Below are 144179 nucleotides of genomic sequence, written 5' to 3'. Positions count from 1 at the left end.
GTACAAGATGACGGACTCTTCTTTCTGACTTTGTTTGAACCATTCCTGTGACACCGCTTATAGATTCGATGCTTCAGCTCAGGTTTACTGTATCCCTCTGACCTTCTTATTGACGATGAAACAAAGAAATTGCATCGGAATTAAATAGAAAAGGCACAATGCCGACTTAAGTACAAGAAGACTGACACCTCTTACTGTCTATGTTTTGAACCATTCCTGTGACACTAGTTATAGATTCCGATGCTTCACTTCAGGTGTACTGCATCCCTTGGACCTTCTTATTGGCGATGGAACACAGAAATTGCATCGGAATTAAATAGAAAAGGCACAATGCCGACGTAAGTACAAGAAGACTGACTCTTCTTACTGACTATGTTCTGAACCATTCCTGTGACACTAGTTATAGATTCCGATGCCTCACTTCAGGTTTACTGTACCCCTTGGACCTCCTTATAGACGATGAAACACAGAAATTGCATCTGAATTAAATAGAAAAGGCACAATGCCGACTTAAGTCCAAGAAGACTGACTCTTCTTACTGACTATGTTGTGAACCATTCCTGTGACACTAGTTGTAGATTCCGATGGTTCACTTCAGGTTTACTGTATCCCTCTGACCTTCTTATAGACGATGAAACTCAGAAATTGCATCGGAATTAGATACAAAAAGCACAATGCCGACTTAAGTACAAGAGATCTGACTCTTCTTACTGTCTATGTTTTGAAACATTCCTGTGACACTGGTTATAGATTCCGATGCTTCACTTCAGGTTTACTGTATCCCTTGGATCTTCTTATTGACTACGAAACACAGAAATTGCATCGGAATTAAATAGAAAACGCACAAAGAGGACTTAAGTACAAGAAAACTGACTCTTCTTACTGACTATGTTTTGTATTATTCCTGTGACACTAGCTATAGATTCCGATGCTTCACTTCAGGTTTACTGTATCCCTTGGACCATTCTATTGACGATGAAACACCGAAATTGCATCGGAATTAAGTAGGAAAGGCACAATGCCGACATAAGTACAAGAAGACTGACTCTTCTTACTGACTTCGTTTGAACCATTCCTGTAACACCGCTTATAGATTCGATGCTTCAGCTCAGGTTTACTGTATCCCTCTGACTTTCTTATGGACAATGAAACACAGAAATTGCATCGGAATTAAATAGAAAAGGCACAATGCCGACTTAAGTACAAGAAGACTGACTCTTCTTACTGACTATGTTTTGAACCATTCCTGTGACACTAGTTGTAGAATCCGATGCTTCACTTCAGGTGTACTGCATCCCTTGGACCTTCTTATTGACGATGAAACACACAAATTGCATCGGAATTAAATAGAAAAGGCACAATGCCGACTTAAGTCCAAGAAGACTGACTCTTCTTACTGACTATGTTTTGAACCATTCCTGTGACACTAGTTATAGATTCCGATGCCTCACTTCAGGTTTAATGTATCCCTTGGACCTTCTTATTGACGATGAAACACAGAAATTGCATCGGAACTAAATACAAAAGGCACAATGCCGTCTTAAGTATAAGAAGAATGACTCTTCCTGCTGTCTATGTTTTGAACCATTCCTGTGACACTAGTTATAGATTCCGATACTTCACTTCAGGTTTAATGTATCCCTCTGACCTTCTTATTGATGATGAAACACAGAAATTGCATCGGAAATAAATACAAAAAGCACAATGCCGACTTAAGTACAAGAAGACTGACTCATCCTACTGTCTATGTTTTGAGCAATTCCTGTGACACTAGTTATACATAACGATGCTTCACTTCAGGTTTACTGTATTCCTCTGACCTTATGATTGACGATGAAACACAGAAATTGCACCGGAATTAAATACAAAAGGCACAATGCCGACTTAAGTACTAGAAGACTGACTCTTCTTACTGACTATGTTCTGAACCATTTCTGTGACACTAGTTATAGATTCCGATGCTTCACTTCAGGTTTACTGTATCCCTTGGACCTTCTTATTGACGATGAAACACAGAAATTGCATCGGAACTAAATACAAAAGGCACAATGCCGTCTTAAGTACAAGAAGAATGACTCTTCCTGCTGTCTATGTTTTGGACCATTCCTGTGACGCTACTTATAGGTTCCGATACTTCACTTCAGGTTTAATGTATCCCTCTGACCTTCTTATTGATCATGAAACACAGAAATTGCATCGGAAATAAATACAAAAAGCACAATGCCGACTTAAGTAGAAGAAGACTGACTCTTCCTACTGTTTATGTTTTGAGCAATTCTTGTGACACTAGTTATACATAACGATGCTTCACTTCAGGTTTACTGTATCCCTCTGACCTTATGATTGATGATGAAACACAGAAATTGCATCGGAATTAAATACAAACGGCACAATGCCGACTTAAGTACTAGAAGACTGACTCTTCTTACTGACTATGTTCTGAACCATTTCTGTGACACTAGTTATAGATTCCGATGCTTCACATCAGGTCTACTGTATCCCTTGGACCTTCTTATTGACGATGAAACACAGAAATTGCATCGTAATTAAATAAAAAGGCACAATGCCGAATTAAGTGCAAGAAGACTGACTCTTCTTACTGACTATGTTTTGAACCATTCCTGTGACACTAGTTATAGATTCCGATGCTTCACTTCAGGTTTACTGAATCCCTCTGATCTTCTTATAGACGATGAAACACAGAAATTGCATCGGAATTAAATACAAAAGGCACAATGACGACTTAAGTACAAGTAGACTGACTCTTCCTACTCTCTATGTTTTGAACCATTCCTGTGACACTAGTTATAGATTCCGATGCTCCACTTCAGGTTTACTGTATCCCTTGGACCTTCTTATTGACGACAAAACACAGAAATTGCATCGGAGTTAAATAGAAAATGCACAATGCCGACTTAAGTACAAGAAGACTGACTCTTCTTACTTCCTATGTTATGTACCATTCCTGTGACACTAGATATAGATTCCGATGCTTCACTTCAGGTTTACTGTATCCCTTGGACCTTTCTATTGACGATGAAACACCGAAATTGCATCGGAATTAAATAGGAAAGGCACAATGCCGACATAAGTACAAGATGACGGACTCTTCTTTCTGACTTCGTTTGAACCATTCCTGTGACACCGCTTATAGATTCGATGCTTCAGCTCAGGTTTACTGTATCCCTCTGACCTTCTTATTGACGATGAAACACAGAAATTGCATCGGAATTAAATAGAAAAGGCACAATGCCGACTTAAGTACAAGAAGACTGACACCTCTTACTGTCTATGTTTTAAACCATTCCTGTGACACTAGTTATAGATTCCGATGCTTCACTTCAGGTGTACTGCATCCCTTGGACCTTCTTATTGACGATGGAACACAGAAATTGCATCGGAATTAAATAGAAAAGGCACAATGCCGACGTAAGTACAAGAAGACTGACTCTTCTTACTGACTATGTTCTGAACCATTCCTGTGACACTAGTTATAGATTCCGATGCCTCACTTCAGGTTTACTGTACCCCTTGGACCTCCTTATTGACGATGAAACACAGATATTGCTTCGAAATGAAATACAAAAGGCACAATGCCGACTTAAGTACAAGAAGAATTACTCTTCCTGCTGTCTATGTTTTGAACCATTCCTGTGACACTAGTTATAGATTCCGATGCTTCACTTCAGGTTTACTGTATCCCTCTGACCTTCTTATTGATCATGAAACACAGAAATTGCATCGGAAATATATACAAAAGGCACAATGCAGACTTAAGAACAAGAAGACTGACTCTTCCTACTGTCTATGATTGAACCATTCCTGTGACACTAGTTATAGATTCCGATGCTTCACTTCAGGTTTACTGTATCCATCTGACGGTCTTATTGACGATGAAACACAGAAATTGCATCGGAATTAAATAGAAAAGCCACAATGCCGACTTAAGTGCAAGAAGACTGACTCTTCTTACTGACTATGTTTTGAACCATTCCTGTGACACTAGTTATAGATTCCGATGCTTCACTTCAGGTTTACTGTATGCCTCTGACCATCTTATTGACGATGAAACTCAGAAATTGAATCGGAATTACATACAAAAAGCACAATGGCGACTTAAGTACAAGAGGACTGACTCTTCTAAGTGTGTATGTTTTGAACCATTCCTGTGACACTAGTTATTGATTCCGATGCTTCACTTCAGGTTTACTGTATCCCTTGGACCTTCTTATTGACGATGAAACACAGAAATTGCATCGGAATTAAATACAAAAGGCACAATGCCGACTTAAGTACTACAAGACTGACTCTTCTTAGTGACTATGTTCTGAACCATTTCTGTGACACTAGTTATAGATTCCGATGCTTCACTTCAGGTTTACTGAATCCCTTGGACCTTCTTATTGACGATGAAACACAGAAATTGCATCGTAATTAAATAAAAAGTCACATTGCCGAATTAAGTGCAAGAAGACTGACTCTTCTTACTGACTATGTTTTGAACTAATCCTGTGACACTAGTTATAGATTCCGATGCTTCACTTCAGGTTTACGGAATCCCTCTGACCTTCTTATAGACGATGAAACACAGAAATTGCATCGGAATTAAATAAAAAAGGCACAATGCCGACTTAAGTACAAGAAGACTGATTCTTCCTCCTCTCTATGTTTTGAACCATTCCTGTGACACTAGTTATAGATACCGATGCTTCACTTCAGGTTTACTGTATCGCTCTGACCTTCTTATTGACGGTGAAACACAGAAATTGCATCGGTATTAAATATAAAAGGCACAATGCCGACTTAAGTACTAGAGGACTGACTCTTATTACTGTCTATGTTTTGAACCATTCCTGTGACACTAGTTATAGATTCCGACGCTTCACTTCAGGTTTACTGTATCCCTTGGACCATCTTATTGACGATGAATCTCAATAATTGCATCGGGATTAGATACAAAAAGCACAATGCCGACTTAAGTACAAGAAGACTGACTCTGCTTACTGACTATGTTTTGAACCATTCCTGTTACACTAGATATAGATTCCGATGCTTCACTTCAGATTTACTGTATTCCTTGGACCTTTCTATTGACGATGAAACATCCAAATTGCATCGGAATTAATTAGGAAAGGCACAATGACGACTTAAGTACAAGAAGACTGACTCTTCTTACTGACTTTGTTTGAACCATTCCTGTGACACCACTTATAGATTCCGATGCTTCACTTCATGTTTACTGTATCCCTCTGACCTTCTAATTGACGATGAAGCATAGAAATTGCATCGGAATTAAATAGAAAAGGCACAATGCAGACTTAAGTACAAGAAGACTGACTCTTCTTACTGTCTATGTTTTGAACCATTCCTGTGACAGTAGTTATAGATTCCGATGCTTAGCTTGAGGTGTACTGCATCCCTTGGACATTCTTATTGACGATGAAACACAGAAATTGCATCGGAATTAAATACAAAAGGCACAATGCCGACTTAAGACCAAGAAGACTGACTCTTCCTACTGTCTATGATTGAACCATTCCTGTGACACTAGTTATAGATTCCGATGCTTCACTTCAGGTTTACGGAATCCCTCTGACCTTCTTATAGACGATGAAACACAGAATTTGCATCGTAATTAAATACAAAAGGCACAATGCCGACTTAAGTACAAGAAGACTGACTCTTCCTACTCTCTATTTTTTGAGCCATTCCTGTGACACTAGTTATAGATTCCGATGCTTCACTTCAGGTTTACTGTATCCCTCTGACCTTCTTATTGACGGTGAAAAACAGAAATTCATCGGGATTAAATACAAAAGGCACAATGCCGACTTATGTACTAGAAGGCTGACTCTTATTACTGTCTATGTTTTGAACCATTCCTGTGACACTAGTTATAGATTCCGACGCTTCACTTCAGGTTTACTGTATCCCTTGGACCTTCTTATTGACTATGAAACACAGAAATTGCATCGGAATTAAATACAAAAGGCACAATCCCGAATTATGTACAAGAAGACTGACTCATCTTACTGTCTATGTTTGAACCATTCCTGTGACACTAGTTATTGATTCCGATGCTTCACTTGAGGTTTACTGTATCTCTTGGACCTTCTTATTGACGACGAAACACAGAAATTGCATCGGAATTAAATAGAAAAGGCACAATGCCGACTTAAGTACAAGAAGACTGACTCTTCCTACTGTCTATGTTTTGAACCATTCCTGTGACACTAGTTACAGATTCCGATGCTTCACATCAGGTTTACTGTATCCCTTGGACCTTCTTATTGCCGATGAAACACAGAAATTGCTTCGTAAATTAATAAAAAGGCACAATGACTATTAAGTGCAAGAAGACTGACTATTCTTACTGACTATGTTTTGAACCATTCCTGTGCCACTAGTTATATATTCCGATGCTTCACTTCAGGTTTACTGAATCCCTCTGACCTTCTTATTGACGATGAAGCACAGAAATTGCAACGGAATTAAATACAAAAGGCACAATGGCGACTTAAGAACAAGAAGACTGACTCTTCCTACTCTCTATGTTTTGAACCAATCCTGTGACAATAGTTATGGATTCCGATGCTTCACTTCAGGTTTACTGTATCCCTCTGACCTTCTTGTTGACGATGAAACACAGAAATTGCATCGGAATTAAATACAAAAGGCACAATGCCGACTTAAGTACAAGAAGACCGACTCTTATTACTGTCTATGTTTTGAACCATTCCTGTGACACTAGTTATAGGTTCCGACGCTTCACTTCAGGTTTACTGTATCCCTTGGACCATCTTATTGACGATGAAACTCAGAAATTGCATCGGGATTAGATACAAAAAGCACAATGCCGACTTAAGTGCCAGAGGAACGACTCTTCTTACTGTCTACGTTTTGAAACATTCCTGTGACACTAGTTATAGATTCCGACTCTTCACTTCAGGTTTACTGTATCACTTGGACCTTCTTATTGACGACGAAACACAGACATTGCAACGGAATTAAATTGAAAAGGCACAATGCCGACTTAAGTACAAGAAGACTGACTCCTCTTACTGACTATGTTTTGAACCATTCCTGTGACACTAGATATAGATTCCGATGCTTCACTTCAGGTTTACTGTATCCCTTGGACCTTTCTATTGACGATGAAACACCCAAATTGCATCGGAATTAATTAGGAAAGGCACAATGACGACTTAAGTACAAGAAGACTGACTATTCTTACTGACTTTGTTTGAACCATTTCTGTGACACCACTTATAGATTCCGAAGCTTCACTTCAGGTTTACTGTATCCCTCTGACCTTCTAATTGACGATGAAACACAGAGATTGCATCGGAATTAAATAGAAAAGGCACAATGCCGACTTAAGTACAAGAAGACTGACTCTTCTTACTGTCTATGTTTTGAACTATTCCTGTGACACTAGTTATAGATTCCGATGCTTCACTTCAGGTGTACTGCATCCCTTGGACATTCTTATTGACGATGAAACACAGAAATTGCATCGGAATTAAATACAAAAGGCACAAAGCCGACTTAAGTCCAAGAAGACTGACTCTTCCTACTGTCTATGATTGAACCATTCCTATGACAATAGTTATAGATTCCGATGCTTCACTTCAGGTTTACTGTATCCATCTGACGATCTTATTGACGATGAAACACAGAAATTGCATCGGAATTAAATAGAAAAGCCACAATGCCGACTTAAGTACAAGAAGACTGACTCTTCCTACTGTCTACGTTTTGAACCATTCCTGTGGCACCACTTATAGATTCCGATGCTTCACTTCATGTTTACTGTATCCCTCTGACCTACTAATTGACGATGAAGCATAGAAATTGCATCGGAATTGAATAGAAAAGGCACAATGCAGACTTAAGTACAAGAAGACTGACTCTTCTTACTGTCTATGTTTTGAACCATTCCTGTGACAGTAGTTATAGATTCCGATGCTTAGCTTGAGGTGTACTGCATCCCTTGGACATTCTTATTGACGATGAAACACAGAAATTGCATCGGAATTAAATACAAAAGGCACAATGCCGACTTAAGTCCAAGAAGACTGACTCTTCCTACTGTCTATGATTGAACCATTCCTGTGACACTAGTTATAGATTCCGATGCTTCACTTCAGGTTTACGGAATCCCTCTGACCTTCTTATAGACGATGAAACACAGAAATTGCATCGTAATTAAATACAAAAGGCACAATGCCGACTTAAGTACAAGAAGACTGACTCTTCCTACTCTCTATTTTTTGAGCCATTCCTGTGACACTAGTTATAGATTCCGATGCTTCACTTCAGGTTTACTGTATCCCTCTGACCTTCTTATTGACGGTGAAAAACAGAAATTGCATCGGGATGAAATACAAAAGGCACAATGCCGACTTATGTACTAGAAGGCTGACTCTTATTACTGTCTATGTTTTGAACCATTCCTGTGACACTAGTTATAGATTCCGACGCTTCACTTCAGGTTTACTGTATCCCTTGGACCTTCTTATTGACGATGAAACACAGAAATTGCATCGGAATTAAATACAAAAGGCACAATCCCGAATCATGTACAAGAAGACTGACTCATCTTACTGTCTATGTTTGAACCATTCCTGTGACACTAGTTATTGATTCCGATGCTTCACTTGAGGTTTACTGTATCTCTTGGACCTTCTTATTGACGACGAAACACAGAAATTGCATCGGAATGAAATAGAAAAGGCACAATGCCGACTTAAGTACAAGAAGACTGACTCTTCCTACTGTCTATGTTTTGAACCATTCCTGTGACACTAGTTATAGATTCCGATGCTTCACTTCAGGTTTACTGTATCCCTTGGACCTTCTTATTGACGATGAAACACAGAAATTGCTTCGTAAATTAATAAAAAGGCACAATGACTATTAAGTGCAAGAAGACTGACTATTCTTACTGACTATGTTTTGAACCATTCCTGTGCCACTAGTTATATATTCCGATGCTTCACTTCAGGTTTACTGAATCCCTCTGACCTTCTTATTGACGATGAAGCACAGAAATTGCAACGGAATTAAATACAAAAGGCACAATGGCGACTTAAGAACAAGAAGACTGACTCTTCCTACTCTCTATGTTTTGAACCAATCCTGTGACTATAGTTATAGATTCCGATGCTTCACTTCAGGTTTACTGTATCTTTCTGACCTTCTTATTGACGATGAAACACAGAAATTGCATCGGAATTAAATACAAAAGGCACAATGCCGACTTAAGTACAAGAAGACCGACTCTTATTACTGTCTATGTTTTGAACCATTCCTGTGACACTAGTTATAGGTTCCGACGCTTCACTTCAGGTTTACTGTATCCCTTGGACCATCTTATTGACAATGAAACTCAGAAATTGCATCGGGATTAGATACAAAAAGCACAATGCCGACTTAAGTGCCAGAGGAACGACTCTTCTTACTGTCTACGTTTTGAAACATTCCTGTGACACTAGTTATAGATTCCGATTCTTCACTTCAGGTTTACTGTATCACTTGGACCTTCTTATTGACGACGAAACACAGACATTGCCACGGAATTAAATTGAAAAGGCACAATGCCGACTTAAGTACAAGAAGACTGACTCTTCTTACTGACTATGTTTTGAACCATTCCTGAGACACTAGATATAGATTCCGATGCTTCACTTCAGGTTTACTGTTTCCCTTGGACCTTTCTATTGACGATGAAACACCCAAATTGCATCGGAATTAATTAGGAAAGGCACAATGACGACTTAAGTACAAGAAGACCGACTATTCTTACTGACTTTGTTTGAACCATTCCTGTGACACCACTTATAGATTCCGAAGCTTCACTTCAGGTTTACTGTATCCCACTGACCTTCTAATTGACGATGAAACACAGAGATTGCATCGGAATTAAATAGAAAAGGCACAATGCCGACATAAGTACAAGAAGACTGACTCTTCTTACTGTCTATGTTTTGAACTATTCCTGTGACACTAGTTATAGATTCCGATGCTTCACTTCAGGTGTACTGCATCCCTTGGACATTCTTATTGACGATGAAACACAGAAATTGCATCTGAATTAAATACAAAGGGCACAAAGCCGACTTAAGTCCAAGAAGACTGACTCTTCCTACTGTCTATGATTGAACCATTCCTATGACAATAGTTATAGATTCCGATGCTTCACTTCAGGTTTACTGTATCCATCTGACGATCTTATTGACGATGAAACACAGAAATTGCATCGGAATTAAATAGAAAAGTCACAATGCCGACTTAAGTACAAGAAGACTGACTCTTCCTACTGTCTACGTTTTGAACCATTCCTGTGACACCACTTATAGATTCCGATGCTTCACTTCATGTTTACTGTATCCCTCTGACCTACTAATTGACGATGAAGCATAGAAATTGCATCGGAATTAAATAGAAAAGGCACAATGCAGACTTAAGTACAAGAAGACTGACTCTTCTTACTGTCTATGTTTTGAACCATTCCTGTGACAGTAGTTATAGATTCCGATGCTTAGCTTGAGGTGTACTGCATCCCTTGGACATTCTTATTGACGATGAAACACAGAAATTGCATCGGAATTAAATACAAAAGGCACAATGCCGACTTAAGTCCAAGAAGACTGACTCTTCCTACTGTCTATGATTGAACCATTCCTGTGACACTAGTTATAGATTCCGATGCTTCACTTCAGGTTTACGGAATCCCTCTGACCTTCTTATAGACGATGAAACACAGAAATTGCATCGTAATTAAATACAAAAGGCACAATGCCGACTTAAGTACAAGAAGACTGATTCTTCCTACTCTCTATTTTTTGAGCCATTCCTGTGACACTAGTTATAGATTCCGATGCTTCACTTCAGGTTTACTGTATCCCTCTGACCTTCTTATTGACGGTGAAAAACAGAAATTGCATCGGGATTAAATACAAAAGGCACAATGCCGACTTATGTACTAGAAGGCTGACTCTTATTACTGTCTATGTTTTGAACCATTCCTGTGACACTAGTTATAGATTCCGACGCTTCACTTCAGGTTTACTGTATCCCTTGGACCTTCTTATTGACGATGAAACACAGAAATTGCATCGGAATTAAATACAAAAGGCACAATCCCGAATCATGTACAAGAAGACTGACTCATCTTACTGTCTATGGTTGAACCATTCCTGTGACACTAGTTATTGATTCCGATGCTTCACTTGAGGTTTACTGTATCTCTTGGACCTTCTTATTGACGACGAAACACAGAAATTGCATCGGAATTAAATAGAAAAGGCACAATGCCGACTTAAGTACAAGAAGACTGACTCTTCCTACTGTCTATGATTTGAACCATTCCTGTGACACTAGTTATAGATTCCGATGCTTCACTTCAGGTTTACTGTATCCCTTGGACCTTCTTATTGACGATGAAACACAGAAATTGCTTCGTAAATTAATAAAAAGGCACAATGACTATTAAGTGCAAGAAGACTGACTATTCTTACTGACTATGTTTTGAACCATTCCTGTGCCACTAGTTATATATTCCGATGCTTCACTTCAGGTTTACTGAATCCCTCTGACCTTCTTATTGACGATAAAGCACAGAAATTGCAACGGAATTAAATACAAAAGGCACAATGGCGACTTAAGAACAAGAAGACTGACTCTTCCTACTCTCTATGTTTTGAACCAATCCTGTGACAATAGTTATAGATTCCGATGCTTCACTTCAGGTTTACTGTATCCCTCTGACCTTCTTATTGACGATGAAACACAGAAATTGCATCGGAATTAAATACAAAAGGCACAATGCCGACTTAAGTACAAGAAGACCGACTCTTATTACTGTCTATGTTTTGAACCATTCCTGTGACACTAGTTATAGGTTCCGACGCTTCACTTCAGGTTTACTGTATCCCTTGGACCATCTTATTGACGATGAAACTCAGAAATTGCATCGGGATTAGATACAAAAAGCACAATGCCGACTTAAGTGCCAGAGGAACGACTCTTCTTACTGTCTACGTTTTGAAACATTCCTGTGACACTAGTTATAGATTCCGATTCTTCACTTCAGGTTTACTGTATCACTTGGACCTTCTTATTGACGACGAAACACAGACATTGCAACGGAATTAAATTGAAAAGGCACAATGCCGACTTAAGTACAAGAAGACTGACTCTTCTTACTGACTATGTTTTGAACCATTCCTGTGACACTAGATATAGATTCCGATGCTTCACTTCAGGTTTACTGTTTCGCTTGGACCTTTCTATTGACGATGAAACACCCAAATTGCATCGGAATTAATTAGGAAAGGCACAATGACGACTTAAGTACAAGAAGACTGACTATTCTTACTGACTTTGTTTGAACCATTCCTGTGACACCACTTATAGATTCCGAAGCTTCACTTCAGGTTTACTGTATCCCTCTGACCTTCTAATTGACGATGAAACACAGAGATTGCATCGGAATTAAATAGAAAAGGCACAATGCCGACTTAAGTACAAGAAGACTGACTCTTCTTACTGTCTATGTTTTGAACTATTCCTGTGACACTAGTTATAGATTCCGATGCTTCACTTCAGGTGTACTGCATCCCTTCGACATTCTTATTGACGATGAAACACAGAAATTGCATCGGAATTAAATACAAAAGGCACAAAGCCGACTTAAGTCCAAGAAGACTGACTCTTCCTACTGTCTATGATTGAACCATTCCTATGACAATAGTTATAGATTCCGATGCTTCACTTCAGGTTTACTGTATCCATCTGACGATCTTATTGACGATGAAACACAGAAATTGCATCGGAATTAAATAGAAAAGCCACAATGCCGACTTAAGTCCAAGAAGACTGACTCCTCCTACTGTCTATGTTTGAATCATTCCTGTGACACAAGTTATAGTTCCCAATGCTTCACTTCAGGTTTACTGTATCCATCTGACTTTCTTATTGACGATGAAACACAGAAATGGCATCGGAATTAAATAGAAAAGCCACAATGCCGACTTAAGTCCAAGAAGACTGACTCCTCCTACTGTCTATGTTTGAATCATTCCTGTGACACAAGTTATACATTCCGATGCTTCACTTCAGGTTTAGTGTATCCCTCTGACCTTCGTATTGACGATGAAACACCGAAATTGCATCGGAGTTAAATAGAAAAGGCACAATGCCGACTTAAGTACAAGAAGACTCACTCATCTTACCGTCTCTGTTTTGAACCATTCCTGTGACACTAGTTATAGATTCCGATGCTTCACTTTAGGTGTACTGCATCCCTTGGACCTTCTTATTGACGATGAAATACAGAAATTGCATCGGAATTAAGTACAAAAGGCACAATGCCTACTTAAGTCCAAGAAGACTGACTCTTCCTACTGTCTATGATTGAACCATTCCTGTGACACTAGTTATAGATTCCGATGCTTCACTTCTGGTTTACTGTGTCCCTCTGACCTTCTTATTGACGATGAAACACTGAAATTGCATCGGAATTAAATACAAAAGGCACAATGCAGACTTAAGTACAAGAAGACTGACTCTTCTTACTGTCTATGATTTGAACCATTCCTGTGACACTAGTTATAGACTCCGATGCTTCACTTCAGGGGTACTGTATCCCTTGGACCTTCTTACTGACGATGAAACACCGAAATAGCATCGGAATTAAATACTAAAGGCACAATGCCGACTTAAGTCCAAGAAGACTGACTCTTCCTACTGTCTATGATTGAACCATTCCTGTGACACTAGTTATAGATTCCGATGCTTCACTTCAGGTTTACTGTATCCATCTGACGATCTTATTGACGATGAAACACGGAAATTGCATCGGAATTAAATAGAAAAGCCACAATGCCGACTTAAGTACAAGAGGACTGACTCCTCCTACTGTCTATGTTTGAATCATTCCTGTGATACAAGTTATACATTCCAATGCTTCACTTCTGGGTTGCTGTGTCCCTCTGACCTTCTTATTGACGATGAAACACAGAAATTGCATCGGAATTAAATACAAAAGGCACAATGCAGACTTAAGTAAAAGAAGACTGACAATTCTTACTGCCTATGATTTGAACCATTCCTGTGACACTAGTTATAGACTCCGATGCTTCACTTCAGGGGTACTGTATCCCTTGGACCTTCTTACTGACGATGATACACCGAAATTGCATCGGAATTAAATACGAAAGGCACAATGGCGACTTAAGTACCAGAAGACTGGCTCTTCTTACTGACTTTGTTTGAACCATTCCTGTGACACTAGTTATAGATTCCGATGCCTCACTTCAAGTTTACTGTATCCTTTGGACCTTCTTATTGACGATGAAACACAGAAATTGTATCGGAATTAAATACATAGGCACAATGCCGACTTAAGTCCAAGAAGACTGACTCTTCCTACTGTCTATGATTGAACCATCCCGGTGACACTAGTTATAGATTTCGATGCTTCACTTCAGGTTTACTGTATCCATCTGACCTTCTTATTGACGATCAAACACATCTTTGCATAGGAATTAAATAGCAAAGCCACAATGCCGACTTAAGTACAAGAGGACTGACTCTTCCTACTGTCTATGTTTGAATCATTCCTGTGACACTAGTTATACATTCCGATGCTTCACTTCAGGTTTACAGTGTCCCTCTTTCCTTCATATTGACGATGAAACACAAAAATTGGATCGGAAATAAATACAAAAGGCACAATGCCAACTTAAGTACAAGAAGACTGACTCTTCCTACAGTCTACGTTTTGAACCATTCCTGTGACACTAGTTATAGTTCCCAATGCTTCACTTCAGGTTTACTGTATCCATCTGACTTTCTTATTGACGATGAAACACAGAAATTGCATCGGAATTAAATAGAAAAGCAACAATGCCGACTTAAGCCCAAGAAGACTGACTCCTCCTACTGTCTATGTTTGAATCATTCCTGTGACACAAGTTATACATTCCGATGCTTCACTTCAGGTTTAGTGTATCCCTCTGACCTTCGTATTGACGATGAAACACCGAAATTGCATCGGAGTTAAATAGAAAAGGCACAATGCCGACTTAAGTACAAGAAGCCTGACTCCTCTTACTGTCTTTGTTTTGAACCATTCCTGTGACACTAGTTATAGATTCCGATGCTTCACTTCAGGTGTACTGCATCCCTTGGACCTTCTTATTGACGATGAAATACAGAAATTGCATCGGAATTAAATACAAAAGGCACAATGCCGACTTAAGTCCAAGAAGGCTGACTCTTCCTACTGTCTATGATTGAACCATTCCTGTGACACTAGTTATAGATTCCGATGCTTCACTTCAGGTTTACTGTATCAATCTGATGATCTAATTGACGATGAAACACAGAAATTGCATCGGAATTAGATAGAAAAGCCACAATGCCGACTTAAGCACAAGAGGACTGACTCCTCCTACTGTCTATGTTTGAACCATTCCTGTGACACTAGTAATTGATTCCGATGCCTCACTTCAAGTTTACTGTATCCTTTGGACCTTCTTATTGACGACGAAACACAGAAATTGCATCGGAATTAAATACATAGGCACAATGCCGACTTAAGTCCAAGAAGACTGACTCTTCCTACTATCTATGATTGAAAAATCCCGGTGACACTAGTTATAGATTTCGATGCTTCACTTCAGGTTTACTGTATCCATCTGACCTTCTTATTGACGATCAAACACAGACATTGCATAGGAATTAAATAGCAAAGCCACAATGCCGACTTAAGTACAAGAGGACTGACTGTTCCTACTGTCTATGTTTGAATCATTCCTGTGACACTAGTTATACATTCCGATGCTTCACTTCAGGTTTACTGTGTCCCTCTTTCCTTCATATTGACGATGAAACACAGAAATTGCATCGGAAATAAATACAAAAGGCACAATGCCAACTTAAGTACAAGAAGACTGACTCTTCTTACTGTCAATGATTTGAACCATTCCTGTGACACTAGTTATAGACTCCGATGCTTCACTTCAGGGGTACTGTATCCCTTGGACCTTCTTACTGACGATGAAACACCGAAATTGCATCGGAATTAAATACGAAAGGCACAATGGCGACTTAAGTACAAGAAGACTGGCTCTTCTTACTGACTTTGTTTGAACCATTCCTGTGACACTAGTAATAGATTCCGATGCCTCACTTCAAGTTTACTGTATCCTTTGGACCTTCTTATTGACGATGAAACACAGAAATTGCATCGGAATTAAATACATAGGCACAATGCCGACTTAAGTCCAAGAAGACTGACTCTTCCTACTGTCTATGATTGAACCATCCCGGTGACACTAGTTATAGATTCCGATGCTTCACTTCAGGTTTACTGTATCCATCTGACCTTCTTATTGATGAGGAAACACAGAAATTGCATAGGAATTAAATAGAAAAGCCACAATGCCAACTTAAGTACAAGAGGACTGACTCTTCCTACTGTCTATGTTTGAATCATTCCTGTGACACTAGTTATAAATTCCGATGCTTCACTTCAGGTTTACTGTGTCCCTCTTTCCTTCATATTGACGATGAAACACAGAAATTGCATCGGAAATAAATACAAAAGGCACAATGCCAACTTAAGTACAAGAAGACTGACTCTTCTTACTGACTATGATTTGAACCATTCCTGTGACACTAGTTATAGACTCCGATGCTTCACTTCAGGGGTACTGTATCCCTTGGACCTTCTTACTGACGATGAAACACCCAAATTGCATCGGAATTAAATACGAAAGGCACAATGGCGACTTAAGTACAAGAAGACTGGCTCTTCTTACTGACTTTGTTTGAACCATTCCTGTGACACTAGTAATAGATTCCGATGCCTCACTTCAAGGTTACTGTATCCTTTGGACCTTCTTATTGACGATGAAACACAGAAACTGCATCGGAATTAAATAGAAAAGGCTCAATGCCGACTTAAGTACTAGAAGACTGACTCTTCCTACTGACTATGTTTGAACCATTCCTGTGACACTAGTTATGGATTCCGATGCTTCACTTCAGGTTTACTGAATCCCTCTGACCTTCTTATTGACGATAAAACACAGAAATTGCATCGGAATTAAATACAAAAGGCACATGGTCGACTTAAGTACAAGAAGACTGACTCTTCCTACTGACTATGTTTGAACCATTCCTGTGACACTAGTTATAGATTCCGATGCTTCACTTCAGGTTTACTGTGTCCCTCTTTCCTTCATATTGACGATGAAACACAGAAATTGCATCGGAAATAAATACAAAAGGCACAATGCCAACTTAAGTACAAGAAGACTGACTATTCCTACTGTCTACGTTTTGAACCATCCCGGTGACACTAGTTATAGATTCCGATGCTTCACTTCATGTTTACTGTATCCATCTGACCTTCTTATTGACGATGAAACACAGAAATTGCATAGGAATTAAATAGAAAAGCCACAATGCCGACTTAAGTACAACAGGACTGACTCTTCCTATGGTCTATGTTTGAATCATTCCTGTGACACTAGTTATACATTCCGATGCTTCACTTCTGGTTTACTGTGTCCCTCTTTCCTTCATATTGACGATGAAACACAGAAATTGCATCGGAAATAAATACAAAAGGCACAATGCCAACTTAAGTACAAGAAGACTGACTCTTCCTACTGTCTACGTTTTGAACCATTCCTGTGACACTAGTTATAGATTCCAATGCTTCATTTCAGGTTTACTGTATCCCTATGACCTTCGTATTGACAATGAATCACAGAAATTGCATCGGAAATTAATACAAAATGCACAATGCCGACTCAAGTAGAAGAAGACTGACTCCTCCTACTGTCTATGTTTTGAACGATTCCTGTGACACTAGTTATACATTCCGATGCTTCACTTCAGGTTTACCGTACCCCTCTGACCTTCTTATTGACGATGAAACACAGAAATTGCATCGGAACTAAATGGAAAAGGCTCAATGCCGACTTAAGTACTAGAAGACTGACTCTTCCTACTGACTATGTTTGAACCATTCCTGTGACACTAGTTATGGATTCCGATGCTTCACTTCAGGTTTACTGAATCCCTCTGACCTTCTTATTGACGATAAAACACAGAAATTGCATCGGAATTAAATACAAAAGGCACATGGTTGACTTAAGTACAAGAAGACTGACTCTTCCTACTCACTATGTTTTGAACCATTCCTGTGACACTAGTTATAGATTCCGATGGTTCACTTCAGGTTTACTGTATCCCTCTGACCTTCTTATTGACAATGAAACACAGAAATTGCATCGGAATTAAATACAAAAGGCACTATGCCGTCTTAAGTACAAGAAGAATGAATCTTCCTGCTGTCTATGTTTTGAACCATTCCTGTGACACTAGTTATAGATTCCCATACTTCACTTCAGGTTTACTGTATCCCTCTGACCTTCTTATTGATGATGAAACACAGAAATTGCATCGGAAATATATACAAAAAGCACAATGCCGACTTAGGTACAAGAAGACTGACTCTTCCTACTGTCTATGTTTTGAGCATTTCCTGTGACACTAGTTATACATTCCGATGCATCACTTCAGGTTTACTGTATCCCTCTGACCTTCATGTTGACGATGAAACACAGAAATTGCATCGGAATTAAATACAAAAGGCACAATGCCGACTTAAGTACTAGAAGACTGACTCTTCTTACTGACTATGTTCTGAACCATTTCTGTGACACTAGTTATAGATTCCGATGCTTCACTTCAGGTTTACTGTATCCCTTGGACCTTCTTATTGACGATGAAACACAGAAATTGCATCGTAATTAAATAAAAAGGCACAATGCCGAATTAAGTGCAAGAAGACAGACTCTTCTTACTGACTATGTTTTGAACCATTCCTGTGACACTAGTTCTAGTTTCCGATGCTTCACTTCAGGTTTACTGAATCCCTCTGACCTTCTTATGGACGATGAAACACAGAAAATGCATCGGAATTAAATACAAAAGGCACAATGCCGACTTAAGTACAAGAAGACTGACTCTTCCTACTCTCTATATTTTGAACCATTCCTGTGATACTAGTTATAGATTCCGATGCTTCACTTCAGGTTTACTGTATCCCTTGGACCTTCATGTTGACGACGTAACACAGAAATTGCATCGGAATTAAATAGAAAAGGCACAATGCGGACTTCAGTACAAGATGACTGACTCTTCTTACTGACTATGCTTTGAACCATTCCTGTGACACTAGATATAGATTCCGATGCTTCACTTCAGCTTTACTGTATCCCTTGGACCTTTCTATTGTCGATGAAACACCGAAATTGCATCGGAATTAAATAGGATAGGCACAATGAAGACTTAAGTACAGGAAGACTGACTCTTCTTACTGACTTTGTTTGAACCATTCCTGTGACACCACTTATAGCCTCCGATGCTCCACTTCAGGATTACTGTATCCCTCTGACCTTCTTATTGACGATGAAACACAGAAATTGCATCGCAATTAAATACAAAAGTGACAATGCCGACTTAAGTCCAAGAAGACTGACTCTTCCTACTGTCTATGATTGAACCATTCCTGTGACACTAGTTACAGATTCCGATGCTTCACTTCAGGTTTACTGTATCCATCTGACGGTCTTATTGACGATGAAACACAGACATTGCATCGGAATTAAATAGAAAAGCCACAATGCCGTCTTAAGTGCAAGAAGACTGACTCCTCTTACTGACTATGTTTTGAACCATTCCTGTGACACTAGTTATAGATTCCGATGCTTCACTTCAGGTTTACTGTATCCCTCTGACCATCTTATTGACGATGAAACTCAGAAATTGCATCGGAATTAAATACAAAAGGCACAATGCCGACTTAAGTACTAGAAGACTGACTCTTCTTACTGACTATGTTCTGAACCATTTCTGTGTCACTAGTTATAGATTCCGATGCTTCACTTCAGGTTTACTGTATCCCTTGGACCTTCTTATTGACGATGAAACACAGAAATTGCATCGTAATTAAATAAAAAGGCACATTGCCGAATTAAGTGCAAGAAGACTGACTCTTCTTACTGACTATGTTTTTAACCATTCCTGTGACACTAGTTATCGATTCCGACGCTTCACTTCAGGTTTACTGTATCCCTTGGACCATCTTATTGACGATGAAACTCAGAAATTGCATCGGGATTAGATACGAAAAGCATAATGCCGACTTAAGTGCAAGAGGACTGACTCTTCTTACTGTCTATGTTTTGAAACATTCCTGTGACACTAGTTATAGATTCCGATGCTTCACTTCAGGTTTACTGTATCACTTGGACCTTCTTATTGACGACGAAACACAGAAATTGCATCGGAATTAAATTGAAAAGGCACAATGCCGACTTAAGTACAAGAAGACTGACTCTTCTTACTGACTATGTTTTGAACCATTCCTGTGACACTAGATATAGATTCCGATGCTTCACTTCAGGTTTACTGTATCCCTCGGACCTTTCTATTGACGATGAAACACCGAAATTGCATCGGAATTAATTAGGAAAGGCACAATGACGACTTAAGCACAAGAAGACTGACTCTTCTTACTGACTTTGTATGAACCATTCCTGTGACACCACTTATAGATTCCGATGCTTCACTTCCAGTTTACTGTATCCCTCTGACCTTCTAATTGACGATGAAACACAGAAATTGCATCGGAATTAAATAGAAAAGGCACAATGCCGACTTAAGTACAAGAAGACTGACTCTTCTTACTCTCTATGTTTTGAACCATTCCTGTGACACTAGTTATAGATTCCGATGCTTCACTTCAGGTGTACTGCATCCCTTGGACATTCTTATTGACGATGAAGCACAGAAATTGCATCGGAATTAAATACAAAAGGCACAATGCAGACTTAAGTCCAAGAGGACTGACTCTTCCTACTGTCTATGATTGAACCATTCCTGTGACAATAGTTATAGATTCCGATGCTTCACATCAGGTTTACTGTATCCATCTGACGATCTTATAGACGATGAAACACAGAAATTGCATCGGAATTAAATAGAGAAGCCACAATGCCGACTTAAGTACAAGAGGACTGACTCCTCCTACTCTCTATGTTTGAATCATTCCTGTGACACAAGTTATACATTCCGATGCTTCACTTCAGGTTTACTGTGTACCTCTGACCTTCATATTGACGATGAAACACAGAAAATGCATCGGAATTAATTACAAAAGGCACAATGCAGACTTAAGTACAAGAAGACTGACTCTTCTTACTGTCTATGATTTGAACCATTCCTGTGACACTAGTTATAGACTCCGATGCTTCACTTCAGGGGTACAGTATCCCTTGGACCTTCTTACTGACGATGAAACACCAAAATTGCATCGGAATTAAATACGAAAGGCACAATGGCGACTTAAGTACAAGAAGACTGGCTCTTCTTACTGACTTTGTTTGAACCATTCCTGTGACACTAGTTATAGATTCCGATGCCTCACTTCAAGTTTACTGTGTCCTTTGGACCTTCTTATTGACGATGAAACACAGAAATTGCAAAGGAATTATATACATAGGCACAATGCCGACTTAAGTCCAAGAAGACTGACTCTTCCTACTGTCTATGATTGAACCATCCCGGTGACACTAGTTATAGATTCCTATGCTTCACTTCAGGTTTACTGTATACATCTGACCTTCTTATTGACGATGAAACACAGAAATTGCATAGGAATTAAATAGAAAAGCCACAATGCCGACTTAAGTACAAGAGGACTGACTCTTCCAACTGTCTATGTTTGTATCATTCCTGTGACACTAGTTATACATTCCGATGCTTCACATCAGGTTTACTGTATCCCTCTGACCTTCATGTTGACGATGAAACACAGAAATTGCATCGGAATTAAATACAAAAGGCACAATGCCGACTTAAGTACTAGAAGACTGACTCTTCTTACTGACTATGTTCTGAACCATTTCTGTGACACTAGTTATAGATTCCGATGCTTCACTTTAGGTTTACTGTATCCCTTGGACCTTCTTATTGACGATGAAACACAGAAATTGCATCGTAATTTAATAAAAAGGCACAATGCCGAATTAAGTGCAAGAAGACTGACTCTTCTTACTGACTATGTTTTGAACCATTCCTGTGACACTAGTTATGGATTCCGATGCTTCACTTCAGGTTTACTGAATCCCTCTGACCTTCTTATAGACGATGAAACACAGAAAATGCATCGGAATTAAATACAAAAGGCACAATGCCGACTTAAGTACAAGAACACTGACTCTTCCTACTCTCTATGTTTTGAACCATTCCTGTGATACTAGTTATAGATTCCGATGCTTCACTTCAGGTTTACTGTATCCCTTGGACCTTTCTATTGACGATGAAACACCGAAATTGCATCGGAATTAAATAGGAAAGGCACAATGACGACTTAAGTACAGGAAGACTGACTCTTCTTACTGACTTTGTTTGAACCATTCCTGTGACACTAGTTATAGATTCCGACGCTTCACTTCAGGTTTACTGTATCCCTTGGACCATCTTATTGACGATGAAACTCAGAAATTGCATCAGGATTAGATACAAAAAGCATAATGCCGACTTAAGTGCAAGAGGACTGACTCTTCTTACTGACTACGTTTTGAAACATTCCTGTGACACTAGTTATAGATTCCGATGCTTCACTTCAGGTTTACTGTATCACTTGGACCTTCTTATTGACGACGAAACACAGAAATTGCATCGGAATTAAATTGAAAAGGCACAATGCCGACTTAAGTACAAGAAGACTAACTCTTCTTACTGACTATGTTTTGAACCATTCCTGTGACACTAGATATAGATTCCGATGCTTCACTTCAGGTTTACTGTATCCCTTGGACTTTTCTATTGACGATGAAACACCCAAATTGTATCGGAATTAATTAGGAAAGGCACAATGACGACTTAAGTACAAGAAGACTGACTCTTCTTACTGACTTTGTATGAACCATTCCTGTGACACCACTTATAGATTCCGATGCTTCACTTCAAGTTTACTGTATCCCTCTGACCTTCTAATTGACGATGAAACACAGAAATTGCATCGGAATTAAATAGAAAAGGCACAATGCCGACTTAAGTACAAGAAGACTGACTCTTCTTACTGTCTATGTTTTGAACCATTCCTGTGACACTAGTTATAGATTCCGATGCTCCACTTCAGGTGTACTGCATCCCTTGGACATTCTTATTGACGATGAAACACAGAAATTGCATCGGAATTAAATACAAAAGGCCCAATGCCGACTTAAGTCAAGAAGACTGACTCTTCCTACTGTCTATGATTGAACCATTCCTGTGACAATAGTTATAGATTCCGATGCTTCACTTCAGGTTTACTGTATCCATCTGACGATCTTATTGACGATGAAACACAGAAATTGCATCGGAATTAAATAGAAAAGCCACAATGCCGACCTAAGTACAAGAGGACTGACTCCTCCAACTCTCTATGTTTGAATCATTCCTGTGACACAAGTTATACATTCCGATGCTTCACTTCTGGTTTACTGTGTCCCTCTGACCTTCTTATTGACGATGAAACACAGAAAATGCATCGGAATTAAATACAAAAGGCACAATGCAGACTTAAGTACAAGTAGACTGACTCTTCTTACTGTCTATGATTTGAACCATTCCTGTGACACTAGTTATAGACTCCGATGCTTCACTTCAGGGGGACAGTATCCCTTGGACCTTCTTACTGACGATGAAACACCAAAATTGCATCGGAATTAAATACGAAAGGCACAATGGCGACTTAAGTACAAGAAGACTGGCTCTTCTTACTGACTTTGTTTGAACCATTCCTGTGACACTAGTTATAGATTCCGATGCCTCACTTCAAGTTTACTGTATCCTTTGGACCTTCTTATTGACGATGAAACACAGAAATTGCATCGGAATTAAATACATAGGCACAATGCCGACTTAAGTCCAAGAAGACTGACTTTTCCTACTGTCTATGATTGAACCATCCCAGTGACACTAGTTATAGATTCCTATGCTTCACTTCAGGTTTACTGTATCCATCTGACCTTCTTATTGACGATGAAACACAGAAATTGCATAGGAATTAAATAGAAAAGCCACAATGCCGACTTAAGTACAAGAGGACTGACGCTTCCTACTGTCTATGTTTGTATCATTCCTGTGACACTAGTTATACATTCCGATGCTTCACTTCTGGTTTACTGTGTCCCTCTTTCCTTCATATTGACGATGAAACACAGAAATTGCATCGGAAATAAATACAAAAGGCACAATGCCAACTTAAGTGCAAGAAGACTGACTCTTCCCACTGTCTACGTTTTGAACTATTCCTGTGACACTAGTTATAGTTCCCAATGCTTCACTTCAGGTTTACTGTATCCATCTGACCTTCTTATTGACGATGAAACACAGAATTTGCATCGGAATTAAATAGAAAAGCCACAATGCCGACTTAAGTGCAAGAAGACTGACTCTTCTTACTGACTATGTTTTGAACCATTCCTGTGACACTAGTTATAGATTCCGATGCTTCACTTCAGGTTTACTGTATCCCTCTGACCATGTTATTGACGATGAAACTCAGAAATTGCATCGGAATTAAATACAAAAGGCACAATGCCGACATTAGTACTAGAAGCCTGACTCTTCTTACTGACTATGTTCTGAACCATTTCTGTGTCACTAGTTATAGATTCCGATGCTTCACTTCAGGTTTACTGTATCCCTTGGACCTTCTTATTGACGATGAAACACAGAAATGGCATCGTAATTAAATGAAAAGGCACATTGCCGAATTAAGTGCAAGAAGACTGACTCTTCTTACTGACTATGTTTTGAACCATTCCTGTGACACTAGTTATAGATTCCGATGCTTCACTTCAAGTTTACTGTATCGCTCTGACCTTCTAATTGACGATGAAACACAGAAATTGCATCGGAATTAAATAGAAAAGGCACAATGCCGACTTAAGTACAAGAAGACTGACTCTTCTTACTGTCCATGTTTTGAACCATTCCTGTGACACTAGTTATAGATTCCGATGCTCCACTTCAGGTGTACTGCATCCCTTGGACATTCTTATTGACGATGAAACACAGAAATTGCATCGGAATTAAATACAAAAGGCACAATGCCGACTTAAGTCCAAGAAGACTGACTCTTCCTACTGTCTATGATTGAACCATTCCTGTGACAATAGTTATAGATTCCGATGCTTCACTTCAGGTTTACTGTATCCATCTGACGATCTTATTGACAATGAAACACAGAAATTGCATCGGAATTAAATAGAAAAGCCACAATGCCGACTTAAGTACAAGAGGACTGACTCCTCCTACTCTCTATGTTTGAATCATTCCTGTGACATAAGTTATACATTCCGATGCTTCACTTCTGGTTTACTGTGTCCCTCTGACCTTCTTATTGACGATGAAACACAGAAAATGCATCGGAATTAAATACAAAAGGCACAATGCAGACTTAAGTACAAGTAGACTGACTCTTCTTACCGTCTATGATTTGAACCATTCCTGTGACACTAGTTATAGACTCCGATGCTTCGCTTCAGGGGTACAGTATCCCTTGGACCTTCTTACTGACGATGAAACACCAAAATTGCATCGGAATTAAATACGAAAGGCACAATGGCGACTTAAGTACAAGAAGACTGGCTCTTCTTACTGACTTTGTTTGAACCATTCCTGTGACACTAGTTATAGATTCCGATGCCTCACTTCAAGTTTACTGTATCCTTTGGACCTTCTTATTGACGATGAAACACAGAAATTGCATCGGAATTAAATACATAGGCACAATGCCGACTTAAGTCCAAGAAGACTGACTCTTCCTATTGTCTATGATTGAACCATCCCGGTGACACTAGTTATAGATTCCTATTCTTCACTTCAGGTTTACTGTATCCATCTGACCTTCTTATTGACGATGAAACACAGAAATTGCATAGGAATTAAATAGAAAAGCCACAATGCCGACTTAAGTACAAGAGGACTGACGCTTCCTACTGTCTATGTTTGTATCATTCCTGTGACACTAGTTATACATTCCGATGCTTCACTTCAGGTTTACTGTGTCCCTCTTTCCTTCATATTGACGATGAAACACAGAAATTGCATCGGAAATAAATACAAAAGGCACAATGCCAACTTAAGTGCAAGAAGACTGACTCTTCCCACTGTCTACGTTTTGAACCATTCCTGTGACACTAGTTATAGTTCCCAATGCTTCACTTCAGGTTTACTGTATCCATCCGACCTTCTTATTGACGATGAAACACAGAAATTGCATCGGAATTAAATAGAAAAGCCACAATGCCGACTTAAGTACAAGAAGACTGACTCCTCCTACTGTCTATGTTTGAATCATTCCTGTGACACAAGTTATACATTCCGATGCTTCACTTCAGGTTTACTGTATCCCTCTGACCTTCGTATTGTCGATGAAACACCGAAATTGCATCGGAGTTAAATAGAAAATGCACAATGCCGACTTAAGTACAAGAAGACTGACTCATCTTACTGTCTATGTTTTGAACCATTCCTGTGACACTAGTTATAGATTCCGATGCTTCAATTCAGGTGTACTGCATCCCTTGGACCTTCTTATTGACGCTGAAATACAGAAATTGCATCGGAATTAAATACAAAAGGCACAATGCCGACTTAAGTCCAAGAAGACTGACTCTTCCTACTGTCTATGATTGAACCATTCCTGTGACACTAGTTATAGATTCCGATGCTTCACTTCAGGTTTACTGTATCCATCTGACGATCTTATTGACGATGAAACACAGAAATTGCATCGGAATTAAATAGAAAAGCCACAATGCCGACTTAATTCCAAGAAGACTGACTCCTCCTACTGTCTATGTTTGAATCATTCCTGTGACACAAGTTATACATTCCGATGCTTCACTTCAGGTTTACTGTATCCCTTGGACCATCTTATTGACGATGAAACTCAGAAATTGCATCAGGATTAGATACAAAAAGCATAATGCCGACTTAAGTGCAAGAGGACTGACTCTTCTTACTGACTACGTTTTGAAACATTCCTGTGACACTAGTTATAGATTCCGATGCTTCACTTTAGGTTTACTGTATCCCTCTGACCTTCGTATTGACGATGAAACACCGAAATTGCATCGGAGTTAAATAGAAAATGCACAATGCCGAATTAAGTGCAAGAAGACTGACTCTTCTTACTGACTATGATTTGAACCATTCCTGTGACACTAGTTATGGATTCCGATGCTTCACTTCAGGTTTACTGAATCCCTCTGACCTTCTTATAGACGATGAAACACAGAAAATGCATCGGAATTAAATACAAAAGGCACAATGCCGACTTAAGTACAAGAACACTGACTCTTCCTACTCTCTATGTTTTGAACCATTCCTGTGATACTAGTTATAGATTCCGATGCTTCACTTCAGGTTTACTGTATCCCTTGGACCTTTCTATTGACGATGAAACACCGAAATTGCATCGGAATTAAATAGGAAAGGCACAATGACGACTTAAGTACAGGAAGACTGACTCTTCTTACTGACTTTGTTTGAACCATTCCTGTGACACTAGTTATAGATTCCGACGCTTCACTTCAGGTTTACTGTATCCCTTGGACCATCTTATTGACGATGAAACTCAGAAATTGCATCAGGATTAGATACAAAAAGCATAATGCCGACTTAAGTGCAAGAGGACTGACTCTTCTTACTGACTACGATTTGAAACATTCCTGTGACACTAGTTATAGATTCCGATGCTTCACTTCAGGTTTACTGTATCACTTGGACCTTCTTATTGACGACGAAACACAGAAATTGCATCGGAATTAAATTGAAAAGGCACAATGCCGACTTAAGTACAAGAAGACTGACTCTTCTTACTGACTATGTTTTGAACCATTCCTGTGACACTAGATATAGATTCCGATGCTTCACTTCAGGTTTACTGTATCCCTTGGACCTTTCTATTGACGATGAAACACCCAAATTGTATCGGAATTAATTAGGAAAGGCACAATGACGACTTAAGTACAAGAAGACTGACTCTTCTTACTGACTTTGTATGAACCATTCCTGTGACACCACTTATAGATTCCGATGCTTCACTTCAAGTTTACTGTATCCCTCTGACCTTCTAATTGACGATGAAACACAGAAATTGCATCGGAATTAAATAGAAAAGGCACAATGCCGACTTAAGTACAAGAAGACTGACTCTTCTTACTGTCTATGTTTTGAACCATTCCTGTGACACTAGTTATAGATTCCGATGCTCCACTTCAGGTGTACTGCATCCCTTGGACATTCTTATTGACGATGAAACACAGAAATTGCATCGGAATTAAATACAAAAGGCACAATGCCGACTTAAGTCAAGAAGACTGACTCTTCCTACTGTCTATGATTGAACCATTCCTGTGACAATAGTTATAGATTCCGATGCTTCACTTCAGGTTTACTGTATCCATCTGACGATCTTATTGACGATGAAACACAGAAATTGCATCGGAATTAAATAGAAAAGCCACAATGCCGACCTAAGTACAAGAGGACTGACTCCTCCAACTCTCTATGTTTGAATCATTCCTGTGACACAAGTTATACATTCCGATGCTTCACTTCTGGTTTACTGTGTCCCTCTGACCTTCTTATTGACGATGAAACACAGAAAATGCATCGGAATTAAATACAAAAGGCACAATGCAGACTTAAGTACAAGTAGACTGACTCTTCTTACTGTCTATGATTTGAACCATTCCTGTGACACTAGTTATAGACTCCGATGCTTCACTTCAGGGGGACAGTATCCCTTGGACCTTCTTACTGACGATGAAACACCAAAATTGCATCGGAATTAAATACGAAAGGCACAATGGCGACTTAAGTACAAGAAGACTGGCTCTTCTTACTGACTTTGTTTGAACCATTCCTGTGACACTAGTTATAGATTCCGATGCCTCACTTCAAGTTTACTGTATCCTTTGGACCTTCTTATTGACGATGAAACACAGAAATTGCATCGGAATTAAATACATAGGCACAATGCCGACTTAAGTCCAAGAAGACTGACTCTTCCTACTGTCTATGATTGAACCATCCCGGTGACACTAGTTATAGATTCCTATGCTTCACTTCAGGTTTACTGTATCCATCTGACCTTCTTATTGACGATGAAACACAGAAATTGCATAGGAATTAAATAGAAAAGCCACAATGCCGACTTAAGTACAAGAGGACTGACGCTTCCTACTGTCTATGTTTGTATCATTCCTGTGACACTAGTTATACATTCCGATGCTTCACTTCTGGTTTACTGTGTCCCTCTTTCCTTCATATTGACGATGAAACACAGAAATTGCATCGGAAATAAATACAAAAGGCACAATGCCAACTTAAGTGCAAGAAGACTGACTCTTCCCACTGTCTACGTTTTGAACTATTCCTGTGACACTAGTTATAGTTCCCAATGCTTCACTTCAGGTTTACTGTATCCATCTGACCTTCTTATTGACGATGAAACACAGAATTTGCATCGGAATTAAATAGAAAAGCCACAATGCCGACTTAAGTGCAAGAAGACTGACTCTTCTTACTGACTATGTTTTGAACCATTCCTGTGACACTAGTTATAGATTCCGATGCTTCACTTCAGGTTTACTGTATCCCTCTGACCATGTTATTGACGATGAAACTCAGAAATTGCATCGGAATTAAATACAAAAGGCACAATGCCGACATTAGTACTAGAAGCCTGACTCTTCTTACTGACTATGTTCTGAACCATTTCTGTGTCACTAGTTATAGATTCCGATGCTTCACTTCAGGTTTACTGTATCCCTTGGACCTTCTTATTGACGATGAAACACAGAAATGGCATCGTAATTAAATGAAAAGGCACATTGCCGAATTAAGTGCAAGAAGACTGACTCTTCTTACTGACTATGTTTTGAACCATTCCTGTGACACTAGTTATAGATTCCGATGCTTCACTTCAAGTTTACTGTATCGCTCTGACCTTCTAATTGACGATGAAACACAGAAATTGCATCGGAATTACATAGAAAAGGCACAATGCCGACTTAAGTACAAGAAGACTGACTCTTCTTACTGTCCATGTTTTGAACCATTCCTGTGACACTAGTTATAGATTCCGATGCTCCACTTCAGGTGTACTGCATCCCTTGGACATTCTTATTGACGATGAAACACAGAAATTGCATCGGAATTAAATACAAAAGGCACAATGCCGACTTAAGTCCAAGAAGACTGACTCTTCCTACTGTCTATGATTGAACCATTCCTGTGACAATAGTTATAGATTCCGATGCTTCACTTCAGGTTTACTGTATCCATCTGACGATCTTATTGACAATGAAACACAGAAATTGCATCGGAATTAAATAGAAAAGCCACAATGCCGACTTAAGTACAAGAGGACTGACTCCTCCTACTCTCTATGTTTGAATCATTCCTGTGACACAAGTTATACATTCCGATGCTTCACTTCTGGTTTACTGTGTCCCTCTGACCTTCTTATTGACGATGAAACACAGAAAATGCATCGGAATTAAATACAAAAGGCACAATGCAGACTTAAGTACAAGTAGACTGACTCTTCTTACCGTCTATGATTTGAACCATTCCTGTGACACTAGTTATAGACTCCGATGCTTCACTTCAGGGGTACAGTATCCCTTGGACCTTCTTACTGACGATGAAACACCAAAATTGCATCGGAATTAAATACGAAAGACACAATGGCGACTTAAGTACAAGAAGACTGGCTCTTCTTACTGACTTTGTTTGAACCATTCCTGTGACACTAGTTATAGATTCCGATGCCTCACTTCAAGTTTACTGTATCCTTTGGACCTTCTTATTGACGATGAAACACAGAAATTGCATCGGAATTAAATACATAGGCACAATGCCGACTTAAGTCCAAGAAGACTGACTCTTCCTATTGTCTATGATTGAACCATCCCGGTGACACTAGTTATAGATTCCTATTCTTCACTTCAGGTTTACTGTATCCATCTGACCTTCTTATTGACGATGAAACACAGAAATTGCATAGGAATTAAATAGAAAAGCCACAATGCCGACTTAAGTACAAGAGGACTGACGCTTCCTACTGTCTATGTTTGTATCATTCCTGTGACACTAGTTATACATTCCGATGCTTCACTTCAGGTTTACTGTGTCCCTCTTTCCTTCATATTGACGATGAAACACAGAAATTGCATCGGAAATAAATACAAAAGGCACAATGCCAACTTAAGTGCAAGAAGACTGACTCTTCCCACTGTCTACGTTTTGAACCATTCCTGTGACACTAGTTATAGTTCCCAATGCTTCACTTCAGGTTTACTGTATCCATCTGACCTTCTTATTGACGATGAAACACAGAAATTGCATCGGAATTAAATAGAAAAGCCACAATGCCGACTTAAGTACAAGAAGACTGACTCCTCCTACTGTCTATGTTTGAATCATTCCTGTGACACAAGTTATACATTCCGATGCTTCACTTCAGGTTTACTGTATCCCTCTGACCTTCGTATTGACGATGAAACACAGAAATTGCATCGGAGTTAAATAGAAAATGCACAATGCCGACTTAAGTACAAGAAGACTGACTCATCTTACTGTCTATGTTTTGAAACATTCCTGTGACACTAGTTATAGATTCCGATGCTTCAATTCAGGTGTACTGCATCCCTTGGACCTTCTTATTGACGCTGAAATACAGACATTGCATCGGAATTAAATACAAAAGGCACAATGCCGACTTAAATCCAAGAAGACTGACTCTTCCTACTGTCTATGATTGAACCATTCCTGTGACACTAGTTATAGATTCCGATGCTTCACTTCAGGTTTACTGTATCCATCTGACGATCTTATTGACGATGAAACACAGAAATTGCATCGGAATTAAATAGAAAAGCCACAATGCCGACTTAATTCCAAGAAGACTGACTCCTCCTACTGTCTATGTTTGAATCATTCCTGTGACACAAGTTATACATTCCGATGCTTCACTTCAGGTTTACTGTATCCCTCTGACCTTCGTATTGACGATGAAACACCGAAATTGCATCGGAGTTAAATAGAAAAGCACAATGCCGACTTAAGTACAAGAAGACAGACTCATCTTACTGTCTATGTTTTGAACCATTCCTGTGACACTAGTTATAGATTCCGATGCTTCACTTTAGGTGTACTGCATCCCTTGGACCTTCTTATTGACGCTGAAATACAGAAATTGCATCGGAATTAAATACGAAAGGCACAATGGCGACTTAAGTACAAGAAGACTGACTCTTCTTACTGACTTTGTTTGAACCATTCCTGTGACACTAGTAATAGATTCCGATGCCTCACTTCACGTTTACTGTATCCTTTGGACCTTCTTATTGACGATGAAACACAGAAATTGCATCGGAATTAAATACATAGGCACAATGCCGACTTAAGTCCAAGAAGACTGACTCTTCCTACTGTCTATGATTGAACCATCCCGGTGACACTAGTTATAGATTCCGATGCTTCACTTCAGGTTTACTGTATCCATCTGACCTTCTTGTTGACGAGGAAACACAGTAATTGCATAGGAATTAAATAGAAAAGCCACAATGCCGACTTAAGAACAAGAGGACTGACTCTTCCTACTGTCTATGTTTGAATCATTCCTGTGACACTAGTTATACATTCCGATGCTTCACTTCAGGTTTACTGTGTCCCTCTTTCCTTCATATTGACGATGAAACACAGAAATTGCATCGGAAATAAATACAAAAGGCACAATGCCAACTTAAGTACAAGAAGACTGACTCTTCCTACTGTCTACGTTTTGAACCATCCCGGTGACACTAGTTATAGATTCCGATGCTTCACTTCAGGTTTACTGTATCATCTGACCTTCTTATTGACGATGAAATACAGAAATTGCATCGGAATTAAATAGAAAAGCCACAATGCCGACTTAAGTCCAAGAAGACTGACTCCTCCTACTGTCTATGTTTGAATCATTCCTGTGACACAAGTTATACATTCCGATGCTTCACTTCAGGTTTACTGTATCCCTCTGACCTTCGTATTGACGATGAAACACCGAAATTGCATCGGAGTTAAATAGAAAAGCACAATGCCGACTTAAGTACAAGAAGACTGACTCTTCCTACTGACTATGTTTTGAACCATTCCTGTGACACTAGTTATAGATTCCGATGCCTCACTTCAAGTTTACTGTATCCTTCGCCCTTCTTATTGACGATGAAACACAGAAATTGCATCGGAATTAAATACATAGGCACAATGCCGACTTAAGTCCTAGAAGACTGACTCTTCCTACTGTCTATGATTGAACCATCCCGGTGACACTAGTTATAGATTCCGATGCTTCACTTCAGGTTTACTGTGTCCCTCTTTCCTTCATATTGACGATGAAACACAGAAATTGCATCGGAAATAAATACAAAAGGCACAATGCTAACTTAAGTACAAGAAGACTGACTCTTCCTACTGTCTACGTTTTGAACCATCCCGGTGACACTAGTTATAGATTCCGATGCTTCACTTCAGGGTTACTGTATCCATCTGACCTTCTTATTGACGATGAAACACAGAAATTGCATAGGAATTAAATAGAAAAGCCACAATGCCGACTTAAGTACAAGAGGACTGACTCTTCCTACGGTCTATGTTTGAATCATTCCTGTGACACTAGTTATACATTCCGATGCTTCACTTCAGGTTTACTGTGTCCCTCTTTCCTTCATATTGACGATGAAACACAGAAATTGAAGCGGAAATAAATACAAAAGGCACAATGCCAACTTAAGTACAAGAAGACTGACTCTTCCTACTGTCTACGTTTTGAACCATTCTTGTGACACTAGTTATAGTTTCCAATGCTTCACTTCAGGTTTACTGTATCCCTCTGACCTTCGTATTGACAATGAAACACAGAAATTACATCGGAAATTAATACAAAATGCACAATGCGGACTCAAGTAGAAGAAGACTGACTCTTCCTACTGTCTATGTTTTGAACGATTCCTGTGACACTAGTTATACATTCCGATGCTTCACTTAAGGTTTACCGTACCCCTCTGACCTTCTTATTGACGATGAAACACAGAAATTGCATCGGAACTAAATAGAAAAGGCACAATGCCGACTTAAGTACTAGAAGACTGACTCTTCTTACTGACTATGTTTTGAACCATTCCTGTGACACTAGTTATGGATTCCGATGCTTCACTTCAGGTTTACTGAATCCCTCTGACCTTCTTATTGACGATGAAACACAGAAATTGCATCGGAATTAAATACAAATGGCACATGGTTGACTTAAGTACAAGAAGACTGACTCTTCCTACTCTCTAAGTTTTGAACCATTCCTGTGACACTAGTTATAGATTCCGATGGTTCACTTCAGGTTTACTGTATCCCTCTGACCTTCTTATTGACGATGAAACACAGAAATTGCATCGGAATTAAATACAAAAGGCACAATGCCGACTTAAGTACAAGAAGACTGACTCTTATTACTGTCTATGTTTTGAACCATGCCTGTGACACTAGTTATACATTCCGACGCTTCACTTCAGGTTTACTGTATCCCTTGGACGTTCTTATTGACGATGAAACACAGAAATTGCATCGGAATTAAATACAAAAGGCACAATGCCGAATTATGTACAAGAAGACTGACTCTTCCTACTGTCTATGTTTTGAACCATTCCTGTGACACTAGTTATAGATTCCGATGCTTCACTTCAGGTTTACTGTATCCCTCTGACCATCGTATTGACGATGAAACTCAGAAATTGTATCGGAATTAGATACAAAATGCACAATGGCGACTAAGGTACAAGAGGACTGACTCTTCTTACAGACTATGTATGTACCATTCCTGTGACACTAGATATAGATTCCGATTCTTCACTTCAGGTTTACTGTATCCCTTGGACCTTTCTATTGACGATGAAACACCGAAATTGCATCGGAATTAAATAGGAAAGGCACAATGACGACTTAAGTACAAGAAGACTGACTCTTCTTACTGACTTTGTTTGAACCATTCCTGTGACACCACTTATTGATTCCGATGCTTCACTTCAGGTTTACTGTATCCCTCTGACCTTCTAATTGACGATGAAACACATAAATTGCATCGGAATTAAATAGAAAAGGCACAATGCCGACTTAAGTACAAGAAGACTGACTCCTCTTACTGTCTATGTTTTGAACCATTCCTGTGACACTAGTTATAGATTCCGATGCTTCACTTCAGGTGTACTGCATCCCTTGGACATTCTTATTGACGATGAAATACAGAAATTGCATCGGAATTAAATAGTAAAGGCACAATGCCGACTTAAGTGCAAGAAGACTGACTCTTCTTACTGACTATGTTTTGAACCATTCCTGTGACACTAGTTATTGATTCCGATGCTTCACTTCATGTTTACTGTATCACTTGGACCTTCTTATTGACGACGAAACACAGAAATTGCATCGGAATTAAATAGAAAAGGCACAATGGCGACTTAAGTACAAGAAGACTGACCCTTCTTACTGACTATGTTTTGAACCATTCCTGTGACACTAGATATAGATTCCGATGCTTCACTTCAGGTTTACTGTATCACTTGGACCTTTCTATTGACCATGAAACACCGAAATTGCATCGGAATTAATTAGGAAAGGCACAATGACGATATAAGTACAAGAAGACTGACTCTTCTTACTGACTTTGTTTGAACCATTCCTGTGACACCACTTATAGATTCCGATGCTTCACTTCAGGTTTACTGTATCCGTCTGACATTCTTATTGACGATGAAACACAGAAATTGCATCGGAATTAAATAGAAAAGGCACATTGCCGACTTAAGTACAAGAAGACTGACTCTTCTTACTGTCTATGTTTTGAACCATTCCTGTGACACTAGTTATAGGTTCCGATGCTCCACTTCAGGTGTACTGCATCCCTTGGACATTCTTATTGACGATGAAACACAGAAATTGCATCGGAATAAAATACAAAAGGCACAATGCCGACTTAAGTCCAAGAAGACTGACTCTTCCTACTGTCTATGATTGAACCATTCCTGTGACACTAGTTATTGACTCCGATGCTTCACTTCAGGTTTACTGTATCTCTTGGACCTTCTTATTAACGACGAAACACAGAAATTGCATCGGAATTAAATAGAAAAGCCACAATGCCGACTTAAGTACAAGAGGACTGATTTCTCCTACTGTCTATGTTTGAATCATTCCTGTGACACTAGTTATACATTCCGATGCTTCACTTCGGTTTACTGTGTCCCTCTGACCTTCTTATTGACGATGAAACACAGAAATTGCATCGGAATTAAATACAAGAGGTACAATGCAGACTTAAGTACAAGAAGACTGACTCTTCTTACTGTCTATGATTTGAACCATTCCTGTGACACTAGTTATAGACTCCGATGCTTCACGTCAGGGGTACTGTATCCCTTGGAACTTCTTACTGACGATGAAACACCGAAATTGCATCGTAATTCAATACGAAAGGCACAATGGCGACTTTAGTACAAGAAGACTGACTCTTCTTACTGACTTTGTTTGAACCATTCCTGTGACACCACTTATAGATTCCAATGCTTCACTTCAGGTTTACTGTATCCCTCTGACCTTCGTATTGACGATGAAACACCGAAATTGCATCGGAGTTAAATAGAAAAGGCACAATGCCCACTTAAGTACAAGAAGACTGACTCATCTTACTGTCTATGTTTTGAACCATTTCTGTGACACTAGTCATAGATTCCGATGCTTCACTTCAGGTGTACTGCATCCCTTGGACCTTCTTATTGACGATGAAATACAGAAATTGCAACGGAATTAAATAGTAAAGGCACAAAGACGACTTAAGTGCAAGAAGGCTGACTCTTCTTAATGACTATGATTTGAACCATTCCTGTGACACTAGTTATAGTTTCCAATGCTTCACTTCAGGTTTACTGTATCCCTCTGACCTTCGTATTGACGATGAAACACAGAAATTGCTCGGAAATTAATACAAAATGCACAATGCCGACTCAAGTAGAAGAAGACTGACTCCTCCTACTGTCTATGTTTTGAACGATTCCTGTGACACTAGTTATACATTCCGATGCTTCACTTCAGGTTTACCGTATCCCTCTGACCTTCTTATTAACGATGAAACACAGACATTGCATCGGAACTAAATAGAAAAGGCACAATGCCGACTTAAGTACAAGAAGACTGACTCTTCTTACTGACTATGTTTTGAACCATTCCTGTGACACTAGTTATGGATTCCGATGCTTCACATCAGGTTTACTGAATCCCTCTGACCTTCTTATTGACGATGAAACACAGAAATTGCATCGGAATTAAATACAAAAGGCACATGGCCGACTTAAGTACAAGAAGATTGACTCTTCCTACTCTCTATGTTTTGAACCATTCCTGTGACACTAGTTATAGATTCCGATGGTTCACTTCAGGTTTACTGTATCCCTCTGATCTTCTTATTGACGATGAAACACATAATTTGCATCGGAATTAAATACAAAAGGCACAATGCCGACATAAGTACAAGAAGACTGACTCATCTTACTGTCTATGTTTGAACCATTCCTGTGACACTAGTTATTGATTCCGATGCTTCACTTCAGGTTTACTGTATCTCTTGGACCTTCTTATTGACGACGAAACACAGAAGTTGCATCGGAATTAAATAGAAAAGGCACAATGCCGACTTAAGTACAAGAAGACTGACTCTTCTTACTGACTATGTTTTGTACAATTCCTGTGACACTAGATATAGATTCTGATGCTTCACTTCAGGTTTACTGTATCCCTTGGACCTTTCTATTGACGATGAAACACCGAAATTGAATCGGAATTAAATAGGAAAGGCACAATGACGACTTAAGTACAAGAAGACTGACTCTTCTTACTGACTTTGTTTGAACGATTCCTGTGACACCACTTATAGATTCCGATGCTTCACTTCCGGTTTACTGTATCCCTCTGACCTTCTAATTGACGATGAAACACAGAAATTGCATCGGAATTAAATAGAAAAGGCACAATGCCGACTTAAGTACAAGAAGACTGACTCTTCTTACTGTCTATGTTTTGAACCATTCCTGTGACACTAGTTATAGATTCCGATGCTTCACTTCAGGTGTACTGTATCCCATGGACATTCTTATTGACGATGAAATACAGAAATTGCATCGGAATTAAATAGTAAAGGCACAATGCCGACTTAAGTGCAAGAAGACTGACTCTTCTTACTGACTATGTTTTGAACCATTCCTGTGACACTAGTTATAGATTCCGATGCCTCACTTCAGGATTACTGTATCCCTTGGACCTTCTTATTGACGATGAAACACAGAAATTGCATCGGAATTAAATACAAAAGGCACAATGCCGACTTAAGACCAAGAAGACTGACTCTTCCTACTGTCTATGATTGAACCATTCCAGTGACACTAGTTATAATTTCCAATGCTTCACTTCAGGTTTACTGTATCCCTCTGACCTTCGTGTTGACGATGAAACACAGAAATTGCATCGGAAATTAATACAAAATGCACAATGCCGACTCAAGTAGAAGAAGACTACCTCCTCCTACTGTCTATGTTTTGAACGATTCCTGTGACGCTAGTTATACATTCCGATGCTTCACTTCAGGTTTACCGTATCCCTCTGATCTTCTTATTGACGATGAAACACAGAAATTGCATCGGAACTAAATAGAAAAGTCACAATGCCGACTTAAGTACAAGAAGACTGACTCTTCTTACTGACTATGTTTTGAACCACTCCTGTGACACTAGTTATGGATTCCGATGCTTCACATCCGGTTTACTGAATCCCTCTGACCTTCTTATTGACGATGAAACACAGAAATTGCATCGGAATTAAATACAAAAGGCACAATGCCGACTTAAGTACAAGAAGACTGACTCTTCCTACTGTCTATGTTTTGAACCATTCCTGTGACACTAGTTATAGATTCCGATGCTTCACTTCAGGTTTACTGTATCCCTCTGACCATCTTATTGACGATGAAACACAGAAATTGCATCGGAATTAAATACAAAAAGCACAATGCCGACTTAAGTACAAGAAGACTGACTCTTATTATGGTCTATGCTTTGAACCATTCCTGTGACACTAGTTATAGATTCCGACGCTTCACTTGAGGTTTACTGTATCCCTTGGACCTTCTTATTGACGATGAAACACAGAAATTGCATCGGAATTAAATACAAAAGCCACATTGCCGAATTATGTACAAGAAGACTGACTCATCTTACTGTCTAATTTTGAACCATTCCTGTGACACTAGTTATTGATTCCGATGCTTCACTTCAGGTTTACTGTATCTCTTGGACCTTCTTATTGACGACGAAACACAGAAATTGCATCGGAATTAAATCGAAAAGGCACAATGCCGATTTAACTATAAGAAGACTGACTCTTCCTACTGTCTATGTTTTGAACTATTCCTGTGACACTAGTTATAGATTCCGACACTTCACTTCAGGTTTACTGTATGCCTTGGACCTACTTATTGACGATGAAACACAGAAATTGCATCGTAATTAAATAAAAAGGCACAATGCCGAATTAAATACAAGAAGACTGACTCTCCTTACTGTCTATTTTTTATCCATTCCTGTGACACTAGTTATAGATTCCGATGCTTCTCTTCAGGTTTACTGTATCCCTCTGACCTTCTTATTGACGATGAAACACAGAAATTGAATCGGAATTAAATATAAAAGGCACAATGCCGACTTAAGTACAAAACGAATGACTCTTCCTACTGTCTATGATTTGAACCATTCCTGTGACACTAGTTATAGATTCCGATGCTTCACCTTAGGTTTACTGTATCCCTCTGACCTTCTTATTGACGTAGAAACAAAGAAATTGCATCGGAAATAAATACAAAAGGCCCAATGCTGACTCAAATACAAGAAGACTGACTCTTCCTACTGTCTATGTTGTGAACCATTCCTGTGACACTAGTTTTACATTCCGATGCTTCACTTCAGGTTTACCGTATCCCTCTGACCTTCTTATTGACGATGAAACACAGAAATTAGTCGGATTTAAATAGAAAAGGCACAATGCCGACTTAGGTACAAGAAGACTGACTCTCCTTACTGACTATGTTTTGAACCATTCCTGTGACACTAGTTATAGATTCCGATGCTTCACTTCAGGTTTACTGTATCCCTTGGACCTTTCTATTGACGATGAAACACCGCAATTGCATCGGAATTAAATAGAAAAGGCACAATGCCGACTTAAGTACAAGAAGACTGACTCTTCCTACTGTCTATGTTTTGAACCATTCCTGTGACACTAGTTATGGATTCCGATGCTTCACTTCAGGTTTACTGTATCCCTCTGACCATCTTATTGACGATGAAACTCAGAAATTGCATTGGAATCAGATACAAAAAGCACAATGCCGACTTAAGTACAAGAGGACTTACTCTTCTTACTGTCAATGTTATGGAACATTCCTGTGACAATTTTTATAGATTCCGATGCTTCACTTCAGGTTTACTGTATCCCTTGGACCTTCTTATTGACGACGAAACACAGAAATTGCATCGGAATTAAATAGAAAAGGCACAATGCCGACTTAAGTACAAGAAGACTGACTCTTCTTACTGACTATGCTTTGTACCATTCCTGTGACACTAGATATAGATTCCGATGCTTCACTTCAGGTTTACTGTATCCCTTGGACCTTTCTATTGACGATGAAACACCGAAATTGCATCGGAATTAAATACGAAAGGCACAATGCCGACTTAAGTACAAGAAGACTGACTCTTCTTACTGACTTTGTTGGAACCATTCCTGTGACACCACTTATAGATTCCGATGCTTCACTTCAGGTTTACTGTATCCCTCTGACCTTCTTATTGACGATGAAACACAGAAATTGCATCTTAGTTAAATAGAAAAGGCACAATGCCGACTTAAGTACAAGAAGACTGACTCATCTTACTGTCTATGTTTTGAACCATTTCTGTGACTCTAGTTATAGATTCCGATGCTTCACTTCAGGTGTATTGCATCCCTTGGACCTTCTTATTGACGATGAAATACAGAAATTGCATCGGAATTAAATAGTAAAGGCACAATGCCGACTTAAGTGCAAGAAGACTGACTCTTCTTACTGACTATGTTTTGAACCATTTCTGTGACACTAGTTATAGATTCCGATGCCTCACTTCAGGTTTACTGTATCCCTTGGACCTTCTCATAGACGATGAAACACAGAAATTGCATCGGAATTAAATACAAAAGGCACAATGCCGACTTAAGTCCAAGAAGACAGACTCTTCCTACTCTCTATGATTGAACCATTCCTGTGACACTAGTTATATATTCCGATTCTTCACTTCAGGTTTACTGTATCCATCTGACCTTCTTATTGACGATGAAACACAGAAATTGCATCGGAATTAATTAGAAAAGCCACAATGCCGACTTAAGTACAAGAAGACTGACTCTTCCTACTGTCTATGTTTGAATCATTCCTGTGACACTAGTTATACATTCCGATGCTTCAATTCAGGTTTACTGTGTCCCTCTGACCTTCTTATTGACGATGAAACACAGAAATTGCATCGGAAATAAATACAAAAAGCACAATGCCAACTTAAGTACAAGAAGACAGACTCTTCCTACTGTCTACGTTTCGAACCATTCCTGTGACACTAGTTATTGTTTCCAATGTTCACTTCAGGGTTACTATATCCCTCTGACCTTCGTATTGACGATGAAACACAGAAATTGCATCGGAAATTAACACAAAATGCACAATGCCGACTCAAGTAGAAGAAGACTGACTCCTACTACTGTCTATGTTTTGAACGATTCCTGTGACACTAGTTATACATTCCGAAGCTTCACTTCAGGTTTACCGTATCCCTCTGACCTCCTTATTGACGATGAAACACAGAAATTGCATCGGAACTAAATAGAATAGGCACAATGCCGACTGAAGTACAAGAAGACTGACTCTTCTTACTGACTATGTCTTGAACCATTACTGTGACACTAGTTATGGATTCCGATGTTTCACTTCAGGTTTACTGTATCCCTTGGACCTTCTTATTGACGATGAAATACAGAAATTGCATCGGAATTAAATGCAATACGCACAATGCCGACTTATGTACAAGAAGACTGACTCATCTTACTGTCCATGTTCTGAACGATTCCTCTGACACTAGTTATTGATTCCGATTCTTCACTTCAGGTCTGTTGTATCCCTTGGACCTTCGTATTGACGACGAAACACACAAAATTGCATCGGAACTAAATAGCGAAGGCACAATGCCGACTTAAGTACAAGAAGACCGACTCTTCTTACTGTCTATGATTTGAAACATTCCTGTGGCACTAGTTATAGATTCCGATGCTTCACTTCAGGTTTACTGTATCCCTTGGACCTTCTTATTGACGACGAAATACAGATATTGCATCGGAATTAAATAGAAAAGGCACAATGCCGACTTAAGTACAAGAAGACAGACCCTTCCTATTGTCTATGTTTCGAACCATTCCTGTGACACTAGTTATAGATTCCGATGCTTCACTTCAGGTTTACTGTACCCCTTTGACCTTCTTATTGACGATGAAACACAGAAATTGAATCGGAATTGAAGAGAAAAGGCACAATGCCGACTTAAGTACAAGAGGACTCACTATAATTACTGTCTATGTTTCGAACCATTCCTGTGTCAATAGATATAGATTCCGATGCTTCACGTCAGGTTTACTGTATCCCTTGGACCTTCTTATTGACGATGAAACACAAAAATTGCATCGGAATTAAATACAAAAGGCACAATGCCGACTTATGTACAAGAAGACTGACTCATCTTACTCTCTATATTTTAAACCATTCCTCTGACACTAGTTATAGATTCCGATGCTTCACTTCAGGTTTACTGTATCCCTTGGACCTTCTTATTGACGACGAAACACAGGAATTGCAACGGAATTAAATACAAAAGGCACAATGCCGACTTAAATACAAGAAGAATGACTCTTCTTACTGTCTATTTTATAACCATTCCTGTGACACTAGTTATAGATTCCGATGCTTCACTTCAGGTTTACTGTATCCCTCTGACCTTCTTATTGACGATGAAACACAGAAATTGTATCGGAATTAAATATAAAAGGCACAATGCCGACTTAAGTACAAAACGAATGACTCTTCCTACTGTCTATGATTTGAACCATTCCTGTGAAACTAGTTATAAATTCCGATGCTTCACTTCAGGTTTACCGTATCCCTCTGACCTTCTTATTGACGATGAAACACAGAAATTGCATCGGAATTAAATAGAAAAGGCCCAATGCCGACTTAGGTACAAGAAGACTGACTCTTCTTACTGACTATGTTTTGAACCATTCCTGTGACACTAGTTATAGATTCCTAAGCTTCACTTCAGGTTTACTGTATCCCTCTGACCTTCTTATTGACGATGAAACACAGAAATTGCATCGGAATTAAATACAAAAGGCTCATTGCCGACTTAAGTACAAGAAGACTGACTCTTATTACTGTCTATGTTTTGAACCATTCCTGTGACACTAGTTATGGATTCCGATGCTTCACTGCAGGTTTACTGTATCCCTTGACCTTCGTATTGACGATGAAACACTGATATTGCATCGGAATTAAATACAAAACGCACAATGCCGACTTATGTACAAGAAGACTGACTCATCTTACTGTCTATGTTCTGAACCATTCCTCTGACACTAGGTATAGATTCCGATGCTTCAGTTCAAGTTTACTGTATCCCTTGGACCTTCCTATTGACGACGAAACACAGAAATTGCATCGGAAGTAAATAGAAATGGCACAATGCCGACTTAAGTACAAGAGGACTGACTCTTCTTACTGTCTATGATTTGAAACATTCCTGTGGCACTAGTTATAGATTCCGATGCTTCACATCAGGTTTACTGTATCCCTTGGACCTTCTTATTGACGACGAAATACAGATATTGCATCGGAATTAAATAGAAAAGGCACAATGCCGACTTAAGTACAAGAAGACAGACCCTTCCTATTGTCTATGTTTTAAACCATTCCTGTGACACTAGTTATAGATTCCGATGCTTCACTTCAGGTTTACTGTATCCCTTGGACCTTCTTATTGACGATGAATCACAGAAATTGCATCGGAATTAAATAGAAAAGGCCCAATGCAGACTTACGTTCAAGAAGACTGACTCATCTTACTGTCTATGTTTTGAACCATTCCCCTGGCACTAGTTATACATTCCGAAGCTTCACTGGAGGTTTACTGTATCACTCTGACCTTCTTATTGTCGATGAAATACAGAAATTGCATCGGAATTAAATATAAAAGGCACAATGCCGACTTAAGTACAAGACGAATGACTCTTCCTACTGTCTATGATTTTAACCATTCCTGTGACACTAGTTACAGATTCCGATGCTTCACCTTAGGTTTACAGTATCCCTCTGACCTTCTTATTGACGATGAAACACAGAAATTGCATCGGAATTAAATAGAAAACGCACAATGCATACTCAAGTACAAGAAGACAGACTCTTCCTACTGACGATGTTTTGAACCATTCCTGTGACACTAGTAATACATTCCGATCCATCACTTGAGGTTTACTGTATCCCTCTGACCTTCTTATTGACGATGAGACAGAGAAATTGCATCGGAATTAAATAAAAAAGGCACAATGCCGACTTAAGTACAAGAAGACTGACTCTTCTTACTGACAATGCTTTGAACCATTTCTGTGACACTAGTTATTGATTCCGATGCTTCACTTCAGGTTTACTGTATCCCTTGGACCTTCTTATTGACGATGAAAACTGAAATTGCATCGGAATTAAATAAAAAGGCACAATGCCGAATTAAGTACAAGAAGACTGACTCTTCTTACTGACTATGTTTTGAACCATTCCTGTGACAGTAGTTTTAGATTCCGATGCTTCACGTCCGGTTTACTGTATCCCTCTAACCTTCTTATTGCCGATGAAACACAGAAATTGCGTCGGAATTTAATACAAAAGGCGCAATGCCGACTCAAGTAGAAGAAGACTGACTCTTCCTACTGTCTATGTTGTGAACCATTTCTGTGACACTAGTTATAGATTCCGATTCTTCACTTCAGGTTTATTGTATCCCTTGGACCTTCTTATTGACGACGAAACAAAGAAATTGCATCGGAATTAAATACAAAAGGCTCAATGCCGACTTAAGTACAAGAAGACTGACTTTTCTTACTGTCCATTTTTTAACCATTCCTGTGACACTAGTTATAGATTCCGATGCTTCACTTTAGGTTTGCTGTATCCCTCTGACCTTCTTATTGACGATAAAACACAGAAATTGCATCGGAATTAAATAGAAAAGGCACAATGCTGACTTAAGTACAAGAAGACTGACTGTTCTTACTCTCTATGTTTTGAACCATTCCTCTGACACTAGTTATTCATTCCGATGCTTCACTTCAGGTGTACTGTATCCCTTGGACCTTTTTATTGACGATGAAACACAGAAATTGTATCGGAATTAAATACAAAAGGCACAATGCCGACTTAACTACAAGTACACTGACTCTTCTTACTGTCATTGTTTTGAACCATTCCTGTTACACTAGTTATAGATTCTGATGCTTCACTTCAGGTTTACTGTGTCCCTCTGACCTTCCTAATGACGATGAAATACAGCAATTGCATCGGAATTAAACACAAAAGGCACAATGCCGACTTAAGTACATGTAGATTGACTCTTCCAACTGTCTTTGTTTTGAACCTTTCCTGTGACACTAGTTATAGATTCCGATGATTCACTTCAGGTTTAATGTATCAATCTGACCTTCTTATTGACGATGAAAAACAGATATTGCATCGGAATTAAATAGAAAAGGCACAATGCCGACTTAAGTACAAGAAGAATGACTCCTCCTAATGTCTATGTTTTAACAATTCCTGTGACACTAGTTATAGATTCCGATGATTCACTTCAGGTTTAATGTATCAATCTGACCTTCTTATTGACGATGAAACACAGAAATTGCATCGGAATTAAATACAAAAGGCACAATGCAGACTTAAGTGCAAGAAGACTGACTCTTCGTACTCTCTATACTTTGAACCATTCCTGTGACACTAGTTATAGATTCCGATGCTTCACTTCAGGTTTACTGTATCCCTGTAACCTTCTTATTGACGATGAAACACAGAAATTGCATCGGAATTAAATACAAAAGGCACAATGCCGACTTAAGTACAAGAAGACTGACTCTTATTACTGTCTATGTTTTGAACCATTCCTGTGACACTAGTTTTAGATTCCGATGCTTCACTTCAGGTTTAATTTATCCCTTGGACTTTCTTATTGACGACGAAACACAGAAATTGCATAGGAATTAAATAGAAAAGGCACAATGCCGACTTAAGTACAAGAAGACTGACTCTTCCTACTGTATATGCTTTGAACCATACCTGTGACACTAGTTATAGATTCCGCTGCTTCACTTCAGGTGTACTGTATTCATCTGACCTTCGTATTGACGATGAAACACAGATATTGGATCGGAATTAGATGCAAAAAGCACATTGCCGACTTAAGTACAAGAGGACTGACTCATCTTGCTGTCTATGTTTTGAAACATTCCTGTGACACTAGTTATAGATTCCGATGCTTCACTTCAGGTTTACTGTATCCCTTGGACCTTCTTATTGACGACGAAACACAGAAATTGCATCGTAATTAAATAGAAAAGGCACAATGCCGACTTAAGTTCAAGAAGACTGATCTTACTATTGTCAATGTTTTGAACCATTTCTGTGACACTAGTTATAAATTCCGATGCTTCACTTCAGGTTTACTGTATCCCTCTGACTTTCTTATTGACGATGAAACACAGAAATTGCATTGGAATTAAATAGGAAAGGCACAATGCCGACTTAAGTACAAGAAGACTGACCCTTCTTACGGTCTAAGTTTTGAACCATTCCTGTGACACTAGTTATAGATTCCGATGCTTCACTTCAGGTTTACTGTATCCCTCTGACCTTCTTATTGACAATGAAACACAGAAATTGCATCGGAATTAAACACAAAAGGCACAATGCCGACTTAAGTACAAGAAGACTTACTCTTCTTACAGTCTATGCTTTGAACCATTCCTGTGACACTAGTTATAGATTCCGATGCTTCACTTCCGATTTACTGTATCCCTTGGACCTTCTTATTGACGATGAAACAGACAAATTTCATCGGAATTAAATTCAAAAGGCACAATGCCGACTTAACTACATGTAGACTGACTCTTCTTACTGTCTATGTTTGAACTATTCCTGTGACACTAGTTATGGATTCCGGTGCTTCACTTCAGGTTTACTGTATCCCTTGGACCTTCTTATCGACGATGAAACAAAGAAATTGCATCGGAATTAAATACAAAAGGCACAACGCCGACTTAAGTACAAGAAGACTGACTGTTCTTACTGTCTATGTTTTGAACCATTTCTCTGACACTAGTTATTCATTCCGATGCTTCACTTCAGATGTACTGTATCCCTTGGACCTTTTTATTGACGATGAAACACAGAAATTGTATCGGAATTAAATACAAAAGGCACAATGCCGACTTAAGTACAAGTAGACTGACTCTTCCTACTGTCTATGTTTTGAACCATTCCTGTTACACTAGTTATAGATACTGATGCTTCACTTCAGGTTCACTGTATCCCTCTGACCTTCCTAAGGACGATGAAATACAGCAATTGCATCGGAATTAACCACAAAAGGCACAATGCCGACTTAAGTACATGTAGATTGACTCTTCCAACTGCCTTTGTTTTGAACCATTCCTGTGACACTAGTTATAGATTTTGATGCTTCACTTCAGGTTTACTGTATCCCTATGACCTTCTCATTGACGACGAAACACAGAAATTGCATCGGAATTAAATAGAAAAGGCACAATGCCGACTTAAGTTCAAGAGGACTGACCCTTCCTATTGTCTATGTTTTGAACCATTTCTGTGACACTACTTATAGATTCCGATGCTTTACTTCAGGTTTACTGTATCCCTTGGTCCTTCATATAGACGATGAAACACAGAAATTGCATCGGAATTAAATACAAAAGGCACAATGCAGACTTAAGTCCAAGAAGACTGACTCTTCCTACTCTCTATGATTTGAATCATTCCTGTGGCACTAGTTATAGATTCCGATGCTTCACTTGAGGTTTTCTGTATCCCTGTAACCTTCTTATTGACGATGAAACTCAGAAATTGCATCGGAATAAAATACAAAAGGCACAATGCCGACTTAAGTACAAGAAGACTGACTCTTATTACTGTCTATGTTTTGAACCATTCCCGTGACACTAGTTATAGATTCCGATGCTTCACTTCAGCTTTACTGAATCCCTTGGACCTTCTTATTGACGATTAAACACAGAAATTGCATCGAAATTAAATACAAAAGGCACAATGCCGACTTATGTACAAGAAGACTGACTCATCTTACTGTCTATGTTTTGAACCATTCCTGTGACACTAGTTTTAGATTCCGATGCTTCACTTCAGGTTTACTGTATCCCTTGGACTTTCTTATTGACGACGAAACACAGAAATTGCATCGGAATTAAATAGAAAAGACACAATGCAGACTCAAGTACAAGAAGACTGACTCTTCCTACTGTCTATGTTTTGAACCATTCCTGTGACACTAGTTATACATTCCGTTGCTTCACTTCAGGTTTACTGTATCCCTTGGACCTTCTTATTGACGATGAAACACAGATATTGCATCGGAATTAAATAGAAAAGGCAGAATGCCGACTTACGTACAAAAAGACTGACTCTTCTTACTGACTATGTTTTGAACCATTTCTGTGACACTAGATATAGATTCCGATGCGTCACTTCAGGTTTACTGTATCCCTTGGACCGTCTTATGGACGATGAAACACAGAAATTGCATCGGAATTAAATAAAAAGGCACAGTTCCGAATTAAGTACAAGAAGACTGACTCTTCCAAGTCTCTATGATTTGAACCATTCCTGTGACACTAGTTATAGATTCCGATTCTTCACTTCAGGTTTACTGTATCCCTCTAACCTTCTTATTGACGATGAAACACCGAAATTGCATCGGAATTAAATACAAAAGCACAATGCCGACTTAAGTACAAGAACACTGACGCTTATTACTGTCTATGTTTGAACCATTCCTGTGACACTAGTTATAGATTCCGATGCCTCACTTCAGCTTTACTGTATCTCTTGGACCTTCTTATTGACGATGAAACACAGAAATTGCATCGGAATTAAATACAAAAGGCACAATGCCGACTTATGTACATGAAGACTGACTCATCTTACTGTCTATGTTTTGAGCCATTCCTGTGACACTAGTTATAGATTCCGATGCTTCACTTCAGGTTTACTGTATCCCTTGGACCTTTTTATTGACGATGAAACACAGAAATTGCTTCGGAATTAAATACAAAAGGCACATTGCCGACTTAAGTACAAGTAGACTGACTCTTCTTACTGTCTATGTTTTGAACCATTCCTGTGACACTAGTTATAGATTCCGATGCTTCACTTCAGGTTTACTGTATCCCTTGGACCTTTTTATTGACGATGAAACACAGAAATTGCTTCGGAATTAAATACAAAAGGCACATTGCCGACTTAAGTACAAGAAGACTGACTCTTCTTACTGACTATGTTTTGAACCATTCCTGTGACACTAGTTATAGATTCCGATGCTTCACTTCAGGTTTACTGTATCCCACTGACCTTCTTATTGACGATGAAACACAGATATTGCATCGGAATTAAACACAAAAGGCACAATGCAGACTTAAGTACAAGAAGACAGACTCTTCCTACTCTCTATGATTTGAACTATTCCTGAGACACTAGTTATAGATTCCGATGCTTCACTTCAGGTTTACTGTATCCCTCTAACCTTCTTATTGACGATGAAACACTGAAATTGCATCGGAATTAAATACAAAAGGCACAATGCCGACTTAAGTACAAGAAGACTGACTCTTAGTACTGTCTATGTTTTGAACCATTCCTGTGACACTAGTTATAGATTCCTATGCTTCACTTTAGGTTTACTGTATCCCTCTGACCTTCTTATTGACGATGAATCACAGAAATTGCATCGGAATTAGATACAAAAAGCACAATGCCGACTTAAGTACAAGAGGACTGACTCTTCTTGCTGTCTATGTTTTGATACATTCCTGTGACACTTGTTATAGTTTCCGATGCTTCACTTCAGGTTTACTGTATCCCTTGGACCTTCTTATTGATGAGCAAACACAGAAATTGTATCGGAATTAAATAGAAAAGGCACAATGAAGACTTAAGTACATGAAGACTGACTCTTATTACTGTCTATGTTTTGAACCATTCCTGTGACACTAGTTATGGATTCCGATGCTTCACTTCAGGTTTACTGTATCCCTTGGACCTTCTTATTGTTGATGAAACACAGAAATTGCATCGGAATTAAATACAAAAGGCACAGTGCACACTTAAGTACAAGAAGACTGACTCTTCCTACTCTCTATGATTTGAACCATTCCTGTGACACTAGTTATAGATTCCGATGCATCACTTCAGGTTTACTGTATCCCTCTAACCTTCTTATTGACGATGAAACACCGAAATTGCATCGGAATTAAATACAAAAGGCACAATGCCGACTTAAGTACAAGAAGACTGACTCTTATTACTGTCTATGTTTTGAACCATTCCTGTGACACTAGTAATAGATTCCGATGCTTCACTTCAGCTTTACTGTATCCCTTGGACCTTCTTATTGATGATGAAACACAGAAATTGCATCGGAATTAAATACAAAAGGCACAATGCCGACTTATGTACAAGAATACTGACTCATCTTACTGTCTATGTTTTGAACCATTCCTGTGACACTAGTTATAGATTCCGATGCTTCACTTCAGGTTTACTGTATCCCTTGGACTTTCTTATTGACGACGAAACATAGAAATTGCATCGGAATTAAATAGAGAAGGCACAATGACGACTTAAGTACATGAAGACTGACTCTTCCTACTGTTTATGTTTTGAACCATTCCTGTGACACTAGTTATAGATTCCGCTGCTTCACTTCAGGTTTACTGTATCCCTCTGACCTTCTTATTGACATTGAAACACAGATATTGCATCGGAATTAGATACAAAAAGCACATTGCCGACTTAATTACAAGAGGACTGACTCTTCTTGCTGTCTATGTTTTGAAACATTCCTGTGACACTAGTTATAGATTCCGATGATTCACTTCAGGTTTACTGTATCCCTCTGACCTTCGTATTGATGATGAAACACAGAAATTGCATCGGAATTAAATAGAAAAGGCACAATGCCGACTTAAGTACAAGAAGAATGACTCTTCCTAATGTCTATGTTTTGAATTATTCCTGTGACACTAGTTATAGATTCCGATGCTTCACTTCAGGTTTACTGTATCCCTGTGACCTTCTTATTGACGATGAAACACAGAAATCGCATCGGAAATAAATACAAAAGGCACAATGCCGACTTAAGTACAAGAGGACTGACCCTTCGTATTGTCTATGCTTTGAAGCATTCCAGTGACACTAGTTATAGATTCCGATCCATCACTTCTGGTTTACTGTATCCGTCTGACCTTCTTATTGAGGATGATACACAGAAATTGCATCGGAATTAAATAGAAAAAGGCACAATGCCGACTTAAGTACAAGAAGACTGACTCTTGTTACAGACTATGTTGTGAACATTTCCTGTGAGACCAGTTTTAGATTCCGATGCTTCACTATATGTTACCTGTATCCCTTGGACCTCCTTATTGACGATTATAATGTGAACATTTCCTGTGAGACCAGTTTTAGATTCCGATGCTTCACTATATGTTACCTGTATCCCTTGGACCTCCTTCTTGACGATGTAACACAGAAATTGCATCGGAATTAAATTCAAAAGGCACAATGCCGACTTAAGTACAAAATGTCTGACTCTTCTTACTGTCTATGATTTGAACCATTCCTGTGACACTAGTTATTCATTCCGATGCTTTACTTCAGGTGTACTGTATCCCTTGGACCTTTTTATTGACGATGAAACACAGAAATTGCATCGGAATTAAATACAAAAGGCACAATGCCGACTTAAGTACAAGTAGACTGACTCTTCTTACTGTCTATGTTTTGAACCATTCCTGTGACACTAGTTATAGATTCTGATGCTTCACTTCAGGTGTACTGTATCCCTCTGACCTTCCTAAGGACGGTGAAATACGGCAATTGCATCTCAATTAAATACAAAAGGCACAATGCCGACTTAAGTACATGTAGTCTGACTTTTCCAACTGTCTATGTTTTGAACCATTCCTGTGACACTAGTTATAGATTCCGATGCTTCACTTCAGGTTTACTGTATCCCTCTGACCTTCTTATTGACGATAAAACACAGAAATTGCATCCGAATCAAATAGAAAAGGCAGAATGCCGACTTACATACAAAGGACTGACTCTTCTTACTGACTATGTTTTGAACCATTTCTGTGACACTAGATATAGATAACGATGCTTCACCTCAGGTTTACTGTATCCCTTGGACCTTCTTATTGACGATGAAACACAGAAATTGCATCGGAATTAAATACAAAAGGCACAATGCGGACTTAAGTACAAGAAGACTGACACTTCCTACTCTCTATGATTTGAACCATTCCTGTGACACTAGTTATAGATTCCGATGCTTCACTTCAGGTTTACTGTATCCCTCTGACCTTCTTATTGACGATAAAACACAGAAATTGCATCGGAATTAAATAGAAAAGGCACAATGCTGACTTAAGTACAAGAAGACTGACTCTTCTTACTGACTATGATTTGAACCATTCCTGTGACACTAGTTATTCATTCCGATGCTTCACTTCAGGTATACTGTATCCCTTGGACCTTTTTATTGACGATGAAACACAGAAATTGCATCGCAATTTAATACAAAAGGCACAATGCCGACATAAGTACAAGTATACTGACTTTTCTTACTGTCTATGTTTTGAACCATTCCTGTGACACTAGTTATAGATTCCGATGCTTCACTTCAGGTTCACTATATCCCTCTAACCTTCTTACTGACCATGAAACACAGAAATTGCATCGGAATTAAATAGAAAAGGCACAATGCCGACTTAAGTACAAGAAGACTGACTCTTCTTACTGACTATGTTTTGAACCATTCGTGTGACACTAGTTATAGATTCCGATGCTTCACTTCAGGTTTACTGTATCCCTTGGACTTTCTTGTTGACGATGAAACACAGAAATTGCATCGGAATTAAATAGAAATTGCACAATGCCGACTTAAGTACGAGAAGACTGACTCTTCTTACTGACTATGTTTTGAACCATTTCTGTGACACTAGATATAGATTCCGATGCGTCACTTCAGGTTTACTGTATCCCTTGGACCTTCTTATGGACGATGAAGCACAGAAATTGCATCGGAATTAAATAAAAAGGCACAATGCCGAATTAAGTACAAGAAGACTGACTCTTCTTACTGACTATGTTTTGAACCATTCCTGTGACACTAGTTATAGATTCCGATGCTTCACTTCAGGTTTACTGTATCCCACTGACCTTCTTATTGACGATGAAACACAGATATTGCATCGGAATTAAACACAAAAGGCACAATGCAGACTTAAGTACAAGAAGACAGACTCTTCCTACTCTCTATGATTTGAACTATTCCTGAGACACTAGTTATAGATTCCGATGCTTCACTTCAGGTTTACTGTATCCCTCTAACCTTCTTATTGACGATGAAACACTGAAATTGCATCGGAATTAAATACAAAAGGCACAATGCCGACTTAAGTACAAGAAGACTGACTCTTATTACTGTCTATGTTTTGAACCATTCCTGTGACACTAGTTATAGATTCCTATGCTTCACTTTAGGTTTACTGTATCCCTCTGACCTTCTTATTGACGATGAATACCACAGAAATTGCATCGGAATTAGATACAAAAAGCACAATGCCGACTTAAGTACAAGAGGACTGACTCTTCTTGCTGTCTATGTTTTGATACATTCCTGTGACACTTGTTATAGATTCCGATGCTTCACTTCAGGTTTACTGTATCCCACTGACCTTCTTATTGTTGATGAAACACAGAAATTGCATCGGAATTAAATACAAAAGGCACAGTGCATACTTAAGTACAAGAAGACTGACTCTTCCTACTCTCTATGATTTGAACCATTCCTGTGACACTAGTTATAGATTCCGATGCATCACTTCAGGTTTACTGTATCCCTCTAACCTTCTTATTGACGATGAAACACCGAAATTGCATCGGAATTAAATACAAAAGGCACAATGCCGACTTAAGTACAAGAAGACTGACTCTTATTACTGTCTATGTTTTGAACCATTCCTGTGACACTAGTAATAGATTCCGATGCTTCACTTCAGCTTTACTGTATCCCTTGGACCTTTTTATTGACGATGAAACACAGAAATTGCTTCGGAATTAAATACAAAAGGCACATTGCCGACTTAAGTACAAGAAGACTGACTCTTCTTACTGACTATGTTTTGAACCATTCCTGTGACACTAGTTATAGATTCCGATGCTTCACTTCAGGTTTACTGTATCCCACTGACCTTCTTATTGACGATGAAACACAGATATTGCATCGGAATTAAACACAAAAGGCACAATGCAGACTTAAGTACAAGAAGACAGACTCTTCCTACTCTCTATGATTTGAACTATTCCTGAGACACTAGTTATAGATTCCGATGCTTCACTTCAGGTTTACTGTATCCCTCTAACCTTCTTATTGACGATGAAACACTGAAATTGCATCGGAATTAAATACAAAAGGCACAATGCCGACTTAAGTACAAGAAGACTGACTCTTAGTACTGTCTATGTTTTGAACCATTCCTGTGACACTAGTTATAGATTCCTATGCTTCACTTTAGGTTTACTGTATCCCTCTGACCTTCTTATTGACGATGAATCACAGAAATTGCATCGGAATTAGATACAAAAAGCACAATGCCGACTTAAGTACAAGAGGACTGACTCTTCTTGCTGTCTATGTTTTGATACATTCCTGTGACACTTGTTATAGTTTCCGATGCTTCACTTCAGGTTTACTGTATCCCTTGGACCTTCTTATTGATGAGCAAACACAGAAATTGTATCGGAATTAAATAGAAAAGGCACAATGAAGACTTAAGTACATGAAGACTGACTCTTATTACTGTCTATGTTTTGAACCATTCCTGTGACACTAGTTATGGATTCCGATGCTTCACTTCAGGTTTACTGTATCCCTTGGACCTTCTTATTGTTGATGAAACACAGAAATTGCATCGGAATTAAATACAAAAGGCACAGTGCACACTTAAGTACAAGAAGACTGACTCTTCCTACTCTCTATGATTTGAACCATTCCTGTGACACTAGTTATAGATTCCGATGCATCACTTCAGGTTTACTGTATCCCTCTAACCTTCTTATTGACGATGAAACACCGAAATTGCATCGGAATTAAATACAAAAGGCACAATGCCGACTTAAGTACAAGAAGACTGACTCTTATTACTGTCTATGTTTTGAACCATTCCTGTGACACTAGTAATAGATTCCGATGCTTCACTTCAGCTTTACTGTATCCCTTGGACCTTCTTATTGATGATGAAACACAGAAATTGCATCGGAATTAAATACAAAAGGCACAATGCCGACTTATGTACAAGAATACTGACTCATCTTACTGTCTATGTTTTGAACCATTCCTGTGACACTAGTTATAGATTCCGATGCTTCACTTCAGGTTTACTGTATCCCTTGGACTTTCTTATTGACGACGAAACATAGAAATTGCATCGGAATTAAATAGAGAAGGCACAATGACGACTTAAGTACATGAAGACTGACTCTTCCTACTGTTTATGTTTTGAACCATTCCTGTGACACTAGTTATAGATTCCGCTGCTTCACTTCAGGTTTACTGTATCCCTCTGACCTTCTTATTGACATTGAAACACAGATATTGCATCGGAATTAGATACAAAAAGCACATTGCCGACTTAATTACAAGAGGACTGACTCTTCTTGCTGTCTATGTTTTGAAACATTCCTGTGACACTAGTTATAGATTCCGATGATTCACTTCAGGTTTACTGTATCCCTCTGACCTTCGTATTGATGATGAAACACAGAAATTGCATCGGAATTAAATAGAAAAGGCACAATGCCGACTTAAGTACAAGAAGAATGACTCTTCCTAATGTCTATGTTTTGAATTATTCCTGTGACACTAGTTATAGATTCCGATGCTTCACTTCAGGTTTACTGTATCCCTGTGACCTTCTTATTGTTGATGAAACACAGAAATTGCATCGGAATTAAATACAAAAGGCACAGTGCATACTTAAGTACAAGAAGACTGACTCTTCCTACTCTCTATGATTTGAACCATTCCTGTGACACTAGTTATAGATTCCGATGCATCACTTCAGGTTTACTGTATCCCTCTAACCTTCTTATTGACGATGAAACACCGAAATTGCATCGGAATTAAATACAAAAGGCACAATGCCGACTTAAGTACAAGAAGACTGACTCTTATTACTGTCTATGTTTTGAACCATTCGTGTGACACTAGTTATAGATTCCGATGCTTCACTTCAGGTTTACTGTATCCCTTGGACTTTCTTGTTGACGATGAAACACAGAAATTGCATCGGAATTAAATAGAAATTGCACAATGCCGACTTAAGTACGAGAAGACTGACTCTTCTTACTGACTATGTTTTGAACCATTTCTGTGACACTAGATATAGATTCCGATGCGTCACTTCAGGTTTACTGTATCCCTTGGACCTTCTTATGGACGATGAAGCACAGAAATTGCATCGGAATTAAATAAAAAGGCACAATGCCGAATTAAGTACAAGAAGACTGACTCTTCTTACTGACTATGTTTTGAACCATTCCTGTGACACTAGTTATAGATTCCGATGCTTCACTTCAGGTTTACTGTATCCCACTGACCTTCTTATTGACGATGAAACACAGATATTGCATCGGAATTAAACACAAAAGGCACAATGCAGACTTAAGTACAAGAAGACAGACTCTTCCTACTCTCTATGATTTGAACTATTCCTGAGACACTAGTTATAGATTCCGATGCTTCACTTCAGGTTTACTGTATCCCTCTAACCTTCTTATTGACGATGAAACACTGAAATTGCATCGGAATTAAATACAAAAGGCACAATGCCGACTTAAGTACAAGAAGACTGACTCTTATTACTGTCTATGTTTTGAACCATTCCTGTGACACTAGTTATAGATTCCTATGCTTCACTTTAGGTTTACTGTATCCCTCTGACCTTCTTATTGACGATGAATACCACAGAAATTGCATCGGAATTAGATACAAAAAGCACAATGCCGACTTAAGTACAAGAGGACTGACTCTTCTTGCTGTCTATGTTTTGATACATTCCTGTGACACTTGTTATAGATTCCGATGCTTCACTTCAGGTTTACTGTATCCCTTGGACCTTCTTATTGATGAGCAAACACAGAAATTGTATCGGAATTAAATAGAAAAGGCACAATGAAGACTTAAGTACATGAAGACTGACTCTTATTACTGTCTATGTTTTGAACCATTCCTGTGACACTAGTTATGGATTCCGATGCTTCACTTCAGGTTTACTGTATCCCTTGGACCTTCTTATTGTTGATGAAACACAGAAATTGCATCGGAATTAAATACAAAAGGCACAGTGCATACTTAAGTACAAGAAGACTGACTCTTCCTACTCTCTATGATTTGAACCATTCCTGTGACACTAGTTATAGATTCCGATGCATCACTTCAGGTTTACTGTATCCCTCTAACCTTCTTATTGACGATGAAACACCGAAATTGCATCGGAATTAAATACAAAAGGCACAATGCCGACTTAAGTACAAGAAGACTGACTCTTATTACTGTCTATGTTTTGAACCATTCCTGTGACACTAGTAATAGATTCCGATGCTTCACTTCAGCTTTACTGTATCCCTTGGACCTTCTTATTGATGATGAAACACAGAAATTGCATCGGAATTAAATACAAAAGGCACAATGCCGACTTATGTACAAGAATACTGACTCATCTTACTGTCTATGTTTTGAACCATTCCTGTGACACTAGTTATAGATTCCGATGCTTCACTTCAGGTTTACTGTATCCCTTGGACTTTCTTATTGACGACGAAACATAGAAATTGCATCGGAATTAAATAGAGAAGGCACAATGCCGACTTAAGTACATGAAGACTGACTCTTCCTACTGTCTATGTTTTGAACCATTCCTGTGACACTAGTTATAGATTCCGCTGCTTCACTTCAGGTTTACTGTATCCCTCTGACCTTCTTATTGACGATGAAACACAGATATTGCATCGGAATTAGATACAAAAAGCACATTGCCGAATTAATTACAAGAGGACTGACTCTTCTTGCTGTCTATGTTTTGAAACATTCCTGTGACACTAGTTATAGATTCCGATGATTCACTTCAGGTTTACTGTATCCCTCTGACCTTCGTATTGATGATGAAACACAGAAATTGCATCGGAATTAAATAGAAAAGGCACAATGCCGACTTAAGTACAAGAAGAATGACTCTTCCTAATGTCTATGTTTTGAATTATTCCTGTGACACTAGTTATAGATTCCGATGCTTCACTTCAGGTTTACTGTATCCCTGTGACCTTCTTATTGACGATGAAACACAGAAATCGCATCGGAAATAAATACAAAAGGCACAATGCCGACTTAAGCACAAGAGGACTGACCCTTCGTATTGTCTATGCTTTGAAGCATTCCAGTGACACTAGTTATAGATTCCGATCCATCACTTCTGGTTTACTGTATCCGTCTGACCTTCTTATTGAGGATGATACACAGAAATTGCATCGGAATTAAATAGAAAAAGGCACAATGCCGACTTAAGTACAAGAAGACTGACTCTTGTTACAGACTATGTTGTGAACATTTCCTGTGAGACCAGTTTTAGATTCCGATGCTTCACTATATGTTACCTGTATCCCTTGGACCTCCTTATTGACGATTATAATGTGAACATTTCCTGTGAGACCAGTTTTAGATTCCGATGCTTCACTATAAGTTACCTGTATCCCTTGGACCTCCTTCTTGACGATGTAACACAGAAATTGCATCGGAATTAAATTCAAAAGGCACAATGCCGACTTAAGTACAAAATGACTGACTCTTCTTACTGTCTATGATTTGAACCATTCCTGTGACACTAGTTATTCATTCCGATGCTTTCCTTCAGGTGTACTGTATCCCTTGGACCTTTTTATTGACGATGAAACACAGAAATTGCATCGGAATTAAATACAAAAGGCACAATGCCGACTTAAGTACAAGTAGACTGACTCTTCATACTGTCTATGTTTTGAACCATTCCTGTGACACTAGTTATAGATTCTGATGCTTCACTTCAGGTGTACTGTATCCCTCTGACCTTCCTAATGACGGTGAAATACGGCAATTGCATCTCAATTAAATACAAAAGGCACAATGCCGACTTAAGTACATGTAGTCTGACTTTTCCAACTGTCTATGTTTTGAACCATTCCTGTGACACTAGTTATAGATTCCGATGCTTCACTTCAGGTTTACTGTATCCCTCTGACCTTCTTATTGACGATAAAACACAGAAATTGCATCCGAATCAAATAGAAAAGGCAGAATGCCGACTTACATACAAAAGACTGACTCTTCTTACTGACTATGTTTTGAACCATTTCTGTGACACTAGATATAGATAACGATGCTTCACCTCAGGTTTACTGTATCCCTTGGACCTTCTTATTGACGATGAAACACAGAAATTGCATCGGAATTAAATACAAAAGGCACAATGCGGACTTAAGTACAAGAAGACTGACACTTCCTACTCTCTATGATTTGAACCATTCCTGTGACACTAGTTATAGATTCCGATGCTTCACTTCAGGTTTACTGTATCCCTCTGACCTTCTTATTGACGATAAAACACAGAAATTGCATCGGAATTAAATAGAAAAGGCACAATGCTGACTTAAGTACAAGAAGACTGACTCTTCTTACTGACTATGATTTGAACCATTCCTGTGACACTAGTTATTCATTCCGATGCTTCACTTCAGGTATACTGTATCCCTTGGACCTTTTTATTGACGATGAAACACAGAAATTGCATCGGAATTTAATACAAAAGGCACAATGCCGACATAAGTACAAGTATACTGACTTTTCTTACTGTCTATGTTTTTGAACCATTCCTGTGACACTAGTTATATATTCCGATGCTTCACTTCAGGTTCACTATATCCCTCTAACCTTCTTACTGACCATGAAACACAGAAATTGCATCGGAATTAAATAGAAAAGGCACAATGCCGACTTAAGTACAAGAAGACTGACTCTTATTACTTTCTATGTTTTGAACCATTCGTGTGACACTAGTTATAGATTCCGATGCTTCACTTCAGCTTTACTGTATCCCTTGGACCTTCTTATTGACGATGAAACACAGATATTGCATCGGAATTAAATAGAAAAGGCAGAATGCCGACTTACGTACAAAAAGACTGACTCTTCTTACTGACTATGTTTTGAACCATTTCTGTGACACTAGATATAGATAACGATGCTTCACTTCAGGTTTACTGTATCCCTTGGACCTTCTTATTGACGATGAAACACAGAAATTGCATCGGAATTAAATACAAAAGGCACAATGCGGACTTAAGTACAAGGAGACTGACTCTTCCTACTCACTATGATTTGAACCATTCCTGTGACACACGTTATAGATTCCGATGCTTCACTTGAGGTTTACTGTATCCCGCTAACCTTCTTATTGACGATGAAACACCGAAATTGCATCGGAATTAAATACAAAAGGCACAATGCCGACTTAAGTACAAGAAGACTGACTCTTATTACTGTCTATGATTTGAACCATTCCTGTGACACTAGTTATTCATTCCGATGCTTCACTTCAGGTATACTGTATCCCTTGGACCTTTTTATTGACGATGAAACACAGAAATTGCATCGCAATTTAATACAAAAGGCACAATGCCGACATAAGTACAAGTATACTGACTTTTCTTACTGTCTATGTTTTGAACCATTCCTGTGACACTAGTTATAGATTCCGATGCTTCACTTCAGGTTCACTATATCCCTCTAACCTTCTTACTGACCATGAAACACAGAAATTGCATCGGAATTAAATAGAAAAGGGACAATGCCGACTTAAGTACAAGAAGACTGACTCTTATTACTTTCTATGTTTTGAACCATTCGTGTGACACTAGTTATAGATTCCGATGCTTCACTTCAGGTTTACTGTATCCCTTGGACTTTCTTGTTGACGATGAAACACAGAAATTGCATCGGAATTAAATAGAAATTGCACAATGCCGACTTAAGTACGAGAAGACTGACTCTTCTTACTGACTATGTTTTGAACCATTTCTGTGACACTAGATATAGATTCCGATGCGTCACTTCAGGTTTACTGTATCCCTTGGACCTTCTTATGGACGATGAAGCACAGAAATTGCATCGGAATTAAATAAAAAGGCACAATGCCGAATTAAGTACAAGAAGACTGACTCTTCTTACTGACTATGTTTTGAACCATTCCTGTGACACTAGTTATAGATTCCGATGCTTCACTTCAGGTTTACTGTATCCCACTGACCTTCTTATTGACGATGAAACACAGATATTGCATCGGAATTAAACACAAAAGGCACAATGCAGACTTAAGTACAAGAAGACAGACTCTTCCTACTCTCTATGATTTGAACTATTCCTGAGACACTAGTTATAGATTCCGATGCTTCACTTCAGGTTTACTGTATCCCTCTAACCTTCTTATTGACGATGAAACACTGAAATTGCATCGGAATTAAATACAAAAGGCACAATGCCGACTTAAGTACAAGAAGACTGACTCTTATTACTGTCTATGTTTTGAACCATTCCTGTGACACTAGTTATAGATTCCTATGCTTCACTTTAGGTTTACTGTATCCCTCTGACCTTCTTATTGACGATGAATCACAGAAATTGCATCGGAATTAGATACAAAAAGCACAATGCCGACTTAAGTACAAGAGGACTGACTCTTCTTGCTGTCTATGTTTTGATACATTCCTGTGACACTTGTTATAGATTCCGATGCTTCACTTCAGGTTTACTGTATCCCTTGGACCTTCTTATTGATGAGCAAACACAGAAATTGTATCGGAATTAAATAGAAAAGGCACAATGAAGACTTAAGTACATGAAGACTGACTCTTATTACTGTCTATGTTTTGAACCATTCCTGTGACACTAGTTATGGATTCCGATGCTTCACTTCAGGTTTACTGTATCCCTTGGACCTTCTTATTGTTGATGAAACACAGAAATTGCATCGGAATTAAATACAAAAGGCACAGTGCATACTTAAGTACAAGAAGACTGACTCTTCCTACTCTCTATGATTTGAACCATTCCTGTGACACTAGTTATAGATTCCGATGCATCACTTCAGGTTTACTGTATCCCTCTAACCTTCTTATTGACGATGAAACACCGAAATTGCATCGGAATTAAATACAAAAGGCACAATGCCGACTTAAGTACAAGAAGACTGACTCTTATTACTGTCTATGTTTTGAACCATTCCTGTGACACTAGTAATAGATTCCGATGCTTCACTTCAGCTTTACTGTATCCCTTGGACCTTCTTATTGATGATGAAACACAGAAATTGCATCGGAATTAAATACAAAAGGCACAATGCCGACTTATGTACAAGAATACTGACTCATCTTACTGTCTATGTTTTGAACCATTCCTGTGACACTAGTTATAGATTCCGATGCTTCACTTCAGGTTTACTGTATCCCTTGGACTTTCTTATTGACGACGAAACATAGAAATTGCATCGGAATTAAATAGAGAAGGCACAATGCCGACTTAAGTACATGAAGACTGACTCTTCCTACTGTCTATGTTTTGAACCATTCCTGTGACACTAGTTATAGATTCCGCTGCTTCACTTCAGGTTTACTGTATCCCTCTGACCTTCTTATTGACGATGAAACACAGATATTGCATCGGAATTAGATACAAAAAGCACATTGCCGAATTAATTACAAGAGGACTGACTCTTCTTGCTGTCTATGTTTTGAAACATTCCTGTGACACTAGTTATAGATTCCGATGATTCACTTCAGGTTTACTGTATCCCTCTGACCTTCGTATTGATGATGAAACACCGAAATTGCATCGGAATTAAATAGAAAAGGCACAATGCCGACTTAAGTACAAGAAGAATGACTCTTCCTAATGTCTATGTTTTGAATTATTCCTGTGACACTAGTTATAGATTCCGATGCTTCACTTCAGGTTTACTGTATCCCTGTGACCTTCTTATTGACGATGAAACACAGAAATCGCATCGGAAATAAATACAAAAGGCACAATGCCGACTTAAGTACAAGAGGACTGACCCTTCGTATTGTCTATGCTTTGAAGCATTCCAGTGACACTAGTTATAGATTCCGATCCATCACTTCTGGTTTACTGTATCCGTCTGACCTTCTTATTGAGGATGATACACAGAAATTGCATCGGAATTAAATAGAAAAAGGCACAATGCCGACTTAAGTACAAGAAGACTGACTCTTGTTACAGACTATGTTGTGAACATTTCCTGTGAGACCAGTTTTAGATTCCGATGCTTCACTATATGTTACCTGTATCCCTTGGACCTCCTTATTGACGATTATAATGTGAACATTTCCTGTGAGACCAGTTTTAGATTCCGATGCTTCACTATAAGTTACCTGTATCCCTTGGACCTCCTTCTTGACGATGTAACACAGAAATTGCATCGGAATTAAATTCAAAAGGCACAATGCCGACTTAAGTACAAAATGACTGACTCTTCTTACTGTCTATGATTTGAACCATTCCTGTGACACTAGTTATTCATTCCGATGCTTTCCTTCAGGTGTACTGTATCCCTTGGACCTTTTTATTGACGATGAAACACAGAAATTGCATCGGAATTAAATACAAAAGGCACAATGCCGACTTAAGTACAAGTAGACTGACTCTTCTTACTGTCTATGTTTTGAACCATTCCTGTGACACTAGTTATAGATTCTGATGCTTCACTTCAGGTGTACTGTATCCCTCTGACCTTCCTAATGACGGTGAAATACGGCAATTGCATCTCAATTAAATACAAAAGGCACAATGCCGACTTAAGTACATGTAGTCTGACTTTTCCAACTGTCTATGTTTTGAACCATTCCTGTGACACTAGTTATAGATTCCGATGCTTCACTTCAGGTTTACTGTATCCCTCTGACCTTCTTATTGACGATAAAACACAGAAATTGCATCCGAATCAAATAGAAAAGGCAGAATGCCGACTTACATACAAAAGACTGACTCTTCTTACTGACTATGTTTTGAACCATTTCTGTGACACTAGATATAGATAACGATGCTTCACCTCAGGTTTACTGTATCCCTTGGACCTTCTTATTGACGATGAAACACAGAAATTGCATCGGAATTAAATACAAAAGGCACAATGCGGACTTAAGTACAAGAAGACTGACACTTCCTACTCTCTATGATTTGAACCATTCCTGTGACACTAGTTACAGATTCCGATGCTTCACTTCAGGTTTACTGTATCCCTCTGACCTTCTTATTGACGATAAAACACAGAAATTGCATCGGAATTAAATAGAAAAGGCACAATGCAGACTTAAGTAAAAGAAGACTGACTCTTCTTACTGACTATGATTTGAACCATTCCTGTGACACTAGTTATTCATTCCGATGCTTCACTTCAGGTATACTGTATCCCTTGGACCTTTTTATTGACGATGAAACACAGAAATTGCATCGGAATTTAATACAAAAGGCACAATGCCGACATAAGTACAAGTATACTGACTTTTCTTACTGTCTATGTTTTTGAACCATTCCTGTGACACTAGTTATATATTCCGATGCTTCACTTCAGGTTCACTATATCCCTCTAACCTTCTTACTGACCATGAAACACAGAAATTGCATCGGAATTAAATAGAAAAGGCACAATGCCGACTTAAGTACAAGAAGACTGACTCTTATTACTTTCTATGTTTTGAACCATTCGTGTGACACTAGTTATAGATTCCGATGCTTCACTTCAGCTTTACTGTATCCCTTGGACCTTCTTATTGACGATGAAACACAGATATTGCATCGGAATTAAATAGAAAAGGCAGAATGCCGACTTACGTACAAAAAGACTGACTCTTCTTACTGACTATGTTTTGAACCATTTCTGTGACACTAGATATAGATAACGATGCTTCACTTCAGGTTTACTGTATCCCTTGGACCTTCTTATTGACGATGAAACACAGAAATTGCATCGGAATTAAATACAAAAGGCACAATGCGGACTTAAGTACAAGAAGACTGACTCTTCCTACTCACTATGATTTGAACCATTCCTGTGACACACGTTATAGATTCCGATGCTTCACTTGAGGTTTACTGTATCCCTCTAACCATCTTAATGACGATGAAACACAGAAATTGCATCGGAATGAAATGGAAAAGGCACAATGCCGACTTAAGTACAAGAAGACTGACTCTTATAACTCTCTATGTTTTGAACCATTCCTGTGACACTAGTTATAGATTCCGATGCTTCACTTCATCTTTACTGTATCCCTTGGGCCTTCTTATTGACAATGAAACACAGAATTTGCATCGGAATTAAATACAAAAGGCACAATGCCGACTTATGTACAAGAAGACTGACTCATCTTGCTTTCTATGCTTTGAACCATTCCTGTGACACTAGTTATAGATTCCGATGCTTCACTTCAGGTTTACTGTATCCCTTGGACTTTCTTATTGACGATGAAACACAAAAATTGCATTGGAATTAAATAGAAAAGGCACAATGCCGACTTAAGTACAAGTAGACTGACACTTAATACTGTCTATGTTTTGAACCATTCCTGTGACACTAGTTATAGATTCCGATGCTTCTATTCAGGTTTACTGTATCCCTCTGACTTTCTTATTGACGATGAAACACAGATATTTCATCGGAATTAGATACAAAAAGCACAATGCCGACTTAAGTACAAGAGGACTGACTCTTCTTGCTGTCTATGTTTTGAAACATTCCTGTGACACTAGTTATAGATTCCGATGCTTCACTTCAGGTTTACTGTATCCCTTGGACCTTCTTATTGACGACGAAACACAGAAATTGCATCGGAATTAAATAGAAAAGGCACAGTGCCGACTTAACTTCAAGAAGACTGACCCTTCCTATTGTCTATGTTTTGACCCATTCCTGTCACACTAGTTATAGATACCGATGCTTCACTTCAGGTTTACTGTATCCCTCTGACTTTGTTATTGACGATGAAACACAGAAATTGCATCGGAATGAAATACAAAAGGCACAATGCCGACTTTAGTACAAGAAGAATGCCTCATCCTAATGTCTATGTTTTGAACTATTCCTGTGACACTAGTAATAGATTCCGATGCTTCACTTCAGGTTTTCTGTATCCCTCTGACCTTCTTATTGACGATGAAACACAGAAATTGAATCAGAAATAAATAGAAAAGGCACAATGCCGACTCAAGTACAAGGAGACTGACTCTTCCTACTCTCTATGATTTGAACCATTCCTGTGACACTAGTTTTACATTCCGATGCTTCACTTCAGGTTTATTGTATCCCTTGGACTTTCTTATTGACGATGAAACACAGAAATTGCATCGGAATTAAATAGAAAATGCACAATGACGACTTAAGTACGAGAAGACTGACTCTTCTTACTGACTATGTTTTGAACCATTCCTGTGGCACTAGTTATAGATTCCGATGCTTCACTTCAGGTTTACTGTATCCCTCTGACCTTCTTATTGACGATGAAACAGAGAAATTGCATCGGAATTAAACACAAAAGGCACATGCAGACTTAAGTACAAGAAGACAGACTCTTCCTAATCTCTATGATTTGAACCATTCCTGTGACACTAGTTATAGATTCCGATGCTTCACTTCAGGTTTACTGTATCCCTCTAACCTTCTTCTTGACGATGAAATTCAGAAATTGCATCGGAATTAAATACAAAAGGCACAATGCCGATGTAAGTACAAGACGAATGACTCTTCCTAATGTCTATGTTTTGAATTATTCCTGTGACACTAGTTATAGATTCCGATGCTTCACTTCAGGTTTACTGTATCCCTCTGACCTTCTAATTGACGATGAAACACAGAAATTGCATCGGAAATAAATACAAAAGGCACAATGCCTACTCAAGTACAAGAAGACTGATTCTTCCTACTGTCTATGTTTTGAACCATTCTTGTGACACTAGTTATACATTCCGATGCTTCACTTCAGGTTTACTGTATACCTTGGACATTCTTATTGACGATGAAACACAGATATTGCATCCGAATCAAATAGAAAAGGCAGAATGCCGACTTACGTACAAAAGACTGACTCTTCTTACTGACTATGTTTTGAACCATTTCTGTGAAACTAGATATAGATAACGATGCTTCACCTCAGGTTTACTGTATCCCTTGGACCTTCTTATTGACGATGATACACAGAAATTGCATCGGAATTAAATACAAAAGGCACAATGCGGACTTAAGTACAAGAAGACTGACACTTCCTACTCTCTATGATTTGAACCATTCCTGTGACTCTAGTTATAGATTCGGATGCTTCACTTCAGGTTTACTGTATCCCTCTGACCTTCTTATTGACGATAAAACACAGAAATTGCATCGGAATTAAATAGAAAAGGCACAATGCTGACTTAAGTACAAGAAGACTGACTCTTCTTACTGACTATGATTTGAACCATTCCTGTGACACTAGTTATTCATTCCGATGCTTCACTTCAGGTGTACTGTATCCCTTGGACCTTTTTATTGACGATGAAACACAGAAATTGCATCGGAACTAAATACAAAAAGCACAATATCGACTTAAGTACAAGTATACTGACTTTTCTTACTGTCTATGTTTTGAACCATTCCTGTGACACAAGTTATAGATTCCGATGCTACACTTCAGGTTCACTATATCCCTCTAACCTTCTTACTGACCATGAAACACAGAAATTGCATCGGAATTAAATAGAAAAGGCACAATGCCGACTGAAGTACAAGAAGACTGACTCTTATTACTTTCTATGTTTTGAACCATTCGTGTGACACTAGTTATAGATTCGGATGCTTCACTTCAGCTTTACTGTATCCCTTGGACCTTCTTATTGCCGATGAAACACAGAATTAGCATCGGAATTAAATACAAAGGGCACAATGCCGACTTATGTACAAGAAGACTGACTCTTCTTACTGTCTATGTTTTGAACCATTCCTGTGACACTAGTAATAGATTCCGATGCTTCACTTCAGCTTTACTGTATCCCTTGGACCTTCTTATTGATGATGAAACACAGAAATTGCATCGGAATTAAATACAAAAGGCACAATGCCGACTTATGTACAAGAATACTGACTCATCTTACTGTCTATGTTTTGAACCATTCCTGTGACACTAGTTATAGATTCCGATGCTTCACTTCAGGTTTACTGTATCCCTTGGACTTTCTTATTGACGACGAAACATAGAAATTGCATCGGAATTAAATAGAGAAGGCACAATGCCGACTTAAGTACATGAAGACTGACTCTTCCTACTGTCTATGTTTTGAACCATTCCTGTGACACTAGTTATAGATTCCGCTGCTTCACTTCAGGTTTACTGTATCCCTCTGACCTTCTTATTGACGATGAAACACAGATATTGCATCGGAATTAGATACAAAAAGCACATTGCCGACTTAATTACAAGAGGACTGACTCTTCTTGCTGTCTATGTTTTGAAACATTCCTGTGACACTAGTTATAGATTCCGATGATTCACTTCAGGTTTACTGTATCCCTCTGACCTTCGTATTGATGATGAAACACAGAAATTGCATCGGAATTAAATAGAAAAGGCACAATGCCGACTTAAGTACAAGAAGAAGGACTCTTCCTAATGTCTATGTTTTGAATTATTCCTGTGACACTAGTTATAGATTCCGATGCTTCACTTCAGGTTTACTGTATCCCTGTGACCTTCTTATTGACGATGAAACACAGAAATCGCATCGGAAATAAATACAATAGGCAAAATGCCGACTTAAGTACAAGAGGACTGACCCTTCGTATTGTCTATGCTTTGAAGCATTCCAGTGACACTAGTTATAGATTCCGATCCATCACTTCTGGTTTACTGTATCCGTCTGACCTTCTTATTGAGGATGATACACAGAAATTGCATCGGAATTAAATAGAAAAAGGCACAATGCCGACTTAAGTACAAGAAGACTGACTCTTGTTACAGACTATGTTGTGAACATTTCCTGTGAGACCAGTTTTAGATTCCGATGCTTCACTATATGTTACCTGTATCCCTTGGACCTCCTTATTGACGATTATAATGTGAACATTTCCTGTGAGACCAGTTTTAGATTCCGATGCTTCACTATAAGTTACCTGTATCCCTTGGACCTCCTTCTTGACGATGTAACACAGAAATTGCATCGGAATTAAATTCAAAAGGCACAATGCCGACTTAAGTACAAAATGACTGACTCTTCTTACTGTCTATGATTTGAACCATTCCTGTGACACTAGTTATTCATTCCGATGCTTTCCTTCAGGTGTACTGTATCCCTTGGACCTTTTTATTGACGATGAAACACAGAAATTGCATCGGAATTAAATACAAAAGGCACAATGCCGACTTAAGTACAAGTAGACTGACTCTTCTTACTGTCTATGTTTTGAACCATTCCTGTGACACTAGTTATAGATTCTGATGCTTCACTTCAGGTGTACTGTATCCCTCTGACCTTCCTAATGACGGTGAAATACGGCAATTGCATCTCAATTAAATACAAAAGGCACAATGCCGACTTAAGTACATGTAGACTGACTTTTCCTACTGTCTATGTTTTGAACCATTCCTGTGACACTAGTTATAGATTCCGATGCTTCACTTCAGGTTTACTGTATCCCTCTGACCTTCTTATTGACGATAAAACACAGAAATTGCATCCGAATCAAATAGAAAAGGCAGAATGCCGACTTACATACAAAAGACTGACTCTTCTTACTGACTATGTTTTGAACCATTTCTGTGACACTAGATATAGATAACGATGCTTCACCTCAGGTTTACTGTATCCCTTGGACCTTCTTATTGACGATGAAACACAGAAATTGCATCGGAATTAAATACAAAAGGCACAATGCGGACTTAAGTACAAGAAGACTGACACTTCCTACTCTCTATGATTTGAACCATTCCTGTGACACTAGTTATAGATTCCGATGCTTCACTTCAGGTTTACTGTATCCCTCTGACCTTCTTATTGACGATAAAACACAGAAATTGCATCGGAATTAAATAGAAAAGGCACAATGCTGACTTAAGTACAAGAAGACTGACTCTTCTTACTGACTATGATTTGAACCATTCCTGTGACACTAGTTATTCATTCCGATGCTTCACTTCAGGTATACTGTATCCCTTGGACCTTTTTATTGACGATGAAACACAGAAATTGCATCGGAATTTAATACAAAAGGCACAATGCCGACATAAGTACAAGTATACTGACTTTTCTTACTGTCTATGTTTTGAACCATTCCTGTGACACTAGTTATATATTCCGATGCTTCACTTCAGGTTCACTATATCCCTCTAACCTTCTTACTGACCATGAAACACAGAAATTGCATCGGAATTAAATAGAAAAGGCACAATGCCGACTTAAGTACAAGAAGACTGACTCTTATTACTTTCTATGTTTTGAACCATTCGTGTGACACTAGTTATAGATTCCGATGCTTCACTTCAGCTTTACTGTATCCCTTGGACCTTCTTATTGACGATGAAACACAGATATTGCATCGGAATTAAATAGAAAAGGCAGAATGCCGACTTACGTACAAAAAGACTGACTCTTCTTACTGACTATGTTTTGAACCATTTCTGTGACACTAGATATAGATAACGATGCTTCACTTCAGGTTTACTGTATCCCTTGGACCTTCTTATTGACGATGAAACACAGAAATTGCATCGGAATTAAATACAAAAGGCACAATGCGGACTTAAGTACAAGAAGACTGACTCTTCCTACTCACTATGATTTGAACCATTCCTGTGACACACGTTATAGATTCCGATGCTTCACTTGAGGTTTACTGTATCCCTCTAACCATCTTAATGACGATGAAACACAGAAATTGCATCGGAATGAAATGGAAAAGGCACAATGCCGACTTAAGTACAAGAAGACTGACTCTTATAACTCTCTATGTTTTGAACCATTCCTGTGACACTAGTTATAGATTCCGATGCTTCACTTCAGCATTACTGTATCCCTTGGGCCTTCTTATTGACAATAAAACACAGAATTTGCATCGGAATTAAATACAAAAGGCACAATGCCGACTTATGTACAAGAAGACTGACTCATCTTGCTTTCTATGCTTTGAACCATTCCTGTGACACTAGTTATAGATTCCGATGCTTCACTTCAGGTTTACTGTATCCCTTGGACTTTCTTATTGACGATGAAACACAAAAATTGCATTGGAATTAAATAGAAAAGGCACAATGCCGACTTAAGTACAAGTAGACTGACACTTAATACTGTCTATGTTTTGAACCATTCCTGTGACACTAGTTATAGATTCCGATGCTTCTATTCAGGTTTACTGTATCCCTCTGACCTTCTTATTGACGATGAAACACAGATATTTCATCGGAATTAGATACAAAAAGCACAATGCCGACTTAAGTACAAGAGGACTGACTCTTCTTGCTGTCTATGTTTTGAAACATTCCTGTGACACTAGTTATAGATTCCGATGCTTCACTTCAGGTTTACTGTATCCCTTGGACCTTCTTATTGACGACGAAACACAGAAATTGCATCGGAATTAAATAGAAAAGGCACAGTGCCGACTTAACTTCAAGAAGACTGACCCTTCCTATTGTCTATGTTTTGACCCATTCCTGTCACACTAGTTATAGATACCGATGCTTCACTTCAGGTTTACTGTATCCCTCTGACTTTGTTATTGACGATGAAACACAGAAATTGCATCGGAATGAAATACAAAAGGCACAATGCCGACTTTAGTACAAGAAGAATGCCTCATCCTAATGTCTATGTTTTGAACTATTCCTGTGACACTAGTAATAGATTCCGATGCTTCACTTCAGGTTTTCTGTATCCCTCTGACCTTCTTATTGACGATGAAACACAGAAATTGAATCAGAAATAAATAGAAAAGGCACAATGCCGACTCAAGTACAAGGAGACTGACTCTTCCTACTCTCTATGATTTGAACCATTCCTGTGACACTAGTTTTACATTCCGATGCTTCACTTCAGGTTTATTGTATCCCTTGGACTTTCTTATTGACGATGAAACACAGAAATTGCATCGGAATTAAATAGAAAATGCACAATGACGACTTAAGTACGAGAAGACTGACTCTTCTTACTGACTATGTTTTGAACCATTCCTGTGACACTAGTTATAGATTCCGATGCTTCACTTCAGGTTTACTGTATCCCTCTGACCTTCTTATTGACGATGAAACAGAGAAATTGCATCGGAATTAAACACAAAAGGCACATGCAGACTTAAGTACAAGAAGACAGACTCTTCCTACTCTCTATGATTTGAACCATTCCTGTGACACTAGTTATAGATTCCGATGCTTCACTTCAGGTTTACTGTATCCCTCTAACCTTCTTCTTGACGATGAAATTCAGAAATTGCATCGGAATTAAATACAAAAGGCACAATGCCGATGTAAGTACAAGACGAATGACTCTTCCTAATGTCTATGTTTTGAATTATTCCTGTGACACTAGTTATAGATTCCGATGCTTCACTTCAGGTTTACTGTATCCCTCTGACCTTCTAATTGACGATGAAACACAGAAATTGCATCGGAAATAAATACAAAAGGCACAATGCCTACTCAAGTACAAGAAGACTGATTCTTCCTACTGTCTATGTTTTGAACCATTCTTGTGACACTAGTTATACATTCCGATGCTTCACTTCAGGTTTACTGTATACCTTGGACATTCTTATTGACGATGAAACACAGATATTGCATCCGAATCAAATAGAAAAGGCAGAATGCCGACTTAAGTACAAAAGACTGACTCTTCTTACTGACTATGTTTTGAACCATTTCTGTGAAACTAGATATAGATAACGATGCTTCACCTCAGGTTTACTGTATCCCTTGGACCTTCTTATTGACGATGATACACAGAAATTGCATCGGAATTAAATACAAAAGGCACAATGCGGACTTAAGTACAAGAAGACTGACACTTCCTACTCTCTATGATTTGAACCATTCCTGTGACTCTAGTTATAGATTCGGATGCTTCACTTCAGGTTTACTGTATCCCTCTGACCTTCTTATTGACGATAAAACACAGAAATTGCATCGGAATTAAATAGAAAAGGCACAATGCTGACTTAAGTACAAGAAGACTGACTCTTCTTACTGACTATGATTTGAACCATTCCTGTGACACTAGTTATTCATTCCGATGCTTCACTTCAGGTGTACTGTATCCCTTGGACCTTTTTATTGACGATGAAACACAGAACTTGCATCGGGATTAAATACAAAAAGCACAATATCGACTTAAGTACAAGTATCTTGACTTTTCTTACTGTCTATGTTTTGAACCATTCCTGTGACACAAGTTATAGATTCCGATGCTACACTTCAGGTTCACTATATCCCTCTAACCTTCTTACTGACCATGAAACACAGAAATTGCATCGGAATTAAATAGAAAAGGCACAATGCCGACTGAAGTACAAGAAGACTGACTCTTATTACTTTCTATGTTTTGAACCATTCGTGTGACACTAGTTATAGATTCGGATGCTTCACTTCAGCTTTACTGTATCCCTTGGACCTTCTTATTGCCGATGAAACACAGAATTAGCATCGGAATTAAATACAAAGGGCACAATGCCGACTTATGTACAAGAAGACTGACTCTTCTTACTGTCTATGTTTTGAACCATTCCTGTGACACTAGTTATAGGTTCCGATGCTTCACTTCAGGTTTACTGTATCCCTCTGACCTTCTTATTGACGACGAAACACAGACATTGCATCGGAATTAAATAGAAAAGGCACAATGCCGACTTAAGTACAAGAAGACTTACCCTTCTTACTGCCTATGTTTTGAAACATACCTGTGACACTAGTTATACATTCCGATATTTCACTTCAGGTTTACTGTATCCCTCTGACCTTCTTATTGACGATGAAACACAGATATTGCATCGGAATTAAATAGAAAAGGCAGAATGCCGACTTAAGTACAAGAAGACTGACTCTTCTTACTGTCTATGTTTTGAACCATTCCTGTGACACTAGTTATAGGTTCCGATGCTTCACTTCAGGTTTACCGTATCCCTCTGACCTTCTTATTGACGATGAAACACAGAAATTGCATCGGAATTAAATACAAAGGGCACAATGCCGACTTATGTACAAGAAGACTGACTCTTCTTACTGTCTATGTTTTGAACCATTCCTGTGACACTAGTTATAGGTTCCGATGCTTCACTTCAGGTTTACTGTATCCCTCTGACCTTCTTATTGACGACGAAACACAGAAATTGCATCGGAATTAAATAGAAAAGGCACAATGCCGACTTAAGTAGAAGAAGACTTACCCTTCTTACTGCCTATGTTTTGAAACATACCTGTGACACTAGTTATACATTCCGATATTTCACTTCAGGTTTACTGTATCCCTCTGACCTTCTTATTGACGATGAAACACAGAAATTGCATCGGAATTAAGTGGAAAAGGCACAATGCCGACTCAAGTACAAGAAGACTGACTCTTCCTAATGTCTATGTTTTGAACCATTCCTGTGACACTAGTTATACATTCCGATGCTTCATTTCAGGTTTACTGTATCCCTTGGACCTTCGTATTGACGATGAAACACAGATATTGCATCGGAATTAAATAGAAAAGGCAGAATGCCGACTTCCGTACAAAAAGACTGACTCTTCTTACTGACTATGTTTTGAACCATTTCTGTGACACTAGATATAGATAACGATGCTTCACTTCAGGTTTACTGTATCCCTTGGACCTTCTTATTACCGATGAAACACAGAAATTGCATCGGAATTAAATACAAAAGGCACAATGCGGACTTAAGTACAAGAATTCTGACTCTTCCTACTCTCTATGATTTGAACCATTCCTGTGACACTACTTATAGATTCCGATGCTTCACTCGAGGTTTACTGTATCCCTCTAACCATCTTATTGACGATGAAACACAGAAATGGCATCGGAATTAAATGGATTAGGCACAATGCCGACTTAAGTTTAAGAAGACTGACTCTTATTACTGTCTATATTTTGAACCATTCCTGTGACACTAGTTATAGATTTCGATGCTTGACTTCAGCTTTACTGTATCCCTTGGACCTTCTTATTGACGATGAAACACAGAATTTGCATCGGAATTAAATACAAAAGGCACAATGCCGACTTATGTACAAGAAGACCGACTCATCTTACTGTCTATGTTTTGAACCATTCCTGTGACACTAGTTATAGATTCCGATGCTTCACTTCAGGTTTACTGTATTCCTTGGACCTTCTTATTGACGACGAAACACAAAAATTGCATCGGAATTAAATAGAAAAGGCACAGTGCCGACTTAAGTTCAAGAAGACTGACCCATCCTATTGTCTATGTTTTGAACCATTCCTGTGACACTAGTTATAGATACCGATGCTTCACTTCACGTTTACTGTATCCCTCTGACTTTCTTATTGACGATGAAACACAGAAATTGCATCGGAATGAAATAGAAAAGGCACAATGCCGAATTTAGTACAAGAAGAATGACACTTCCTAATGTCTATGTTTTGAACCATTCCTGTGACACTAGCAATAGATTCCGATGCTTCATTTCAGGTTTTCTGTATCCCTCTGACCTTCTTATTGACGAAGAAACACAGAAATTGAATCAGAAATAAATACACAAGGCACAATGCCGGCTCAAGTACAAGGAGACTGACTCTTCCTACTCTCTATGATTTGAACCATTCCTGTGACACTAGTTATACATTCCGATGCTTCACTTCAGGTTTACTGTATCCCTTGGACTTTCTTATTGACGATCAAACACAGAAGTTGCTTCGGAATTAAAAAGAAAATGCGCAATGCCGACTTAAGTACGAGAAGATTGACTATATTTTGAACCATATCTGTGACACTAGATATAGATTCCGATGCTTCACTTCAGGTTTACTGTATCCCTCTGACCTTCTTATTGACGATGAAACACAGAAATTGCATCGGAAATAAATACAAAAGGCACAATGCCTACTCAAGTACAAGAAGACTGATTCTTCCTACTGTCTATGTTTTGAACCATTCTTGTGACACTAGTTATACATTCCGATGCTTCACTTCAGGTTTACTGTATCCCTTGGACCTTCTTATTGATAATGAAACACAGATATTGCATCAGAATCAAATAGAAAAGGCAGAATGCCGACTTACGTACAATAGACTGACTCTTCTTACTGACTATGTTTTGAACCATTTCTGTGAAACTAGATATAGATAACGATGCTTCACCTCAGGTTTACTGTATCCCTTGGACCTTCTTATTGACGATGATACACAGAAATTGCATCGGAATTAAATACAAAAGGCACAATGCGGACTTAAGTACAAGAAGACTGACACTTCCTACTCTCTATGATTTGAACCATTCCTGTGACACTAGTTATAGATTCCGATGATTCACTTCAGGTTTACTGTATCCCTCTGACCATCTTATTGACGATAAAACACAGAAATTGCATCGGAATTAAATAGAAAAGGCACAATGCTGACTTAAGTACAAGAAGACTGACTCTTCTTACTGACTATTATTTGAACCATTCCTGTGACACTAGTTATTCATTCCGATGCTTCACTTCAGGTGTACTGTATCCCTTGGACCTTTTTATTGACGATGAAACACAGAAATTGCATCGGAATTAAATACAAAAGGCACTATGCCGACTTAAGTACAAGTATACTGACTTTTCTTACTGTCTATGTTTTGAACCATTCCTGTGACACTAGTTATAGATTCCGATGCTACACTTCAGGTTCACTATATCCCTCTAACCTTCTTACTGACCATGAAACACAGAAATTGCATCGGAATTAAATAGAAAAGGCACAATGCCGACTGAAGTACAAGAAGACTGACTCTTATTACTTTCTATGTTTTGAACCATTCGTGTGACACTAGTTATAGATTCGGATGCTTCACTTCAGCTTTACTGTATCCCTTGGACCTTCTTATTGACGATGAAACACAGAATTTGCATCGGAATTAAATACAAAGGGCACAATGCCGACTTATGTACAAGAAGACTGACTCATCTTACTGTCTATGTTTGAACCATTCCTGTGACACTAGTTATAGATTCCGATGCTTCACTTCAGGTTTACTGTATCCCTTGGACCTTCTTATTGACGACGAAACACAGAAATTGCATCGGAATTAAATAGAAAAGGCACAATGCCGACTTAAGTTCAAGAAGACTGACCCTTCCTATTGTCTATGTTTTGAACCATTCCTGCGCCACTAGTTATAGATTCCGATGCTTCACTTCAGGTTTACTGTATCCTTCTGACTTTCTTATTGACGATGAAACACCGAAATTGCATCGGAATTAAATTGGAAAGGCACAATGCCGACTTAAGTACAAGAAGACTGACTCTTCTTACTGTCTATGTTTTGAACCATTCCTGTGACACTAGTTATAGATTCCGATGCTTCACTTCAGGTTTACTGTATCCCTCTGACCTTCTTATTGACGATGAAACACAGAAATTGCATCGGAATTAAATACAAAAGGCACAATGCCGACTTAAGTACAAGAAGACTTACTCTTCTTACTGCCTATGTTTTGAAACATACCTGTGACACTAGTTATACATTCCGATATTTCACTTCTGGTTTACTGTATACCTCTGACCTTCTTATTGACGATGAAACACAGAAACTGCATCGGAATTAAGTAGAAAAGGCACAATGCCGACTTAAGTACAAGAAGAATTACTCTTCCTAATGTCTATGTTTTGAACCATTCCTGTGATTCTAGTTATACATTCCGATGCTACACTTCAGGTTTACTGTATCCCTCTGACCTTCTTATTGACAATGAAACACAGAAATTGCATCGGAAATATATACAAAAGGCACAATGCCGACTCAAGTACAAGAAGACTGACTCTTCCTACTGCCTAAGTTTTGAACCATTCCTGTGACACTAGTTATACATTCCGATGCTTCACTTCAGGTTTACTGTATCCCTTGGACCTTCTTATTGACGATGAAACACAGATATTGCATCGGAATTAAATAGAAAAGGCAGAATGCCGACTTCCGTACAAAAAGACTGACTCTTCTTACTGACTATGTTTTGAACCATTTCTGTGACACTAGATATAGATAACGATGCTTCACTTCAGGTTTACTGTATCCCTTGGACCTTCTTATTGACGATGAAACACAGAAATTGCATCGGAATTAAATACAAAAGGCACAATGCCGACTTAAGTACAAGAATTCTGATTCTTCCTACTCTCTATGATTTGAACCATTCCTGTGACACTACTTATATATTCCGATGCTTCACTCGAGGTTTACTGTATCCCTCTAACCATCTTATTGACGATGAAACACAGAAATGGCATCGGAATTAAATGGATTAGGCACAATGCCGACTTAAGTTTAAGAAGACTGACTCTTATTACTGTCTATATTTTGAACCATTCCTGTGACACTAGTTATAGATTCCGATGCTTCACTTCAGCTTTACTGTATCCCTTGGACCTTCTTATTGACGATGAAACACAGAATTTGCATCGGAATTAAATACAAAAGGCACAATGCCGACTTATGTACAAGAAGACTGACTCATCTTACTGTCTATGTTTGAACCATTCCTGTGACACTAGTTATAGATTCCGATGCTTCACTTCAGGTTTACTGTATCCCTTGGACCTTCTTATTGACGACGAAACACAAAAATTGCATCGGAATTAAATAGAAAAGGCACAGTGACGACTTAAGTTCAAGAAGACTGACCCTTCCTATTGTCTATGTTTTGAACCATTCCTGTCACACTAGTTATAGATACCGATGCTTCACTTCACGTTTACTGTATCCCTCTGACTTTCTTATTGACGATGAAACACAGAAATTGCATCGGAATTAAATACAAAAGGCACTATGCCGACTTAAGTACAAGTATACTGACTTTTCTTACTGTCTATGTTTTGAACCATTCCTGTGACACTAGTTATAGATTCCGATGCTACACTTCAGGTTCACTATATCCCTCTAACCTTCTTACTGACCATGAAACACAGAAATTGCATCGGAATTAAATAGAAAAGGCACAATGCCGACTGAAGTACAAGAAGACTGACTCTTATTACTTTCTATGTTTTGAACCATTCGTGTGACACTAGTTATAGATTCGGATGCTTCACTTCAGCTTTACTGTATCCCTTGGACCTTCTTATTGACGATGAAACACAGAATTTGCATCGGAATTAAATACAAAGGGCACAATGCCGACTTATGTACAAGAAGACTGACTCATCTTACTGTCTATGTTTGAACCATTCCTGTGACACTAGTTATAGATTCCGATGCTTCACTTCAGGTTTACTGTATCCCTTGGACCTTCTTATTGACGACGAAACACAGAAATTGCATCGGAATTAAATAGAAAAGGCACAATGCCGACTTAAGTTCAAGAAGACTGACCCTTCCTATTGTCTATGTTTTGAACCATTCCTGCGCCACTAGTTATAGATTCCGATGCTTCACTTCAGGTTTACTGTATCCTTCTGACTTTCTTATTGACGATGAAACACCGAAATTGCATCGGAATTAAATTGGAAAGGCACAATGCCGACTTAAGTACAAGAAGACTGACTCTTCTTACTGTCTATGTTTTGAACCATTCCTGTGACACTAGTTATAGATTCCGATGCTTCACTTCAGGTTTACTGTATCCCTCTGACCTTCTTATTGACGATGAAACACAGAAATTGCATCGGAATTAAATACAAAAGGCACAATGCCGACTTAAGTACAAGAAGACTTACTCTTCTTACTGCCTATGTTTTGAAACATACCTGTGACACTAGTTATACATTCCGATATTTCACTTCTGGTTTACTGTATACCTCTGACCTTCTTATTGACGATGAAACACAGAAACTGCATCGGAATTAAGTAGAAAAGGCACAATGCCGACTTAAGTACAAGAAGAATTACTCTTCCTAATGTCTATGTTTTGAACCATTCCTGTGATTCTAGTTATACATTCCGATGCTACACTTCAGGTTTACTGTATCCCTCTGACCTTCTTATTGACAATGAAACACAGAAATTGCATCGGAAATATATACAAAAGGCACAATGCCGACTCAAGTACAAGAAGACTGACTCTCCCTACTGCCTAAGTTTTGAACCATTCCTGTGACACTAGTTATACATTCCGATGCTTCACTTCAGGTTTACTGTATCCCTTGGACCTTCTTATTGACGATGAAACACAGATATTGCATCGGAATTAAATAGAAAAGGCAGAATGCCGACTTCCGTACAAAAAGACTGACTCTTCTTACTGACTATGTTTTGAACCATTTCTGTGACACTAGATATAGATAACGATGCTTCACTTCAGGTTTACTGTATCCCTTGGACCTTCTTATTGACGATGAAACACAGAAATTGCATCGGAATTAAATACAAAAGGCACAATGCCGACTTAAGTACAAGAATTCTGATTCTTCCTACTCTCTATGATTTGAACCATTCCTGTGACACTACTTATATATTCCGATGCTTCACTCGAGGTTTACTGTATCCCTCTAACCATCTTATTGACGATGAAACACAGAAATGGCATCGGAATTAAATGGATTAGGCACAATGCCGACTTAAGTTTAAGAAGACTGACTCTTATTACTGTCTATATTTTAAACCATTCCTGTGACACTAGTTATAGATTCCGATGCTTCACTTCAGCTTTACTGTATCCCTTGGACCTTCTTATTGACGATGAAACACAGAATTTGCATCGGAATTAAATACAAAAGGCACAATGCCGACTTATGTACAAGAAGACTGACTCATCTTACTGTCTATGTTTGAACCATTCCTGTGACACTAGTTATAGATTCCGATGCTTCACTTCAGGTTTACTGTATCCCTTGGACCTTCTTATTGACGACGAAACACAAAAATTGCATCGGAATTAAATAGAAAAGGCACAGTGACGACTTAAGTTCAAGAAGACTGACCCTTCCTATTGTCTATGTTTTGAACCATTCCTGTCACACTAGTTATAGATACCGATGCTTCACTTCACGTTTACTGTATCCCTCTGACTTTCTTATTGACGATGAAACACAGAAATTGCATCGGAATTAAATAGAAAAGGCACAATGCTGAATTTAGTACAAGAAAAATGACTCTTCCTAATGTCTATGTTTTGAACCATTCCTGTGACACTAGCAATAGATTCCGATGCTTCATTTCAGGTTTTCTGTATCCCTCTGACCTTCTTATTGACGAAGAAACACAGAAATTGAATCAGAAATAAATACACAAGGCACAATGCCGACTCAAGTACAAGGAGACTGACTCTTCCTACTCTCTATGATTTGAACCATTCCTGTGACACTAGTTATACATTCCGATGCTTCACTTCAGGTTTACTGTATCCCTTGGACTTTCTTATTGACGATCAAACACAGATGTTGCTTCGGAATTAAAAAGAAAATGCACAATGCCGACTTAAGTACGAGAAGATTGACTATATTTTGAACCATATCTGTGACACTAGATATAGATTCCGATGCTTCACTTCAGGTTTACTGTATCCCTTGGACCTTCGTATGGACGATGAAACACAGAAATTGCATCGGAATTAAACACAAAAGGCACATGCAGACTTAAGTACAAGAAGACAGACTCTTCCTACTCTCTATGATTTGAACCATTCCTGTGACACTAGTTACAGATTCCGATGCTTCACTTCAGGATTACTGTATCCCTCTGACCTTCTTATTGACGATGAAACACAGAAATTGCATCGGAATTAAACACAAATTGCACATGCAGACTTAAGTACAAGAAGACAGACTCTTCCTACTCTCTATGATTTGAACCATTTCGTGTGACACTAGTTATAGATTCCGATTCTCCACTTCAGGTTTACTGTATCCCTCTAACCTTCTTATTGACGATGAAACACAGAAATTCCATCGGAATTAAATACAAAAGGCACAATGCCGATTTAAGTACAAGACGAATGACTCTATCTAATGTCTATGTTTTGAATTATTCCTGTGACACTAGTTATAGATACCGATGCTTCACTTCAGGTTTACTGTATCCCTCTGACCTTCTTATTGACGATGAAACACAGAAATTGCATCGGAAATAAATACAAAAGGCACAATGCCTACAGAAGTACAAGAAGACTGATTCTTCCAACTGTCTAAGTTTTGAACCATTCCTGTGACACTAGTTATACATTCCGATGCTTCACTTCAGGTTTACTGTATCCCTTGGACCTTCTTATTGACGATGAAACGCAGATATTGCATCGGAATCAAATAGAAATGGCAGAATGCCGACTTACGTACAAACAGACTGACTCTTCTTACTGACTATGTTTTGAACCATTTCTGTGACACTATATATAGATAACGATGCTTCACCGCAGGTTTACTGTATCCCTTGGACCTTCTTATTGACGATGAAACACAGAAATTGCAACGGAATTAAATACAAAAGGCACAATGCGGACTTAAGTACAAGAAGACTGACTCTTCCTACTCTCTATGATTTGAACCATTCCTGTGACACTAGTTATTCATTCCGATGCTTCACTTCAGGTGTACTGTATCCCTCTAACCTTCATATTGACGATGAAACACAGAAATTGCATCGGAATTAAAAACAAAGGGCACAATGCCGTTTTAAGTACAAGAAGACTGACTCTTATTACTTTCTATGTTTTAAACCATTCCTGTGACTCTAGTTATATATTCCGATGCTTCACTTCAGGTTTACTGTATCCCTCTGACCTTCTTATTGACGATGAAACACAGAATTTGCATCGGAATTAAATACAAAAGGCACAATGCCGACTTATGTACAAGAAGACTGACTCATCTTACTGTCTATGTTTGAACCATTCCTGTGACACTAGTTATAGATTCCGATGCTTCACTTCAGGTTTACTGTATCCCTTGGACCTTCTTATTGACGACGAAACACAAAAATTGCATCGGAATTAAATAGAAAAGGCACAGTGACGACTTAAGTTCAAGAAGACTGACCCTTCCTATTGTCTATGTTTTGAACCATTCCTGTCACACTAGTTATAGATACCGATGCTTCACTTCACGTTTACTGTATCCCTCTGACTTTCTTATTGACGATGAAACACAGAAATTGCATCGGAATTAAATACAAAAGGCACTATGCCGACTTAAGTACAAGTATACTGACTTTTCTTACTGTCTATGTTTTGAACCATTCCTGTGACACTAGTTATAGATTCCGATGCTACACTTCAGGTTCACTATATCCCTCTAACCTTCTTACTGACCATGAAACACAGAAATTGCATCGGAATTAAATAGAAAAGGCACAATGCCGACTGAAGTACAAGAAGACTGACTCTTATTACTTTCTATGTTTTGAACCATTCGTGTGACACTAGTTATAGATTCGGATGCTTCACTTCAGCTTTACTGTATCCCTTGGACCTTCTTATTGACGATGAAACACAGAATTTGCATCGGAATTAAATACAAAGGGCACAATGCCGACTTATGTACAAGAAGACTGACTCATCTTACTGTCTATGTTTGAACCATTCCTGTGACACTAGTTATAGATTCCGATGCTTCACTTCAGGTTTACTGTATCCCTTGGACCTTCTTATTGACGACGAAACACAGAAATTGCATCGGAATTAAATAGAAAAGGCACAATGCCGACTTAAGTTCAAGAAGACTGACCCTTCCTATTGTCTATGTTTTGAACCATTCCTGCGCCACTAGTTATAGATTCCGATGCTTCACTTCAGGTTTACTGTATCCTTCTGACTTTCTTATTGACGATGAAACACCGAAATTGCATCGGAATTAAATTGGAAAGGCACAATGCCGACTTAAGTACAAGAAGACTGACTCTTCTTACTGACTATGTTTTGAACCATTCCTGTGACACTAGTTATAGATTCCGATGCTTCACTTCAGGTTTACTGTATCCCTCTGACCTTCTTATTGACGATGAAACACAGAAATTGCATCGGAATTAAATACAAAAGGCACAATGCCGACTTAAGTACAAGAAGACTTACTCTTCTTACTGCCTATGTTTTGAAACATACCTGTGACACTAGTTATACATTCCGATATTTCACTTCTGGTTTACTGTATACCTCTGACCTTCTTATTGACGATGAAACACAGAAACTGCATCGGAATTAAGTAGAAAAGGCACAATGCCGACTTAAGTACAAGAAGAATTACTCTTCCTAATGTCTATGTTTTGAACCATTCCTGTGATTCTAGTTATACATTCCGATGCTACACTTCAGGTTTACTGTATCCCTCTGACCTTCTTATTGACAATGAAACACAGAAATTGCATCGGAAATATATACAAATGGCACAATGCCGACTCAAGTACAAGAAGACTGACTCTTCCTACTGCCTAAGTTTTGAACCATTCCTGTGACACTAGTTATACATTCCGATGCTTCACTTCAGGTTTACTGTATCCCTTGGACCTTCTTATTGACGATGAAACACAGATATTGCATCGGAATTAAATAGAAAAGGCAGAATGCCGACTTCCGTACAAAAAGACTGACTCTTCTTACTGACTATGTTTTGAACCATTTCTGTGACACTAGATATAGATAACGATGCTTCACTTCAGGTTTACTGTATCCCTTGGACCTTCTTATTGACGATGAAACACAGAAATTGCATCGGAATTAAATACAAAAGGCACAATGCCGACTTAAGTACAAGAATTCTGATTCTTCCTACTCTCTATGATTTGAACCATTCCTGTGACACTACTTATATATTCCGATGCTTCACTCGAGGTTTACTGTATCCCTCTAACCATCTTATTGACGATGAAACACAGAAATGGCATCGGAATTAAATGGATTAGGCACAATGCCGACTTAAGTTTAAGAAGACTGACTCTTATTACTGTCTATATTTTAAACCATTCCTGTGACACTAGTTATAGATTCCGATGCTTCACTTCAGCTTTACTGTATCCCTTGGACCTTCTTATTGACGATGAAACACAGAATTTGCATCGGAATTAAATACAAAAGGCACAATGCCGACTTATGTACAAGAAGACTGACTCATCTTACTGTCTATGTTTGAACCATTCCTGTGACACTAGTTATAGATTCCGATGCTTCACTTCAGGTTTACTGTATCCCTTGGACCTTCTTATTGACGACGAAACACAAAAATTGCATCGGAATTAAATAGAAAAGGCACAGTGACGACTTAAGTTCAAGAAGACTGACCCTTCCTATTGTCTATGTTTTGAACCATTCCTGTCACACTAGTTATAGATACCGATGCTTCACTTCACGTTTACTGTATCCCTCTGACTTTCTTATTGACGATGAAACACAGAAATTGCATCGGAATTAAATAGAAAAGGCACAATGCTGAATTTAGTACAAGAAAAATGACTCTTCCTAATGTCTATGTTTTGAACCATTCCTGTGACACTAGCAATAGATTCCGATGCTTCATTTCAGGTTTTCTGTATCCCTCTGACCTTCTTATTGACGAAGAAACACAGAAATTGAATCAGAAATAAATACACAAGGCACAATGCCGACTCAAGTACAAGGAGACTGACTCTTCCTACTCTCTATGATTTGAACCATTCCTGTGACACTAGTTATACATTCCGATGCTTCACTTCAGGTTTACTGTATCCCTTGGACTTTCTTATTGACGATCAAACACAGATGTTGCTTCGGAATTAAAAAGAAAATGCACAATGCCGACTTAAGTACGAGAAGATTGACTATATTTTGAACCATATCTGTGACACTAGATATAGATTCCGATGCTTCACTTCAGGTTTACTGTATCCCTTGGACCTTCGTATGGACGATGAAACACAGAAATTGCATCGGAATTAAACACAAAAGGCACATGCAGACTTAAGTACAAGAAGACAGACTCTTCCTACTCTCTATGATTTGAACCATTCCTGTGACACTAGTTACAGATTCCGATGCTTCACTTCAGGATTACTGTATCCCTCTGACCTTCTTATTGACGATGAAACACAGAAATTGCATCGGAATTAAACACAAATTGCACATGCAGACTTAAGTACAAGAAGACAGACTCTTCCTACTCTCTATGATTTGAACCATTTCGTGTGACACTAGTTATAGATTCCGATTCTCCACTTCAGGTTTACTGTATCCCTCTAACCTTCTTATTGACGATGAAACACAGAAATTCCATCGGAATTAAATACAAAAGGCACAATGCCGATTTAAGTACAAGACGAATGACTCTATCTAATGTCTATGTTTTGAATTATTCCTGTGACACTAGTTATAGATACCGATGCTTCACTTCAGGTTTACTGTATCCCTCTGACCTTCTTATTGACGATGAAACACAGAAATTGCATCGGAAATAAATACAAAAGGCACAATGCCTACAGAAGTACAAGAAGACTGATTCTTCCAACTGTCTAAGTTTTGAACCATTCCTGTGACACTAGTTATACATTCCGATGCTTCACTTCAGGTTTACTGTATCCCTTGGACCTTCTTATTGACGATGAAACGCAGATATTGCATCGGAATCAAATAGAAATGGCAGAATGCCGACTTACGTACAAACAGACTGACTCTTCTTACTGACTATGTTTTGAACCATTTCTGTGACACTATATATAGATAACGATGCTTCACCGCAGGTTTACTGTATCCCTTGGACCTTCTTATTGACGATGAAACACAGAAATTGCAACGGAATTAAATACAAAAGGCACAATGCGGACTTAAGTACAAGAAGACTGACTCTTCCTACTCTCTATGATTTGAACCATTCCTGTGACACTAGTTATTCATTCCGATGCTTCACTTCAGGTGTACTGTATCCCTCTAACCTTCATATTGACGATGAAACACAGAAATTGCATCGGAATTAAAAACAAAGGGCACAATGCCGTTTTAAGTACAAGAAGACCGACTCTTATTACTTTCTATGTTTTAAACCATTCCTGTGACTCTAGTTATATATTCCGATGCTTCACTTCAGGTTTACTGTATCCCTCTGACCTTCTTATTGACGATGAAACACAGATATTGCATCGGAATTAGATACAAAAAGCACAATGCCGACTTAAGTACAAGAGGACTGACTCTTCTTGCTGTCTCTGTTTTGAAACATTCCTGTGACACTAGTTACAGATTCCGATGCTTCACTTCAGGTTTACTGTATCCCTTGGACCTTCTTAGTGACGACGAAACACAGAAATTGCATCGGAATTAAATAGAAAAGGCACAATGCCGACTTAAGTTCAAGAAGACTGACCCTTCCTATTGTCTATGTTTTGAACCATTCCTGCGACACTAGTTATAGATTCCGATGCTTCACTTCTGGTTTACTGTATCCCTCTGACTTTCTGACTGACGATGAAACACAGAAATTCCATCGGAATTAAATTGGGAAGGCACAATGCCGACTTAAGTACAAGAAGACTGACTCTTCTTACTGTCTATGTTTTGAACCATTCCTGTGACACTAGTTATAGATTCCGATGCTTCACTTCAGGTTTACTGTATCCCTCTGACCTTCTTATTGACGATGAAACACAGAAATTGCATCGGAATTAAATACAAAAGACCCAATGCCGACTTAAGTGCAAGAAGACTTACTCTTCTTACTGCCTATGTTTTGAAACATACCTGTGACACTAGTTATACATTCCGATATTTCACTTCAGGTTTACTGTATACCTCTGCCCTTCTTATTGACGATGAAACACAGAAATTGCATCGGAATTAAGTAGAAAAGGCACAATGCCGACTTAAGTACAAGAAGAATTACTCTTCCCAATGTCTATGTTTTGAACCATTCCTGTGATTCTAGTTATACATTCCGATGCTACACTTCAGGTTTACTGTATCCCTCTGACATTCTTATTGACGATGAAACACAGAAATTGCATCGGAAATAAATACAAAAGGCACAATGCCGACTCAAGTACAAGAAGACTGACTCTTCCTACTGTCTATGTTTTGAACCATTCCTGTGACACTAGTTATACATTCCGATGCTTCACTTCAGGTTTACTGTATCCCTTGGACCTTCTTATTGACGATGAAACACATATATTGCATCGGAATTAAATAGAAAAGGCAGAATGCCGACTTCCGTACAAAAAGACTGACTCTTCTTACTGACTATGTTTTGAACCATTTCTGTGACACTAGATATAGATAACGATGCTTCACTTTAGGTTTACTGTATCCCTTGGACCTTCTTATTGACGATGAAACACAGAAATTGCATCGGAATTAAATACAAAAGGCACAATGCGGACTTAAGTACAAGAATTCTGACTCTTCCTACTCTCTATGATTTGAACCATTCCTGTGACACTACTTATAGATTCCGATGCTTCACTCGAGGTTTACTGTATCCCTCTAATCATCTTATTGACGATGAAACACAGAAATGGCATCGGAATTAAATGGATTAGGCACAATGCCGACTTAAGTTTAAGAAGACTGACTCTTATTACTGTCTATATTTTGAACCATTCCTGTGACACTAGTTATAGATTCCGATGCTTCACTTCAGCTTTACTGTATCCCTTGGACCTTCTTATTGACGATGAAACACAGAATTTGCATCGGAATTAAATACAAAAGGCACAATGCCGACTTATGTACAAGAAGACTGACTCATCTCACTGTCTATGTTTTGAACCATTCCTGTGACACTAGTTATAGATTCCGATGCTTCACTTCAGGTTTACTGTATCCCTTGGACCTTCTTATTGACGACGAAACACAAAAATTGCATCGGAATTAAATAGAAAAGGCACAGTGCCGACTTAAGTTCAAGAAGACTGACCCTTCCTATTGTCTATGTTTTGAACCATTCCTGTGACACTAGTTATAGATACCGAAGCTTCACTTCACGTTAACTGTATCCCTCTGACTTTCTTATTGACGATGAAACACAGAAATTGCATCGGAATGAAATAGAAAAGGCACAATGCCGAATTTAGTACAAGAAAAATGACTCTTCCTAATGTCTATGTTTTGAACCATTCCTGTGACACTAGCAATAGATTCCGATGCTTCATTTCAGGTTTTCTGTATCCCTCTGACCTTCTTATTGACGAAGAAACACAGAAATTGAATCAGAAATAAATACACAAATCACAATGCCGACTCAAGTACAAGGAGACTGACTCTTCCTACTCTCTATGATTTGAACCATTCCTGTGACACTAGTTATACATTCCGATGCTTCACTTCAGGTTTACTGTATCCCTTGGACTTTCTTGTTGACGATCAAACACAGAAGTTGCTTCGGAATTAAAAAGAAAATGCACAATGCCGACTTAAGTACGAGAAGATTGACCATATTTTGAACCATATCTGTGACACTAGATATAGATTCCGATGCTTCACTTCAGGTTTACTGTATCCCTTGGACCTTCGTATGGACGATGAAACACAGAAATTGCATCGGAATTAAACACAAAAGGTACATGCAGACTTAAGTACAAGAAGACAGACTCTTCCTAGTCTCTATGATTTGAACCATTCCTGTGACACTAGCTACAGATTACGATGCTTCACTTCAGGATTACTGTATCCCTCTGACCTTCTTATTGACGATGAAACACAGAAATTGCATCGGAATTAAACACAAATTGCACATGCAGACTTAAGTACAAGAAGACAGACTCTTCCTACTCTCTATGATTTGAACCATTCCTGTGACACTAGTTATAGATTCCGATGCTTCACTTCTGGTTTACTGTATCCCTCTAACCTTCTTGTTGACGATGAAACACAGAAATTCCATCGGAATTAAATACAAAAGGCACAATGCCGATTAAAGTACAAGACGAATGACTCTATCTAATGTCTATGTTTTGAATTATTCCTGTGACACTAGTTATAGATCCCGATGCTTCACTTCAGGTTTACTGTATCCCTCTGACCTTCTTATTGACGATGAAACACAGATATTGCATCGGAATCAAATAGAAATGGCAGAATGCCGACTTACGTACAAAAAGACTGACTCTTCTTACTGACTATGTTTTGAACCATTTCTGTGACACTAGATATAGATAACGATGCTTCACATCAGGTTTACTGTATCCCTTGGACCTTCTTATTGACGATGAAACACAGAAATTGCAACGGAATTAAATACAAAAGGCTCACTGCGGACTTAAGTACAAGAAGACTGACTCTTCCTACTCTCTATGATTTGAACCATTCCTGTGACACTAGTTATTCATTCCGATGCTTCACTTCAGGTGTACTGTATCCCTCTAACCTTCTTATTGACGATGAAACACAGGAATTGCATCGGAATTAAAAACAAAAGGCACAATGCCGACTTAAGTACAAGAAGACTGACTCTTATTACTTTCTATGTTTTGAACCATTCCTGTGACTCTAGTTATATATTCCGATGCTTCACTTCAGGTTTACTGTATCCCTCTGACCTTCTTATTGACGATGAAACACAGATATTGCATCGGAATTAGATACAAAAAGCACAATGCCGACTTAAGTACAAGAGGACTGACTCTTCTTGCTGTCTATGTTTTGAAACATTCCTGTGACACAAGTTACAGATTCCGAAGCTTCACTTCAGGTTTACTGTATCCCTTGGCCCTTCTTATTGACGACGAAACACAGAAATTGCATCGGAATTAAATAGAAAAGGCACAATGCCGACTTAAGTTCAAGAAGACAGACCCTTCCTATTGTCTATGTTTTGAACCATTCCTGCGACACTAGTTATAGATTCCGATGCTTCACTTCAGGTTTACTGTATCCGTCTGACTTTCTTACTGACGATGAAACACAGAAATTGCATCGGAATTAAATTGGAAAGGCACAATGCCGACTTAAGTACAAGAAGACTGACTCTTCTTACTGTCTATGTTTTGAACCATTCCTGTGACACTAGTTATAGATTCCGATGCTTCACTTCAGGTTTACTGTATCCCTCTGACCTTCTTATTGACGATGAAACACAGAAATTGCATCGGAATTAAATACAAAAGGCACAATGCCGACATAAGTACAAGAAGACTTACTCTTCTTACTGTCTATGTTTTGAACCATTCCTGTGACACTAGTTATAGATTCCGATGCTTCACTTCCGGTTTACTGTATCCCTTGGACATTCTTATTGACGATGAAAAAGAGAAATTTCATCGGAATTAAATACAAATGGCACAATGCCGACATAATTACAAGTAGACTGACTCTTCTTACTGTCTATGTTTGAACTATTCCTGTGACACTAGTTATAGATTCCGATTCTTCACTTCAGTTGTACTGTATCCCTTGGACCTTCTTATCGACGATGAAACACAGAAATTGCATCGGAATTAAATACAAAATGCATAATGCCGACTTAAGTACAAGAAGATTGACTCTTCTTACTGTCTATGCTTTGAACCATTCCTGTGACACTAGTTATAGATTCCGATGCTTCACTTCAGATTTACTGTATCCCTTGGACCTTCTTATTGACGACGAAACAAAGAAATTGCATCGGAATTAAATACAAGAGGCACAATGCCGACTTAAGTACAAGAGGACTGACCCTTCGTATCGTCTATGCTTTGAACCATTCCTGTGACACTAGTTATAGATTCCGATCCTTCACTTCTGGTTTACTATATCCGTCTGACCTTGTTATTGAGGATGATACACAGAAATTGCATCGGAATTAAATAGAAAAAGGCACAATGCCGACATAAGTACAAGAAGACTGACTCTTGTTACAGACTATGTTGTGAACACTTCCTGTGAGGCCAGTTTTAGATTCCGATGCTTCACTATATGTTACCTGTATCCCTTGTACCTCCTTATTGACGATTATAATGTGAACATTTCCTGTGAGACCAGTTTTAGATTCCGATGCTTCACTATATGTTACCTGTATCCCTTGGACCTCCTTATTGACGATGTAACACAGAAATTGCATCGGAATTAAATGCAAAAGGCACAATGCCGACTTCAGTACAAGAAGACTGACTATTCTTACTGTCTATGTTTTGAACCATTCCTGTGACACTAGTTATAGATTCCGATGCTTCACATCAGGTTTACTGTATCCCTCTGACCTTCTTATTGACGATGAAACACAGAAATTGCTTCGGAATTAAATACAAAAGGCACAATGCCGACTTAAGTACAAGTAGACTGACTCTTCTTACTGTCTATGTTTTGAACCATTCCTGTGACACTAGTTATACATTCCGATGCTTCACTTCAGGTTTACTGTATCCCTTGGACCGTCTTATTGACGATGAAACACAGATATTGCATCGGAATTAAATAGAAAAGGCAGAATGCCGACTTACGTACAAAAAGACTGACTCTTCTTACTGACTATGTTTTGAACCATTTCTGTGACACTAGATATAGATTCCGATGCGTCACTTCAGGTTTACTGTATCCCTTGGACCGTCTTATGGACGATGAAACACAGAAATTGCATCGGAATTAAATAAAAAGGCACAATTCCGAATTAAGTACAAGAAGACTGACTCTTCCTAGTCTCTATGATTTGAACCATTCCTGTGACACTAGTTATAGATTCCGATTCTTCACTTCAGGTTTACTGTATCCCTCTAACCTTCTTATTGACGATGAAACACCGAAATTGCATCGGAATTAAATACAAAAGGTACAATGCCGACTTAAGTACAAGAACACTGGCTCTTATTACTGTCTATGTTTTGAACCATTCCTGTGACACTAGTTATAGATTCCGATGCCTCACTTCAGCTTTACTGTATCCCTTGGACCTTCTTATTGACGATGAAACACAGAAATTGCATCGGAATTAAATACAAAAGGCACAATGCCGACTTATGTACATGAAGACTGACTCATCTTACTGTCTATGTTTTGAACCATTCCTGTGACACTAGTTATAGATTCCGATGCTTCACTTCAGGTTTACTGTACCCCTTGGACCTTTTTATTGACGATGAAACACAGAAATTGCTTCGGAATTAAATACAAAAGGCACATTGCCGACTTAAGTACAAGTAGACTGACTCTTCTTACTGTCTATGTTTTGAACCATTCCTCTGACACTAGTTATAGATTCTGATGCTTCACTTCAGGTTTACTGTATCCCTCTGACCTTCCTAATGACGATGAAATACAGCAATTGCATTGGAATTAAATACAAAAGGCACAATGCCCACTCAAGTACAAGAAGACTGACTCTTCCTACTGTCTATGTTTTGAACCATTCCTGTGACACTAGTTATACATTTCGATGCTTCACTTCAGGTTTACTGTATCCCTTGGGGCTTCTTATTGACGATGAAACACAGAAATTGCATCGGAATTAAATAGAAAAGGCACAATGCCGACTTAAGTACAAGAAGAATGACTCTTCCTAATGTCTATGTTTTGAATTATTCCTGTGACACTAGTTATAGATTCCGATGCTTCACTTCAGGTTTACTGTATCCCTGTGACCTTCTTATTGACGATGAAACACAGAAATTGCATCGGAAATAAATACAAAAGGCACAATGCCCACTCAAGTACAAGAAGACTGACTCGTCCTACTGTCTATGTTTTGAACCATTCCTGTGACACTAGTTATACATTTCGATGCTTCACTTCAGGTTTACTGTATCCCTTGAGGCTTCTTATTGACGATGAAACACAGATATTGCATCGGAATTAAATAGAAAAGACAGAATGCCGACTTACGTACAAAAAGACTGACTCTTCTTACTGACTATGTTTTGAACCATTTCTGTGACACTAGATATAGATAACGATGCTTCACTTAAGGTTTACTGTATCCCTCTACCCTTCTTATTGACGATGAGACAGAGAAATTGCATCGGAATTAAATACAAAAGGCACAATGCCGACTTAAGTACAAGAAAACTGACTTTTATTACTTTCTATGTATTGAACCATTCCTGTGACACTAGTTATACATTCCGATGCTTCACTTCAGGTTTACTGTATCCCTTGGACTTTCTTCTTGACGATGAAACACAGAAATTGCATCGGAATTAAATAGAAATTGCACAATGCCGACTTAAGTACGAGAAGACTGACTCTTCTTACTGACTATGTTTTGAACCATTTCTGTGACACTAGATATAGATTCCGATGCGTCACTTCAGGTTTACTGTATCCCTTGGACCTTCTTATGGACGATGAAACACAGAAATTGATCGGAATTAAATAAAAAGGCACAATGCCGAATTAAGTACAAGAAGACTGACTCTTCTTACTGACTATGATTTGAACCATTCCTGTGACACTAGTTATAGATTCCGATGCTTCACTTCAGGTTTACTGTATCCCACTGACCTTCTTATTGACGATGAAACTCAGAAATTGCATCGGAATTAAACACAAAAGGCACAATGCAGACTTAAGTACAAGAAGACAGACTCTTCCTACTCTCTATGATTTGAACTATTCCTGAGACACTAGTTATAGATTCCGATGCTTCACTTCAGGTTTACTGTATCCCTCTAACCTTCTTATTGACGATGAAACACAGAAATTGCATCGGAATTAAATACAAAAGGCACAATGCCGACTTAAGTACAAGAAGACTGACTCTTATTACTGTCTATGTTTTGAACCATTCCTGTGACACTAGTTATAGATTCCTATGCTTCACTTTAGGTTTACTGTATCCCTCTGACCTTCTTATTGACGATGAATCACAGAAATTGCATCGGAATAAGATACAAAAGGCACAATGCCGACTTAAGTACAAGAGGACTGACTCTTCTTGCTGTCTATGTTTTGATACATTCCTGTGACACTAGTTATAGATTCCGATGCTTCACTTCAGGTTTACTGTATCCCTTGGATCTTCTTATTGACGAGGAAACACAGAAAATGTATCGGAATTAAATAGAAATGGCACAATGAAGACTTAAGGACATGAAGACTGACTCTTATTACTGTCTATGTTTTGAACCATTCCTGTGACACTAGTTATAGAATCCGATGCTTCACTTCAGTTTTACTGTATCCCTTGGACCTTCTTATTGACGATGAAACACAGAAATTCCATCGGAATTAAATACAAAAGTCACAATGCCGACTTATGTACAAGAAGACTGACTCATCTTACTGTCTATGTTTTGGGCCATTCCTGTGACACTAGTTATAGATTCCGATGCTTCACTTCAGGTTATCTGAATCCCTTGGACTTTCTTATTGACAACGAAACACAGAAATTGCATCGGACTTAAATAGAAAAGGCACAATGCCGACTTAAGTACAAGAAGACTGACTCTTCCTACTGTCTATGTTTTGAACCATTCCTGTGACACTAGTTATAGATTCCGATGCTTCACTTCAGGTTTACTGTATCCCTCTGACCTTCGTATTGACGATGAAACACAAATATTGCATCGGAATTAGATACAAAAAACACAATGCCGACTTAAGTACAAGATGACTGACTCTTCTAGCTGTCGATGTTTGGAAACATTCCTGTGACACTAGTTATAGATTCCGATGCTTCACTTCAGGTTTACTGTATCCCTTGGACCTTCTTATTGACGACGAAACACAGAAATTGCATCGGAATTAAATAGAAAAGGCACAATGCCGACTTAAGTTCAAGAAGACTGACCCTTCCTATTGTCTATGTTTTGAACCACTCCTGTGACACTAGTTATAGATTCCGATGCTTCACTTCAGGTTTACTGTATCCCTTGGACCTTCTTATTGTTGATGAAACACAGAAATTGCATCGGAATTAAATACAAAAGGCACAATGCATACTTAAGTACAAGAAGACTGACTCTTCCTACTCTCTATGATTTGAACCATTCCTGTGACACTAGTTATAGATTCCGATGCATCACTTCAGGTTTACTGTATCCCTCTAACATTCTTATTGACGATGAAACACCGAAATTGCATCGGTATTAAATACAAAAGGCACAATGCCGACTTAAGTACAAGAATACTGACTTATCTTACTGTCTATGTTTTGAACCATTCCTGTGACACTAGTTATAGATAACGATGCTTCACTTCAGGTTTACTGTATCCCTCTGACCTTCGTATTGATGATGAAACACAGAAATTGCATCGGAATTAAAATGGAAAAGGCACAAAGCCGACTTAAGTACAAGAAGAATGACTCTTCCTAATGTCTATGTTTTGAATTATTCCTGTGACACTAGTTATAGATTCCGATGCTTCACTTCAGGTTTACTGTATCCCTGTGACCTTCTTATTGACGATGAAACACAGAAATCGCATCGGAAATAAATACAAAAGGCACAATGCCTACTTAAGTACAAGAAGAAACTCTTCCTACTGTCTATGCTTTGAACCATTCCTGAGACACTAGTTATACATTCCGATGCTTCACTTCAGCTTTACTGTATCCCTTGGACCTTCTTATTGACGATGAAACACAGATATTGCATCGGAATTAAATAGAAAAGGCAGAATGCCGACTTACGTACAAAAAGACTGGCTCTTCTTACTGACTATGTTTTGAACCATTTCTGTGACACTAGATATAGATAACGATGCTTCACTTCAGGTTTACTGTATCCCTTGGACCTTCTTATTGACGATGAAACACAGAAATTGCATCGGAATTAAATACAAAAGGCACAATGCCGACTTAAGTACAAGAAGACTGACTCTTATTACTTTTTATGTATTGAACCATTCCTGTGACACTAGTTATACATTCCGATGCTTCAGTTCAGGTTTACTGTATCCCTTGGACTTTCTTATTGACGATGAAACACAGGAATTGCATCGGAATTAAACAGAAATTGCACAATGCCGACATAAGTACGAGAAGACTGACTCTTCTAACTGATTATGATTTGAACCATTTCTATGACACTAGATATAGATTCCGATGCGTCACTTCAGGTTTACTGTATCCCTTGGACCTTCTTATGGGCGATGAAACACAGATATTGCATCGGAATTAAATAAAAAGGCACAATGCCGAATTAAGTACAAGAAGACTGACTCTTCCTACTCTCTATGATTTGAACCATTCCTGTGCCACTAGTTATAGATTCCGATGCTTCACTTCAGGTTTACTGTATCCCTCTGACCTTCTTATTGACGATAAAACACAGAAATTGCATCGGAATTAAATAGAAAAGGCACAATGCTGACTTAAGTACAAGAAGACTGATTCTTCTTACTGTCTATGATTTGAACCATTCCTGTGACACTAGTTATTCATTCCGATGCTTCACTTCAGGTGTACTGTATCCCTTGGACCTTTTTATTGACGTTGAAACACAGAAATTGCATCGGAATAAAATACAAAAGGCACAATCCCGACTTAACTACAAGTAGACTGACCCTTCTTACTGTCTATGTTTTGAACCATTCCTGTGACACTAGTTATCGATTCTGATGCTTCACTTCAGGTTTACTGTATCCCTCTGACCTTGCTAATGACGATGAAATACAGCAATTGCATCGGAATTAAATACAAAATGCACAATGCCGACTTAAGTACTTGAAGACTGACTCTTCTTACTGTCTATGTTTTGAACCTTTCCTGTGACACTAGTTATACATTCCGATGCTTTACTTCAGGTTTACTGTATCCCTTGGACCTTCTTATTGACGATGAAACACAGATATTGCTTCGGAATTAAATAGAAAAGGCAGAATGCTGACTTACGAACAAAAAGACTGACTCTTCTTACTGACTATGTTTTGAACCATTTCTCTGACACTAGATATAGATAACGATGCTTCACCTCAGGTTAACTGTATCCCTTGGACCTTCTTATTGACGATGAAACACAGAAATTGCATCGGAATTAAATAGAAAAGGCACAATGCCGACTTAAGTACAAGAAGACTGACTCTTATTACTTTCTATGTTTTGAACCATTCGTGTGACACTAGTTATAGATTCCGATGCTTCACTTCAGGTTTACTGTATCCCTTGGACTTTCTTGTTGACGATGAAACACAGAAATTGCATCGGAATTAAATAGAAAAAGGCACAATGCCGACTTAAGTACAAGAAGACTGACTCTTCTTACTGACTATGATTTGAACCATTCCTGTGACAGTAGTTATTCATTCCGATGCTTTACTTCAGGTGTACTGTATCCCTTGGACCTTTTTATTGACGATGAAACACAGAAATTGCATCGGAATTAAATACAAAAGGCACAATGCCGACTTAAGTACAAGTAGACTGACTCTTCTTACTGTCTATGTTTTGAACCATTCCTGTGACACTAGTTATAGATTCTGATGCTTCACTTCAGGTTTACTGTATCCCTCTGACCTTCCTAATGACGGTGAAATACGGCAATTGCATCTCAATTAAATACAAAAGGCACAATGCCGATTTAAGTACATGTAGTCTGACTTTTCCTACTGTCTATGTTTTGAACAATTCCTGTGACACTAGTTATAGATTCCGATGCTTCACTTCAGGTTTACTGTATCCCTCTGACCTTCTTATTGACGATAAAACACAGAAATTGCATCCGAATCAAATAGAAAAGGCAGAATGCCGACTTACGTACAAAAGACTGACACTTCCTACTCTCTATGATTTGAACCATTCCTGTGACACTAGTTAAAGATTCCGATGCTTCACTTCAGGTTTACTGTATCCCTCTGACCTTCTTATTGACGATAAAACACAGAAATTGCATCGGAATTAAATAGAAAAGGCACAATGCTGACTTAAGTACAAGAAGACTGACTCATCTTACTGACTATGATTTGAACCATTCCTGTGACACTAGTTATTCATTCCGATGCTTCACTTCAGGTGTACTGTATCCCTTGGACCTTTTTATTGACGATGAAACACAGAAACTGCGTCGGAATTAAATACAAAAGGCACAATGCCGACTTAAGTACTAGTATACTGACTTTTCTTACTGTCTATGTTTTGAACCATTCCTGTGACACTTGTTATAGATTCCGATGCTTCACTTCAGGTTCACTATATCCCTCTAACCTTCTTACTGACCATGAAACACAGAAATTGCATCGGAATTAAATAGAAAAGGCACAAAGCCGACTTAAGTACAAGAAGACTGACTCTTATTACTTTCTATGTTTTGAACCATTCGTGTGACACTAGTTATAGATTCCGATGCTTCACTTCAGCTTTACTGTATCCCTTGGACCTTCTTATTGACGATGAAACACAGATATTGCATCGGAATTAAATAGAAAAGGCAGAATGCCGACTTACGTACAAAAAGACTGACTCTTCTTACTGACTATGTTTTGAACCATTTCTGTGACACTAGATATAGATAACGATGCTTCACTTCAGCTTTACTGTATCCCTTGGACCTTCTTATTGACGATGAAACACAGAAATTGCATCGGAATTAAATACAAAAGGCACAATGCGGACTTAAGTACAAGAAGACTGACTCTTCCTACTCTCTATGATTTGAACCATTCCTGTGACACAAGTTATAGATTCCGATGCTTCACTTGAGGTTTACTGTATCCCTCTAACTATCTTATTGACGATGAAACACAGAAATTGCATCGGAATTAAATGGAAAAGGCACAATGCCGACTTAAGTACAAGAAGATCGACTCTTATAACTCTCTATGTTTTGAACCATTCCTGTGACACTAGTTATAGATTCCGATGCTTCACTTCAGCTTTACTGTATCCCTTGGACCTTCTTATTGACAATGAAACACAGAATTTGCATCGGAATTAAATACAAAAGGCACAATGCCGACTTATGTACAAGAAGACTGACTCATCTTACTGTCTATGTTTTGAACCATTCCTATGACACTAGTTATAGATTCCGATGCTTCACTTCAGGTTTACTGTATCCCTTGGACTTTCTTATTGACGATGAAATACAAAAATTGCATTGGAATTAAATAGAAAAGGCACAATGCCGACTTAAGTACAAGTAGACTGACACTTAATACTGTCTATGTTTTGAACCATTCCTGTGACACTAGTTATAGATTCCGATGCTTCTATTCAGGTTTACTGTATCCCTCTGACCTTCTTATTGACGATGAAACACAGATATTTCATCGGAATTAGATACAAAATGCACAATGCCGACTTGAGTACAAGAGGACTGACTCTTCTTGCTGTCTATGTTTTGAAACATTCCTGTGACACTAGTTATAGATTCCGATGCTTCACTTCAGGTTTACTGTATCCCTTGGACCTTCTTATTGACGACGAAACACAGAAATTGCATCGCAATTAAATAGAAAAGGCACAGTGCCGACTTAACTTCAAGAAGACTGACCCTTCCTATTGTCTATGTTTTGAACCATTCCTGTCACACTAGTTATAGATACCGATGCTTCACTTCAGGTTTACTGTATCCCTCTGACTTTGTTATTGACGATGAAACACAGAAATTGTATCGGAATGAAATAGAAAAGGCACAATGCCGACCTTAGTACAAGAAGAATGACTCTTCCTAATGTCTATGTTTTGAACCATTCCTGTGACACTAGTAATAGATTCCGATGCTTCACTTCAGGTTTTCTGTATCCCCCTGACCTTCTTAATGACGATGAAACACAGAAATTGAATCAGAAATAAATAGAAAAGGCACAATGCCGACTCAAGTACAAGGAGACTGACTCTTCCTACTCTCTATGATTTGAACCATTCCTGTGACACTAGTTTTACATTCCGATGCTTCACTTCAGGTTTACTGTATCCCTTGGACTTTCTTATTGACGATGAAACACAGAAATTGCATCGGAATTAAATAGAAAATGCACAATGCCGACTTAAGTACGAGAAGACTGACTATTCTTACTGACTATGTTTTAACCAATTCTGTGACACTAGATATAGATTCCGATGCTTCACTTCAGGTTTACTGTATCCCTTGGACCTTCGTATGGAAGATGAAACACAGAAATGGCATCGGAATTAAATAAAAATGCACAATGCCGAATTAAGTACAAGAAGACTGACTCTTCTTACTGACTATGTTTTGAACCATTCCTGTGACACTAGTTATAGATTCCGATGCTTCACTTCAGGTTTACTGTATCCCTCTGACCTTCTTATTGACGATGAAACACAGAAATTGCATCGGAATTAAACACAAAAGGCACATGCAGACTTAAGTACAAGAAGACAGACTCTTCCTACTCTGTATGATTTGAACCATTCCTGTGACACTAGTTATAGATTCCGATGCTTCACTTCAGGTTTACTGTATCCCTGTAACCTTCATATTGACGATGAAATTCAGAAATTGCATCGGAATTAGATACAAAAGGCACAATGCCGATTTAAGTACAAGACGAATGACTCTTCCTAATGTCTATGTTTTGAATTATTCCTGTGACACTAGTTATAGATTCCAATGCTTCACTTCAGGTTTACTGTATCCCTCTGACCTCCTTATTGACGATGAAACACAGAAATTGCATCGGAAATAAATACAAAAGGCACAATTCCTACTCAAGTACAAGAAGACTGATTCTTCCTACTGTCTATGTTTTGAACCAATCTTGTGACACTAGTTATACATTCCGATGCTTCACTTCAGGTTTACTGTATCCCTTAGACCTTCTTATTGACGATGAAACACAGATATTGCATCCGAATCAAATAGAAAAGGCAGAATGCCGACTTACGTACAAAAGACTGACTCTTCTTACTGACTATGTTTTGAACCATTTCTGTGAAACTAGATATAGATAACGATGCTTCACCTCAGGTTTACTGTATCCCTTGGACCTTCTTATTGACGATGAAACACAGAAATTGCATCGGAATTAAATACAAAAGGCACAATGCGGACTTAAGTACAAGAAGACTGACACTTCCTACTCTCTATGATTTGAACCATTCCTGTGACACTAGTTATAGATTCCGATGCTTCACTTCAGGTTTACTGTATCCCTCTGACCTTCTTATTGACGATAAAACACAGAAATTGCATCGGAATTAAATAGAAAAGGCACAATGCTGACTTAAGTACAAGTAGACTGACTCTTCTTACTGACTATGATTTGAAACATTCCTGTGACACTAGTTATTCATTCCGATGCTTCACTTCAGGTGTACTGTATCCCTTGGACCTTTTTATTGACGATGAAACACAGAAATTGCATCGGAATTAAATACAAAAGGCACAATGCCGACTTAGGTACAAGTATACTGACTTTTCTTACTGTCTATGTTTTGAACCACTCCTGTGACACTAGTTATAGATTCCGATGCTTCACTTCAGGTTCACTATATCCCTCTAACCTTCTTACTGACCATGAAACACAGAAATTGCATCGGAATTAAATAGAAAAGGCACAATGCCGACTGAAGTACAAGAAGACTGACTCTTATTACTTTCTATGATTTGAACCATTCGTGTGACACTAGTTATAGATTCGGATGCTTCACTTCAGCTTTACTGTATCCCTTGGACCTTCTTATTGACGATGAAACACAGAATTTGCATCGGAATTAAATACAAAGGGCACAATGCCGACTTATGTACAAGAAGACTGACTCATCTTACTGTCTATGTTTGAACCATTCCTGTGACACTAGTTATAGATTCCGATGCTTCACTTCAGGTTTACTGTATCCCTCTGACTTTCTTATTGACGATGAAACACAGAAATTGCATCGGAATTAAGTAGAAAAGGCACAATGCCGACTTAAGTACAAGAAGAATGACTCTTCCTATTGTCTATGTTTTGAACCATTCCTGCGACACTAGTTATAGATTCCGATGCTTCACTTCAGGTTTACTGTATCCCTCTGACTTTCTTATTGACGATGAAACACAGAAATTGCATCGGAATTAAATTGGAAAGGCACAATGCCGACTTAAGTACAAGAAGACTGACTCTTCTTACTGTCTATGTTTTGAACCATTCCTGTGACACTAGTTATAGATTCCGATGCTTCACTTCAGGTTTACTGTATCCCTCTGACCTTCTTATTGACGATGAAACACAGAAATTGCATCGGAATTAAATACAAAAGGCACAATGCCGACTTAAGTACAAGAAGACTTACTCTTCTTACTGCCTATGTTTTGAAACATACCTGTGACACTAGTTATACATTCCGATATTTCACTTCAGGTTTACTGTATACCTCTGACCTTCTTATTGACGATGAAACACAGAAATTGCATCGGAATTAAGTAGAAAAGGCACAATGCCGACTTAAGTACAAGAAGAATGACTCTTCCTAATGTCTATGTTTTGAACCATTCCTGTGATTCTTGTTATACATTCCGATGCTACACTTCAGGTTTACTGTATCCCTCTGACCTTCTTATTGACGATGAAACACAGAAATTGCATCGGAAAGAAATACAAAAGGCACAATGCCGACTCAAGTACAAGAAGACTGACTCTTCCTACTGTCTATGTTTTGAACCATTCCTGTGACACTAGTTATACATTCCGATGCCTCACTTCAGGTTTACTGTATCCCTGTAACCTTCTTATTGTCGATGAAATTCAGATATTGCATCGGAATTAAATAAAAAAGGCACAATGCCGATTTAAGTACAAGATGAATGACGCTTCCTAATGTCTATGTTTTGAATTATTCCTGTGACACTAGTTATAGATTCCGATGCTTCACTTCAGGTTTACTGTATCCCCCTGACCTCCTTATTGACGATGAAACACAGAAATTGCATCGGAAATTAATACAAAAGGCACAATTCCTACTCAAGTACAAGAAGACTGATTCTTCCTACTGTCTATGTTTTGAACCATTCTTGTGACACTAGTTATACATTCCGATGCTTCACTTCAGGTTTACTGAATCCCTTAGACCTTCTTATTGACGATGAAACACAGATATTGCATCCGAATCAAATAGAAAAGGCAGAATGCCGACTTACGTACAAAAGACTGACTCTTCTTACTGACTATGTTTTGAACCATTTCTGTGAAACTAGATATAGATAACGATGCTTCACCTCAGGTTTACTGTATCCCTTGGACCTTCTTATTGACGATGAAACACAGAAATTGCATCGGAAATAAATACAAAAGGCACTATGCGGACTTAAGTACAAGAAGACTGACACTTCCTACTCTCTATGATTTGAACCATTCCTGTGACACTACTTATAGATTCCGATGCTTCACTTCAGGTTTACTGTATCCCTCTGACCTTCTTATTGACGATAAAACACAGAAATTGCATCGGAATTAAATAGAAAAGGCACAATGCTGACTTAAGTACAAGAAGACTGACTCTTCTTACTGACTATGATTTGAACCATTCCTGTGACACTAGTTATTCATTCCGATGCTTCACTTCAGGTGTACTGTATCCCATGGACCTTTTTATTAACGATGAAACACAGAAATTGCATCGGAATTAAATACAAAAGGCACAATTCCAACTTAGGTACAAGTATACTGACTTTTCTTACTGTCTATGTTTTGAACCATTCCTGTGACACTAGTTATAGATTCCGATGCTTCACTTCAGGTTCACTATATCCCTCTAACCTTCTTACTGACCATGAAACACAGAAATTGCTTCGGAATTAAATAGAAAAGGCACAATGCCGACTGAAGTACAAGAAGACTGACTCTTATTACTTTCTACGATTTGAACCGTTCGTGTGACACTAGTTATAGATTCGGATGCTTCACTTCAGCTTTACTGTATCCCTTGGACCTTCTTATTGACGATGAAACACAGAATTTGCATCGGAATTAAATACTAAGGGCACAATGCCGACTTATGTACAAGAAGACTGACTCATCTTACTGTCTATGTTTGAACCATTCCTGTGACACTAGTTATAGATTCCGATGCTTCACTTCGGGTTTACTGTATCCCTTGGACCTTCTTATTGACGACGAAACACCGAAATTGCATCGGAATTAAATAGAAAAGGCACAATGCCGACTTAAGTTCAAGAAGACTGACCCTTCCTATTGTCTATGTTTTGAACCATTCCTGCGACACTAGTTATAGATACCGATGCTTCACTTCAGGTTTACTGTATCCCTCTGACTTTCTTATTGACGATGAAACACAGAAATTGCATCGGAATTAAGTTGGAAAGGCACAATGCCGACTTAAGTACAAGATGACTGACTCTTCTTACTGTCTATGTTTTGAACCATTCCTGTGACACTAGTTATAGATTCCGATGCTTCACTTCAGGTTTACTGTATCCCTCTGACCTTCTTATTGACGATGAAACACAGAAATTGCATCGGAATTAAATACAAAAGACACAATGCCGACTTAAGTACAAGAAGACTTACTCTTCTTACTGCCTATGTTTTGTAACATACCTGTGACACTAGTTATACATTCCGATATTTCACTTCAGGTTTACTGTATACCTCTGACCTTCTTATTGACGATGAAACACAGAAATTGCATCGGAATTAAGTACAAAAGGCACAATGCGGACTTAAGTACAAGATGAATGACTCTTCCTAATGTCTATGTTTTGAACCATTCCTGTGATTCTTGTTATACATTCCGATGCTACACTTCAGGTTTACTGTATCCCTCTGACCTTCTTATTGACGATGAAACACAGAAATTGCATCGGAAATAAATACAAAAGGCACAATGCCGACCCAAGTACAAGAAGACTGACTCTTCCTACTGTCTATGTTTTGAACCATTCCTGTGACACTACTTATAGATTCCGATGCTTCACTTGAGGTTTACTGTATCCCTCTAACCATCTTATTGACGATGAAACACAGAAATGGCATCGGAATTAAATGGATTAGGCACAATGCCGACTTAAGTTTAACAAGACTGACTCATCTTACTGTCTATGTTTTGAACCATTCCTGTGACACTAGTTATAGATTCCGATGTTTCACTTCAGGTTTACTGTATCCCTTGGACCTTCTTATTGACGATGAAACACAAAAATTGCATCGGAATTAAATAGAAAAGGCACAGTGCCGACTTAAGTTCAAGAAGACTGACCCTTCCTATTGTCTATGTTTTGAACCATTCCTGTGACACTAGTTATAGATACCGATGCTTCACTTCAGGTTTACTGTATCCCTCTGACTTTCTTATTGACTATGAAACACAGAAATTGCATCGGAATGAAATAGAAAAGGCACAATGACGAATTTAGTACAAGAAGAATGACTCTTCCTAATGGCAATGTTTTGAACCATTCCTGTGACACTAGCAATAGATTCCGATGCTTCATTTCAGGTTTTCGGTATCCCTCTGACATTCTTATTGACGAAGAAACACAGAAATTGAATCAGAAATAAATACAAAAGGCACAATGACGACTCAAGTACAAGGAGACTGATTCTTCCTACTCTCTATGATTTGAACCATTCCTGTGACACTAGTTATACATACCGATGCTTCACTTCAGGTTTACTGTATCCCTTGGACTTTCTTATTGACGATCAAACACAGAAGTTGCTTCGGAATTAAAAAGAAAATGCACAATGCCGACTTAAGTACGAGAAGATTGACTATATTTTGAACCATATCTGTGACACTAGATATAGATTCCGATGCTTCACTTCAGGTTTACTGTATCCTTTGGACCTTCGTATGGACGATGAAACACAGAAATTGCATCGGAATTAAACACAGAAGGCACATGCAGACTTAAGTACTAGAAGACAGACTCTTCCTACTCTCTATGATTTGAACCATTCCTGTGACGCTAGTTATAGATTCCGATGCTTCACTTCAGGATTACTGTATCCCTCTGACCTTCTTATTGACGATGAAACACAGAAATTGCATCGGAATTAAACACAAATGGCACATGCAGACGTAAGTACAAGAAGACAGACTCTTCCTACTCTCTATGATTTGAACCATTCCTGTGACACTAGTTATAGATTCCGATGCTTCACTTCAGGTTTACTGTATCCCTCTAACCTTCTTATTGACGATGAAACACAGAAATTCCATCGGAATTTAATACAAAAGGCACAATGCCGATTTCAGTACAAGACGAATGACTCTTTCTAATGTCTATGTTTTGAATTATTCCTGTGACACTAGTTATAGATCCCGATGCTTCACTTCAGGTTTACTGTATCCCTCTGACCTTCTTATTGACGATGAAACACAGAAATTGCATCGGAAATAAATACAAAAGGCACAATGCCTACTCAAGTACAAGAAGACTGATTCTTCCTACTGTCTATGTTTTGAACCATTCCTGTGACACTAGTTATACATTCCGATGCTTCACTTCAGGTTTACTTTATCCTTTGGACCTTCTTATTGACGATGAAACACAGATATTGCATCGGAATCAAATAGAAAAGGCAGAATGCCGAATTACGTACAAAAAGACTGACTCTTCTTACTGACTATGTTTTGAATCATTTCTGTGACACTAGATATAGACAACGATGCTTCACCTCAGGTTTACTGTATCCCTCTAACCTTCTTATTGACGATGAAACACAGAAATTGCATCGGAATTAAAAACAAAAGGCACAATGCCGACTTAAGTACAAGAAGACTGACTCTTATTACTTTCTATGTTTTGAACCATTCCTGTGACTCTAGTTATATATTCCGATGCTTCACTTCAGGTTTACTGAGTCCCTTGGATTTCCTTATTGACGACGAAACACAAAAATTGCATCGGAATTAAATAGAAAATGCAGAATGCCGACCTAAGTACAAGAAGACTGACACTTCCTACTGTCTGTGTTTTGAACCATTCCTGTGACTCTAGTTATATATTCCGATGCTTCACTTCACGTTTACTGTATCCCTCTGACCTTCTTATTGACGATAACACACAGAAATTGCATCGGAATTAAATAGAAAAGGCACAATGCTGACTTAAGTACAAGAAGACTGACTCTTCTTACTGTCTATGATTTGAACCATTCCTGTGACACTAGTTATTCATTCCGATGCTTTACTTCAGGTGTACTGTATCCCTTGGACCTTTTTATTGACGATGAAACACAGAAATTGCATCGGAATTAAATACAAAAGGCACAATGCCAACTTAAGTACAAGTAGACTGCTCTTCTTACTGTCTATGTTTTGAACCATTCCTGTGACACTAGTTATAGATTCTGATGCTTCAGTTCAGGTACTGTATCCCTCTGACATTCATAATGACGGTGAAATACAGCAATTGCATCGGAATTAAATACAAAAGGCACAATGCCGACTTAAGTACATGTAGACTGACTCTTCCTACTGTCTATGTTTTGAACCATTCCTGTGACACTAGTTATAGATTCCGATGATTCACTTCAGGTTTACTGTATCCCTCTGACCTTCTTATTGACGATGAAACACAGAAATTGCATCGGAATTAAATAGAAAAGGCACAATGCCGACTTAAGTACAAGAAGAATGACTCTTCCTAATGTCTATGTTTTGAACCATTCCTGTGACACTAGTTATACATTCCGATGCTACACTTCAGGTTTACTGTATCCCTCTGACCTTCTTATTGACGATGAAACTCTGAAATTGCATCGGAAATAAATACAAAAGGCACAATGCCGATTCAAGTACAAGAAGACTGACTCTTCCTACAGTCTATGTTTTGAACCATTCCTGTGACACTAGTTATACATTCCGATGCTTCACTTAAGGTTTACTGTATCCCTTGGACCTTCTTATTGACGATGAAACACAGATATTGCATCGGAATTAAATAGAAAAGGCAGAATGCCGACTTCCGTACAAAAAGACTGACTCTTCTTACTGACTATGTTTTGAACCATTTCCGTGACACTAGATATAGATAACGATGCTTCACTTCAGCTTTACTGTATCCCTTGGACCTTCTTATTGACGATGAAACACAGAAATTGCATCGGAATTATATACAAAAGGCACAATGCGGACTTAAGTACAAGAAGACTGACTGTTCCTACTCTCTATGATATGAACCATTCCTGTGACACTAGTTATAGATTCCGATGCTTCACTTGAGGTTTACTGTATCCCTCTAACCATCTTATTGACAATGAAACACAGAAATTGCATCGGAATTAAATGGAAATGGCACAATGCCGACTTAAGTACAAGAAGACTGACACTTATTACTGTCTATGTTTTGAACCATTCCTGTTACACTAGTTATAGATTCCGATGTTTCACTTCAGCTATACTGTATCCCTTGGACCTTCTTATTGACGATGAAACACAGAATTTGCATCGGAATTAAATACAAAAGGCACAATGCCGACTTATGTACAAGAAGACTGACTCATATTACTGTCTATGTTTTGAACCATTCCTGTGACACTAGTTATAGATTCCAATGCTTCACTTCAGGTTTACTGTATCATTTGGACTTTCTTACTGACGACGAAACACAAAAATTGCATCGGAATTAAATAGAAAAGGCACAATGCCGACTTAAGTACAAGTAGACTGACACCTCCTACTGTCTATGTTTTGAACCATTCCTGTGACACTAGTTATTGATTCCGATGCATCACTTCAGGTTTACTGTATACCTCTGACCTTCTTATTGTCGATGAAACACAGATATTGCATCGGAATTAGATACAAAAAGCACAATGCCGACTTAAGTACAAGAGGACTGACTCCTCTTGCTGTCTATGTTTTGAAACATTCCTGTGACACTAGTTATAGATTCCGATGCTTCACTTCTGGTTTATTGTATCCCTTGGACCTTCTTTTTGACGACGAAACACAGAAATTGCATCGGAATTAAATAGAAAAGGCACAGTGCCGCCTTAAGTTCAAGAAGACTGACCCTTCCAATTGTCTATGTTTTGAACCATTCCTGTGACACTAGTTATACATTCTGATGCTTCACTTCAGGTTTACTGTATCCCTTGGACTCTCTTATTGACGATGAAACACAGAAATTGCATCGGAATTAAATAGAAAATGCACAATGCCGACTTAAGTACGAGAAGACTGACTATTCTTACTGACTATGTTTTAAACCATTTCTGTGACACTAGATATAGATTCCGATGCTTCACTTCAGGTTTACTGTATCCCTTGGACCTTCGTATGGACGATGAAACACAGAAATTGCATCGGAATTAAATAAAAAGGCACAATGCCGAATTAAGTACAAGATGACTGACTCTTCTTACTGACTATGTTTTGAACCATTCCTGTGACACTAGTTATAGACTCCGATGCTTCACTTCAGGTTTACTGTATCCCTCTGACCTTCTTATTGACGATGAAACACAGAAATTGCATCGGAATTAAACACAAAATACACATGCAGACTTAAGTACAAGAAGACAGACTCTTCCTACTCTCTATGATTTGAACCATTCCTGTGACACTAGTTATAGATTCCGATGCTTCACTTCAGTTGTACTGTATCCCTTGGACCCTCTTATCGACGATGAAACACAGAAATTGCATCGGAATTAAATAAAAAATGCATAATGCCGACTTAAGTACAAGAAGATTGACTCTTCTTACTGTCTATGCTTTGAACCATTCCTGTGACACTATTTATAGAGTCCGATGCTTCACTTCAGATTTACTGTATCCCTTGGACCTTCTTATTGACGACGAAACAAAGAAATTGCATCGGATTTAAATACAAGAGGCACAATGCCGACTTAAGTACAAGAGGACTGACTCTTCGTATTGTCTATGCTTTGAACCATTCCTGTGACACTAGTTATAGATTCCGATCCTTCACTTCCGGTTTACTATATCCGTCTGACCTTCTTATTGAGGATGATACACAGAAATTGCGTCAGAATTAAATAGAAAAAGGCACAATGCCGACATAAGTACAAGAAGACTGACTCTTGTTACAGACTATGTTGTGAACATTTCCTGTGAGGCCAGTTTTAGATTCCGATGCTTCACTATATGTTACCTGTATCCCTTGTACCTCCTTATTGACGATTATAATGTGAACATTTCCTGTGAGACCAGTTTTAGATTCCGATGCTTCACTATATGTTACCTGTATCCCTTGGACCTCCTTATTGACGATGTAACACAGAAATTGCATCGGAATTAAATACAAAAGGCACAATGCCGACTTCAGTACAAGAAGACTGACTATTCTTACTGTCCATTTTTTAACCAGTCCTGTGACACTGGTTATAGATTCCGTTGCTTCACTTCAGGTTTACTGTATCCCTCTGACCTTCTTATTGACGATAAAACACAGAAATTGCATCGGAATTAAATAGAAAAGGCACAATGCTGACTTAAGTACAAGAAGACTGACTCTTCTTACTGTCTATGATTTGAACCATTCCTGTGACACTAGTTATTCATTCCGATGCTTTACTTCAGGTGTACTGTATCTCTTGGAATTTTTTATTGACGATGAAACACAGAAATTGCATCGGAATTAAATACAAAAGGCACAATGCCAACTTAAGTACAAGTAGACTGACTCTTCTTACTGTCTATGTTTTGAACCATTCCTGTGACACGAGTTATAGATTCTGATGCTTCACTTCCGGTACTGTATCCCTCTGACATTCATAATGACGGTGAAATACAGAAATTGCATCGGAATTAAATAGAAAAGGCACAATGCCGACTTAAGTACAAGAAGAATGACTCTTCCTAATGTCTATGTTTTGAACCATTCCTGTGACACTAGTTATACATTCCGATGCTACACCTCAGGTTTACTGTATCCCTCTGACCTTCTTATTGACGATGAAACTCTGAAATTGCATCGGAAATAAATACAAAAGGCACAATGCCGATTCAAGTACAAGAAGACTGACTCTTCCTACTGTCTATGTTTTGAACCATTCCTGTGACACTAGTTATACAATCCGATGCTTCACTTAAGGTTTACTGTATCCCTTGGAACTTCTAATTGACCATGAAACACAGATATTGCATCGGAATTAAATAGAAAAGGCAGAATGCCGACTTCCGTACAAAAAGACTGACTCTTCTTACTGACTATGTTTTGAACCATTTCCGTGACACTAGATATAGATAACGATGCTTCACTTCAGCTTTACTGTATCCCTTGGACATTCTTATTGACGATGAAACACAGAAATTGCATCTGAATTATATACAAAAGGCACAATGCGGACATAAGTACAAGAAGACTGACTGTTCCTACTCTCTATGATTTGAACCATTCCTGTGACACTAGTTATAGATTCCGATGCTTCACTTGAGGTTTACTGTATCCCTCTAACCATCTTATTGACAATGAAACACAGAAATTGCATCGGAATTAAATGGAAAAGGCACAATGCCGACTTAAGTACAAGAAGACTGACACTTATTACTGTCTATGTTTTGAACCATTCCTGTGACACTAGTTATAGATTCCGATGCTTCACTTCAGCTTTACTGTATCCCTTGGACCTTCTTATTGACGATGAAACACAGAATTTGCATCGGAATTAAATACAAAAGGCACAATGCCGACTTATGTACAAGCAGACTGACTCATATTACTGTCTATGTTTTGAACCATTCATGTGACACTAGTTATAGATTCCAATGCTTCACTTCAGGTTTACTGTATCCCTTGGACTTTCTTATTGACGACGAAACACAAAAATTGCATCAGAATTAAATAGAAAAGACACAATGCCGACTTAAGTACAAGTAGACTGACACTTCCCACTGTCTATGTTTTGAACCATTCCTGTGACACTAGTTATTGATTCCGATGCTTCACTTCAGGTTTACTGTATCCCTCTGACCTTTTTATTGACGATGAAACACAGATATTTAATCGGAATTAGATACAAAAAGCACAATGCCGACTTAAGTACAAGAGGACTGACTCTTCTTGCTGTCTATGTTTGAAACATTCCTGTGACACTAGTTATAGATTCCGATGCTTCACGTCTGGTTTACTGTATCCCTTGGACCTTCTTTTTGACTACGAAACACAGAAATTGCATCGGAATTAAATAGAAAAGGCACAGTGCCGACTTAAGTTCAAGAAGACTGACCCTTCCAATTGTCTATGTTTTGAACCATTCCTGTGACACTAGTTATACATTCCGATGCCTCACTTCACTTTTACTGTATCCCTTGGACTCTCTTATTGACGATGAAACACAGAAATGGCATCGGAATTAAATAGAAAATGCACAATGCCGACTTAAGTACGAGAAGACTGACTATTCTTACTGACAATGTTTTAAACCATTTCTGTGACACTAGATATAGATTCCGATGCTTCACTTCAGGTTTACTGTATCCCTTGGACCTTCGTATGGACGATGAAACACAGAAATTGCATCGGAATTAAATAAAAAGGCACAATGCCGAATTAAGTACAAGATGACTGACTCTTCTTACTGACTATGTTTTGAACCATTCCTGTGACACTAGTTATAGATTCCGATGCTTCACTTCAGGTTTACTGTATCCCTCTGACCTTCTTATTGACGATGAAACACAGAAATTGCATCGGAATTAAACACAAAAGGCACATGCAGACTTAAGTACAAGAAGACAGACTCTTCCTACTCTCTATGATTTGAACCATTCCTGTGACACTAGTTATAGATTCCGATGCTTCACTTCAGGTTTACTGTATCCCTTGGACCTTCTTGTTGACGATGAAACACAGAAATTGCATCGGAATTAAATACAAAAAGCACAATGCCGACTTAGGTACAAGAACACTGACTCTTATTACTGTCTATGTTTTGAACCATTCCTGTGACACTAGTTATAGATTCCGATGCTTCACTTCAGGTTTACTGTATCCCTCTGACCTTCTTATTGACGAAGAAACACAGAAATTGCATCGGAATTAAGTAGAAAAGGCACAATGCCTACTTAAGTACAAGAAGTCTGACTCTTCCTACTGTCTATGTTTTGAACCATTCCTGTGACACTAGTTATACATTCCGCTGCTTCACTTCAGATTTACTGTATTCCACTGACTTTCTTATTGACGATGAAAGACCGAAATTGCATCGGAATTAAATACAAAAGCACAATGCCGACTTAAGTACAAGAGGACTGACTCTTCTTGCTGTCTATGCTTTGAAACATTCCTGTGACACTAGTTATAGAGTCCGATGCTTTACTTCAGGTTTACTATATCCCTCTACCCTTCTTATTGACGATGATAAACAGATATTGCATCGGAATAAGATACAAAAAGCACAATGCCGACTTAAGTACAAGAGGACTGACTCTTCTTGCTGTCTATGTTTTGAAACATTCCTGTGACACTAATTATAGATTCCGATGCTTCACTTCAGGTTTACTGTACCCTTGGATCTTATTATTGATGACGAAACACAGAAATTGCATCGGAATTAAATAGAAAAGGCACAATGCAGACTTAAGTTCAAGAAGACTTACCCTTCCTATTGTCTATGGTTTGAACCATTCCTGTGACACTAGTTATAGATTCCGATGCTTCACTTCAGGTTTACTGTATCCCTCTGACGTTCTTATTGACGATGAAACACAGAAATTGAATCGGAATTAAATAGAAAAGGCACAATGCCGACTTAAGTACAAGAAGACTGACTCCTCTTACTGTCTATGTTTTGAACCATTCCTGTGACACTAGTTATAGATTCCGATGCTTCACTTCAGGTTTACTGTATCCCTCTTACCTTCATAGTGACGATGAAACACAGAAATTGCATCGGAATTAAATAGAAATGGGACAATGCCGACTTAAGTACAAGAAGAATGACTCATCTTACTGTCTATGATTTGAACCATTCCTGTGACACTAGTTATAGATTCCGATGCTTCACTTCAGGTGTACTGTATCCCTTGGACCTTCTTATTGACGATGAAACACAGAATTGCATCGGAATTAAATAGAAATGCACAATGCCGACTTAAGTACAAGAAGAATGACTCTTCCTAATGTCTATGTTTTGAACCTTTCCTGTGACACTAGTTATAAATTCCGATGCCTCACCTCAGGTTTACTGTGTCCCTCTGACCTTCTTATTGACGATGAAACACAGAAATTGCATCGGAAATAAATGCAAAAGGCACAATGCCGACTCAAGTACAAGGAGACTGACTCTTCCTACTGTCTATCTTTTGAACCATTCCTGTGCCACTAGTTATACATTCCGATGCTTCACTTCAGGTTTACTGTATCCCTTGGACCTTCTTATTGACGATGAAACACAGAAATTGCATCGGAATTAAATAGAAAAGCACAATGCGGACTTAAGTACAAGAAGACGGACTCTTCTTACTGACTATGTTTTGAAACATTTCTGTGACACTAGATATAGATTCCGATGCTTCACTTCAGGTTTACTGTACCCTTGGACCTTATTGTTGATGACGAAACACAGAAATTGCATCGGAAATAAATACAAAAGGCACAATGCCGACTCAAGTACGAGGAGACTGACTCTTCCTACTGTCTATCTTTTGAACCATTCCTGTGCCACTAGTTATACATTCCGATGCTTCACTTCAGGTTTACTGTATCCCCGTGACCTTCTTATTGACGATGAAACACAGAAACTGCATCGGAATTAAACACAAAAGGCACAATGCAGACTTAAGTACAAGAAGAATGACTCTTCCCACTCTCTATGATTTGAACCATTCCTGTGACACTAGTTATAGATTCCGATGCATCTCTTCAGGTTTACTGTATCCCCCTAACCTTCTTATTGACGATGAAACACAGAAATTGCATCGGAATTAAATACAAAAGGCACAATGCCGACTTAAGTACAAGAAGACTGACTCTTATTACTGTCTATGTTTTGAACCATTCCTGTGACACTAGTTATAGATTCCGATGCTTCACTTCAGGTTTACTGTATCCCTTGGACCTTCTTATTGACGATGAAACACAGAAATTGCATCGGAATTAAATACAAAAGACACAATGCCGACTTATGTACAAGAAGACTGACTCATCTTACAGTCTATGTTTTGAACCATTCCTGTGATTCTAGTTATAGATTCCGATGCTTCACTTCAGGTTTACTGTCTCCCTTAGTCTTTCTTATTGACGACGAAACACAGAAATTGCATCGGAATTAAATAGAAATGGTACAATGCCGACTTAAGTACAAGAAGACTGACTCTTCCTACTGTCTATGTTTTGAACCATTCCTTTTACACTAGTTATAGATTCCGCTGCTTCACTTCAGGTTTACTGTATCGCTCTGACCTTCTTATTGACGATGAAACACAGATATTGCATCGGAATTAGATACAAAAAGCACAATGACAACTTAAGTACAAGAGGACTGACTCTTCTTGCTGTCTATGTTTGAAACATTCCTGTGACACTAGTTATAGATTCCGATGCTTCACTTCAGGTTTACTGTATCGCTTGGACCTTGTTATTGACGACAAAACACAGAAATCGCATCGGAATTAAATAGATAAGGCACAATGCCGACTTAAGTTCAAGAAGACTGACCATTCCTATTGTCTATGCTTTGAACCATTCCTGTGACACTAGTTATAGATTCCGATGCTTCACTTCAGGTTTACTGTATCCCTCTGACTTTCTTATTGACGATGAAACACAGAAATTGCATCGAAATTAAATAGGAAAGGCACAATGCCGACTTAGGTACAAGAAGACTGACACTTATTACTGTCTATGTTTTGAACCATTCCTGTGACACTAGTTATAGATTCCGATGCTTCACTTCAGGTTTACTGTATCCCTCTGACCTTCTCATTGACGATGAAACACAGATATTGCATCGGAGTTAGATACAAAAAGCACAATGCCGACTTAAGTACAAGAGGACTGACTCTTCTTGCAGTCTATGTTTTGTAACATTCCTGTGACACTAGTTATAGATTCCGATGCTTCACTTCAGGTTTACTGTATCCCTTGGACCTTCTTATTGACGACGAAACACAGAAATTGCATCGGAATTAAATAGAAAAGGCACAGTGCCGACTTAAGTTCAAGAAGACGGACCCTTCCTATTGTCTATGTTTTGAACCATTCCTGTGACACTAGTTATAGATTCCGATGCTTCACTTCAGGTTTACTGTATACCTCTGACCTTCTTATTGACGATGAAACACAGAAATTGCATCGGAATTAAATAGAAAAGGCAGAATGCCGACTTACGTACAAGAGGACTGATTCTTGTTACTGACTATGATTTGAACCATTTCTGTGACACGAGATAAAGATTACGATGCTTCACTTCAGGTTTACTGTATCCCTTTGACCCTTCTTATTGACGACGAAACACAGATATTGCATCGGAATTAAATAGAAAGGGCACAATGTCAACTTAAGTTCAAGAAGACTGACCCTTCCTATTGTCTATGTTTTGAACCATTCCTGTGACACTAGTTATAGATTCCGATGCTTCACTTCAGGTTTACTGTATCCCTTGGACATTCTTATTGACGATGAAACACAGAAATTGCATCGGAATTAAAAACAAAAGGCACAATGCAGACTTAAGTACAAGAAGACTGACTCTTCCTTCTCTCTATGATATGAACCATTCCTGTGACACTAGTTATTGATTCCGATGCTTCACATCAGGTTTACTGTATCCCTCTACCCTTCTTATTGACGATGAAACACAGAAATTGCATCGGAATTAAATACAAAAGGCACAATGCCGACTTAAGTACAAGAAGACTGACTCTTATTACTGTCTATGTTTGATCCATTCCTGTGACACTAGTTATAGATTCCGATGCTTCACTTCAGCTTTACTGTATCCCTTGGACCTTCTTATTGACGATGAAACACAGAAATTGCATCGGAATTAAATACAAAATGGCACAATGCCGACTTATGTACAAGAAGACTGACTCATCTTACTGTCTATGTTTTGAACCATTCCTGTTACACTAGTTATAGATTCCGATGCTTCACTTCATGATTACTGTACCCTTGGACCTTATTATTGATGACGAAACACAGAAATTGCATCGGAATTAAATATAAAAGGCACAATGTCGACTTAAGTTCAAGAAGACTTACCCTTCCTATTGTCTATGTTTTGAACCATTCCTGTGACACTAGTTATAGATTCCGATGCTTCACTTCATCTTTACTGTATCCCTTGGACCTTCTTATTGACGATGAAACACAGAAATTGCATCGGAATTAGATACAAAAAGCACAATGCCGACTTAAGTACAAGACGACTGACTCTTCTTGCTGTCTATGTTTTGAAACATTCCTGTGACACTAATTATAGATTCCGATGCTTCACTTCAGGATTACTGTACCCTTGGACATTATTATTGATGACGAAACACAGAAATTGCATCGGAATTAAATATAAAAGGCACAATGCCGATTTAAGTTCAAGAAGACTTACCCTTCCTATTGTCTATGTTTTGAACCATTCCTGTGACACTAGTTATAGATTCCGATGCTTCACTTCAGGTTTACTGTATCCCTCTGACGTTCTTATTGACGATGAAACACAGAAATTGCATCGGAATTAAATAGAAAAGGCACAATGCCGACTTAAGTACAAGAAGAATGACTCTTCTTACTGTCTATGTTTTGAACCATTCCTGTGACACTAGTTACAGATTCCGATGCTTCACTTCAGGTGTACTGTATCCCTTGGACCTTCTTATTGACGATGAAACACAGAAATTGCATCGGAATTAAATAGAAAAGGCACAATGCCGACTTAAGTACAAGAAGAATGACTCTTCCTAATGTCTATGTTTTGAACCATTCCTGTGACACTAGTTATAAATTCCCATGCTTCACTTCAGGTTTACTGTGTCCCTCTGACCTTCTTATTGACGATGAAACACAGAAATTGCATCGGAAATAAATACAAAAGGCACAATGCCGACTCAAGTACAAGGAGACTGACTCTTCCTACTGTTTATCTTTTGAACCATTCCTGTGCCACTAGTTATACATTCCGATGCTTCACTTCAGGTTTACTGTATCCCTTGGACCTTCTTATTGACGATAAAAGACAGAAATTGCATCGGAATTAACTAGAAAAGGCACAATGCGGACTTAAGGACAAGAAGACTGACTCTTCTTACTGACTACGTTTTGAACCATTTCTGTGACACTAGATATAGATTCCGATGCTTCACTTCAGGTTTACTGTATCCCTTGGACCTTCTTATGGACGATGAAACACAGTAATTGCATGGGAATTAAATAAAAAGGCACAATGCCGAATTAAGTACAAGAGGACTGACTATTCTTACTGACTATGTTTTGAACCATTCCTGTGACACTAGTTATAGATTCCGATGCTTCACTTTAGGCTTACTGTATCCCTCTGAACTTCTTATTGACGATGAAACACAGAAACTGCATCGGAATTAAACACAAAAGGCACAATGCAGACTTAAGTACAAGAAGACTGACTCTTCCTACTCTCTATGATTTGAACCATTCCTGTGACACTAGTTACAGATTCCGATGCATCACTTCAGGTATACTGTATCCCCCTAACCTTCTTATTGACGATGAAACACAGAAAATGCATCGGAATGAAATAGATAAGGTACAATGCCGACTTAAGTACAAGAAGACTGACTCTTCCTACTGTCTATGTTTTGAACCATTCCTGTTACACTAGTTATAGATTCCGCTGCTTCACTTCAGGTTTACTGTATCCCTCTGACCTTCGTATTGACGATGAAACACAGATATTGCATCGGAATTAGATACAAAAAGCACAATGACGACTTAAGTACAAGAGGACTGACTCTTCTTGCTGTCTATGTTTGAAAGATTCCAGTGACACTAGCTATAGATTCCGATGCTTCACTTCAGGTTAACTGTATCGCTTGGACCTTCTTATTGACGACGAAACACAGAAACCGCATCGGAATTAAATAGATAAGGCACAATGCCGACTTAAGTTCAAGAAGACTGACCCTTTTTATTGTCTATGTTTTGAACCATTCCTGTGACACTAGTTATAGATTCCGATGCTTCACTTCAGGTTTACTGTATCCCTCGGACTTTCTTATTGACGATGAAACACAGAAATTGCATCGGAATTAAATAGGAAAGGCACAATGCCGACTTAAGTACAAGAAGATTGTCTCTCCTTACTGTCTACGTTTTGAACTATTCCTGTGACACTAGTTATAGATTCCGATGCTTGACTTCAGGTATACTGTATCCCTCTGATCTTCTTATTGACAATGAAACACAGAATTTGCATCGGAATTAAATAGAAAAGGCACAATGCCGACTTTAGTACAAGAAGAATGACTCTTCCTGATGTCTATGCTTTGAACCATTCCTGTGACACTAGTAATAGTTTCCGATGCCTCACTTCAGGTTTTCTGTATCCCTCTGACCTTCTTATTGACGATGAAACACAGAAATTGAATCGGAAATAAATACAAAAGGTACAATGCCGAGTCAAGTACAAGGAGACTGACTCTTCCTACTGTCTATGATCTGAACCATACCTGTGACACTAGTTATACATTCCGATGCTTCACTTCAGGTTTACTGTATCCCTCTAACCTTCTTATTGACGATGAAACACAGAAATTGCATCGGAATTAAATACAAACGGCACAATGCCTAATTAAGTACAAGAAGACTGACTCTTATTACTGTCAATGATTTGAACCATTCCTGTGACACTAGTTATAGATTCCGATGCTTCACTTCAGGTTTACTGTATTCCTCTGACCTTCTTATTGATGATGAAACACAGAAATTGCATCGGAATTGAACACAAAAGGCACAATGCAGACTTAAGTACAAGAAGACAGACTCTTCCTACTCTCTATGATTTGAAACATTCCTGTGACACTAGTTATTGATTCCGATGCTTCACTTGAGGTTTACTGTATCCCTCTGACCTTCTTATTGACAATGAAACACATAAATTGCATCGGAATTAAATACAAAAGCACTATGCCGACTCAAATACAAGATGACTGGCTCTTGTTACTCTCTATGTTTTGAACCTTTCCTGTGAGACCGGTTTTAGATTCCGATGCTTCACTTCAGGTTTCCTGTATTACTTGTGCCTTCCTATTGACGACGAAACACAGAAATTGCATCGGAATTAAATAGAAAAGGCACAATGCCAACTTAAGTTCAAGAAGACTGACTCTTCTTAAAGACTATGTTTTGAACATTTCCTGTGAGACAAGTTTTAGATTCCGATGCTTCACTATATGTTTACTGTATCCCTTGCAGCATCTTATTGTCGATGAAACACAGATATTGCATCGGAATTAAATACAAAAGGCACAATGCCGACTTAAGTACAAGAAGACTGACTCTTCTTACTGTCTATGATTTGAACCATTCCTGTGACACTAGTTATAGATCCCGATGCTTCACTTCAGGTTTACTGTGTCCCTCTGACCTTCTTATTGATGATGAAACACAGAAATTGCATCGGAATTAAATAGAAAAGGCACAATGCCGACTTAAGTACCAGAAGACTGACTCTTCTTACTGTCTATGTTTTGAACCATTCCTGTGACACTAGTTATAGATTCCGATACTTCATTTCAGGTTTACTATATCCCTTGGACCTTCTTATTGACGATGAAACACAGAAATTGCATCGGAATTGAATACGAAATGCACAATGCCGACTTAAGTACAAGAAGACTAACTCTTCTTGCTGACTATGTTTTGAACCATTCCTGTGCCACCACTTATTGATTCCGATTCGTTACTTCAGGTTTACTGTATCCCTCTGACCTTCATATTGACGATGAAACACAGAAATTGCATCGGAATTAAATAGAAAAGGCACAATGCCGACTTAAGTACAAGAAGACTGACTCTTCTAACTGTCTCTGTTTAGAACCATTCCTGTGACACTAGTTATAGATTCCGATGCCTCACTTCAGGTTTACTGTATCCCTTGGACCTTCTTATTGACGATGAAACACAGAAATTGCATCGGATAAATACAAAAGGCACAATGCCGTCTTAAGTACAAGAAGAATGACTCTTCCTACTGTCTATGTTTTGAACCATCCCTGTGACACTAGATATAGATTCCGTGCTTTACTTCAGCTTTACTGTATCCCTTCGACCTTCTTATTGACGATGAAACACAGAAATTGCATCGGAATTAAAGAGAAAAGGCACAACGCCGACTTAAGTACAAGAAGACTGACTCTTCTTACTGTCTCTGTTTAGAACCATTCCTGTGACACTAGTTATAGATTCCGATGCCTCACTTCAGGTTTACTGTATCCCTTGGACCTTCTTATTGACGATGAAACACAGAAATTGCATCGGAATTAAATACGATAGGCACAATGCCGACTTAAGTACAAGAAGAATGACTCTTCCAACTGTCTATGTTTTGAACCATCCCTGTGACACTAGATATAGATTCCGTGCTTCACTTCAGGTTTACTGTATCCCTCTGACCTTCATATTGACGATATAACACAGAAATTGCATCGGAATTGAATACGAAATGCACAATGCCGACTTAAGTACAAGAAGACTGACTCTTCTTACTGACTATGCTTTGAACCATTCCTGTGCCACCACTTATTGATTCCGATGCTTCACTTCAGGTTTACTGTATCCCTCTGACCTTCTTATTGACGATGAAACACAGAAATTGCATCGGAATTAAATAGAAAAGGCACAATGCCAACTTAAGTACAAGAAGACTGACTCTTCTAACTGTCTCTGTTTAGAACCATTCCTGTTACACTAGTTATAGATTCTGATGCCTCACTTCAGGTTTACTGTATTCCTTGGACCTTCTAATTGACGATGGAACACAGAAATTGCATCGGAATTAAATACAAAAGGCACAATGCCGACATAAATACAAGAAGAATGACTCTTCCTACTGTCTATGTTTTGAACCATCACTGTGACACTAGATATAGATTCCGTGCTTCACTTCAGGTTTACTGTATCCCTCTGACCTTCATATTGACGATATAACACAGAAATTGCATCGGAATTAAATACAAAGGGCACAATGCCGACTTAAGTACAAGAAGACTGACTCTTCTTACTGACTATGCTTTGAATCATTCCTGTGACACTAGTTATCGATTCCGAATTCTCACTTCAGGTTTACTGTATCCCTTGGACCTTCTTATTGATGATGAAACACAGAAATTGCATCGGAATTAAATACAAAAGGCACAATGCCGACATAAGTACAAGAAGGCTGACTCTTCTTACTGTCATTGTTTTGAACCGATCCTGTGACACTAGTTAGAGATTCCGATGCTTCACTTCAGGTTTACTGTATCCCTTGGACCTCCTTATTGACGATAAAACACCGAAATTGCATCGGAATTAAATACGAAAGGCACAATGCCGACTAAAGTACAAGAAGACTGACCCTTCTTACTGACTATGTTTGAACCATTCCTGTGACACCACTTATAGATTCCGATGCTTCACTTCAGGTTTACAGTATCCCTCTGACTTTCTTATTGACGATGAAACACATAAATTGCATCGGAATTAAATACAAAAGGCACTATGCCGACTCAAATACAAGATGACTGGCTCTTGTTACTCTCTATGTTTTGAACCTTTCCTGTGAGACCGGTTTTAGATTCCGAAGCTTCACTTCAGGTTTACTGTATTACTTGTGCCTTCCTATTGACGACGAAACACAGAAATTGCATCGGAATTAAATAGAAAAGGCACAATGCCAACTTAAGTACAAGAAGACTGACTCTTCTTAAAGACTATGTTTTGAACATTTCCTGTGCGACAAGTTTTTGATTCCGATGCTTCACTATATGTTTACTGTATCCCTTGGACCTTCTTATTGACGATGAAACACAGATATTGCATCGGAATTAAATACAAAAGGCACAATGCCGACTTAAGTACAAGAAGAATGACTCTTCTTACTGTCTATGTTTTGAACCATTCCTGTGACACTAGTTATAGATTCCGATGCTTCACTTCAGGTGTACTGTATCCCTTGGACCTTCTTATTGACGATGAAACACAGAAATTGCATCGGAATTAAATAGAAAAGGCACAATGCCGACTTAAGTACAAGAAGAATGACTCTTCCTAATGTCTATGTTTTGAACCATTCCTGTGACACTAGTTATAAATTCCGACGCATCACTTCAGGTTTACTGTGTCCCTGTGACCTTCTTATTGACGATGAGACACAGAAATTACATCGGAAATAAATACAAAAGGCACAATGCCGACTCAAGTACAAGGAGACTGACACTTCCTACTGTCTATCTTTTGAACCATTCCTGTGCCACTAGTTATACATTCCGATACTTCACTTCAGGTTTACTGTATCTCTTGGACCTTCTTATTGACGATGAAACACAGAAATTGCATCGGAATTAAATAGAAAGGGCACAATGCGGGCTTAAGTACAAGAAGACTGACTCTTCTTACTGACTATGTTTTGAACCATTTCTGTGACACTAGATATAGATTCCGATGCTTCACTTCAGGTTTACTGTATCCCTTGGACCTTCTTATGGACGATGAAACACAGTAATTGCATGGGAATTAAATAAAAAGGCACAATGCCGAATTAAGTACAAGAAAACTGACTATTCTTACTGACTATGTTTTGAACCATTCCCGTGACACTAGTTATAGATTCCGATACTTCACTTTAGGTTTACTGTATCCCTCTGACCTTCTAATTGACGATGAAACACAGAAACTGCATCGGAATTAAACACAAAAGGCACAATGCAGACTTAAGTACAAGAAGACTGACTCTTCCTACTCTCTATGATTTGAACCATTCCTGTGACACTAGTTATAGATTCCGATGCATCACTTCAGGTTTACTGTATCCCCCTAACATTCTTATTGACGATTAAACACAGAAATTGCATCGGAATTAAATACAAAAGGCACAATGCCGACTTAAGTACAAGAAGACTGACTCTTATTACTGTCTATGTTTTGAACCATTCCTGTGACACTAGTTATAGATTTCGATGCTTCATTTCAGGTTTACTGTATCCCTTGGACCTTCTTATTGACGATGAAACACAGAAATTGCATCGGAAATAAATACAAAAGGCACAATGCCGACTTATGTACAAGAAGACTGACTCATCTTACAGTTTATGTTTTGAACCATTCCTGTGACACTAGTTATAGATTCCGATGCTTCGCTTCAGGTTTACTGTCTCCCTTGGACTTTCTTATTGACGACGAAACATAGAAATTGCATCGGAATTAAATAGATAAGGTACAATGCCGAATTAAGTACAAGAAGACTGACTCTTCCTACTGTCTATGTTTTGAACCATTCCTGTTACACTAGTTATAGATTCCGCTGCTTCACTTCAGGTTTACTGTATCCCTCGGACCTTCGTATTGACGATGAAACACAGATATTGCATCGGAATTAGATACAAAAAGCACAATGACGACTTAAGTACAAGAGGAGTGACTCTTCTTGCTGTCTATGTTTGAAACATTCCTGTGACACTAGCTATAGATTCCGATGCTTCACTTCAGGTTTACTGTATCGCTTGGACCTTCTTATTGACGACGAAACACAGAAATCGCATCGGAATGAAATAGATAAGGCACAATGCCGACTTAAGTTCAAGAAGACTGACCCTTCCTATTGTCTATGTTTTGAACCATTCCTGTGACACTAGTTATAGATTCCGATGCTTCACTTCAGGTTTACTGTATCCCTCGGACTTTCTTATTGACGATGAAACACAGAAATTGCATCGGAATTAAATAGGAAAGGCACAATGCCGACTTAAGTACAAGAAGACTGTCTCTCCTTACTGTCTATGTTTTGAACCATTCCTGTGACACTAGTTATAGATTCCGATGCTTCACTTCAGGTATACTGTATCCCTCTGATCTTCTTATTGACGATGAAACACATAATTTGCATCGGAATTAAATAGAAAAGGCACAATGCCGACTTTAGTACAAGAAGAATGACTCTTCCTGATGTCTATGCTTTGAACCATTCCTGTGACACTAGTAATAGATTCCGATGCTTCACTTCAGGTTTTCTGTATCCCTCTGACCTTCTTATTGACGATGAAACACAGAAATTGAATCGGAAATAAATACAAAAGGTACAATGCCGAGTCAAGTACAAGGAGACTGACTCTTCCTACTGTTGAGTGTTACTTAAGTAAATAAATTAGTGAAATCAAAGTGAACTAGAAATTAGAATATAAATGGAAAACTTGGTTTAGTTTAGAGAGTTACATACTGGCATTCAGCGGGCAGAACAGAAGAAACAATGACCATGAAGTCAGCGAGTTCCACGTAAGTGGGCGCTGTCGATTCAGCCGTCAGGGCACATCCCGACCGGCTCACGTGTTTCTCAGTTGTCGCATGTGAGCAAAGGCCCTCGCCTACATTCCAAGAGCCAATGACCGACGTTAAGAAGATTCTTCGAGAAGCTTTTCAACGTGACGGAAGAGGCAATGACCGGCTCACGTGTTTCTCAGTCGTCACATGCGATCAGAGGGCCCCGCCTACATTCCAAGAGCCAATGACCCAGGTCAAGAAGATTCTTCGAGAAGCTTTTCAACGTGACAGAAGAGGCAATGGCCGTGAAGTCGTTCACCTCCAGTGAACTGAAGTGAATAAATACGCGAGGCGCGGTGGGCCCGACGGTTGAAGACGGAGGAAGACAGATGAAGACAGTTGAAGACAGATGAAGACAGATGAAGACAGAGGAAGACAGATGAAGACGGGGACGAAGACGAAGACGGAGACGGGGACGGAGATGAAGACGAGAGACGAAGGAAGAAAAGAAGAGTAGCAGTAGTTTTCAGTCAGTTTCGGTGCTGAAGACCCTCATGCAAGAAGAGACTGCATCATGCACAGACGCACCAAGTCCGCCGCTGTAATGGAATAGCAAGCAGCAGCCGCGGCGCCAGAAGACAGAAGTTAAAAGGTATTGGAAGTCTGGTTTTTACATACCCGGGTGACTCGTGAGGACGGGAAGGAGACGGCCTCACATCAGTAGTTACCTGTGAGCTGGGATGAAGACCTGACAGCCGAAGACTGGCAAGCGGGAGTCCGTGGTTCGAGTTCGGGACACTGGCCATCCCCCGCCGCGCCGCTCCGCTGGTCGACGCACAACACACGCGGCCGCTTAGAGACGAGAAACACTGGGACGCCGCACCCAAGGTATCATCCGATGCACGATTTCGCTCGCAATAATTAAACGGGCCACCTCGTGCTGCGCGTCTCCTGTCAGCTGGGCGAGACGGCGACACGAGATTCACACCGCAACGCGTAATCAGACGCCGCCGCCGCCGCCGCCGCCGCCGCTGTCGCAGCAGAAGGCTACGCAAACGACACGGCTGCCGCTCTCCGAACCAGAACGTCCCAGTAAGATACAGTTGTACGAAACTTTCAATAAAAGCTATCTTATGTAAAAATGATGTTTCATTCGACCTCATACCCGAGCCAAGGGAGAACCCACCCTGCCCACATGTTGTAAGAGAGAAAAGTTAATTTATTTAATATTTTCACCCTGACAGAATGCTTTAGAATGCTCATCCTGACAATTGACAGCATCAAAAGAGAAAACACAGTTACACTGAGTGACAGAAGTGTCACATTAGTAACACAACTGTTACATTTTGATGTCAGAAGCCGTTACAGTTGTTACAGAAGAAACAACTGTAACGGCTTCTGACATCAAAATGTAACAGTTTTGTTACTAAATGTGACACTTCTGTCACTCAGTGTAACTGTGTTTTCTCTTTTGATGCTGTCAATTGTCAGGATGAGCATTCTAAAGCATTCTGTCAGGGTGAAAATATTAAATAAATTAACTTTTCTCTCTTACAACATGTGGGCAGGGTGGGTTCTCCCTTGGCTCGGGTATGAGGTCGAATGAAACATCATTTTTACATAAGATAGCTTTTATTGAAAGTTTCGTACAACTGTATCTTACTGGGACGTTCTGGTTCGGAGAGCGGCAGCCGTGTCGTTTGCGTAGCCTTCTGCTGCGACAGCGGCGGCGGCGGCGGCGGCGGCGGCGGCGTCTGATTACGCGTAGCGGTGTGAATCTCGTGTCGCCGTCTCGCCCAGCTGACAGGAGACGCGCAGCACGAGGTGGCCCGTTTAATTATTGCGAGCGAAATCGTGCATCGGATGATACCTTGGGTGCGGCGTCCCAGTGTTTCTCGTCTCTAAGCGACCGCGTGTGTTGTGCGTCGACCAGCGGAGCGGCGCGGCGGGGGAAGGCCAGTGTCCCGAACTCGAACCACGGACTCCCGCTTGCCAGTCTTCGGCTGTCAGGTCTTCATCCCAGCTCACAGGTAACTACTGATGTGAGGCCGTCTCCTTCCCGTCCTCACGAGTCACCCGGGTATGTAAAAACCATACTTCCAATACCTTTTAACTTCTGTCTTCTGGCGCCGCGGCTGCTGCTTGCTATTCCATTACAGCGGCGGACTTGGTGCGTCTGTGCATGATGCAGTCTCTTCTTGCATGACGGTCTTCAGCACCGAAACTGACTGAAAACTACTGCTACTCTTCTTTTCTTCCTTCGTCTCTCGTCTTCGTCTCCGTCCCCGTCTCCGTCTTCGTCTTCGTCCCCGTCTTCATCTGTCTTCCTCTGTCTTCATCCGTCTTCGTTGAGTGACAGAAGTGTTACATTTAGTAACACAACTGTTACATTTTGATGTCAGAAGCCGTTACAGTTGTCAGAGAAAAAACTCTTGGCTCAATATGAGGTGTGAATGACAGTCACTAAAGGTCCACAGTTAGTATTTTTTAATGTGTGAAGGGATAGAGGTTTGCATAGCAGTCGTAATATTTTCTTTATTTAGAAGTGTATTTTCTCTCATGATTTTAAGGATTTGTCGAAAATATTGAAACATCTTTTAAATTTAGTGTGGTAAGATTGTGTAACTAACAGTTTGTAAAATGATGACACGAAATCGTACAAAGTCAGAGTCAGCACCACAAGCGGTTTCTACTGATGAAGCCATTCAGAGCTTAGTTAATCAAATAGCACAGCTTAAAAACGATAACAATGCATTATTTAAACAGTTGAGTGAGGTTAGGCAAACCAGTTCAATCCCTCCCACCCTAGATTCCTCAGCAGCAGCCTTAGTAACTCCTTTTTCAGGTAAACCTGGCGAGGATATAACAGCCTTTTTTGATGATTTAGTAGCAGCTGCAAAGTTAGGATCATGGTCAGATGAACAGCTCTTACAAATGACAAAGTTAAGATTGACAGGAGAGGCTAAAGCACACGTCTTATACCATGAAGAATTACGGAATGCTCCAACATTTGAGGAATTGAAGAAAGGATTGCTTAAATGTTTTCAAAAACAGAACAGCTGTAGATTTTATAGGGAAAAATTAAACACTATCACTCAGAGGAAAAACGAGTCGTTAGAAAGCTTTGTAGATAGGATTAGAAAAGTTAATATTAACACCTATCAGTTGACAACTAGTGATGAAGCAAATAAAGTTATTTTACAGGAGGCAGAAGATAGAGCTCTGGATACATTTTTACGTGGGTTACCTCCTGAAACGTCCCGTCGTGTCAGGGCAGAGTTTCCTAAAAATTTAGCAGAAGCTGTATCTGTGGCGACAGCTTTTGAAGAAATTGACATTGCCACCAGATACAAGGAGAAGCGAAATATATTTTCAGCAGGAGTACGATGTTTTAGGTGCGATCGACAGGGACATATAGCAAAAAACTGCAGACAACCTCAATGCACTAATTGTCAAAGAATAGGTCACACATTCAAGGAATGCAGGTCTAAGAAAGTTTTTGGAAATAGAAATCAGTTAAACTCAAACGGAATGTCGGAACCGCCGCCAGGCGTTCCCAATAAAATTTCATGCCATTAAGGCGAATGTGAAGGCGGAATGCTGGTTATCTGCTACCATACAGGATAAAGAGGCAAGGATACTGGTGGATACAGGCGCAAACGTATCAATAGTAAGTAATGAATGTATTGGAGAAAAGAAATATGACCCTCCAAGGTATAGATTGAGTGGAGTAGGAGGAGGTACAGTTAAGTCATTAGGATGTACATCATTGATTATCTATATTCACGGTGTACAATTTCAGGAAGATGTAGAAGTGGTAACAAAGGTAACTAACGGGTACGACGCGAACCTAGGGTTGGATTTCCTGAATAAACATCACGCTAAAATCGACCTCAGACAGCAAACTGTAGAACTTAGCGGAATAGTGTTTCAGCTAGGTGACACCGCTGCAAAGGGCCCTCTGCCGCAAGATTTCCCTAACCGGAAGGCGAAATCAACTATACTGCGTGCAACGTCCTTGAAGGTTGATTCGCGGGATCAGATACCATCGGGCTCAGGAAAACTTCTCTGGATGACCGTTGACCACGAAGTACCTACAGATACAGTGTGTCTAATAGAGCCATTAGAGGAAAATGAGGAATTAGATGTATCACATTGTTTTGTACGTAGGAGTGTTGTACGGGTTCAAGACGTTGAGGGAGAAAGAAAAGTACCGGTACATATTGACAATTTCGGAGTGGAGGACAAAGAGTTGCATAAGGTAATATTAGTGGCTACAGTCAGTACTTTTGAAGAAGAAGATTTCATTTGGTCAGATATTAATGATGGTCAGAAACCAGACGCCTATAAAACCGCATTACGCCAGAAGATTGAGCATTTGAAAGGAAAGGATAGAGACACGATAGAAGCAGTTTTAGTTGAGTTCCAAGATTTAGTTAATGCAGAAGGTCCATTGCCAGCAACAGACATCACACAGCATAGGATCCCAACAGGAAATAGCCCCCCAGTTTATAGGAAGCCTTATAGAGTTGCGCATCACTTACAGCCAGTACTGGATGAATTTATAGAACAGCATCTAAAGGATGGAATTATAGAATATTCTGATTCTCCTTATAATTCAAATATTGTAATTATTCCAAAGAAGTCTCCCGACGGTACGAAACGATATAGATTTTGTTGTGACTACAGACACCTTAACAAACAAACTATCTCAGATGTTTATCCTCTTCCAAACATTACAGATATCATTGACAGTTTGGGTAACAGTAAATACTTTTCAACAATCGATTTACGTAGCGGATATCATCAATTGGAAGTTGCACCTGAAGATAGGCATAAAACAGCATTTTCTACCCCTGGAGGCCACTGGCAATTTAAAAGAATGCCTTTCGGTTTGAAAAATGCACCAGCAACTTTTCAAAGACTGCTCGATGGAGTATTGCGAGGACTCAAAACTCAGCAATGTTGTGTATATCTAGACGATATTATTGTATTCTCCAGAGACATTAATGAACATGCTGTGCGTCTGCGTAATGATTTTCAGAGACTTAGAAAAGCTAAATTAACATTAAATATGGAAAAATGTAGTTTTGCATTGACAGAGGTTACATACCTAGGGCATGTCATTAGTGAAAAAGGAATTAAAACAGATCCTCGATTAATTTCGGCAGTTAAGGACTTCCCAACACCACAACGCGTTAAGGAAGTACAAAGTTTCATTGGTCTCGCATCGTATTACCGAAAATATGTTCAAAATTTTGCTGAAATTGCCCGACCCTTAACCCAATTATTGAAAAAGGGTGCAAAATTTCATTGGTCTGAAGATTGTGAATCTGCATTTCAAACCCTTAAAGATAAGTTAACACACAGTCCTGTATTAGCCTACCCAGAGTACAATAAAGAATTTATTTTATCCTGTGACGCAAGTGGTCATTCAGTAGGAGTTGTTTTGAGTCAGAATATTAATGGCACGGAACACCCCATAGCCTATGCTTCGAGACAACTAACAACGGCAGAAAGAAATTATTCCACAACGGAGAAAGAATTGTTAAGTGTTATTTATGGTATCAAATACTTTAAATGCTACCTGTATGGTAGAAAATTCAAGGTCATTACAGACCACGCAGCTTTAAAATGGTTGCTTGGATTAAAGGATCCATCTAGTCGTCTTACCCGTTGGGCCCTATGTCTTTCCGAAATGGATTTCGAAGTTATCCATAAACCAGGCAAAAAACACACGAATGCAGATTGCCTAAGTCGGAAAATAGCACTTTTGGAAGCAACAGGCCGAGATACTGAGGACTGGAGAAAGGCACAAGATGAGGATACAGAATGTAAAAAATACGCAACTCAAAAACAATTTTGCTTTGAAGATGGTGTATTATGCCGTAAAACAAAACTTGGACCGCGAATTGTTGTTCCCCAACACCTTAGACAAGAAATAATGGCAGAGGCCCACGATCATATCCTTGCAGGACACGGTGGACAGCGGACAACCGAAAGACGAGTAGCAGAACGATTTTGGTGGCAAACCAGAAAGCAGGATGTTGCGCAGTACGTTCGTAATTGCATTGCGTGCGCACAACGAGCTGAACTTTCTCGTTCAAAAATACCCTTACAGAGGCTCCCCGAGGCTTCATGTCCATTTCAAATCTGCGGATTGGATCTCTACGGGCCATTTCATAAAACACCTGCTGGTAATAAGTATGTTCTTACAATTATCGATCACTTTTCACGCTATCTAGCTATGGTGAGTCTCCCAGATCAGCAAGCAAATACAGTTGCCCAAGCTTTAGTTAACAACTGGATACTTAAATTTGGAGTACCTGAAGCTATTATCACAGATCAGGGATCTAATTTTATGTCTGAATTAATGAAACAGCTATGCCACTTATTAAAAATACGCAAATTACGCATAACTCCGTTACACCCTCAGTGCAACGGGCGCACAGAAAGAGTTCATCGGACAATTGGCAAGATGCTTAGTTATTATATTAACGAACAACATTCTAATTGGGATACGTATTTACCAATAATCGTGTCGGTATACAACGCCAAAACGCATGAAGCAACTGGCATGTCACCTTATGAAGTGGTCTATGGAAAAAAAATGCCGTCCCCTTTTGATGTAATCAGGCAGAAAAACGGAAAAGTCGGAGAAACAGTAAGAGATTTCAGTCGAATGATGAAGGATGTATGGAAAAAGGTTCAAAAATCTAATACAAAGGCTTTGGAACGACAGGAAAGATTAGGTAATACCCAAGCTAAATATCCAAATTACAAAATCGGTCAGTGGGTTATGCTTTCAGCTCCTTACATAGCGAAAGGAAAAACGAAGAAATTTGTAACAAACTACAGAGGTCCTTATCAAATTATTGAGATCACGTCACCAGTCAACGTTAAATTGCAACTGCCCACCCGAACTACCATTGTCCATGCAAGTCGTTTAAAACCTTTTAAGGGCGCTCCAGGTGTAATTCCTTCAACAATAGTGTCTGCTTTTCCGAAGGGTGGAGGAAGTTCCCGTAAAGGAAAAAGAGTGGCCACGCCAGCACAACATACAGACATGGCACCATACAATCTTCGTTCAAGGGTGCGAATGTCCTAGTTGAATCTTAGTAGACTGTGGACGGTATACAAATGTAAATAATTAATAAATTATAATGGTTTATTTTTTAAGAAAGAAAAGTTGAATGTAGAAACAAGTAGATCTTGTAGTTAACAATGTATTCCTTCTGTTCTTTGTTTTTGTTTTTACGAGGTTGGTAGGTTCATAACCATGTTGTTTCCTTTTTTCAGAAAACGCCATGCAAGCATTTCCTACACAAAACCTGTCCTACCTCAATGACTCCCTTGACAGTTCCCTTCTGAATTCATTAGATATGTTCATAAACTCACAGCAAGGCAAAATTGATGCCAATGTTATGATGCAACATGTCTTACAATTAAAAGGTGAACAAAACTAAAATTATAATGCTAGGAACGGGTATATCTGGAACCTTTGTGTTGGTGTTTCTGCTTTGTACCGTTTTCTTTTATTTAAGACGAAAAAATAAGCCAAATAATAATATACCACTTCATCAAATCCCTGTTAACTGGATACCACACTCTTAACTGGTGTACTTCAGCAGTTACTTTTGAGCCTTAGTGTATTAATTTTGTTTATTGTACTTCATTCTTTATTAAACAGTCTCTTGTTAAAATAACCAATACTGTAGAATAGATATTCTTGCATTAGTATAGGGTAGATTAAACAGCTGTTGCTATGTAATTTTAGAAATGCAAAATCTGTTTTTTGTTTATTCATTGTCATCAAGATTTGTTATACTTATTACAACCATTTATGTAAGAACTATGTGATTCATGACCGTACAGTGCTTTTGTAAAGTGATAAAGTATTTTCCACATACTTAATGTGAAGCGTGTGTAATCTTCTAAGTCGAGAGTTTTCCGTGTTTGTGCTTTTTCCGTGTGAAGAGTGGAGGAATGTTGAGTGGTAAATTCGAGGGCGAATTTTTCCGAAGGGTGGAGGAATGTTGAGTGTTACTTAAGTAAATAAATTAGTGAAATCAAAGTGAACTAGAAATTAGAATATAAATGGAAAACTTGGTTTAGTTTAGAGAGTTACATACTGGCATTCAGCGGGCAGAACAGAAGAAACAATGACCATGAAGTCAGCGAGTTCCACATAAGTGGGCGCTGTCGATTCAGCCGTCAGGGCACATCCCGACCGGCTCACGTGTTTCTCAGTTGTCGCATGTGAGCAAAGGCCCTCGCCTACATTCCAAGAGCCAATGACCGACGTTAAGAAGATTCTTCGAGAAGCTTTTCAACGTGACGGAAGAGGCAATGACCGGCTCACGTGTTTCTCAGTCGTCACATGCGATCAGAGGGCCCCGCCTACATTCCAAGAGCCAATGACCCAGGTCAAGAAGATTCTTCGAGAAGCTTTTCAACGTGACAGAAGAGGCAATGGCCGTGAAGTCGTTCACCTCCAGTGAACTGAAGTGAATAAATACGCGAGGCGCGGTGGGCCCGACGGTTGAAGACGGAGGAAGACAGATGAAGACAGTTGAAGACAGACGAAGACGGATGAAGACAGAGGAAGACAGATGAAGACGGGGATGAAGACGAAGACGGAGACGGGGACGGAGACGAAGACGAGAGACGAAGGAAGAAAAGAAGAGTAGCAGTAGTTGTCAGTCAGTTTCGGTGCTGAAGACCGTCATGCAAGAAGAGACTGCATCATGCACAGACGCACCAAGTCCGCCGCTGTAATGGAATAGCAAGCAGCAGCCGCGGCGCCAGAAGACAGAAGTTAAAAGGTATTGGAAGTCTGGTTTTTACATACCCGGGTGACTCGTGAGGACGGGAAGGAGACGGCCTCACATCAGTAGTTACCTGTGAGCTGGGATGAAGACCTGACAGCCGAAGACTGGCAAGTGGGAGTCCGTGGTTCGAGTTCGGGACACTGGCCTTCCCCCGCCGCGCCGCTCCGCTGGTCGACGCACAACACACGCGGCCGCTTAGAGACGAGAAACACTGGGACGCCGCACCCAAGGTATCATCCGATGCACGATTTCGCTCGCAATAATTAAACGGGCCACCTCGTGCTGCGCGTCTCCTGTCAGCTGGGCGAGACGGCGACACGAGATTCACACCGCTACGCGTAATCAGACGCCGCCGCCGCCGCCGCCGCCGCCGCTGTCGCAGCAGAAGGCTACGCAAACGACACGGCTGCCGCTCTCCGAACCAGAACGTCCCAGTAAGATACAGTTGTATGAAACTTTCAATAAAAGCTATCTTATGTAAAAATGATGTCTCATTCGACCTCATACCCGAGCCAAGGGAGAACCCACCCTGCCCACATGTTGTAAGAGAGAAAAGTTAATTTATTTAATATTTTCACCCTGACAGAATGCTTTAGAATGCTCATCCTGACAATTGACAGCATCAAAAGAGAAAACACAGTTACATTGAGTGACAGAAGTGTCACATTTAGTATCATAACTGTTACATTTTGATGTCAGAAGCCGTTACAGTTGTTACACTACTGTGTATGATCTGAACCATTCCTGTGACACTAGTTATACATTCCGATGCTTCACTTCAGGTTTAATGTATCCCTTGGACTTTCTTATTGACGATGAAACACAGAAATTTTATCGGAATTAAATACAAAAGGCACAATGCCAACTTAAGTACAAGAAGACTGACTCTTCTAACTGTCTCTGTTTAGAACCATTCCTGTTACACTAGTTATAGATTCCGATGCCTCACTTCAGGTTTACTGTATTCCTTGGACCTTCTTATTGACGATGGAACACAGAAATTGCATCGGAATTAAATACAAAAGGCACAATGCCGACATAAATACAAGAAGAATGACTCTTCCTACTGTCTATGTTTTGAACCATCACTGTGACACTAGATATAGATTCCGTGCTTCACTTCAGGTTTACTGTATCCCTCTGACCTTCATATTGACGATATAACACAGAAATTGCATCGGAATTAAATACAAAAGGCACAATGCCGACTTAAGTACAAGAAGACTGACTCTTCTTACTGACTATGTTTTGAATCATTTCTGTGACACTAGTTATCGATTCCGAATTCTCACTTTAGGTTTACTGTATCCCTTGGACCTTCTTATTGGTGATGAAACACAGAAATTGCATCGGAATTAAATACAAAAGGCACAATGCCAACTTAAGTACAAGAAGGCTGACTCTTCTTACTGACTATGTTTTGAACCGATCCTGTGACACTAGTTAGAGATTCCGATGCTTCACTTCAGGTTTACTGTATCCCTTGGACCTCCTTATTGACGATAAAACACCGAAATTGCATCGGAATTAAATACGAAAGGCACAATGCCGACTAAAGTAGAAGAAGACTGACCCTTCTTACTGACTATGTTTGAACCATTCCTGTGACACTACTTATAGATTCCGATGCTTCACTACAGGTTTACAGTATCCCTCTGACTTTCTTATTGACGATGAAACACATAAATTGCATCGGAATTAAATACAAAAGGCACTATGCCGACTCAAATACAAGATGACTGGCTCTTGTTACTCTCTATGTTTTGAACCTTTCCTGTGAGACCGGTTTTAGATTCCGATGCTTCACTTCAGGTTTACTGTATTACTTGTGCCTTCCTATTGACGACGAAACACAAAAATTGCATCGGAAATAAATAGAAAAGGCACAATGCCAACTTAAGTACAAGAAGACTGACTCTTCTTAAAGACTATGTTTTGAACATTTCCTGTGCGACAAGTTTTTGATTCCGGTGCTTCACTATATGTTTACTGTATCCCTTGGACCTTCTTATTGTCGATGAAACACAGATATTGCATCGGAATTAAATACAAAAGGCACAATGCCGACTTAAGTACAAGAAGAATGACTCTTCTTACTGTCTATGTTTTGAACCATTCCTGTGACACTAGTTATAGATTCCGATGCTTCACTTCAGGTGTACTGTATCCCTTGGACCTTCTTATTGACGATGAAACACAGAAATTGCATCGAAATTAAATAGAAAAGGCACAATGCCGACTTAAGTACAAGAAGAATGACTCTTCCTAATGTCCATGTTTTGAACCATTCCTGTGACACTAGTTATAAATTCCGACGCTTCACTTCCGGTTTACTGTGTCCCTCTGACCTTCTTATTGACGATGAGACACAGAAATTGCATCGGAAATAAATACAAAAGGCACAATGCCGACTCAAGTACAAGGAGACTGACACTTCCTACCGTCTATCTTTTAAACCATTCCTGTGCCACTAGTTATACATTCCGATGCTTCACTTCAGGTTTACTGTATCTCTTGGACCTTCTTATTGACGATGAAACACAGTAATTGCATGGGAATTAAATAAAAAGGCACAATGCCGAATTAAGTACAAGAAGAATGACTATTCTTACTGACTATGTTTTGAACCATTCCTGTGACACTAGTTATAGATTCCGATACTTCACTTTAGGTTTACTGTATCCCTCTGACCTTCTTATTGACTATGAAACACAGAAACTGCATCGGAATTAAACACAAAAGGCACAATGCAGACTTAAGTACAAGAAGACTGACTCTTCCTACTCTCTATGATTTGAACCATTCCTGTGACACTTGTTATAGATTCCGATGCATCACTTCAGGTTTACTGTATCCCCCTAACATTCTTATTGACGATGAAACACAGAAATTGCATCGGAATTAAATACAAAAGGCACAATGCCGACTTAAGTACAAGAAGACTGACTCTTATTACTGTCTATGTTTTGAACCATTCCTGTGACACTAGTTATAGATTCCGATGCTTCACTTCAGGTTTACTGTATCCCTTGGACCTTCTTATTGACGATGAAACACAGAAATTGCATCGGAAATAAATACAAAAGGCACAATGCCGACTTATGTACAAGAAGACTGACTCATCTTACAGTTTATGTTTTGAACCATTCCTGTGACACTAGTTATAGATTCCGATGCTTCACTTCAGGTTTACTGTCTCCCTTGGACTTTCTTATTGACGACGAAACATAGAAATTGCATCGGAATTAAATAGATAAGGTACAATGCCGACTTAAGTACAAGAAGACTGACTCTTCCTACTGTCTATGTTTTGAACCATTCCTGTTACACTAGTTATAGATTCCGCTGCTTCACTTCAGGTTTACTGTATCCCTCTGACCTTCGTATTGACGATGAAACACAGATATTGCATCGGAATTAGATTCAAAAAGCACAATGACGACTTAAGTACAAGAGGAGTGACTCTTCTTGCTGTCTATGTTTGAAACATTCCTGTGACACTAGCTATAGATTCCGATGCTTCACTTCAGGTTTACTGTATCGCTTGGACCTTCTTATTGACGACGAAACACAGAAATCGCATCGGAATTAAATAGATAAGGCACAATGCCGACTTAAGTTCAAGAAAACTGACCCTTCCTATTGTCTATGTTTGAACCATTCCTGTGACACTAGTTATAGATTCCGATGCTTCACTTCAGGTTTACTGTATCCCTCGGACTTTCTTATTGACGATGAAACACAGGAATTGCATCGGAATTAAATAGGAAAGGCACAATGCCGACTTAAGTACAAGAAGACTGTCTCTCCTTACTGTCTATGTTTTGAACCATTCCTGTGACACTAGTTATAGATTCCGATGCTTCACTTCAGGTATACTGTATCCATCTGATCTTCTTATTGACGATGAAACACAGAATTTGCATCGGAATTAAATAGAAAAGGCACAATGCCGACTTTAGTACAAGAAGAATGACTCTTCCTGATGTCTATGCTTTGAACCATTCCTGTGACGCTAGTAATAGATTCCGATGCTTCACTTCAGGTTTTCTGTATCCCTCTGACCTTCTTATTGACGATGAAACACAGAAATTGAATCGGAAATAAATACAAAAAGTACAAGGCCGAGTCAAGTACAAGGAGACTGACTCTTCCTACTGTCTATGATCTGAACCATACCTGTGACACTAGTTATACATTCCGATGCTTCACTTCAGGTTTAATGTATCCCTTGGACTTTCTTATTGACGATGAAACACAGAAATTGCATCGGAATTAAATAGAAAATGCACAATGCCGACTCAAGCACGAAAACACTGACTCTTCTTACTGACTATGTTCTGAACCATTTCTGTGACACTAGATATAGATTCCGATGCTTTACTTCAGGTTTACTGTATCCCTTGGACCTTCTTATGGACGATGAAACACAGAAATTGCATCGGAATTAAATAAAAAGGCACAATGCCGAATTAAGTACAAGAAGGCTGACTCTTCTTACTGACTATGTTTTGAACCATTCCTGTGACACTAGTTATAGATTCCGATGCTTCACTTCAGGTTTACTGTATCCCTCTGACCTTCTTATTGATGATGAAACACAGAAAATGCATCGGAATTAAACACAAAAGGCACAATGCAGACTTAAGTACAAGAAGACAGACTCTTCCTACTCTCAATGATTTGAAACATTCCTGTGACACTAGTTATTGATTCCGATGCTTCACTTCAGGTTTACTGTATCCCTCTAACCTTCTTTTTGACGATGAAACACATAAATTGCATCGGAATTAAATACAAAAGGCACTATGCCGACTCAAATACAAGATGACTGGCTCTTGTTACTCTCTATGTTTTGAACCTTTCCTGTGAGACCGGTTTTAGATTCCGATGCTTCACTTCAGGTTTCCTGTATTACTTGTGCCTTCCTATTGGCGACGAAACACAGAAATAGCATCGGAATTAAATAGAAAAGGCACAATGCCAACTTAAGTACAAGAAGACTGACACTTCTTAAAGACTATGTTTTGAACATTTCCTGTGAGACAAGTTATAGATTCCGATGCTTCACTATATGTTTACTGTATCCCTTGGACCATCTTATTGTCGATGAAACACAGATATTGCATCGGAATTAAATACAAAAGGCACAATGCCGACTTAAGTACAGGAAGTCTGACTCTTCCTACTGTCTATGTTTTGAACCAATCCTGTGACACTAGTTGTAGATTCCGATGCTTCACTTTACGTTTAGTGTATCCCTCTGACCTTCTTATTGACGATGAAACACAGAAATTGCATCGGAATTAAATAGAAAAGGCACAATGCCGACTTAAGTACAAGAAGACTGACTCTTGTTACTGTCTAAGTTTAGAAAAATTCCTGTGACACTAGTTATAGATTCCGATGCTTCACTTCAGGTGTACTGCATCCCTAGGACCTTCTTATTGACGACGAAACACATAAATTGCTTCGGAATTAAATAGAAAAGGCACAATGCGGACTTAAGTACAAGAAGACTGACTCTTCTTACTGACTATGCTTTGAACCGTTCCTGTGACACTAGTTATAGATTCCGATGCCTCACTTCAGGTTTACTGTATCCCTTGGACCTTCTTATAGACGATGAAAAACAGAAATAGCATCGGAATTAAATACAAAAGGCACAATGCCGACTTAAGTACAAGAAGACTGACTCTTCCTACTGTCTATGTTTTGAACCATTCCTGTGACACTAGTTATAGATTCCCTTGCTTCACTTCAGGTTTACTGTATCCCTCTGACCTTCTTATTGACGATGAAACACAGAAATTGCATCGGAATTGAATAGAAAAAGCACAATGCCAACTTAAGTACAAGAAGACTGACTCTTCTTACTGTCTATGATTTGAACCATTCCTGTGACACTAGTTATAGATTCCGATGCTTCACTTCAGGTGTACTGTATCCCTTGGACTGTCTTATTGACGATGAAACACAGAAATTGCATCGGAATTAAATACAAAAGGCACAATGCCGACTTAAGTACAAGTAGACTGACTCTTCTTACTGTCTATGTTTTGAACCATTCCTGTGACACTAGTTTTAGATTCCGATGCTTCACTTCAGGTTTACTGTATCCCTCTGAACTTCTTATTGATGATGAAACACAGAAAATGCATCGGAATTAAACACAAAAGGCACAATGCAGACTTAAGTACAAGAAGACAGACTCTTCCTACTCTCAATGATTTGAAACATTCCTGTGACACTAGTTATTGATTCCGATGCTTCACTTCAGGTTTACTGTATCCCTCTAACCTTCTTTTTGACGATGAAACACATAAATTGCATCGGAATTAAATACAAAAGGCACTATGCCGACTCAAGCACGAAAACACTGACTCTTCTTACTGACTATGTTTTGAACTATTTCTGTGACACTAGATATAGATTCCGATGCTTTACTTCAGGTTTACTGTATCCCTTGGACCTTCTTATGGACGATGAAACACAGAAATTGCATCGGAATTAAATAAAAAGGCACAATGCCGAATTAAGTACAAGAAGGCTGACTCTTCTTACTGACTATGTTTTGAACCATTCCTGTGACACTAGTTATAGATTCCGATGCTTCACTTCAGGTTTACTGTATCCCTCTGACCTTCTTATTGATGATGAAACACAGAAAATGCATCGGAATTAAACACAAAAGGCACAATGCAGACTTAAGTACAAGAGGACAGACTCTTCCTACTCTCAATGATTTGAAACATTCCTGTGACACTAGTTATTGATTCCGATGCTTCACTTCAGGTTTACTGTATCCCTCTAACCTTCTTTTTGACGATGAAACACATAAATTGCATCGGAATTAAATACAAAAGGCACTATGCCGACTCAAATACAAGATGACTGGCTCTTGTTACTCTCTATGTTTTGAACCTTTCCTGTGAGACCGGTTTTAGATTCCGATGCTTCACTTCAGGTTTCCTGTATTACTTGTGCCTTCCTATTGGCGACGAAACACAGAAATTGCATCGGAATTAAATAGAAAAGCCACAATGCCAACTTAAGTACAAGAAGACTGACACTTCTTAAAGACTATGTTTTGAACATTTCCTGTGAGACAAGTTATAGATTCCGATGCTTCACTATATGTTTACTGTATCCCTTGGACCATCTTATTGTCGATGAAACACAGATATTGCATCGGAATTAAATACAAAAGGCACAATGCCGACTTAAGTACAGGAAGTCTGACTCTTCCTACTGTCTATGTTTTGAACCAATCCTGTGACACTAGTTGTAGATTCCGATGCTTCACTTTACGTTTAGTGTATCCCTCTGACCTTCTTATTGACGATGAAACACAGAAATTGCATCGGAATTAAATAGAAAAGGCACAATGCCGACTTAAGTACAAGAAGACTGACTCTTGTTACTGTCTAAGTTTAGAAAAATTCCTGTGACACTAGTTATAGATTCCGATGCTTCACTTCAGGTGTACTGCATCCCTAGGACCTTCTTATTGACGACGAAACACATAAATTGCTTCGGAATTAAATAGAAAAGGCACAATGCGGACTTAAGTACAAGAAGACTGACTCTTCTTACTGTCTATGATTTGAACCATTCCTGTGACACTAGTTATAGATTCCGATGCTTCACTTCAGGTGTACTGTATCCCTTGGACTGTCTTATTGACGATGAAACACAGAAATTGCATCGGAATTAAATACAAAAGGCACAATGCCGACTTAAGTACAAGTAGACTGACTCTTCTTACTGTCTATGTTTTGAACCATTCCTGTGACACTAGTTTTAGATTCCGATGCTTCACTTCAGGTTTACTGTATCCCTCTGAACTTCTTATTGACGATGAAACACAGAAATTTCATCGGAATTAAATACAAAAGGCACAATGATGACTTAAGTACAAGAAGGCTGACTCTTCTTACTGTCTATGATTTGAACCATTCCTGTGACACTAGTTATAGATTCCGATGCTTCACTTCAGGTTTACTGTATCCCTCTGACCTTCTTATTGACGATGAAACACAGAAATTGCATCGGAATTGAATAGAAAAAGCACAATGCCAACTTAAGTACAAGAAGACTGACTCTTCTTACTGTCTATGATTTGAACCATCCCTGTGACACTAGATATAGAATCCGTGCTTCACTTCAGGTTTACTGTATCCCTCTGACCTTCATATTGCCAATATAACACAGAAATTGCATCGGTATTGAATACGAAATGCACAATGCCAACTTAAGTACAAGAAGACTGACTCTTCTTACTGACTATGCTTTGAACCATTCCTGTGCCACCACTT

This window comes from Schistocerca serialis, chromosome 12 (genome assembly GCF_023864345.2).
Source record: "Schistocerca serialis cubense isolate TAMUIC-IGC-003099 chromosome 12, iqSchSeri2.2, whole genome shotgun sequence".
Classification (NCBI taxonomy): domain Eukaryota; kingdom Metazoa; phylum Arthropoda; class Insecta; order Orthoptera; family Acrididae; genus Schistocerca; species Schistocerca serialis.
Note: the sequence above shows the minus strand (reverse complement) of the source record.